General features: G+C 34.7%; 6 protein-coding genes across 8 annotated transcripts in view; 3 read left to right on the top strand and 3 right to left on the bottom strand.

Moving 5' to 3' along the window:
* The window catches only part of LOC128214165 (uncharacterized), a 3,961-nt gene extending 3,016 nt beyond the window's left edge, over window positions 1-945 (top strand). The window contains exon 4 of the mRNA XM_052920492.1: window positions 1-945. This exon is cut by the window's left edge and continues 134 nt beyond it. Coding sequence (XP_052776452.1) covers window positions 1-945 — 945 coding nt within the window.
* Window positions 946-26,599: 25,654 nt separating this feature from the next.
* LOC128214158 (neuronal acetylcholine receptor subunit beta-3-like) lies at window positions 26,600-27,932 on the bottom strand. Its single transcript, XM_052920480.1, has 2 exons — window positions 27,246-27,932; window positions 26,600-27,031 (listed from the first exon to the last, which is right to left on the bottom strand). The coding sequence occupies exons 1-2, from the start codon at window positions 27,930-27,932 to the stop codon at window positions 26,600-26,602; spliced, it is 1,119 nt and encodes a 372-aa protein (XP_052776440.1).
* Window positions 27,933-33,377: 5,445 nt separating this feature from the next.
* Window positions 33,378-34,715, bottom strand: LOC128214152 (neuronal acetylcholine receptor subunit beta-3-like). Its single transcript, XM_052920467.1, has one exon. It carries the CDS (start codon window positions 34,713-34,715, stop codon window positions 33,378-33,380), a length of 1,338 nt encoding a protein of 445 aa, XP_052776427.1.
* Window positions 34,716-44,570: 9,855 nt separating this feature from the next.
* Window positions 44,571-46,101, top strand: LOC128225163 (acetylcholine receptor subunit alpha-like). Its single transcript, XM_052935211.1, has one exon. It carries the CDS (start codon window positions 44,571-44,573, stop codon window positions 45,897-45,899), a length of 1,329 nt encoding a protein of 442 aa, XP_052791171.1. The 3' UTR covers window positions 45,900-46,101.
* Window positions 46,102-55,594: 9,493 nt separating this feature from the next.
* On the bottom strand, window positions 55,595-115,826 carry LOC128211360 (transmembrane channel-like protein 7). Of its 3 annotated transcripts, XM_052916087.1 has the most exons (20): window positions 115,812-115,826; window positions 101,134-101,312; window positions 96,769-96,914; window positions 85,086-85,146; window positions 84,372-84,453; window positions 83,268-83,530; window positions 82,603-82,748; window positions 78,442-78,592; window positions 76,141-76,302; window positions 75,431-75,606; window positions 73,750-73,867; window positions 73,428-73,525; window positions 72,246-72,353; window positions 70,395-70,470; window positions 69,704-69,834; window positions 68,485-68,640; window positions 65,952-66,183; window positions 63,627-63,641; window positions 61,208-61,255; window positions 55,595-59,575 (listed from the first exon to the last, which is right to left on the bottom strand). In XM_052916087.1, exons 2-20 carry the CDS (start codon window positions 101,266-101,268, stop codon window positions 59,429-59,431), a joined length of 2,451 nt encoding a protein of 816 aa, XP_052772047.1. In that variant the 5' UTR covers window positions 101,269-101,312; window positions 115,812-115,826; the 3' UTR covers window positions 55,595-59,428. The 3 variants fall into 3 exon arrangements, with proteins under 3 accessions (XP_052772047.1, XP_052772028.1, XP_052772038.1); XM_052916068.1 differs by lacking the exons at window positions 61,208-61,255; window positions 63,627-63,641; window positions 96,769-96,914; window positions 101,134-101,312; window positions 115,812-115,826 and adding exons at window positions 60,500-60,553; window positions 88,952-89,994; XM_052916078.1 differs by lacking the exons at window positions 61,208-61,255; window positions 63,627-63,641; window positions 96,769-96,914; window positions 101,134-101,312; window positions 115,812-115,826 and adding an exon at window positions 88,952-89,994.
* Window positions 115,827-139,997: 24,171 nt separating this feature from the next.
* On the top strand, window positions 139,998-141,161 carry LOC128214149 (uncharacterized). Its single transcript, XM_052920451.1, has one exon. It carries the CDS (start codon window positions 139,998-140,000, stop codon window positions 141,159-141,161), a length of 1,164 nt encoding a protein of 387 aa, XP_052776411.1.
* Window positions 141,162-144,179: the final 3,018 nt, after the last annotated feature.

Here is a 144,179-nt window from a genome sequence, read left to right as displayed (position 1 = left end):
ACAGATCACGCTCTACCAAGTCCAAGTTTTAGCGACGGGCACGCAAGTGACAATTCTGATAACTCAGACATAAGGATATTAAAACGTAAAAGTGATTCTGATGTTGACCTTGACCTAAGTCCAGCCAAGGTCATGGTTGTAGAGGAGAATAACAATGTCGCCACGCCCCCTCAGTGTTCTCCAAAAGCGGAACGAGAGAGAGGTGAAGCTGGAAGTGCTTTCAGGAAAGTGGAAAAGTCGACTGTAAGCCACTCCCCAACCGGACAGTCTAATGAGGCAAGAACATCTGTTCACAGACAAGAATCTAGATCAATCGCAAATGAAATGTTACAGGAAAAAAGCCAGGACAACTTAATGCGTCATCTGTACAATAAGAGAATGATGCCATCGGCTGCATTGAACAACCGTTTTGTTGGCGGGTTTGGAATGATGATGCCAAATTGGCTTGTTCCGAAATCATCCAGCACCCAGCAGTACATTGATCCACGGTTATATGCCGAAAGGTGCCCAGTGCCAACGTCAAGCAAACCGAACTTTTTTCAGAACCTTCCCGGACCAATAAATGTGCTATCCCAGGACGCCATAAGGTCGTATCCAAACGGTGAAATGTTGAGTAAGCAGATTCTGATGGAGCAACTACGAAAATCTCAGCTTCCGTGCGTGCCGACGGCGAATCCAATGGTTGAGAAAATTCTGCAGACCGCCTCCACTCCGCCAATACTGCAGCGTCCAATACAGCAAATGAATCTGGCCCAAAACTGGTGCGCAAAATGTAACGCGACGTTCCGCATGACTAGCGATCTCGTTTACCACATGCGATCTCACCACAAGCGAGAGTTTGACCCAATTAAGCGGAAACGAGATGACAAACTACAGTGTGACGTGTGCAAAGAAACTTTCAAAGAACGTCATCATCTCACACGACATATGACGTCACACAGTTGACCCAATTAAGCGGAAAAGAGATGACAAACTATAGTGTAAAGACTTAACTAAAGTGTGCAAAGAAACTTTTAAAAAGAACGTCATCACCTCACACGACATATGACGTCACACACATGACTTTTGACATTAAGTAGAGTGATAATAATATTGACTGTTGTTAAATTGTGCCAAATTGTAAAATCGAGATAGGAGCACTTCGTCAAGAACAAAACTTCAAAAGATGTATGTAATATATGTTGTGCAATATATAAATTATAGGCAATTGCCATGTATTTCGGAGCGAAACATGACCTCACATCAATCTTTTACGTCATATAAAGTAGTTTGAAGCTAATTTAATACAGTGCGAGATGGAGTAAAATTGTCAACAAACTTAAATAATTAAATAATGAAAGACATAGTTTCAGCCAATACCCCCCCCCCCCCCCGGATATTTTAAGAATGTCCAATGTATATCAGAGTATTCAAGGGACACTAAAACTTGTTTCTTTAAATATGTGTTAATCCTTTATACAGAGCAATTGCGAAAATATTTTCTATTACATAAAGCTAATGACTTAATACTACTTTAATACACATTTGTGTATAATAAGTTAACTAAAATCACATTCAATGTCTTTAAATAAATGCGATAACACATGTCAGGCTTCGAATTATGTTCATTGTGTTTATATTCATAAAACTATATTAAAACACCTTAAAAGATCAAATTAGAATACATTACACATTGTTCCGATCGTTGTAAAAGTTAATGTTTGTTAACGGCATCGTTGTTAACGTTTAAGGTGATTTTAGTTAACAACGATTCAGTTAACAACGTTGTTAACTTAAAAAAAGTTCTGAACAATCGGCCCATTGTCTCAGAAAACTATTGCGTAAACATTTGTCAATATGTTTCATTTTATTCCTGTTTTAGTTTTGCATAATTATGTGTGTGTTTTTTGTTACTGCGTATTAATGTCCAATTAAAATCTTGTTATTTCTTAAAACCGACGCTGCTCGTTGTTTTATTTTATAACAATGTCTTATTACTGCAGTGAATAGTTTCCTATTCAAAACCACCCTGTGAACAGATGGTGGCCCCACCGCAAGGCCCTAAATCTACATGCGCACGAGCGCACTGGGCTCATTAATGAATTCACGTGCACTGGAGCCTGGAACAAAAACACCGCAACGCCTTAAATGACAGAAAAAGATTTCGGGCCTAACCTCAATTGTCCTCGACATATGTGCAAAAACTCCTTCAAAAACCGCATTAGTTTTCTTAATTAAACACTTCGACCTTTCCGCCGAAGCCGCTCGAAGAAATAGCTCAGTCATTTAAGCCTTGTTCATGCTACATTAATGCGAGAAAATACAAATTTTCATTCCTGTCACCGCATGTATTCTGTCGGCAAAATGAACAATTTAAACAACAATGCTGTTTTATGAAAACCATGACCAGAGAATTTTCAGTTAAGATTCTCGTCTATTTAGTTGTCTTATTTTCAACAATTGACTATTAAACAGAAACTATTATTTCCTGTTTTGGATGTAGTCTGTACGGTCGAAGAATCTAACATGAAGATGGTGGTATTTTTAATTTATATATAAAAAGTTGATATACTATGAGCCATTTGCTCATAGCTTCGATAAAGTTAACATCGTTGTTAACGAGATAGTTGTTAACTTTTAAGCGTGATATATTTGATGATGTGCTTGTATATTTAAATACTAGTAAAACAAAAAGTCTTAGATCTTGTTAGGAACCCTGCGGATTAGAAGTACACGCGTATTCAAATAACTTCCAGAGCATTTAAGATTTGTAAAGTTAACAAAAATGAAGTTAACAACGTTGTTAACTTTACCAAAGTTTTGAACCAATATGTTATAATTATCAACATACACACATTGTTTTCTGATTGAAAATATACGGTAAACAGCTAACGAAATAGTACCCCAACTAGATCGAAAGCAAACCAAAAGAAGTACCATTTTTTATTATTTTTTATTTTTGCAAAGGAACAAACAGAAGCAGACACTATTGTACGACCCATCAATACAACAATCTGTCCGTGTTTGCTCGAAGAGACAGTTCCTCACAGACTCATATTTCTTCCGCCAAGGGGATGAATGGGGACCATTGGGAAACTAATTAGGTCCCTAATGAGATAGACATGTTCCAACAGAACGCCTCAATCAACCGCTGTCACACGAGTTTACCATCCCATACAGAGCTGACGCGGTTTTTCTGCAAATCCAAGTCCCTTTGATTCAAAAGTTATCATAATTCCAAGTTATTCATACAAGTTAATTTAGACCGCCATATTTGGTATTCAATTTGGAACCATTCTTAACTATTCTGATTAAGCGCACTGTTCCAGAACATACGCTGTCAGCGACCGGTTTTTGATGCTTTCCATCAAATTTATGATACGTCAAATTCCAGCGGCTTTCCCGATACCGCATCCATTATGTTTCCTAATAGACCATTCGTCTCTATATCCATCATTTGCTGACCACCAGACATTATCAACGTCAGACTGCAAACACGATTTTATTGGACATACAATTATTCTTTGTGTCTTTTGTTAGCTAACTCATATGTACTGTTACATTCGGAACTACTCGGCCATTTTCCATCGAAAACAACATCGGATGTATATATGGACAATTTACAATGTCTACTCTTGGAGTTCTTGATTATTTATGCAATACAACACTTCACTGGCAATCAATTTAAACGTAGATATGTTGTAAATGTATTGAACCAATAATTCTACTCCAAACGTAGCCATCGTATTTTGAAGTCATGAAAAGAAGTCATTCGAATCTGTTTTGGCTTTATTTGAGCAATACTAAATTCAGACGATGTCAATTATGGTAACAATTTCAACCTTTCTAAGTGAGGCTGAAAAAAACATGAGTGATTTACATTTAATAAAATGATTTATTTATATTTGTACATGTAATATGACAAAGAAACTACAGGAACGCCTCCCAAACCTGTCTACGGTACAATGATCAAACAAAACACAAGTGACAAGGGTGGGTGTGTACGCTTATTTATACTCGCACTCGGGCCTTGCCCATTCGGCGAGGGCTCCGTTAAGCCCTGGTTAGAGCTACCCCGGTTCTTTAACGTGCACCAGTGTATAGCACTGTCACATGGGACCCCCATTTAACGTCCCTCCCGGAAGACGATTAGTTTTGTTTAGTGATGCGACGGGGGATCGAACCTGCGACCACTGGATTGATAGTCAAGTGTGTTACCTCAAGACCACGGATCCGCCACCACGTGACAAGGCCAGGCGCACAGACATATAAAAAATATCGTTAGCAACATATTGTAGGGTCAGTGCCTCAAAACGGTCTGAGGAAAATATTTTTTAATATGGTCTTCGTTTACATGGCCTCATACTTGCAAAAATATTTACGGGCAACTCGATTAGTTTTCTTTCTGTGTAACCATTCGAGGAGTTATAACAGCTGTGCATTAACCCACTTAGAATGCACGTCGATTCAAAGGCAGTCAGAATTTGTCAGTTTTACGTAATAGTTAGATGACATGAAGTAACATTTTAATTATTAAGAATGGGCGGAGTGAGAATAGCCCACGAACCCTTCTTAATCATCAAAATATTACTTCAGGTCATCTACCTATCTTCGAATACAACCTCACTGGCTGACATATTGTGAACGCAAAATCTGACGCAGCCTGAATGTGTATCGGATGAGTGGTAGTAAGTAGACCTTTAAACACCTGCTCAAGTTGGAATTCTTAATGATTAAGTCTAGAACTTAATGATTGCCTATCTGCAATTTCATTGGCTAAAAATGTAGGTTGTATTCTATTCTGCGATTAAGATTTACTGCTATTTTGATAGTATCTTGAAGGACATTGGTATTGACTGGATTTTGATTTTTCTATTCAAAGATATATACACTTTGTACTTGACTACGTATCAACCATAAGTATGTTCATCTTATATTTATTCAATTTATTACGTTTTTAATGCCGTTCTTTAAGTAAGTAACCTTTAACTTACAACCTAAATATCCACGAGATTTAACAAAATCCTTATTATTCATCCCAATATAATCATCCTAGTTTACAAAACATTTTCTAACTGATTTATCATAGATTCTACCACCGAACCGATTTCTATCCCCCTAAAACTTTTCTATCCCCTCAACTCCTTGAACTTTTTTATACCCCTAAAACCTTAACACTTTCCTATCCCCCCCCCCCCTGATATTTTATATCCCCCTAAAATTTTCTAACCCCCCCCCCCCTAAAATTTCATAAAATTTAACTGACATAATCACGTCCACAAAACTACTCATTTGAGATCTTAAATGAAGAGCATTAAGCAAGTCTTCTTCCAGCTTGATTAGTTCTTGCGATTTCTCAATTTATCCTGTTTCCCATGCGTTCGCTATATTGATGCGCCGGAGATCATTAGAAGCGACAATAACAGCCTTATCACTCAAAATACAAATAATTGCACAGAAGTGTTTTATTGGAAAACATACCGATTAGTGAAACGTAGCATCTGATATAAGCTTAACGAACATATTTAGATTGGGGTTATGAGGAGGGTGAGACGATATTTGATTATGTGACATATTTGGAATTGCTCAGACCACGTGATTGATAGGGTATTTGGTTAGATGAACGCGGCGGCTGTCGGATGGCTGAGACAAACTATATAGACAGTTTATGTAATTTTCTGATTTTCACCATCTGATAAAAGTAAAGTGAGCATGTTTTAATTGAGGTCAGTTGAGTTTCCAAGGCAACCCTTCAGTTTTAAAGATCCTCTTTAAGATATTTTAAGTGAAGTTGTTGGATTTTTTTCTTAAAGGGGCTAGACACCAGATGGTCCAAAATTCGGCAAATGCAGTATTTCCTCAAACCTAGCCTAGAATTGTTGATGCGAGCTAGTAGGAGGCCGAGGATACATCGCTTTACATAGTTAAAAAACAAAAACGCAACACAATCATGGTGGTGTCTCATCTGTGTTTTCCCGTTTTAAATAGCACATACTGGTTTCCCAGTTTAAGTTATATCTGTTTGTGAGTACTAATAGATATACCGACGCTATTTTTAAAGTTACTGAGATTTACGTGGTTATACAAAACGATGTCAATTTTATGTTAGTTTTGGCAATTTTCATTTTCAATTGCAATTGTATCCTCTGGTGTCTAGTCCTTTAAATGCCAGACAAGGCGTTTTTTATATCTTGAGTCTGATCATTGATTTTCCCCATATTTGCAAGTTTTGAATATTCAAATTTTAGTATAAACGGAAAACCTGAAAACAAATTATAAAGGCTATGTGACGCGTATGCGTGTATTGTTTTAAGCATTATCCTTTTCTTCTTCTTCTTCTTCTTCTTCTTCTTCTTCTTCTTCTTCTTCTTCTTCTTCTTCTTCTTTTCTTCTTCTTCTTCTTCTTCTTCTTCTTCTTCTTCTTCTTCTTCTTCTTCTTCTTCTTCTTCTTCTTACATGTATTATTATTTTTATTATTACTATTACTATTATTATTACTATTATTATTATCATTATTATAAGCGTATATTTTCAAACCATACGAAGAGACAGCTAGGACACAAATGATATCACGTGATATATATCTTGACAATGATCATGCAGAGGCTATCAAGCTAGATGTGTTCTTTTTATCATTTACAAAATTAATAGCTTTTCAATGCGTTTAAAATATTTCCTTTTTCCAAGAGTAAAAACTGTTTGCGCTTAAGAACAACCCATCCATTCTTTGTTTCCAAAATTTGGCATGACAGCTTCAGAACTGTTTCCTTTTACAAATAACATTAGCGATCTTATCTCCGCTCGATTTAACACGAATGCCGGAGATTGATGGCCTACCAATATGACCCGCGACAGTTGCGCCGCGTTTCGCCGCTAATTCGCGATATTTCTCAAAATCACTGGCTTCGTTGAACATATGTATGCGGAAGAAATGACATTGTCGGAGTCTGTAATACATCAAATTGTTAGCAAATTTGGATTAGTGTAAACACCGTCACTGACAAGGAATTTTGGGAGAAATATGTTTGCCGAAAGTACAATTAAATTTCTCCTGATCAATCGTTGAAAACAGGAAAGTAAGTTCTGACTTTCAGATGTTTGGATATAACAATATATTATATATCAACATGAAACAGTGTTTCATCACCTCGGAAAGAGGTTAAAATAGAGTGAACAATATATATTGGTATAGAATAAAAACACAAATGATGCACTGCCTCAACGCCTTTCAAGGTAGATGTATATAGACCATATCTATATAGTAAATAGTTAAATGCAACTGCTTATATAGGGTCTATACCAATAAAGAAAAGGAGTCTATACACTGTTTCAACTTCAATCACCGTATATACACTGCTTCAACACCTATAACCGTATATAGGCCATATATTTATAGCAAAGGAGTTTATACACTGCTTCAACGCCTATCACCGTATATAGGCCATATCTATATAGCAAAGGAGTCTATACACTGCTTCAACGCCTATCACCGTATATAGGCCATATCTATATAGCAAAGTGGTTTATACACTGCTTCAACGCCTATCACCGTATATATGCCATATCTATATAGCAAAGGGGTTTATACACTGCTTCAACACCTATAACAATATATAGGCCATATATTTATAGCAATGGCGTTTATACACTGCTTCAACGCCTATCACCGTATATAGGCCATATCTATATAGCAAGTTTATACACTGCTTCAACACCTATCACCGTATATATGCCATATCTATATAGCAAAGGGGTTTATACACTGCTTCAACACCTATCACCGTATATAGGCCATATATATATAGCAAAGTGGTTTATACACTGCTTCAACGCCTATCACCGTATATAGGCCATATCTATATAGCAAAGTGGTTTATACACTGCTTCAACACCTATCACCGTATATAGGCCATATATATATAGCAAAGTGGTTTATACACTGCTTCAACACCTATCACCGTATATAGGCCATATCTATATAGCAAAGTGGTTTATACACTGCTTCAACACCTATCACCGTATATAGGCCATATATATATAGCAAAGTGGTTTATACACTGCTTCAACACCTATCACCGTATATAGGCCATATATATATAGCAAAGTGGTTTATACACTGCTTCAACACCTATCACCGTATATAGGCCATATATATATATAGCAAAGTGGTTTATACACTGCTTCAACGCCTATCACCGTATATAGGCCATATATATATAGCAAAGTGGTTTATACACTGCTTCAACGCCTATCACCGTATATAGGCCATATATATATAGCAAAGTGGTTTATACACTGCTTCAACACCTATCACCGTATATAGGCCATATCTATATAGCAAAGGGGTTTATACACTGCTTCAACGCCTATCACCGTATATAGGCCATATCTATATAGCAAAGGGGTTTATACACTGCTTCAACACCTATCACCGTATATAGGCCATATCTATATAGCAAATGGGTTTATACACTGCTTCAACACCTATCACCGTATATATGCCATATCTATATAGCAAAGGGGTTTATACACTGCTTCAACACCTATCACCGTATATAGGCCATATCTATATAGCAAAGGGGTTTATACACTGCTTCAACACCTATCACCGTATATATGCCATATCTATATAGCAAAGGGGTTTATACACTGCTTCAACGCCTATCACCGTATATAGGCCATATCTTTATAACAAAGGAGTCTATATACTGCTTCAACCCCTATCACCGTATATAGGCCATATCTATATAGCAAAGGAGTCTATACACTGCTTCAACGCCTATCACCGTATATAGGCCATTTCTCCCACCTCAGATAAGTAGATCCCATAATTTAACAATGCTAAAAATTCTTATCTTGCCCACGGGCGAAGATAAAATGCCCGTATGGAACTCCTTTTTTATGGTCGCCGCATAGTAATTACCTCCCTTGTTGAAAACTGTCGTCTGTAGCATCATGGAAACCTTGTCTTATGGCAATATTTAGAACGCTAATTAATTATTTCTCGCTTCAAATGTTACCATAAAAAAGTTTTCACGCACCTTTCAAGAAATAATGCTTCACTCTCCTTAGAACTATTTGGCTATTAACATAATGTGTATCACTGTGCGCATATCCATGATAACTACGAATTATCGCATATCCATACGCAATTACTTTCACTAAGCACAAAAGAGTTTCAGCGAAAAAAATACATTTTTACTTTATTTTGTTTAATTGAGGTGGGAGAAAAAGCATCTACCATAGCCGCTCGTGTAAGATAGGTTCATTCCGACCCTTGCGCAGGGTGTTTTGCGGAAACTCGGTAAACCTCGTTTCCGCAAAACACCCTACGCTCGGGTCGGAATGAACCTATCTTACACGAGCGGCCATGGAAGATACTTATAATCTATATAGCAAAGTAGTCTATGCACTGCTTCAACACCTATCACCATATACAGGCTATATCTAAAAAGCAAAGATGTTTATGCATTTCTTCGGCGCCTATCACAGTATATTGGCCATATCTGTATAGCAAAGGAGTTCATGCACTGCTTCAACGCCTATCACCGTATATAGGCCATAGCTATATAGCAAATGAGTTCAAGCACTGCTTCAACGCCTATCACCGTATATAGGCCATATCTATATAGCAAAGTAGTCTATACACTGCTTCAACGCCTATCACCGTATATAGGCCATATCTATATAGCAAAGGAGTCTATGCGCTGCTTCAACGCCCATCACCGAATATAGGCCATATCTATATAGCAAAGGAGTCTATGCGCTGCTTCAACGCCTATCCACGAATATAGGCCATATCTATACAGCAAAGGAGTCTATGCGCTGCTTCAACGCATATCCGCGAATATAGGCCATATCTATATAGCAAAGGAGTCTATGCGCTGCTTCAACGCCTATCCGCGAATATAGGCCATATCTATATAGCAAAGGAGTCTATGCGCTGCTTCAACGCCCATCACCGAATATAGGCCATATCTATATAGCAAAGGAGTATTTATATGCACTGCTTCAACGCCTATCACCGTATATAGGTCATATCTATATAGCAAAGGAGTCTATACACTGCTTCAACGCCTATCACCGTATATAGGCCATATCTATATAGCAAAGGAGTCTAAGCACAGCTTTAACACCAAATATTGAAACAAATTGTCATCGAGTATCTTTTTAATACTAGGTTTTATATTGATATAAACACATACTTTATTTGCTTAAAATGGTAGGAAAATGGCTTTCATATTTTGTTGTTGGAAAACATACATGTATCAAGATATTGAATGTGCCGTTCGAGATCAATTGTATTTAAACGAAAACAAAGCCCCCACTGACAGAAATGCATCTATGTCAGCCATTCGCAATCTGTAGAAGAATGGATGGCCTCGCAAATATCTGTATCAATTATTTGCGCGGGCCTGACTTAAGCAAGAATGATACCAGGGAAATAAATGTTCCCATAAGAGAAATTCTATTAAGCTAACTAATTTAATGATTTGTTCCATCAAGGGCTCGTTTTGCAGTCTAGAATTTATCCAATTTTGAGCTAATATTTGACATTGATTATGATAGAGTTGCGACAGAAAATGAAGTCTTTGGCAGAAATGTATGGAGGGATTCGTGGGCCATATTTATTTTGCAGATACCGATGCTATTTGTCTAGATTTGGTGTCAGGTTCGTGGAGGCAATGCGTTGATTCTCCTACTGCATAAGTGAAATTCGGATAACGGCAGAGTGATTGATTGTCCGTATCTGGTGGTGTGGGAAGCAACAGTCAAGTTAAACCTACGGCGAGTGACTTAAAGGGATTCGCTCATTTTTTGGCACCCTTTGTTTTTTCCACGGTAATTTATCTTAAAACACTTAACTATTTTACTCTTTTATGCGGAATATGCAGAAAAGAAATACATTTAAACTATAAAACGATTCTGCTTTAAGAGGGGAGGCGACCCGCTCCGGTAAAGTCAAGGAAAAAATAGGAAACTTACAACAAAACCCCTGGCCCACGAATACTCTTCGGAAACTGAGGATACTTTAACCTTTAACCCCTGTGTTAAAAAGCGTTAGCGCTATCCAAAATCATGGACTTCAAAGACAATATTTGAACATGTATAAACATTTCTTGAAGGATTCCAGCCGTCAGTATCTTAGGTTAAACACGCCCTATGATTTGCTACACATGAATTATGCATGAAGAAAACAACAAGTGTTTTTGTTTACCAAAACATGAGCGAGTCCTTTTAATAGTTGGCGAATGGGGTAAAAACACATCAACACATTTCCTGATCATTTTAGTCAGAATAGTTTTATCCAGAATGGTTTCAGATTACTTAATTATCATGCTTTGCTTGGTTGATAAAGCAAACACACACACAAACTATTTATTGTTTGCGCGCATGTTTCCGCCAATGAGATTGTCGGACGGAATCGCGCTGGTTATTATGTAGATATTTCATGTCAAACAATACGATAGTTTAGAAATTAGTTGCAGCGGCCTGCCGATTGATTTGTTTAGAAGATCGAACACAAACAATAACACTTAAATAGAATACTTTGCTGCGTAGTAAAATCAATTATTAGTGTAAATATCCTTTACTCACTCAATACGTGAGTATACTATTTATTCACTAATCTCAAAATACAACAACACAAACAGTTTAGGAATTGGCAATGTATTTGGTGAACATGTACACAGGAAAAGGCAGTATTCGGATGCTGGAAGATCGGTTATAGCGTCTGAGCACATCTGGGTCGTAACCTTGGTCAATCGTGGCCACGTCCGTCCTTAGAGTCAGCAACATCAATAATGACTGGTATCTTAGAAAACATCATGAAACAACTGGAACGAAACTAAACATACGGTAAATCTTAAATCATAAAAGTAACAAATACGTTACTTACTTATGTTAGGCAATAAAACAGTGGAATTCTGTAAATGAAAATAAATATGCAAAACCGTTTTCCCCATATACCCACAAAAACACGAGGAAATCATGTTACTAGTGTCCCGCCAAACTAATCCACCTAAGTACTGAAGTACTAGTACTTGAACCAATCTTCTGAAAATAAAGTTTATATTTTTCAAAACGTGAATAATTGTATTTAATAACGAGAACAAAAGCTGATACCACTGAAACTGATATTGAACACCATTTACAAGGAGGCCGACCCCCGAACCTCCCCCCCCCCCCCCTCCGCCTCCACTCCATACAGACACACAGACTTTAGTACTGGATCTTCCGGGACTTTTTAGGGGATATTCGGGACTCAAGAGGATGGTACGCGGTAGGAGTACAACTAATATGTGGAATTATTCAGTGAGCAGACTCTCACAATAGTTATTTTTAATTCCTACGAAGGATTCTTGTAGACTTGAAAGGGAGTATTTGGTATGTAAGGGCTAGTGACGGGGATTTCACCTTTCAACCTTTTTAACCGCTGACCTTTAGTTCAGAGAATCCTAATATGCATTTCAATTACGGCAGTCGAAACTCGTTATGTCGAACTATGTTATTTCGATGTTTGGTTATATCGAACTTTTTCCAATGTGATTGGTTGAGATTGACATGTTTTTGCATGTCGGTTGTATCGAATGTTCGTTATCTCTAATTATTTTGAGGTCCAAATGACCTCGACCTAGCGAATTTTGACTGTACATGAAACGCACCAATACATTTTTTTTTTTACAACGAAGGCTTTATACTGCACAAAAAAGACACATCTTGCATTAGCATACAAACAAAAACTTAAAATACATCCAACATAAAAAGCAAATGTAAGTGCGGATGGGCAACCATTATGTACTGGACTAAATCAATAAGAAAATCAACTTTAGCGGTTATTTACGGGTCCGCCCAATGTCACTCATCCGATACACAACCCCTGCGTCAAATTTTGCGTTGACAATGTGTCAGCCAATGAGGATTTATTGAAAGTAAGTAAGATGACATGAAATAAAATCTTAATGATTTAGAAGGGCTCAATCGCCACGCTCACTCCACCTATTCTTTATCATTTTGATTTTAATTTATGTTATCTTACTATTTCTTAAACTAAGATCGCTATGTCCATCCATTTTATATGATGGAATGGACGAAAAGTGAGTCGATCTTACTTCTAGTTACTTGTAAGGCGATGAACTGGACGCGATTTCATCTACAAGACATTTGTTTTGTCTTTCTAATTCATCAATAGCCAGTTTGTTGGCTGACAAGTAAAACAAAGCAGATTACTCGGGAGCCAGGGTCTTGTTTGAGGAGTCACCAAACTTGGACGGGTTGTAAGCACACGTCAGCTTATGTAAATCTAATTCCCCTCTTCTGTTGGAACATAATTCGTCCGTGATTATTTCTGGAAGTCGATGCAGTGCAACAAAAGATCGTAGATAATGACAATGCTGAGTATCGAAACAAATCTGTCCTTAAAGAAAATTGACAATTTCTAACCGCTGATGAAAATGCCACTCAAATGCGTTAAGCATCAGTGTATCTGTTAGCGATCTTTTCAATGTGACTGAAATAGAGGCTAGTCTAAACTTGTTGTCTTAATTTTCATGAAATTTAGTCGCATAAGTGAAGCTTCGATTGCGAAGCTCTGAACAGACACATAATTACAGTTTTTATGTCAATTGTTGGTTGAGAGCTTGTTCATGAAACAAAATTAGGAAATATGGGCTGTTTCGTCAACATAATCCATTTGCCTAAATTGCCTGAAATACTGCATAAAAAGACCATTGGGGGCGCGGATCCTGTGTGCAACCCCCTTAAATCATCCATGTTTGCTTATATTTCAATAATGGAGAAATAAAGAAATAAAATAAAACACGCCAAAAACCACCATTTAGACTTGAAAAAAAAAATGGGGGGGGGATAATCCCAAACCTTCATGCAAACATTTTAAACAAAAAAGTTCTAAGGGAGGGGCGCAAGTCAGAAGGTTTCGCCCCTAAGTTAAGCCCCCTTTTACGTGAACTCCTGGATTCGCCCCTGAGACCACTGTTTCTTGGAGCATATCAAGTAAAAGAAGCTTTAATACCTCGTTTTATTCAGCCAAGTTGCTTACTAAACCTTAATTTCACAAAATAATAATTGTCCATCGTAGTTTTCAATCGACAATTTATTTTAAAAGTCCAATATCCAATATCTTTTAAAGCTGCACTCTCAATGAATGACCGTTTTGACAAAAAAATTGTCTTGGAATGAGCCGATTTTTGCGTCAATGTCTGAAAACCAGTGATATAAGACTGCTGACAAAATAGCAGATCGCTCTTTTCATATTCACGTTCGAAAAAAGATGTTTAATAGTTAAACGCGTTACTAACGCTTTAAAAGAATTGATATTTTCGGCAGATTCATAAACAATCGAGATCTGTTCTATTGTGAATTATCTTATATAACTAAATTGAAGGAATTGACACCAAAACAAACTGATTCTGAGACAAAAACTTAAAAAAATGTCAAAACTGTCAATCTGTGAGAGTGCTGCTTTTAACATGAGAATCGTACACGATTAATACCAAAGCTTAGCTTGATCAGATAAATTGACTTCAGCACTGGACAATGAATCATTAATATATGTCCTGTTTTCTGCTTATCCTAAAGCCCATTGCGATTTAATTTAATCATGTTATATTGCATGACGATATATTTACACAACAAGTATACTTAATTATTGCATGCAATTATATTTGCGGACCAATGAGAATCGAGTATTATTCAAATTTTAAAATTCAAATTCATATTATTAGCCTGTTTATATTCCATATAACGCTTAGGTGATTACTAAACGAATAGACTGACAACGTTTTCATTTTACGATTTTTCTACGCTGACTCCGCCCATTATTTATCATTAAAATGTTACTTCATGTCATCTAAATATTATTTAATACCATTAAGTAATGTTATTTGAAAATGTTCGTGACTTTTTTCACAACAAGGTAGTGACATCATAAATAAATGTCCATGTGCAGTGTGTCTATGCCACGTGATAAATTGAATCATATATGCTACGTCGGAAGGCAGCATTTTGCTTAAAAGGAAGACTTAAAACAAACTTCTCTTTTACTACACCATTTTAAATGAAACTAAGGACAGTCTATGTCGCATAAAGAGCCCCGCCTTCGTTTTATTACCAGATTTTGATAAGGTAATTTGTTTCATCAAACCTGTTTCTAAAACAATGTTTTGACAGTGCTCCGTCAGACGGCCGTATTGTGAAAAGGTTTGTCGAAGTATTTTAAGAAACCAAACTCCCAATCAAACTCTGGTAAAAGACCGAAGGCAGGGCTGCGTAAGTGGAATAGACTGCGGCATGTTTCATTTAAAATGGTGAAGGAATGGTGAAGTTATCTTTGTTAGTATTTACAGCATTTATGACGCAATTTATCACGTGGAATACACACACAAATGTGCAATTAATAGATTGTTTTATTAAGCGGAACTATTATACCAATTTATCAACAAAACTAATTCCAATCTTGAACCAAATGTATATCTTTCCAAAAATCAAGAACAAATTCACATTCTCTCAGTAAATGAAACAAATTTGCTTGGCCTAATAAAGACCACTAATGCATCGCATCTGCCCATTTGTCTTTATAATAAGGCAGGTCCGCCTCAATATGTGCTAAACGGTTTCATTCCATTACCTCTTAATATTTCATACGATCTTCCGAGTATTGCAACGCTCTTTTGAGACTTATTTTGTAATTGGAAAATACGGCAAATATTTCTACCATAAACGTGATCCTAATATTAATCATTCACTCAATTCTCCTCGGAATAATGAAGGGACACAATCACAATATTGTTATTCCTGAACGGTCCTGCGATACATTCACGAGATTGCCTTATTGTTTTTTAGACCTTTGTCACAAATACAGATGGACAATTGCTCATTTATTTCTTATAATATAATCAGTCAATGTTTAAACTTAAATGCCAAGAAAATAGACAATGGAGTCCTGTTCGCAACAGGCGTAAGATAGAATACCTTAAAATAAAACAAACAAAAAACTTCATCTAGTTAGTACAACTAATAAAAAAGTAGAGGGTTTTCTTCTTTTTTTTATTATATGCCTAAAAAGCATATAAATGACATTCAGAAGTAGTTCCTTAGAAAAGCGAGAAAAATATATGCGACCGTTACGACATTTTGGAAATGAAGGCGTTGTGTTCCAGCCCTGTTCGCGGTGACGTTTGATTTGGATTTGAAAAAATCAGTGAAAATATAAAAATGTTTTTTCAAAGTTTAAAATAGTGAAATATCATTTTTATTTCACGGTTAAATCTATGAAAACCACCGAAAAGCATATTATAGCTTTAAGAAAACTCTGTTCAAGACATTAGTGAATATGGGCCCTCAGACTTACAACGTTAAATAATACGGGCCCTGCGACTCCAGAAGATAGTGAATACGGGCCCTTAGACTAAAGACATTAGTGAAAACGGGCCCTCAGACTCAATATGTTAAACAATACGGGCGCCCAGATTAAATACGTTTGTAAATACGGGCCCTCACACACAAGACGTTGGTGAACACGGCCCTCAGACGCAAGACATTAGTGAATATGGGCCCTCAGATTCCAGACGTTAGTGAATACGGGCCCTCAGACTCAAGACGTTAGTGAATACGGGCCCTCAGATCCAAGACGTTAGTGAATACGGGCCCTCAGATTCCAGACGTTAGTGAATATAGGCCCTCAGACTCCAGACGTTAGTGAAAACGGGCCCTCAGACTCCAAACGTTAGTGAAAACGGGCCCTCAGACTCAAGACGTTAGTTAATACGGGCCCTCAGACTCCAGACGTTAGTGAATACGGGCCCTCAGACACAAGACGTAAGTGAATACGGGCCCTCAGACTTAAGACGTTAGTGAATACTGGCTCTCAGACTTCAGACGTAAGTGAATACGGGCCCTCAGACTCAAGACGTTAGTGAATACGGGCCATCAGATTCCAGACGTTAGTGAATAGGGGCCCTCACACTCAAGACGTTAGTTAATACGGGCCCTCAGACTCCAAACGTTAGTGAAAACGGGCCCTCAGACTCAAGACGTTAGTTAATGCGGGCCCTCAGACTCCAGACGTTAGTGAATACGGGCCCTCAGACTCAAGATGTTTGTGAATACTGGCCCTCACACACAAGACGTTAGTGAATACGGGCCCTCAGACACAAGACGTTAGTGAATACTGGCCCTCAGACACAAGACGTTAGTGAATATGGACCCTCAGATTCCAGACGTTAGTGAATACGGGCCCTCAGATTCCAGACGTTAGTGAATACTGGCCCTCACACACAAGACGTTAGTGAATATGGGCCCTCAGACTCCAGACGTTAGTGAATACTGGCCCTCAGACACAAGACGTTAGTGAATACGGGCCCTCAGATTCCAGACGTTAGTGAATACTGGCCCTCACACACAAGACGTTAGTGAATATGGGCCCTCAGACTCCAGACGTTAGTGAATACTGGCCCTCAGACACAAGACGTTAGTGAATATGGGCCCTCAGATTCCAGACGATAGTGAATACGGGCCCTCACACTCAAGACGTTAGTGAATATGGGCCCTCAGACACAAGACGTTAGTGAATACTGGCCCTCAGACACAAGACGTTAGTGAATATGGGCCCTCAGATTCCAGACGTTAGTGAATACGGGCCCTCACACTCAAAACGTTAGTGAATATGGGCCCTCAGACTCCAGACGTTAGTGAATACTGGCCCTCAGACACAAGACGTTAGTGAATATGGGCCCTCAGATTCCAGACGTTAGTGAATACGGGCCCTCAGACTCAAGACGTTAGTGAATATGGGCCCTCAGATTCCAGATGTTAGTGAATACGGGCCCTCAGACTCAAGACGTTAGTGAATAAGGGCCCTCAGACACAAGACGTTAGTGAATACGGGTCCTCACACACAAGACGTTAGTGAATATGGGCCCTCAGATTCCAGACGTTAGTGAATACAGGCCCTCAGACTCCAGACGTTAGTGAATACTGGCCCTCAGACACAAGACGTTAGTGAATATGGGCCCTCAGATTCCAGACGTTAGTGAATACGGGCCCTCAGACTCCAGACGTTAGTGAACACTGGCCCTCAGACACAAGACGTTAGTGAATATGGGCCCTCAGATTCCAGATGTTAGTGAATACGGGCCCTCAGACTCCAGACGTTAGTGAATACTGGACCTCAGACACAAGACGTTAGTGAATATGGGCCCTCACACACAAGACGTTAGTGAATATGGGCCCTCAGATTCCAGACGTTAGTGAATACGGGCCCTCAGACTCCAGACGTTAGTGAATACTGGCCCTCACACACAAGACGTTAGTGAATATGGGCCCTCAGATTCCAGACGTTAGTGAATACGGGCCCTCACACTCAAGACGTTAGTGAAGACGGGCCATCAGATTCCAGACGTTAGTGAATAGGGGCCCTCAGATTTCAAACGTTAGTGAATACGGGCCCTCACACACAAGACGTTAGTGAATACTGGCCCTTAGACTCCAGACGTTAGTGAATACTGGCCCTCACACACAAGACGTTAGTGAACACGGGCCCTCAGACTCCAGATGTTAGTGAATACGGGCCCTCAGACTCCAGACGTTAGTGAATACTGGCCCTCACACACAAGACGTTGGTGAATACGGGCGCTCAGACTCCAGACGTTAGTGAATACTGGCCCTCAGACTCCAGATGTTAGTGAATACGGGCCCTCAGACTCCAGACGTTAGTGAATACTGGCCCTCACACACAAGACGTTGGTGAATACGGGCCCTCAGACTCCAGACGTTAGTGAATACTGGCCCTCACACACAAGACGTTAGTGAATACGGGCCCTCAGACTCCAGACGTTAGTGAATACTGGCCCTTAGACTCCAGACGTTAGTAAATACGGGCCCTCAGACTCCAGACGTTAGTGAATACTGGCCCTCAGACTCCAGACGTTAGTGAATACGGGCCCTCAGACTCCAGACGTTAGTGAATACGGGCCCTCAGACTCCAGACGTTAGTGAATACTGGCCCTCACACACAAGACGTTAGTGAATACGGGCCCTCAGACTCCAGACGTTAGTGAATACTGGCCCTCAGACTCCAGACGTTAGTGAATATGGGCCCTCAGATTCCAGACGTTAGTGAATACGGGCCCTCAGACTCAAGACGTTAGTGAATACTGGCCCTCAGACTCCAGACGTTAGTGAATACGGGCCCTCAGACTCCAGACGTTAGTGAATACTGGCCCTCACACACAAGACGTTGGTGAATACGGGCCCTCACACACAAGACGTTGGTGAATACGGGCCCTCAGACTCCAGACGTTAGTGAATACTGGCCCTCAGACTCCAGACGTTAGTGAATACGGGCCCTCAGACTCCAGGCGTTAGTGAATACTGGCCCTCACACACAAGACGTTGGTGAATACGGGCCCTCAGACTCCAGACGTTGGTGAATACTGGCCCTCAGACTCCAGATGTTAGTGAATACGGGCCCTCAGACTCCAGACGTTGGTGAATACGGGCCCTTAGACCCATGACAAAAGAGATATTTACTAACGTCTAGACTATTATAGTTTGTGTTTGCGACTCAAGTGTGTGTGTTTTTATACAAAAAGAAGTGAATAGCATTTATTTTGGCAAAATATAAACAATTATAGTAAAACTAGTCGCATGTAATTTACCAAGTTATATTTATCCTCACTTCTCTGTGGATACTTATTTCACAACAAAATCAAGATCAACTGTTTTGAGTCTTCAGTCTTCGGTACGGCTCGAGAACGCTAGGTCCCAGGTAAAGCTGAAACATTAGCAAAGGCGTAATATTAAATTTCATTCGATTTATCATGGTAGACAATTAAATATTGCCAAGGGGCATAACACTTATGGCGACATGCGGCCTTAGACGTTATATTACAACATGCCATAGATCCGACTTTGATCCACGTATGGTCCGCGGCGAAGTGCCAGGAAAATCATATCGAATGCCGTACTCGACTTTTACGAAGTAGTGTGGGCTTAAACATTCTTTGATCATAAATAAACTCACGAGTCGTCGTAAATTTGTTGCAGATGCTCAAAGAAACGTCGTAGTGATTCCAAATAAACCTATGTCGATAAATGATTAGCGTTTATCGCCTTGAATCGTAGTATATAGTGTCATCACTCGGCAATTATATTTCCATGTCGAAAACAGACGAAAATGAGAACTGGTGATATTATTTGACAATAGTCAACAACGTATGGATTATATAAAAAAAATGCGTTTCAGACACTGTTCAACATATGACGACAGCAATTTCATTTCTACCGGCATAATGTGACATCTCTTCGAATTCCTATCGAAGCTAGTTTGTAATGTCGTAGCAGAAGTCGTTAAAATGTTGTGTATGTGTATTTCTTTGGACCTTGCGTTCAAGGATAACCCGTGAAAGTGCAAGCACTTATTTCCAACGGGGTCCTTTGTTTTTGCTGAAGGGACAGCACGCTGAAGAGACAGTGGTGGGGTACAAGGAAGTCCGGGTGCGAGACCCCTTGGTTCTTTTACGTGCTCGGTGTAAAGCACCGATACACGGGGTACAACTTTCCTGGGTTAAACCAGTACTGAGTACACCACTTTTCCAAGCACTTGCCTTTAAATGCCTAGCGCCAGGCAAGGGAGCTACTTGTACCAATTTTTAACGTCTTTTGGTATGACGCGGCAAGGGATCGAACCCACGACCTCTCGCTCCGTAGGCGGACGCTTAACCACTAGGCCACGGTTGTAGGGGCTTACCTTGACAAAACGATTATTGATGGTGTGTATCTTATTTAATACTGTAGGTGTAACGCACTAACCAGAATGTAAGATTTTGAAGAAGGGAGCGTAATCGATTTTGTCCATATTTACACTGACTGTATGAGTTATTCACCCTCTCCTCGATATGAATATGAAAAACTACAGAAACAAGCACAGAGTCAAAAACTACAGAAACAAGCACAGAGTCAACGCCAAAGACATAGAACATTCAAACAAACAATCACATGGTAATTTAACGCACATATTCAGTCATATTTTGAAATAATGGTTTTAGGCAATAGGTAAATACAACAATGTTATAATAAGGTAACAGGAATACAACAGGTGTGTGAAGTTGGCGCGTAGCTCGTAGATCGTACATCAACATAAAAATAAATAAATTGGTCGACCTGGATCGTAGATCGTAGATCAACAATGCATTGTTGACCTGGATCATAAATCGAAGATCGACAATAAAACGGAAATATGAATCGGTTGATCTGGGTCATAGATCGTAGCTCGACAAACTAAAATACATCAAATATTGTCGACCTAGATCGTAGATCGTAGATCGACACCCTGTTATACATAAAACTATTGTTGACCTGGATCGTAGATCGTAGATCGACACCCTGTTATACATAAAACTATTGTTGACCTAGATCGTAGATCGTAGATCGACAACCTGTTATACATAAAACTATTGTTGACCTGGATCGTAGATCGACAACCTGTTATACATAAAACTATTGTTGACCTGGATCGTAGATCGTAGATCGACACCCTGTTACACATAGAAATCGGTTTACCTGGATCGTAGATCGTAGATCGACAATAAAAGTCGATTTATATTTCCGTTTTATTGTCGATCTACGATCTACGGTCCAGGTCAACCGATTTCTACGATTTATGAACTAGGTCGACAATGCATTGTCGATCTACGAACTACGATCCAGGTCAACAATACTTTTGATGTTGTTTTAATTTTATTGTCGATCTACGATTTATGATCTAAGTCGACAATGCATTGTCGATCTACGATCTACGATCCAGGTCAACAATATTTCTGATGTTGTTTTACTTTTATTGTCGATCTACGATTTATGATAACTATCGTTACGCGAGACTCTGGTCTTGTGTTGAGTCAGGGGAAACCGGAGTACCCGGAGGAAACCCACATGTCCGGCTTGGTGACCAGGCCGGGAATCGAACTGAGACGCGAGTGCCCTAACCACTGTTTTAACATAAGTGTCATGCTCGAAAAGTTTCATCAGAATAAATAAATTATAACAAAGGTTATTGCTAATTTCACTTTTTCTTCTTTAAGTAGCAGCCACATTGGCCTTGAGTCACTCCTAAATGCAATCCCAATGTATGCCTTTTCATAAGATGTATATACCAAGTTTCAGCACTTTAAGTAAAACCTAATTTATTTACTTGAGCTGGACCCACTTTTCTATTTTTATTAGTAATAGCGACCCTTACCAAATATACTAAAAGCAATTCCATGCTACGTCTTCACATAAGCTTATGACAAAACAAGTTTTATCATCGTACACCAATTCTTACCGATGTTATTTAGCGAAAACCATTTATCTGTGATAGTCACAGCAACATTGACCATGACCCTACCGAAACAATCACTCGCTTTATACACAAGAAGTATTGCCAATATAAGTTTAAGATATTTAGCAGACACAATTCTATGTGTATTAACCATTGGACAGCGAACTCGACCTTCAATTCCATCAACCAATGACATAATTCCAATGTACATATTCACATGAACTTGGTATATACCATTGTTCATCAATATACATTAAATTAAAGACAAGAACACATTTTTTTTCTGTTTTTAGTAAAAATGACATTGACCGTATTCACCCTCAAATCAATTCTATTGTCTTTCTATTCATAAGCTACCTTCTAGCGAAACCCATTCACTATTTTATTAACAACAACATTGACCCAACCAACGCCAATAGCAAACCAAACCTACTTCTTCACATTAGCAACATACACACCGAATTTCATAACTATACATCAATGCGCCAACTAAAAAATAATAATTCTATTTTCATCAACCTTAACCTGACCCTTCTGATCACAAAATCAAGCCGAGTGTACGTTTTCACATGAACTACCTACAGATCCAGTTTCATCACTCCAAAGCAAAACTACCTGTTTGACACCATCCCACGCGCCCTACTGTCCGACTAAAGACAAACCTTTAACATTAGCATTTTTTGCCTTCCGACGTAGCATTTATGAAGCAATTTATCAAGTGGTATGTACACACTGTACGTTTAACCTCTAAATAATCTTCGCAAACCTGGTTACTATACATAAATTGTGAGCTATTTGCGCAATATTTCTATCTATAGCGTGTATGGCATAGAATAACAGTACGATTAAAGTGCAACTTTATTATTACATAATCAAACTTTTTAATAAAAATAGCCGAGAACATGGGAGTAAAATCCTGGCACTATATTCATAATGCATAACTGCAACAACTGATCATACTCCCCCCTTATATGAAGAGTATGGCTGTCACTGTTCAAAGCAATACAAGAGATTGTTATCCGATGGTAAAATTTATAAGGCCAGGCAGTGAACAAAAAGTTCGTGTATAAAAACAAAAACACATCGTTAAAAATGTCAAATAAGAGCGATATAAACTGATGTTATGACAGAGAGTATGTTTGGGGCGAAGAATAATTTCTATCGCAATATTTTGATATTTCACGGCGGAACCAGCGATATAAACTGATGTTATGACAGAGAGTATGTTTTGGGCGTAGTACAATTTCTATCGCGATATTTTGATATTTCACGGCGGAACCAGCGATATAAACTGATGTTATGACAGAGAGTATGTTTTGGGCGTAGTATAATTTCTATCGCGATATTTTGATATTTCACGGCGGAACCAGCGATATTAACTGATGTTATGACAGAGAGTATGTTTGGGGCGTAGTATAATTTCTATCGCGATATTTTTTTATTTCACGGCGGAACCAGCGATAAAACTAATGGTTTAACAGAGAGTTTGGTTTGGGTGTAGTATAGGTTCGATAGCGATATTTTGATATTTCACGACAGCGCCAACGATAAAACGACTGCTATCGCAAAAAGCTTGTTTGGAGCTTGTATGGGGTCGATGGCGTTCCCGAGAAGTGTAAAAACGTAGAAATCAAAAGGAAACTTATGGATCTTTATACTGTCATTGTTTTTATTGTAAGTCACTTATATAAATACGTTATTTTGAAATGAAATTAATAACAATTATGTTTCTGCTTCTTGGATAGAACCCAAAGAATTTGCTGTAAAAGTGTCCATTGGTTTAACAAAATTAAAGCGTTACCTTTGGGTATACAGCATCAGAACGCATCAAGAATGGTAAGAACATAAATTGTTTTTTAAATATTGATACATTTTATTAAAACATGAAAGCACATAATATACGTTTATTAAGATCTTTACATAAGTACATCGTCTAAATACATGGAATTGAAGTATTTATGTTAAGTGTATGTAAATGGAAAGTGCGAAAATAAACATGTATTTTGTATTACATCGTCAAGGTAAAAAGTATAGTATTTTTTTAAAGAAAAGGAAAAGAAAAGAGTACAGTATTGATGTTTAAGGTATAAATATATGTACATTAAAACGAAATAATGTCACCGTATTGCAAACAGTATTATAACAGAGGATGAACTTTATTATGAATAATTATTGAGATTAGTATTACGAATACATAGTGATTCTGTAACATGTTTGCAGAGCTTAATCACCAAACGTTTATTGTAATACTTATACAATTTTCATTGATAAAAAATCAAGTAAGCATATAAACATAAACATTTAAACAGCAACCAAATCACGTTTAAACAAAAAATTACCACCAAAATATCAGACTGATGTTAACCAAAAGGGCAAAAAATGATATCAATGATCAGTAACAGTTGTAACGAACTTTGTGAACAAATATTTCATTATCTCATTAAAATAAACATAATTATTATGAATTATAGATATATGACGAACATACTTCATTTAATGTAATTTCGTTTCATGCAAAAATTAGGTGAGAAAAGTGCTCGATTCCAAACAAAATGGCGGATTTGTAAAATAAATACCGGTTCTAATACAAATACTACCTGGTAAGTGAACATTTTTATTAAATTTTAAAAAATATACGCATCAATTATGTAGCGAAAAACATATTCTTCGATCGGCATCTTAGTTTGGTAGATAAAAACGTTACTGAACATATTGTTGGTTACGATGCAATGTTTATAAATAAACGTGTTGATTTTATCACAATCTTACTTTTTTTCTCGGCAAATACGGCATTTCTATGTGTGTTGAAACTGTGCTTGCATGCAAATATTCCTAATGTCAAAAAAGGACGGTTATCATTCGACTGTACACGTTTCACGGTCGATAACCTAACCTCCCCCCCCAAAAAAAAACCCCCCAAACCCTCCCCTGATAAATAATGGTAATGCCAAAAATGGTGAATGATGAACATCGAAAAATTGAAGCTAGTTGTAGTATATCTATAAGGTGAAACATTTCGTTGACATTGTTAATTTCAGTGAGATGCGAATATGGAATAGTTTTGAAATAGAAACAAATATATGATTTTTAGTGAATATCTTATAGTGTAGTGTACAGAAATGATATCTTACATATTAACAGCAGAATGACTAACAGGTTTCAAATATATATCACATATTATCAGTAAAATCCCTTACATGTATCATGCTATAAGTATTTTGTCACAGTTAAATTCCCCTAAATAAAAAATGTATGTAAAAAGTTTATGAACATATAAACTTATGAACGTATACCATAGTAGTTTAAATGAATAAAGATCGAATGAGTGATTGATAAAACGATTTCAAGTAAAAATAAATTTTGTTAATCTGACGGCGTATGTTGCTAAAAATACTTAAAATCTCGAGTTGTCGATTTATCTCTAATAATCTAGTAAGATTATCGGATTTGACTTTTGAAAGTAATGAACGCAACGATAACGTCAATAATTGAAAAATCTCATTTTTTATCGGTACACAAATCATATGCTTTTTGTTTGTTTTGATGATTTAAGTCAAGTTATTTATTATCATAATAAATCATTACAATTAAAAAAATATGTTTGCATCAACCTATATTATGCCCCTTTGTTTAAAGTGAGTCTTTATCTGACCTATATTATGTCCCTTTGTTTAAAATGAGTCATTATCTGACCTATTTTATGTCAATTTGTTTAAAGTGAGTCATTATCTGACCTATGTTATGTCCCTTTGTTTAAAGGGAGTCATTATCTGACCTATGTTATGTCCCTTTGTTTAAAGTGAGTCATTATCTGACCTATATTATGTCCCTTTGTTTAAGTGAGTCATTATCTGACCTATTTTATGTCCATTTGTTTAAAGTGAGTCATTATCTGACCTATGTTATGTCCCTTTGTTTAAAGTGAGTCATTATCTGACCTATATTATGTCCCTTTGTTTAAAGTGAGTCATTATCTGACCTATGTTATGTCCCTTTGTTTAAAGTGAGTCATTATCTGACCTATGTTATGTCCCTTTGTTTAAAGTGAGTCATTATCTGACCTATGTTATGTCCCTTTGTTTAAAGTGAGTCATTATCTGACAAAGAGTTTTATATTTAACATATGTGCAAAAAACGAATGTATGGTTTGGAAGTTCTACATATTCCTAAACAGTTAAGTGGTGTTTTTTAACGCTTTTTGTGTTTCGATTATATCAAATCGTCGTCATCTCGAAGTATTTACCAAGGTCCCAAGGACTTCAACATCGCGGGTTTTGATTGTATTCAATATTCTTCATACGCTGAGCCAGCAATCATGTAGGCCATAAGAATAATTGTAACTAGCAAACAAATACAAAAGAAAAAACAAAATGAAACTTTGTCTATCGCATCACAGAGGTGTTTCCACTGAGACGTCTCATCTGTATCCTCATCGCTATTGTTATCTATGTCTATTTTTCTGTCATCAATCTCTTTTTTTAGAATAGTTTCTTTGTTGGATGCTAGGGATTTATTTCTTTTCGCTGATGTAGGCTTTCCTTTTGCCGCTCTGTTATCATGTTGAAGTTCATCCTCGACTTTGTTGTTGAAACAAAACTTATATTGTGAGGCTTTTACAAACGCTTTACACCATCCTGGCTGTTTTTCTTTTTCATGTTTGGCGTTCAGTACCTCAGTCATGATTGCGATCATAGTCTCTGTGAGGCCACAGACCGTCTGCAAAACAATTAGTACTGCGGCTATGGAAATAGGTTCCGAGGTTTTTGGCATTTCGTCTGCAATAACTGTCAGAAACACTGACAGAGATAGCATGACTGTCATTGAAAACCCAACCCTTTCTCCGGAACCCACAGGTAGAAGAAACACCATTGTTCCAAGAAATGACAAACCAATTATTGGTAGCAGAATGGTCAAAACATAAAACCCTGACTGGCGTTTCAGGTACAGCCGAAAAAACGACTTCTTTCATCATTCCAGACTGCCGTTTGAAGAACCTCGTAGATTCTAATATCCACTCAGCGTTTTTGGTCACAAGGCTGACAAAACCGTCGTCAGGAATATTTAGTTCCACTTGGTTGTCTATAACATCGTAGGCCCAGAAACTCACATCACATACCTGTTTATCAAAGGGCCAGAACTTCATGTTGAAAGTGCAGGCGCTCTCGATGATATTTCCAGGGGACATCATGGCCATTCCGTTATACATCACAATCACATGCATCATGTCGTTTTGCATGATGACAAACTCGACGGGCGTACCAAGGCTCAATGGGGGTTTCCAAACCTCGCTCTGGTAGAACGCAATCTCCTCAACACCTCCGTAATCTGACGGCGTCCATGTTAATTGTTCGTCCATCCACGTGCACATTGTCATTAGCGGCATCGTCATTGACCCCTTAACGCTATCAACGTCCAACAACGAGTAAAGATAGAGCGTAACGTTCACCTTCATGGTGGACGACTGGTTTGCTAGAGGCACAATATCCGCGTGGTAATCTGTTAGCAAAGCCGTTCGGAGATCGATCACGTTAGTGTAATTTTTACCGAGCGAGTAAGGAAATAAAGTTTTCAACACCATAACGGTTAGAAACACACGGAATGGTTCAACAGTCTTCATTTTCACGGTCTGTCCTGTGAAGCAGTTTTGAAACAACTGATTAACTATGAGTGAGATATTTTAATTTCAATCAATGCTGAGGTTTAATTTTCCGTACGGTCAATAGGTTAAGATGATAGCTTAAATGCTTATATAAGTTATTGAACTAATGCTTTCATTATAATGCTATCGTTTTTTGTTATATTTGGTATGTAAAATGTATGTTAACACTCTTCAAAAAAGTATTGCTTTACAGTTAGCTACACGGTCTGTTTTTATAACTTTATCAATATTTATGAAGATTACATACACATTTCAGTAGATGATATAAATTCACCACAGTCCATCTGCTGTTTTTATCACTGTTTGAAATCAGAAAAGGGGTTTATAATCATATTGGCAGTTTATCAGTGAATAAATAGTCTCCATTCGTATAATGTTTAAGTCACACTCGTGTTATTTTTAATTCAATTAGTATACCAGAATAAACGTTATCAATTATATAGATCTATGACCTGGTACTACCCTACAATTGTAATAATATTTACCTTGTACTATTGTTGTAATAATGGAAGGCTTCAGGTAATTAGCGATTGTTTTCTGCTAAATAAATAGTCTTGATACTCGTTCGCGAAACAAGTTATTTTAGCCTGGCACTTTTCGATAGATCATCCAATCGTAACAACTCGGCCACCTCCGAAAGGCTTCGGGATAGTTATTGGATATTGGCCGATGTGTTTTGATTAATCGTCATCGTGCAATAACTTAAATATTGAAAGAAAATAAAGGAATTCTCATGAAACTTAGAACATATATTGCAAGAGACAATAAACACACGGTAATAAAGCAAGGTACATAGCTGTTTTACAAGTGTTGAATTATGTCCCTGCCCAACTCACCAAAACCAAAGACGAACGATGGCATCCACTTCTGGGTACAATTATTTCAAATAAGTATTTCAGCTGTACCTCTTATAATTTAAACGTTTGTTACGATATAGTCACGATTGAAAAAAAAAGTTATTTAGATTGTGGTTGTTATTGTTGTTGCTGCTGCTACTTTTGTTGTTGTGTATAAATACACTAGTACAATGTTGATGTGTACTTTTGTTGTTGTGTATCAATACACTAGTACAATGTTGATGCGTGTGTGTTTTGTTTGCGGTGTTTGTGCGTTTGTCTTTCACGTTTAGGGTAGGTTTTTTTCTTAACATGTACCCCTAAACAAGGTTTTTGTTCCTGGAGTCTTGACAACTGGGCTTGTCCCTGTAGTTTCCATTGTATTTGAAGTAAAAAAAAAAACAGACTAAGAGTTGTTTTTTAACATGGTTGTTTACAGCTCCTAGGCGTTCGCCGCAATTGTAACTGTCATTTCGTAGAAAAAGGAACCGATGGACACTGTATGCTGTACAATAACACAGTAGTTTGATGGGATTGAACTCCTGCTTTGGTGTCATATGACCAGTAATTTATTCAGTGACATTAAACTTTAAAAATATAGTATTTTGTTTTTTTTTCAGATTCATCAAATATCTGACTTATTTAGGCATTTCGAGATTTTTTACATTGTAAAACTTCAGTAATTCATAGTTATTTTAAGCTTGATCGTTCGAAGGACAGATCCCTTTGATAAATCTAAAGAAAAATAAATATTTTCGGTTAAATATCACTAAATGTTAACAGGACATTTGACACCATAAACAGAAGTTCATTCCAATCAACTACTGTGAATATCATACGGATCTTCTTCGCTGTTTTGACCTTAAAGATTAAAAAGTATTTCGATTCATTTCCGAATTCAGTGAAAAAAAAATATACAAACTGCAGCAATATGTACTTTGGGTAATTTTTAAGGTATTTTTACATATCAGTTATTTAGAAAGCAATACCCTTTTCTCTTTTGCCAAACTTCTTTTGGTTCGACAGGCATAAAACATAATATTACGGTCAATGACATGGCAAAACGAACATCTCATTTGTACATCGAATACCTTAAATAAAATATAAACGTTTATTGTGGGAACACATCTTCATTAACGACAATGATGGTCAAAATAGAACATTGTATTTGCAGTATTGATAGATATTAACACTTAATCGTATATTAAAACAAATACAAAATTAATACAAATAAAAATAATAAATATATATACATTTAAATCCGCAATCAAATACTTTTTAAACTAAGTTTCACTCTTATCTTCAAACTGATATAAACAAAAGCAAAACAAAACATGAAATCGATGAACTACGGTCACAAATATTTCAATGGACAGGATCAGAAGAGTTAAACTACGGTCACAAATATTTCAATGGACAGGATCAGAAGAGTTGGACTATGGTCACAAATATTTCAATGGACAGGATCAGAAGAGTTAAACTACGGTCACAAATATTTCAATGGACAGGATCAGAAGAGTTGGACTATGGTCACAAATATTTTAATGAACAGAATCAGAAGAGTTTAACTACGGTCACAAATATTTCAATGGACAGAATCAGAAGAGTTGGACTATGGTCACAAATATTTCAATGGACAGGATCAGAAGAGTTAAACTACGGTCACAAATATTTCAATGGACAGAATCAGAAGAGTTGGACTATGGTCACAAATATTTCAATGGACAGAATCAGAAGAGTTGGACTATGGTCACAAATATTTCAATGGACAGGATCAGAAGAGTTGGACTATGGTCACAAATATTTCAATGGACAGGATCAGAAGAGTTAAACTACGGTCACAAATATTTCAATGGACAGGATCAGAAGAGTTGGACTATGGTCACAAATATTTCAATGGACAGGATCAGAAGAGTTAAACTACGGTCACAAATATTTCAATGAACAGAATCAGAAGTGTTGAACTACGGTCACAAATATTTCAATGGACAGGATCAGAAGAGTTGGACTATGGTCACAAATATTTCAATGGACAGGAGCAGTACCGTTGAACTACTGTTACAAATATTTCAACGAACAGGATCAGAAGAGATGGGCTACAGTCACAAGTATTTAAAAGGACAGGAGCAATACCGTTGAACTACTGTCACAAATATTTCAACGAACAGGATCAGAGGAGTTGGGCTACAGTCACAAATATTTGAATGGACAGTAACAGTAACGTCGAACTACGGTCACAAATATTTCAATGGACAGAATCAGAAGAGTTGAACTACGGTCACAAATATTTCAATGGACAGAATCAGAAGAGTTGAACTACGGTCACAAATATTTCAATGGACAGAATCAGAAGAGTTGAACTACGGTCACAAATATTTCAATGGACAGGATCAGAAGAGTTGGACTATGGTCACAAATATTTCAATGGACAGGATCAGAAGAGTTGAACTAAGGTCACAAATATTTCAATGGACAGAAGCAGTACCGTTGAACTACTGTTACAAATATTTCAACGAACAGGATCAGAAGAGATGGGCTACAGTCACAAGTATTTAAAAGGACAGGAGCAATACCGTTGAACTACTGTCACAAATATTTCAACAAACAGAGGAGTTGGGCTACAATCACAAATATTTGAATGGACAGTAACAGTAACGTCGAACTACGGTCACAAATATTTCAATGGACAGAATCAGAAGAGTTGAACTACGGTCACAAATATTTCAATGGACAGGATCAGAAGAGTTGAATTACGGTCACAAATATTTCAATGGACAGGATCAGAAGAGTTGAACTACGGTCACAAATATTTCAATGGACAGGATCAGAAGAGTTGAACTACGGTCACAACATATAAGCAGACTATTTTCAAAGGTTTTAATTATTTTAGTGAAAGTAACAAAACATCGAACTTTTAAACTATTTTATTATTGTAATGAAACCGACACACAATCAGACTATGTTTAAATAGTTCATTTTAAGTGAAAGTGACATACTATCGCACTTTATTTAAAGTCTTTTTTATTATTCTAGTGAAAGTGGCATGGGACCAAACTTAGGCCGAGTAATTTATTTATTTTAATATACATGATATATAATAGTATCGACCTACGGTTACAGATAAATCATTATTTTATTGAAAAAAAAACCCACATATTATCGAACTACGTTAAGAAATATTTCAATATTTAAGTGAAAGTGACATTATCACTGAATTATGAAAAATATGGGGAACGTATTTATCAAGTTTTTTCCTTCCTTTATTCAATTTATATTGAGCAAAAGTAATTGTAATGTCTGATATGTTCCGATATGGGATTTATTGTTTTGACGAAAACAAAGAATACGCTTTGCAACAAGGTGCAATGCATGAGTTGAGGACTGTTAAGATCTGAAACGGTGATATTTATATCCATTTACATTTTGTTAACAGTTTAACCATTTGCCGTGGTAGTTTTACAATTAAAAACTTGATATTATGAAATGGTACAACTTTTTTACTTTTAATTAACATGTTAATGGTAAAAAAATGCAGAAGAAGCATCAAAAGAACATAAAATTAAACCTTTAAAATTATTTATTAAATTATATGCCCTTAAACTCAACATTTGCCTCGTCCAATAATACAAAAGCCTTCTCTTTAACAGTGCCAACATCTATATCAGTTAGCGGCCTCGGGCCGAAAAGCGATATAGATATAAAGCCCGCATTTTTAAAGAATCTGATTGGCTAATTAAACTGGGCCTTCGACTTCGTGCCAATACGACCTCCCTCGGACAAATAACATGGCCAATATCAAATCACTTATTTATTAATAAAACATCCACAGCAATTAAAAAAACAGCACTCAAAACACAAAGTTATAATGACTCAAAGTCCATGACTCGCACGGGATATTTAAATTATGTTATTGTTTTCAATCAGAGCAACCCCGACATGGTTTGTGTACGGTTCAAAAACTCTACATTAAGATAGGAACACACCATTTTATCATTGTTGTTGTACTTTCTATTTGACGTAGAAACGTTTTGCATGTGAATTTAACGTCAGTGTAATACTTTACTTGCATTTACTACTAGATGTCGCTGTGGCAAAATTATTGTCGATATATTTGAATTGTTTCTTTGAGTTAAAACGTGTTGAATAGTAATATAATGATTTGAATAATACCAAATAAATTTCTATAACAGGTCGGTTGGTCTTGATAGCAATATTTGAGGGAAATTTCAACTTAGCAAAAAAGCCAGAAATTCCACAAGGACTAATTTTAAATTGTTAACAAAAATATCTTGAATAAAATATTTACATGTCGTTTACACGTTCTTATAAGCATTTCATAAATTTGTTTAAAATAACGGTTTCGCTAAGTTCAACTTTAAAAAGGCCAATTTCTAACCAAAGGAGTTTTATCATAGACATATGTTGTACTGGGAACAAGACATGTGATTTGCTTTAGCATGACTTTTACAATGGCACTACATTTAAATTATAAAAAAACTTTTAATCATTTTTATAACACCAACGTATTAGGTATTTCTAGACCTTAAAGTACTCATTTACGCTATATTCAATATTCCACATACTCTGACCCAGCAATCATGTAGACCATCAGGACAAGTGTTACTAGGACACAAATACCAAAGAAAAACATAAATGAAACTTTGTCAATAGCATCAGACAGGAGTACCCATTCAGAAGTTTCATTTCCATCTTCATCTTTGCCGTTATCAATGTCATTTGCTCTGTCAGCTTTCCTTTCTTCAGTGATACCTTTGTTTGAATCCAGTAATTGATTTCTTTTGAGGTTCCCGGATGTAGACTCCTTCATTGCCTCGACGTTATCGCTGTGAGACTCATCTTCTACTTTGTTATTGAAACATTTATATATATATTTCCTTGCCCTTATAAACGCTTTACCCCAGCTAGGCAGTTTTTCTTTTTCATCTTTTTGATACACTAACACGGTGAGAATAGCGATCATAGTCTCGGCTAACCCACAGACCGTCTGAAAAACAATTAGTACTGCGGCTATGGAAATAGGTTCCGATGTTTTGGGCATTTCTTCTGCAATAACTGTAAGAAACACAGACAGTGATAGCATAACTGTTATTGAAAACCCAATCCGTTCTCCGGAATCGACGGGAAGAAGGAAAGCCATTGTTCCAAGAATTGACAAGCCAATAATTGGAAGCAGAATGGTCAAAACATAAAACCCAGACTGGCGTTTCAGGTACAGCCGAAAAACGACTTCTTTCATCATTCCAGACTGCCGTTTGAAGAACCTCGTAGATTCTAATATCCACTCAGCGTTTTTGGTCACAAGGCTGACAAAACCGTCGTCAGGAATGTTAAGTTCCACTTGGTTGTCTATAACATCGTAGGCCCAGAAACTCACATCACACACCTGTTTATCAAAGGGCCAGAACTTCATGTTGAAAGTGCAGGCGCTCTCGATGATATTTCCAGGGGACATCATGGCCATTCCGTTATGCATCACAATCACATGCATCATGTCGTTTTGCATGATAACAAATTCGATTGGAGTACCAAGGCTCAACGGAGGTTTCCAAACTTCGCTCTGGTAGAAAGCAATCTCCTCAATACCTCCATGATCTGACGGCGTCCATGTTAGTTGTTCGTCCATCCATGTGCACATTGTCATCAGCGGCATCGTCACTGATCCTTTTACGCTATCAATTTCCAACAACGAGTAAAGATACAAAGTAACGTTCACCTTCATGGTGGACGACTGGTTTGCTAGAGGCACGATATCCTTGTGGTAATTTTGTAGTAAAGTCGAGCGGAGATTCATTGCATCAGTGTAGTTTTTACCGTGAGCGTTTGGCAATAGGCATTCCAACACAATAACGGTCAGTAACACACAGAAGGGTGTAAAAGTCTTCATTTTAACAGTCTGTCCTGCAAGGCAGTTTTGAAACAACTGATTAATTACAAATAAAAGTGTCTGATCTCAGTCATTTGAGAGGTCTAATTATCAGTACGGTTAAAAAAGGTAACCGATACCTTTAGTTTTCAGTACAATATACACGTTTTTTGGTCTTCTTCAGTTTTCAAACTCATATTGCCGTATAGTTTCACAATTGACTAGGCCGTCAATCCTTCTTAAAATACAAATCTACATAACTCCCTTCGAAGTCACGCGATACCTCACCCTGTTTATATGAAGAGTTTCACTAGCCAGAGGAGACTCATTTGGATTCGGATAATGATTTTGTCAGATAAAATAGGTAATTATCGACGGCGGCAGGTTATTCAGCTCTCTAAAATATCTTATATAATGCGATATATTACAGCTGAATAATAAAGATTATCGTAAAAAGAGACATTTAAGTCCATAGTCCACATCCTGATTATGTCAAAGCTCTAAATATGAAAATGTAAGTTATACTCAAATGTTATTGTATTTGTCAAATAAAAAAATAATTCTCCTTTCTCATGATGAGTAAGTCGCAACTTTATTCATTGTATTTCATTAGACCACTACGTACTGTATGATATCAATGCTTTATTTGTATGGCCTGGTTCTGCCGTTCCCTTTTAATGATGTTTGCTAGCTACTTGCGTTGTAGTATTGAAAGGTTTCGAGTGATTGGGGATTGATTTGCGCTTATAATTACTTCAATGGCACCCAACTAATCCCCCAAACAAACTTCAGTCAATATCAATACTAATTGATCCAAATTTAAGGTAATTTTACCTGTCCTGTTATTGATTTTGTATGAATAATTCAAGCGATATTTTGATTATGAGTATTACTTAGATAGCTTATAGAAAAGTTTACGGTGATTCTTTGGTTAACTTAAAGTTTCAGATCGTCCTAGACGAAATCAAACCGGTGGATATATCCGTTATTGTTTTCAACATAAAAAACGGTACTGTTCAAGTTGTTATCCAAGAAATATTGAAGATGAATTCCATTTCATATGTATTTGTCCTTATCTGGAATGTTACACGAATAAAATACGTTAAGCGATATTATTATACAGTAATCATCCGTATGTGTTTAAGTTCGTAAAAAAAGTTTCAAGTTTTAATATACCAGAAGGTCGTAGACCCATGAGGCATAAACATACAAGAAATGTGTCTGTTATAGATGCATTATGTTTAAACAGTGTGTTTATACATACCACCTGATAATTTCGTCATAAGTGCTTCGTCGGAAGACAATATTTTGCTAAAAATGAAAACTTAAATCAAAGATAACTTTTCTTTAACTACACCATTTTAAATGAAACAAAGAGCAGCCTATGCCGCTTGATGAGCCCCGCCTAAGTTTTATTACCGGAATTTGATAAGGTGATTAGTTTCATCAAACACATCGACAAACCTGTTTTCCAAAATAATGCTTTGGCAGTGCTTCGTCAGACGGCCGTATTGTGAAAAGGTTTGTCGAAGTATTTAAAGAAACTAAACTCTCAATCAAACTTTGGTAAAAGACCGAAGGCGGGGCTCCTTAAGCGGCGTAGACAGCGATATGTTTCATTTAAAAGGGTGAAGAAATAGGAACGTAAAATTTATTTAAAGTCTTTATTTGAAGCAAAATGTTGCCTTATGACATAGCATTTATGACGCAATTTATCACGTGGTATACATACACTGTTAAATTGACCTCTGTTAAATGTGTAGGTTTAACGTTGTTTCTGTTCATCCTCACCTTATTAGATCACATTGCGTAAGTTCAAATACTTCTATTTTATATTTTGAATTACCTGTTCATTTACCGTGTTTGTGTTAATATATTTTGTAACGAAGACAAGTCAATTCAAGTTCAGTCAAATCAAAATGATTACTCTCTCGAAGACGATGTACCTGGTACACGTCTTAACAAGAAAAACGTCGATGCATAGCATTAAATCGGCGCGATAAATCTGGAAGAAAAATATGAATCTAGATCAATTATGACAAGAGTTTGTGTACTTCAATGCTAAAATAGTTAGAGAATTCGAAAGACATAATTGTTGATGATACTGTAACGGTTGTATTTGTCTTTTGCGCACAAACTTTAATGGAATTAGTAAATTAATAGGAACAAATGATTATACATTATGAGAAAACAGTCTGGAATTGATTCTTTTGAATGTTGAATGACATAATGTTAGTTTTTCAAAACTTCCCTTTTCGCTGCTCGCCAAGGGAGGTTACTGCCTAGGAGTTTTTGAAAAAAAAAAAACAACAAAATATAGGAAATAGTTATGGTGCCGTGTTAGCTATTCAAGGGAAAACACCAACACAACAACAACAATATACAGGGCTGTTTAGACTTCGTCATCAATAAAATTAAACGTTTTCTAAAACACACCGTCTATCACATTTTATGATGCAACATATCAACAGAATAATTATTCTGCAATTTATGTCAATCTGTTATGTTCCTACTCAATATATGCAGTATTAAAATCTTTGATTTTAAAATTGTCAATAAATTAAGAAAATATCATGCAGGTAATTTGTCTCAGAATTAATGCACCAGTCAACTTTAACCACGCTCAAGATCCGGGCAATAGCGGGGACTTTGACTTTCGGTCCAGCCAATCCTGGGTAAAATCCCCACCCTGCGAGGACAAACTGTTGGTAATATTCCCACCATATGCCCCCGCATCCCGGTATACCTAGGTAAGGCACATTCCCCGCTATTTTCGGAGCGAAAACAAAACCACCGCATTCACTAGGCACTGCGGGGTACCTGGCAGGTAAAACACGGCCCATTTTCCCCGATATCCCCGGTAAAGCCGCTGACCTGTGGGGTGGGGGGGGCGTGGTTACAATTTATGGTGTATTAGGGAGCATAGAGCCATTGATATTTTTTTCTGGCGTCTTATTAACATTGGCATGCGAAAAGCTTAAGCGGTGGAGGGACTCACAGGCTTTAAAGCTTCACACTCACGGATGGACTGTTTTGACAACTTTTTTATTCGTTCGTTTTGGATTGGACCAATAGTTGAGTTAATGTCTTGAAACCGATGATATAAGACTTCTGACAAAAGATAAGGTCGCAGTTTTTCATATTTACGTTCGAAAACTGTGAGCGTAACTAACGCTTTAAGAAAAAATGTTGTTGCTTTCAGCAGTTTTCTAAACAGTTCAGATCTGTTCTAGTGTGTGTGTTATCTTATATGACTGATTTGAAAACACTTATGCCAAAATCAGTTGATTCTGAGACAAAAAATGAAAAAGTTGTCTAATCGGTCAATCTGTTAGAGTGCAACGCTCTTTTAAAAATTGTTGAAATATTTGTTATTTTGCTATCCTGTATGAGCAAACATGAACAACAATTTGTAAATTATAGGGTAAAATTATTCAATTTTCAATGATATTACTTACGCTTTTTGGACAAATTTATCATCGAAGCTTTTTCTCCCCCAAATAAACACAACAATGATATCTTCCCTTAAAACCTTTATGTAAAGAAGGACCCTTTTGAAATGTGTATAAACTGTCAAATAATTTACAATAATTTGCAAGTTATTTTAGCTCGTCTTTTCATCGAAGGTATTGTATAATGGCATCGGTGTTGTCGTCGACGTAGGCGTGTTAAGACCTCGGTCATACCTATACACATGAATTAATGTTGTCAAAGACCATGCACACCCAGGTAGCAAGTCCATGCATTCGACACTCCTTGGCCATTTTCCATCGAAAACAACCTCGGATGTGTATGGACGGTTTACAATGTCAGAAATCTTTTGCATTTTAACTACCCTGCAAGTTGATTATATAGTAATTTTAATTTAGCAGTTAAACGTAATGACTTTACTCTGGGGAATCTTAATCATTTATGCTATAATTCACTTTAATGGCAATCAATTTATAGATTATAATACAAAATACACGTTATAACTCTAAAATTAACTTATACAATTACTTAAAATATGACGAGCTAATTCTACCGATGTACCGGCATACATCCGAGGTCGTTTTGGACGGAAAATGGCCGAGGTGTTCCGAATGCAAAACCATGATATTTAAATAAATTTTTGAAATTGAACTTGAAATTGAAATTAAGAATGTAAATATTTGTACTAAATCACTACTAAAATCCCAGCTCAGACAACAAACCAAAACACATATTAGGGCAAAGATTGGTTAAAGATGCACTCTTACTCCCAAAATATATTTACCACAATTCATACAACTGCTTTCATATACCAAAAAGGATGAATAAATATCGAAAACAATGGTTCAAATGAAGGATACCGAGTTTAATTTGTAAGGAAGGTGCGGAAAACACGTTATTTCTACCTTGTGAGACGATAGTTGATCACACTAAATATTTTAGCACTCACCAATCATTTAATATTTTTGTGTTTTTTGCTATTAAGTACACGGTTACAATCTTGTTATCAGTAATTCAAAATTTGCATAAATGCATTATTTAGTAAGTTTTTAAAAGTTTATACCTCAAAATTCATGTTTATTATACAAGTGTGTGCATTAAATTTGAATAATAGTGTCACTTTAATGGAAAACTATTAATGTACATGAAAACGAACGCATAAATAAGTCCGATAGGTAAATTTTCAACGATTTAAAAATGAACACCTGCATTAGCTTTGCATAACATTTGTTTTTGGCTATTTGGGCTATCTGAAGAGACTCATATGCTTTCATAATGGAATGCCATACTTTCAAATGCATTCAAATAAAGGCGATCACACTCCAATTCGGAACTCCTCGGATGTATTTGGACAGTTTATAAACTCAAAAAGTGGTACGTTTAAGTCCGCTGCAAGTAGATCGCGTAATAATTTTATATAGCAGTTACACTTTATGACTTAACTCTTGGGAATCTTAATTATGTTTGCAATAATTCACTTCACTGGCAATCAATTTGAACTTAGATCAATAATTACAACTATTAAACACTACAATTAATGAATGATATAATTCAAAAATTTACGAACTACTTCAACCGATGTACCGGCATTCAGCCGAGGTTGTTTTCGATAAAAATGGCCGAGGAGCTCCGAATGCTATTTCTACTGAGCTGATACTTTATAATTTAAATTTTCTTATTTAAACACATTCTTGATCTTATTTTATTTCTTAAAAGGAAACAAACATGAAAGTTACAGTTTAAATATTTTCTGTCAGTTTGACAATCTGTATTTCTCTCGAAAGAGATGTATTTTATACATGAAGGACTATAAAATATATACAACCATTTTATTTTAGCCACTCTAGACAAAGTCACCCTTCTTCGTATTAGTATTATTGAGTTCTTATTGCCACTATTGATTAATCTTATTTGTTCTCATGTGGCCATGTATATATGATCTGAGTGTAATAAAGTTGTTTATATTGTATTGTATTGTATTGTATTGCATGTATTTTATTGTATTGTATTGAAACAAATTACTGCAACATAATACCGATCAGTAAATAAGAGTGGTATTAAATACAGTATTGATAGCATACGTTAGTATTATTAGCCTCATCCTTATGTCTAATGTAATTTTCAACAGAAGTTATTGACATTTATATATATATATATATATATATATATATATATATATATATATATATATATATATATATATATATATATATATATATATATATATATATATACAGATATAAAGGGGCGTAACCTTTTGTCTTGCGCCCTTCCTAAGAACCGAAATTAATTATGTTTAAAGTATTGACATGGGGTTTGGTGGTACTCCCCAGAGAATATTATAACAATTTGTAGTCCGAAATGGTTCATTTATAGTATTTCATTACCCTTTTTCTCCTATAAGGCCTAAAAAATATATGTCTGTTTCGGGTAACCCGACCCTACCTATAAAAATGCGCCGACCCTAACTATTTTTTTCCGTTTCAGAGCAAAAAAAATATTCGTTAGCGAATAGAGAGTTACGAAGGGCGGATAAATGGAGATTTCAATCAGAATTATTGTTTATATGATAAAACAAAGTCAGGCAATGACAGGAATGTAGGAAAGACTGCCATATGCAAGAAAACACTCTGAACTTACGACAGATTTTGAAAAAAAAAAATCCCTACCTACCCTACCTAGACATTTTGGGAAGGTTACCCGAAACAAACAATTTTTTTTTTGCCTAATAAAATAAAAAGTAAAATTGGACGATTTTAGGCCCATCCTAGAAGCGCTAGTGTTATACACAATAGCATATTAATAGAAATGTTTAAAGGTGACTAGTATGCATTCACTAACCTTAAAGCTGCACTCTCACAGATTGAACGTTTTGACAACATTTTTATTTTTTGTCTTTGAACAGCCAATTTTTGCGAAAATCCAAAGAAACCTAGTTGTATAAGACTGCTGACAAAAATAGATCGCAGATTTTTATATTTAAATTTAAAAAATGATGTTTTATGCATTTTTCTTACACCGTTAGTAACTGTTTAAGCCATAAAAACATTAATTTTTGAACGGAAAAATAAAAATCTACGATCTGATCTTTTGTCAGCAATCTTGATTCATTGGTTTGCAGATATTTATGCAAAAAATGCCCTTTCCAAGACAAAAATAAAAAAAGTTGTAAAAATGGTATATCTGTGAGAGTGCCGCTTTAATGGGCCACAGAGAGATTAAAGTAGATTATTTGGTCGAGGGCAGTTCACTAGTTGATCGAATCTCTTTGCGAATGTAACATGCGTACGGAAAATTAAACTTTTAAAACAATGCTTTATTATTTAGAATTTTATTTAACACGGATGGGATTACTCACTCGTTTGATCACCAATGTTGATTTAAAGGGACTGTGTCACAGATTGGCACCAAAAAAAGTTTTTTTTCTGTAACGAATCTCAGGACAATTATCTAATAGAATGTGTTACGCTATGAAATCATAATTGTAAAAATAAGTACCAAAATGTAAAAATAAATTGTGTCGGAGACCGGGTTCGAACCCGCGTCGCCAAAATTGAAGTCCAGTGTCTTATTCACTGAACTTAAGGCTTACTCCAATAGGGTGACATAATTAAGCAAAACACCTACCTCGGTAATATCACGTGATAACACCGACTAGCCAAACACGCATAAGGAATGAATTCTACCTGGGAGACATACCCAGTAATCTTTTTTAAAGGAAAAATAGGAAATAACTGCTGAACTTAAATAAATTGTAAACTATGTGGTACTTCATGTAGTAAGTTTCAATGCATTGTACACATCGATGCCAAGTTTATGTAATTTTTCGTCAATTTTCTTTTTTTTCGATATTTTATCATCTGTGAGACAGCCCCTTTAACGTTTTCTATTTCTTCAACTGCCAGTATGAAAAGTGGGCCCATGTGCTTAACAATTACATGTCAAATTCAAAATTCCATTCAAATTGGTCTGAGCTTGCTATTGTCAGAACTGGAAAATTCGACTGCTTTAAACATTTGTTGTCTATGCATGAACAATCACTTAATTGAGTCAAATATGTAAGATCCTGAATTAGTTTCAGTTTCACAGACTGCCAATACCATTTGTTGTCAACATTCAGGACCAAAATTGTCAAACAGCAGAGTTAAAAGTCATAACGTTTGACTGCTATATTCAAAATACTACACGATCTACTTGCATTGTAGTTAATATGTAAAGATTTCTGACATTGTAAACCGTCCATATACATCCGAGGTTGTTTTCGATGGAAAATGGCCAAAGAGTGTCGAATGCATGGACTTGCTTACCTGTGTGTGCATGGTTTCAGAAACATTAATTCATGTGTATAGGTGTAAACGAGGTTTTTGCGCGCCGACGCCGACGACAACACCAAGACCATTATACAACACCTTCAATGAAAAGACGAGCTAAAATATCGTGCAAATTTAGCTAGTTAATTATTTTGACATTTCATACATATTTCACAAGAGTCCTTCTTTACATAAAGGGGCTCATTCACATTTTAAGGAAAGACATCATTGTTGTTTACTGAGTTGTCATTTTATACAAGATTTTATTAAACGAGTTCATAAAATTTGTTAGTAAGCGAGCCTCTGGCGATCGGCTTTTAATCTGCAGAAGTTCATTTGAACTGAGTAATTAGACGATTACGTGCCCCGGGTAGCGAAACGTTCAATACCATGTAAGTATATTTTACAGTACAAAGTGCATATTTATATGAAAACATATTTTTCAATATTTTGTCACATTTTCGGTATTATAATTTTTAGTTCGGAATTATAAGATTTTTTTTGATTTTTTTTTTAAAAATGATTGAGTTTGAAAATCCGGTGCCAGTGTCTTATATCACCGGTTTCCAGACATTATCTAAACAAATGGTTTAATCCAAAACAAACAGATTTTGATTTGACTCAACTTGAATTGACTTGTCTTCGGAACCACATACATTATATTAACACAAACACGGTAAATGAACAGGTAATTCAAAAAATGAATTAGTATATGATTCAATGTGATCTAATAAGGTGAGGGTGAACAGAAACAGCGTTAAACCTACACATTTAACAGAGTTCCATTTAAACAGAATGCATCTATAACAGACACATTTCTTGTCTGTTTATACCTCATTGGTCTATGAACCTTCTGGTTTATTACATTTATAAAAATAAAACTTGAAACTTGAAACTCTGTTTTGGCGTTCATTGAATTTTACGAACTTAATCACATACGGATGCTTACTGTATAATAATATCGTTTAACACATTTTTTCGTATAAGATTCAAGATATAAACAAATACATATTAAATGGAATTCATCTTCAATATTTTTTGGATAACAACTTTAACAGTACCTTTCTTTATGTTGAATACAACTAAGAATACATCTACCGGTTTGATTTCGTCAAGGGCGATCTGAACTTTAAGTTACCCAAATAATTTATAACCGTAAACTTTTCTATAAGATATCTAAGTAATACTCATAATTAAAATATCGCTTGAATTATTCATACAAAATCAATAACAGGACATGTAAAATTACCTTCAATTTGGACCAATTAGTATTGATATTGACTGAAGTTTGTTTAGGAAATTAGTTGGGTGCCATCGCAGTAATTATAAGCGCAAATCAATCCCCAATAACTCGAAACCTTTCAATACAACAACGCAAGTAGCTAGCAAACATCATTAAAAGAGGACGGCAGAACCAGGCCATAAAAATAAAGCAATGATATCATACAGCACGTTCTGTTCTAATGGAATACAGTGAACATAGTTGCAACTTACTCATCATGAAAAAGGATAATTATTTTTGTACAAATAAAACTAACATTTGAATATAACTATAAATACATTTTCCTTTTTAAAGCTGTGACATAATCAGAATGTGGACTATGGAATTTTAATGCCTCTTTTTACGATAACCTATAATAATTAGCTGTAATATATCGAAATATATAACATATTTTGAGAGAGCTGAATAACCTGCCGCCGTCGATAATTACTTATTTTATTTGACAAAATCATTATCTGAATCCAAATGAGTCTCCTCTGACTAGTGAAACTCTTCATATAAACAGGGTGAGGTATCGCGTGACTTCAAAGGGGGTTATATAGAGTTGTATTTTAAGAAGGATTGACGGCCTAGTCAATTGTGAAACTATACGGCAATATGAGTTTGAAAACTGTTTATGTATATTCGGAAGAAGAACAAAAAACGAGAATATTGTAAAGAAAGTATTAGTTTCATACGCTACTGAAGACTAAAGGTATCTGTTACCTTTTTTAACCGTATTGATAATTAGACCTCTCAAATGACCGAGATCAGACAATTCCACTATTCATTAATCAGTTGTTTCAAATTTGCCTTGCAGGACAGACTGTTAAAATGAAGACTTTTACACCCTTCTGTGTTTTACTGACCATTATAGTGTTGGAATGCCTATTTCCAAACGCTCACGGTAAAAACTACACTGATGCAATGAGTCTCCGCTCGACTTTACTACAAAATTACCACAAGGATATCGTGCCTTTGGCGAACCTGTCTTCAACCATGAAAGTGAACGTTACTTTGTATCTTTACTCGTTGTTGGAAATTGATAGCGTAAAAGGATCAGTGACGATGCCGTTGATGACAATGTGCACGTGGATGGACGAACAACTAACATGGACGCCGTCAGATCATGGAGGTATTGAGGAGATTGCGTTCTACCAGAACGAAGTTTGGAAACCTCCGTTGAGCCTTGGTACTCCAATCGAATTTGTTATCATGCAAAACGACATGATGCATGTGATTGTGATGCATAACGGAATGGCCATGATGTCCCCTGGAAATATCATTGAGAGCGCCTGCACTTTCAACATGAAGTTCTGGCCCTTTGATAAACAGGTGTGTGATGTGAGTTTCTGGGCCTACGATGTTATAGACAACCAAGTGGAACTAAATATTCCTGACGACGGTTTTGTCAGCCTTGTGACCAAAAACGCTGAGTGGATATTAGAATCTACGAGGTTCTTCAAACGGCAGTCTGGAATGATGAATGAAATTGTTTTTCGGCTGTATCTAAAACGCCAGTCAGGGTTTTATGTTTTGACCATTCTGCTACCAATAATTGGCTTGTCAATTCTTGGAACAATGGCTTTCCTTCTTCCCGTCGACTCCGGAGAGAGGGTCGGGTTTTCAGTAACAGTTATGCTATCACTGTCAGTGTTTCTTACAGTTATTGCAGAAGAAATGCCCAAAACATCGGATCCTATTTCCATAGCCGCAGTGCTTATTGTTTTTCAGACGGTCTGTGGGTTATCTGAGACTATGATCGCTATTCTCACCGTGTTTGTATATCAAAAAGATGAAAAAGAAAAAATGCCTAGCTGGGGTAAAGCGTTTATAAGGGCAAGGAAATGCTTTAATAACAAAGTAGAAGATGAGGTCCATAACGATAATGTTGAGGCAATGAATGAGTCTACATCCGGGAACCTCAAACAAAGAAATCAATTACTGGATTCAAACAAAGGTATCACTGAAGAAAGGAAAGCTGACAGAGCAAATGACATTGATAACGACCAAGATAAAGATGGAAATGAAACTTCTGAATGGGTACTCCTGTCTGATGCTATTGACAAAGTTTCATTTATGTTTTTCTTTGGTATTTGTGTCCTAGTAACACTTGTCCTGATGGTCTACATGATTGCTGGGTCAGAGTATGTAGAATATTGAATATAGCGTTTATAAGTATTTTAAGGTCTAGAAATACATAATACGTTGGTGTTAAATGGAAACAATATTATAAAAAGTGTTCTATAATTTAAATGTGTTACTATGGTAAAAGTCATTCAAAAGCATATCACATTTGCCAAATTTAATTGAAAGCATATCTGTCCACCTTTTATATTGGCAGTTGAAGAAATAGAAAACGTAAAACCAACACTGGTGAATACACGTGTTAATAATCTGATCCGTATTAATTCAAATCCTAAATAATAAAGCATTGTTTTAAAAGTTTAATTTTCCGTACGTATGTTACATTCTACAAAGAGATTCGAACAATTAGTGAACTGCCTCGACCAAATAATCTACTTTAATCTCTCGCAGTGGCCCATTAAGAGTAGTGAATGCGTACTTATAACCTTTCAAGGGCCACGCTTAAGTCTAAATTATTTTTTTTGAATAGGGTTACATCCTTTTCAAAAATAGGTAGGGTAGGTAGGCTTTTTTTTATTAGGCTTGATATAAAAATGTCATTTTCATCATTGGAGAATGCCATTAATGGTGTTAAAGTTCAAGCATTTAAGGTTTTCAACTACAAAGTGAAAAGCAATTAAAAAAAATAAAATAAGTAGGGTCGGGTTATCCAAACCATTTTTTTTTTGGCCTTATTCAAAATCAATACATGCACATGCATAACAAACATATATTTAGTGATAAACATTTAACTACTTAAATAATGTATTTTTGGAAACTAGTAAACACTGATATTAAACAAGATTGTAACCGTGTATTTAATAGCTGAATACGCAAAAATATTTATTGGCGAATGCAAAAATACTTACTTGTCTCCGATGTACTGTAGCATTCACGTGTTTTCTGCACCTTTCTTTCAAATTAAACTCGGTATCCTTCATCTAGGTTTCAACATTTTTCATCTTTTTTAGTTTATTAAAACAATTCTATTAATTGTGGAAAAAACTATTTGGGAGTAAGAGTGTAAAATTTTATATTAATATGTTAGTAGGTATCAGTTTCACAGACTGTCAATACTATTCGTTGTCGACAATCAGGACGCTAATAGTCAAACAGCGGACCGCTAGCTGCACAAAGAGTTTAAACTTATTATTTTTTTTAATTAAATGCAAGACATTTTTCTTTCTTTATATCATCTAAAATCCCTGTCCAATGCACATATTCAAGTTTGCATGTGAAACTGAATACTTTCTTAGATTGCAGGAAGCCGGACATTTTGAAAGAATCTAGATTACAACAGAAGTCTCGATTTTACTGAAATTGTTCATTGGCAATAATGGTTGTTGCAACGCCGTCAGCGATTTTTCATTTGTTTCGAGTATCCCGGATTTATTATAGATGTCCAGTCAGGAAAGAAAAATCAAAACCGAATCGGTAACGAGACTTGATCGATACCCTTTCTTGAATTCCTTAAAGCGGCACTCTTACAGATGAAACGTTTTGACAACTTTTTTATTTTTTGTTTTGGAAAGAACCAATTTTTGCAATAACGCATTGAAACCAGTTATATAAGACTGCTGATGAAAAAATAAGATCGCAGATTTTTATATTTAAGTTCAATAATTGATGTTTTATGCATTTTTCTTAAACCGTTAGTAACGGTTTAAGCCATAAAACATTAACTTTCGAACGGAAATATGAAAATCTGCGATCTGATTTTTTGTCAACTATCTTTTATCATTGGTTTGCAGATATTTACGGAAAAAAGTGCTCTTTCCAAGACAAAAAATAAAAATGTTGTAAAAACGGTAAATCTGTGAGAGTGCAGCTTTAAACCATCCCCGCGGAAAACTGACATAGGAACTCGATTGTTTAACGTTTCATCAAACGGCGCGTGCGACGACATCATGACAGGAAGTGTTTTAGATCGATGTTGACGTCAAATAGTTCCTCTGAATATCACGTTAATGACGACTGGCGCAAGTGAAAAGGTTACGCCCCCTAAGTTACGCCCCTCTAACGTTTAATCCAGGATCCGTCCCCATAATGGACAATCAAGAATATTTAAAGGGAAATAACTACATGTACCTTTATTCCGGGTTTATGTTTATGGCGTGTTTCTGTAGCTTTTCACATAAATACACGAATCCGATGTTTTCGTTGTGAATCACTCACTCACTCAAAAATAATACTCCAATATGCATTTCAGATAATTATATAAGACTTATACAATTACATATAAGGCATTCATTTTTCTAAGTAAGATTGACAAATCAACATATCTCCTCCCCACGTTGCGCTAAGAGAGACATGATCATTTTAAATAGATTTTAATAAAAATAACATGAGGTTGTGAATAGGTATTTTAAAACATTTTTGAATGTTTATTGTGTTCTTTTGACATACTGTGAAATCATTTATATTTGTTGGCATGAAATATCGTGGTTTTCGATTTTTTTTTCATTTTCGTGGGGACTTGAATTCGTGGTTTTTCATTTTCGAAAAAAAAAACTGCGATCGTCTGCATAATCTCCACGCGCTGGGCACATGGTTTCCGTCTTCTACGTCATACGGTTTATGACACTCGCAATAGTGGTACAACATGCCAATTGGTGCATATACCCATGTCAATTAAGGTCATTAAAGAAGATCCACCCTGATCCCAGATATAGATAGGCGAAGCCATTGAATACCAATTGAGACTTTTGCAAACTGTGAAAACACCGAGAAGGTGCGTATATTTGAGTAAACGATCAATGTAATCGATTAAATATTTCATTTAAGACAAAAATCGAGTACTTACATTCAACACGCACATTTTGTAAACCTGGAGATTTTCATGAACAGCACACGTTACAGCACGTGTTTTTGTCATTTCGTTCATAAAAAAACAATGAATTGATTTGGTTTGATATTTGTTAAAGGCAGATATAATATATTAACAAAACAATCATAGTTTGATATACTGTGAGTTCGGTATTTACGCTGTATATCGCTGAATACTGCGACCTCTCTAAAGATTATACTCGAGTATGTACATATTAAACAAGGCAATTGGAAAAGTGAATAAAGGGACTATATTTCGTGGGATCTTGAATTCGTAGATCATCACACCCACGAAAACCACGAACATTAATGATTTCACAGTAGTTGACACGTTTGTCATCCATGGGCCTTGTATATGTATAATGAAAGGAGGTTAGTCATGGCTGTTATAATCTTACATTTGTATATATGTAATGAAGTTGGTTGGGTACTCGCGTAAAGTTTCACTGCAATACAGGACGTTTTTGCTGAGATATTGACTTTCAAGAATGCGGTTACATGCAAAACCTTAACCAGAATTTCTAAATCAAATAATTAAGAGCCATAATATCTAACTTGATTATTTAAAGCTGCACTCTCACAGATTTAGCGTTTTTCCAACTTGTTTATTTTTTGTCTTGGAATTAGCAAATTTTTGCGTAATTATCTGCAAATCAGTGATGAAAGACTGCTGACAAAAAATCAGATCGCAGATTTTCATATTTCCATTCCAAATTTAATGTTTTATGGCTTAAACCGTTACTAACGGATTAAGAAAAATGAATAAAACATCAATTTTGGAGCGGAAATATAAAAAGCTGCGATCCCATCTTTTGTCAATAGTCTTTTATCACTGGTTTGCAGATAATTACGCAAAAATTTGCTCGTTCCAAGACAAAAAATAAAAAAGGTGTCAAAATGTTTATTCTGTGAGAGTGCAGCTTTAAGTAGGTGGGATGTTTGATTACCGTTAAATCAAGTTTAAATGCCATACATCAACTTGTTGTTAAGATCTTAACTTATGTGTGCTTGCGCTTATATGCAAAACCTTAACGATATTTTCTAAGTTAAATAAATAAAAGGCCATAATTTGCCTTGTATGCAAAATAGAGTTATCTAACTTTATCCAGAATAACTAACTGTAATATTTGTATATGTTCATTTTTACAGTTAGTTATTCTGGATAAATTTAGATAACTCTATTTTGCATAAAAAGCAAATTATGGCCCTTTAATTATTATAAAATAAACAAGGGGCATAATTCTGCAATGAACCAGAAAAATAATTCTTGCAAGGTTCACAACTTCACATCACTAGCTATGTATGTTTCAAGTTTCAATCAATGTCTTTTATTGGTGTAGAGTACCAGGACAAAATTAACATTATAAATAAAAGAACAAGGGCAGATAACTTTTTATTGGTGTCGAGTACCAGGACAAAATTAACATTATAAATAAATGAACAATGGCAGATAACTTTTTATTAGTGTAGAGTACTAGGACAAAATTAACATTATAAATAAATGAACAAGGGCAGATAATTTTTTATTGGTGTAGAGTACCAGGACAAAATTAACATTATAAATAAATGAACAAGGGCAGAGAACTTTTTATTGGTGTAGAGTGTCAGGACAAAATTAACATTATAAATAAATGAACAAGGGCAGATAACTTTCCAACAACTTCACAATTTTATATATGTACCAAGTTTCAATCGATTCTTCAAGCAGATTCTGAGTTACTGCCTGGACAAAGTTTACATTATAAAAAAGAGCAAATGGAAAACTGTGCAATAAAGTACAACATAGTTATAATATTCTTGCATTGTTCGAAGCTCCACATTACATTCTATGTATGTTACAAGTCTTAATTAATTCTTTAAAGCAGTTCATTTGTAAGTAACAGGGCAAAGTTTGCATTATAAAAAAATGAGTAAGGGAAGTTAACTCTGCAGTAAAGTGCCAAAGTGTAATGATTTTTGCAAGTTGCACAAATATTTACGTATGGTCCAAGTTACAATCAATTCCTTAAAGTAGTTTCTAAGTAAGTCCCAGGACAAAATCTACATTATATAAAATGGAACAACGGGAGATAACTCTGAAATAAAGTACCACACAGTTATAACTATTGCAAGGTTCACAACTTAACACTGCTATATATCTATGTACCAGGACAAAATCTACATTATATAAAATGGAACAACGGGAGATAACTCTGCAATAAAGTACCACACAGTTATAACTATTGCAAGGTTCACAACTTAACACTGCTATATATCTATGTACCAAGTTTCAATCAAAAAGTTTTTTTTGTTCTGCTCCGGACAAAATTTGGTTGAAGAAAAAAATAAGAAAAATAGTGGCCCTAAATATATTCATATGAAAGTTCTTCATTAACTTTTCCTATACTTACAGTGTGTGCATACCACGTGATAAATTGCGTCATAAATACTACGTCGGAAGGCAATATTTTGATTTGATTTTTTTTTTACTTTAAACAAAGATAACTTCACGATTTCTTCACCATTTAAAATGGAACATAGCGCAGTCTACGCAGCTTTTGGAGCCCAGTGCCTTCGGTCTTTTACCAGAGTTTGATTGAGAGTTTAGTTTCTTAAAACACTTCGAAAAACCTTTTTGCAATGCGGCCGTCTGACGGAGTATTGTCAATACATTATTCTGGAAACAGGTTTGTCAAAGTGTTTGATGAAACTAATGACCTTATCAAATTTCGGTAATGAAACAAATGTGGGCTCTTTAAGCTTTTTAGACTGCCCTTTGTTTCATTTAAAATAGAGTTGTAAAAGAGAAGTTTTATCTTTATTTTAGTCTTCATATTAAGCAAAATGTTGCCTTCCGACGTAGCATATATGACGTAATTTATCACGTGGTATACACACATTGACTTAGTTTGGTCAGAATATGGCAACACAAGCGCGTTCAGACCTGTTTTTAGCAAAAGAGATCCTGACCTTTACCATAAGGGCCCCAAATGCAATCCCATGAGGGGTCTCAGTAAATTCTTCCTATTTACCAAGTTTGATAGATATGTCAGGCCAAACTCAAGACATTCATTTTTAAAGATAGTCTATTCTGGTAATAGGACTAGTCTATTCTTGAGCTAGGTATTCAAGGAACAGTCTTTTATGTTATTAGGACTAGTCTATTACTGACTAAGCATTCTAGGAACAGTCATTCCTGGTACTAGGACTACATGTAGTGTATTCTTGTACTATACATTCTAGGAACAGTCTATTCTAGTACTAAGAAAAGTATTCTCTGGTACTAGGCAAACTAAGACTAATCTATCCTATTACTAGGTGTTCATGACCTGTCAAGTTTTAAACTAAGTGTTATAGGCGTTATTAGGAACTTAGTGTTATAGGCGTTATCGAAAAACTAAGTGTTATAGGCGTTATCAGAAACTAAGTGTTATAGGCGTAATAAGAAAGTGTTATAGGCGTTATTAGAAACTAAGTGTTATAGGCGTTATTAGAAACTAAGTGCTATATGCGTTATTAGAAACGAAGTGTTATAGTCGTTATTAGAAACAAAGTGTTATATGCGTTTTTAGGAACTAAATGTTATAGGCGTTATCAGAAACTAAGTGTTATAGGCGTTATTAGAAACTAAGTGTTATAGGCGTTATTAGAAACTAAGTGTTATAGGCGTTATTAGAAACTAAGTGTTATAGGCGTTATTAGAAACTAAGTGTTATAGGCGTTAATAGAAACGAAGTGTCATAGGTGTTATCAGAAACAAAGTGTTAAAGGCGTTATTAGGAACTAAGTGTTATAGGCGATTTTAGGAACTAAATGTTATAGGCGTTATCACAAACTAAGTGTTATAGGCGTTATTAGAAACTAAGTGTTATAGGCGTTTTTAGGAACTAAGTGTTATATGCGTTATTAGGAACTAGGTGTTATATGCGTTATTAGGAACTAAGTGTTATATGCGTTATTAGGAACTTAGTGTTATAGGCGTTATTAGAAACTATGTGTTAAAGGCGTTATTTGAAATTAAGTGTTATATGCGTTATTAGAAACGAAGTGTTATAGGCGATAATAGAAATTAAGTGTTACAGGCATTATTAGGAACTAAATGTTATAGGACCAGTCTATTCTGGTACAAGGCCTCAGTAGGAAGTTAGTCTTATAGGACCAGTCTATTCGGGTACAAGGCCTCAGTAGGAACTAACTGTTATAGGACCAGTGTATTCTGGTACAAGGCCTCAGTAGGAACTAACTGTTAAAGGACCAGTGTATTCTGGTACAAGGCCTCAGTAGTAATTAACTGTTATAGGACCAGTGTATTCTGGTACAAGGCCTCATTAGTAATTAACTGTTATAGGACCAGTGTATTCTGGTACGAGGCCTCATTATTAGGAACTAAATGTTATAGGACCAGTCTATTCTGGTACAAGGCCTCATTAGTAATTAACTGTTAAAGGAACAGTGTATTCGGGTACAAGGCCTCAGTAGGAATTAACTGTTATAGGACCAGTGCATTCTGGTACAAGGCCTCAGTAGGAATTAACTGTTATAGGACCAGTGCATTCTGGTACAAGGCCTCATTAGTAATTAACTGTTATAGGACCAGTGCATTCTGGTACAAGGCCTCAGTAGGAATTAACTGTTATAGGATCAGTGCATTCTGGTACAAGGCCTCATTAGTAATTAACTGATATAGGACCAGTGCATTCTGGTACAAGGCCTCATTAGTAATTAACTGTTAAAGGAACAGTGTATTCTGGTACAAGGCCTCATTAGGAATTAACTGTTATAGGACCAGTGTATTGTGGTACAAGGCCTCATTAGTAATTAACTGATATAGGACCAGTGCATTCTGGTACAAGGCCTCAGTAGTAATTAACAGATATGGGACCAGTGCATTCTGGTACAAGGTCTCAGTAATAATTAACTGTTATAGGACCAGGGTATTCTGGTACAAGGCCTCAGTAGTAATTAACTGTTATAGGACCAGTGCATTCTGGTACAAGGCCGCATTAGTAATTAACTGATATAGGACCAGTGCATTGTGGTACAAGGCCTCAGTAGTAATTAACTGATATAGGACCAGTGTATTCTGGTACAAGGCCTCTTTAGTAATTAACTGTTAAAGGAACAGTGTATTCTGGTACAAGGCCTCATTAGTAATTAACTTTTATAGGACCAGTGTATTCTGGTACAAGGCCTCATTAGTAATTAACTGTTATAGGACCAGTGTATTCTGGTACAAGGCCTCATTAGTAATTAGCTGATATAGGACCAGAGCATTCTGGTACAAGGCCTCAGTAGTAATTAACTGTTAAAGGACCAGTGCATTCTGGTACAAGGCCTCATTAGTAATTAACTGTTAAAGGACCAGTGTATTCTGGTACAATGCCTCATTAGTAATTAACTGTTAAAGGACCAGTGTATTCTGGTACAATGCCTCATTAGGAATTAACTGTTATAGGACCAGTGTATTCTGGTACAATGCCTCATTAGTAATTAACTGTTATAGGACCAGTGTATTCTGGTACAATGCCTCATTAGTAATTAACTGATATAGGACCAGTGTATTCTGGTACAATGCCTCATTAGTAATTAACTGATATAGGACCAGTGTATTCTGGTACAATGCCTCATTAGGAATTATCTGTTATGGGACTAGTGTATTCTGGTACAATGCCTCATTAGGAATTAACTGTTATAGGACCAGTGCATTCTGGTACAAGGCCTCATTAGTAATTAACTGTTAAAGGACCAGTGCATTCTGGTACAAGGCCTCATTAGTAATTAACTGTTAAAGTACCAGTGTATTCTTGTACAATGCCTCATTAGTAATTAACTGATATAGGAACAGTGTATTCTGGTACAAGGCCTCATTAGTAATTAACTGTTGTTATAGGACCAGTGTATTTTGGTACAATGCCTCATTAGTAATTAACTGTTATAGGACCAGTGCATTCTGGTACAAGGCCTCATTAGTAATTAACTGATATAGGACCAGTGCATTCTGGTACAAGGCCTCATTAGTAATTAACTGTTAAAGGACCAGTGTATTCTTGTACAAGGCCTCATTAGTAATTAACTGATATAGGACCAGTGTATTCTGGTACAAGGCCTCATTAGTAATTAACTGTTAAAGGACCAGTGTATTCTTGTACAATGCCTCATTAGTAATTAACTGATATAGGAACAGTGTATTCTGGTACAAGGCCTCATTAGTAATTAACTGTTAAAGGACCAGTGTATTCTTGTACAATGCCTCATTAGTAATTAACTGTTGTTATAGGACCAGTGTATTCTTGTACAATGCCTCATTAGTAATTAACTGTTATAGGACCAGTGTATTCTGGTACAAGGCCTCATTAATTATTAACTGATATAGGACCAGTGAATTCTGGTACAAGGCCTCAGTAGTAATTAACTGTTATATGACCAGTGCATTGTGGTACAAGGCCTCAGTAGCAATTAACTGATATAGGACCAGTGTATTCTGGTACAAGGCCTCATTAGTAATTAACTGTTAAAGGAACAGTGTATTCTGGTACAAGGCCTCATTAGTAATTAACTGTTAAAGTACCAGTGTATTCTGGTACAATGCCTCATTAGTAATTAACTGTTATAGGACCAGTGTATTCTGGTACAATGCCTCAGTATTAATTAACTGTTATAGGACCAATGTATTTTGGTACAATGTGTTATTAGGTACTTAAGTTTAATGTTATAGAACCAGTCTATTCTGGCACTAGTAGCATTAGGAACTAAATGTTATAGGACCAGTCTATTTTTGGCACTAGGTGTCATTTGGAACTAAATGTTGTACCAGTCTTTAGGAACTAAGTGTTATAGGACAAGCTTTTGTGCTTGTCTCTATAGTTTTCAGTGTTGTTTTGTTTATTCCAACTATAATATTTTACAAAGACAAAACAACACAAAAGCTAAGAACAACTTTTTTATTTCAGATAAAAAATAACTTCTATTCATCAAATAATAGAACTATAACATGGAATAAACATATAACTTGTCCAAATTATAGCCAGATAGTAGTACTGAAATGATTTTTTAAAGGGACTCATTCACAGATGTTGGCATTTTTTTTGTAAATTGTTGAATGCAAATGCCAGATGCTATTACAAACGCTTTCTGGCAAAATAAAGCATCTTCTATCATATTTTTTAATAGTGATTGAAACTAAGAGCATTCCAACTATTGTAGATGTTTCATCATTTTTACAAGCATTTTGTTCAAATTTCACAAAAGAAAAATCTGAATTGATGCCAATAAAATGTGAATGAGTCCTTTTAATTAATTTTTGAGGTTAAAGCTGGTTTTGCCTCTTTTTACTTGATTATTTTTCATAAAATTGAAAGAACATTTCTAGTTGTTTTTTCCCCATTCTCCTAGGTTGAAAATAGCAAAGGAAATAACAGCATGTAAGAAATATAATAAATTTTATGCATACATAGAATATACTCATAATTATTATTAATAATAGATTCAGAAGTTGGCCACAAAGTCAGTAGATTAACAGAATCTGGCTTTATCAATTCGCACAATTAACATATTAAAATTATTGAAATGAAGGGAGATTATTTGAGATTCCCTGATAGAGAAGTAATCTTTGTATTAGACCTTAAAAAAGTCCAAGCTAGAAAGAAATTCAGTTCAATCTACACGTAAATCTGGTTCATTTCCAAGATGAAATAAATCCGATAACTTTTTATAAGGTCTTTATTTGCAGGTTTAAAATGCACGGGTAAAAATGCAATAAGCATCAAAATATTATATAGCAAGTATTGCAGAAAACAAAGGATTAGTACCGGTACTGTAAGTAAATGGCTTCATCAAGTCAGAATTAATATATATGAAAGAAAAAACAATCAAGAAGGGACACCTATTGATGGATGATAATGCATTTATTTTTTTTTAAATTGTAACTTATAAGTTTATGCCTTTGCAGGCATAATATTGTTGAAATTTCAACTGTAAAGCTGAGTTAAGAACAGCACTCTCTTATCACTTTTTAGTGATTTTTGAAGAACTATCTTTATATTAATTATTAAAAAGTACCATCACAATGTCGCTAATAGTTGTAATAGTGCCGTTCCATTTGTACAAAATTTGGAGTTAAGATTTTCAATATATAAAAGACAATGGATTGTCAAGTAAATGATCCTAACAAAGAAACAGTACAGAATAGATTGTTTCTTTCAATGTAAAAAGTTCATATTACTTATTTCATACGCCAATATTTTCCTTTGGAAACATTTCTTTGTTTTGAATTTTATTATCAGCTAAATACTTGTATGACTTCTCAAACACCATAAAGACAGTACAAGGAATTCCCAAGAAGTCACCAAGACCCCATTGACATCTTTTCACCATAAAAAAGCATCTAAATATCAAGAAAACTCATAGTGAAATTAAGGTTCAAAATAACATAGACTAATGCTGCTTTATCGGAGGTCAAGGCGGATGGCAATATCGACTGATAAGCCCTGTCGTATATGGATGCTGATTGGTCAAGCAGTTATTGAACGGCTGCTTTGATTGACAGGCTGCTTTGATCATGTCAATGATTAGATTTCATTGTTTAAATTGTAAGTTTCATTCTTTGCAGAAATGCTCGTAATGAACACATTCCTAGCAAATGTACGGCGAATATTATGGTGAATATTTTGCAATAATAGATAACAACTTCTAGCATATATTTCACAAATGTCATGAATATTTGAGACCAGCTCATTGAAATATGTCAAAAAAATAATATGAAATTCACACAAATATTTAGAAATTATATTAACAATGCTTACAATCTTTCATAGCACAAAAATACAAATAACAACGTTTTCTTTATATAATAAAGTGTATATGAGATATATAAACTTTATCACAATTTTGTTGTATTAATTATTGACAAGTTGTTCAACATGTCTATGTTACATACAGGATACAATATTCAAATAACTTAAAAATAAAAATAATTACATTTTTTCTCCAAAACCTTCTTTTCTAAATTTTATCACGGAAATATTTTTATGAGGTTACAAATTAAGCTAATAAAACAGTTAAGGGTTGGGAACTGACTGGCCATTCTGAGGGGGACTGGGACAAGTTTGGGGGAAGGGGGTTCTGACCATTCCCAAAACTTTTTTTTCCCCAATTTGACAATTTAATTACGGTAATGAAAAAAGAAAACACACTATTATTAAATGGGAAAGTGAAAACAAACTTTATAACATTATTTTTTTCTTTTTTTTTCTAAAAAAACATTCAAGTAAATTTCTAGGTAAAATAAGAATCCCCAATTTTTAAGTCAAAATTATGATTTTTCCCCACTCAGAAAGTCCCCTGCCCCATTAAAAAATGATGAGAAAACAATTGGTACAAATAAATTTGAACGAAGAAGAGCAATCCATTCCCTTGTATCATATTGATTGTCCATACAAACATAATATATATATCATGCAATCAGCATAATCTTCAAAGGGACGTAATCATTCAAATAACATATTCATCAATATATATATGATGCTATTAAAGTAAAAATATATCACGTGTTCAGAATAGCATACTGGACATTTATGAACAGTGAAAATTGTTATTGCATTTTTTTCGATAACTGAAACATATTAATAATACAAACTTACAATTTAGTCATGTAACAATATATCATGTTTTCAGAATAACATATTGGACGGATATTAATAGTAAAAATATTGATTGCAATTATTTTTTTGACAATATCACTGTCAGCGACATTTATATTCACTGCCAACTGACTTAAATCACAGTTTGATAAAATGTTACAAAAAAAGGACAAAGTATACATATTAACCGGATAAAAAATATATGCAATATTAGTAGTAATGCAATATCCCATTAAAGGGACTAGACTCCAGATGGTCCAAAAATCGTAAAATACAGTATTTTCTTAAAACAAGCCTAGAATTGTAATGCCAGCTAGGAGGCCGATAAAACATCACTTAACATGGTCAAAATAATAAACGCAACAATCATGTTGCTGTCTCATCTGTGTTTTCCTGTTTAAAATAACGCATAATGGTTTTCCAGTTTAAATCATATCTGTTTATGAGTTACAGATAATATACGGACGCTATTTTCCAATTAACTGGGATTTACGTGGTCGACAAAACTAGTAAATTTCAAATTGAAAAGTTCCTATAAACTGCGAAAGATGCATGTGTCATAAGCGATGTGATACATCAGTAAGTAAGATTTAATGCATTGTACACAAAATTTCATGTAAGTATTTAACAATTTTCTTTTTTTCCTTGCAATTGTATCATCTGGTGTCTAGCCCCTTTAAAATGAACCATTTGATAATGATTGTCAAACTAAAGATAGCAAAGTAGAAAACTATACAACAGACATAGCTTTACATTTTTGAAAATATGTAAATAATTGTCATTTCAATAGCAGATGTTATTTCAGAACTCACTGTAAAATCATAATTAAGTATACCAATAACAACGTCTTCATGTAATTCAATTTTTAGGGATAAAGATAATGAAGAAGTTAACATATCCAGTGAGAATTCAACCCTTAGATCCCAGAAGAAAAACAACAACACTTAAAACACTGGATAACTTCTTTTTTGCAACAAATGAGTATTAATAAAGAATAATAAAATAATATGATAAATAAAAGTCCAAAAATTCTATAAATAGAGGGTATATATCCCTAAAGTAGGTAACATAATCTTTTCACAATTTCTTTGGAGGGTTTCTGTGACATAAAATGTTTTCCATCTACCAGTCATCCATGGCAGACTTTGACTCAGGCTGAGGTGATGTGGGGGTCACCTCAACATTACGAGTTGAAACTTGAGAAGGCCCCTCATGTCGCGTGACATTGTTGGAATTATAGTTGTAGTCGGCAGGGGGTGGGGCATCATTCTAAAAATAGAACAAGTTTGATAAGTACAAAATAAATAAATTATGATTAATATGACAGAAACAGTCCTAAAATGGGTTGATAGTTAAATAGTTGATCAAGAGTCTGATAGTTAAACCTCAGCAGAATTAGTTTGAGTAATTCAAACCAGAATTAAATCAAAATAGTACTGCAAGACATAGGCTAAGCCTTAAAAAGTATGTTTGTGTAAGTAGCACACAAAAATGTTAATACAATGTTATAGACAAAAAGATTTATAAAATGTTTTTATTATGCTCAACAGGACTAAATACAAAGTGCACAAGGTTATGGTGGTGATCACATCAATGTCTCAAAAGCCATACATTGCAAAAATATAGTAAAGATAATTTCTGTCTTTTATTCTATTTTAATCATGCAATATTGAAAAAGAAAATCTAATATCATTCACAGGAGTCAGCATCCTTGGCAACCCAGCGTATTCATTACCTATATCATATAGGTTATGAATACACTGGGGTGCTGAGAATGAGGAGACAGAAGCAAACTTCTATATACACAATGTATATAGTATATATAAGCTAAGAAAACATAAGCAGTTAGCTTCTGTCCCCAGTGAAACCATTTTACATTGATATACTTTAATTGTTAATCATTTGTAATAATAACAAGCTGATTTGTGAGTTTTTAATGTATTTTCGATGGTGTAAGTCTATTTTTAGACTAATAGAAGTGACATGGTGTGCTAAGCCTATCAAATTTGCTAGAACACCAAAAACAAGTGATTTATTATAAAAAAAACTTTTCCACTGAAAAGAATATATAAAACTAGAGACCTAGAAACATTTCCCTATATTCTATGTAGTAATTATGTTACATTATTACTAAGAATAGTGTTATAAAAATATGGTAGAGATATTTTAAGATGTCCCAGAAACCACACATACCGCAGGCATTGATATAACGCTCTTTTCTCGCCCATACAGATTGACCTCCTGATTCTAAGAAAAAAATGAACAATTTTTTTTTTAACTTCTCAGTGGAGTTATAAGAAAATATCTAATACTTTGTTATGGAATTAATAATTATGGAACTTTGGGTTTACTTGCTATAGCAAAGCCCATGCACATTTGACACAACATTTGGGTAATACTTGAGTAATGTTCTCTATTCATATCCAAAAGATCACATGATTGCGTTGTCAGAGGAGGCACCTAGAAATTGGCTTTATCACATGTCATGGGGTTGCTTTAAGTTCAAGTGTAATACAACTATTACATACTTTTTATATATCCCTTTAAAAAGTGTAATATAACTGTTTTTGATGACTTTTTTGCTGGCTTTAAATTTTATGCCAAAGGTTATACCTTTGAATGGAAATGGAAATTCTTCATTTTTGGTAATGAATATGTAATGTGACAAAAGAATCTTACATTTATTTTCATATTCTCCCTTAATAACTTTTCCTTAAATTGTTTCATAATTGCTTGTATTCAATGACAACTCATGTAACATATGTATTGTACATTGGATCATTACACCAAAATGTTAGTGCAAAAGCAATGTGCTGTTTGGAGAACAACAATTACTTATGGTCACAATGAGTTACATTTGTGCATTAGCGTGCAGAATGTTGTGCCTATTCGTATTCATACCATTGGAAGAGGTAGGGCCTGTAGGTCCTCGTTATCATAAATACTGGCCTACAATTTGTATATTTTACAGCTTTAAAAAATAAATTATATATATTGATATATTTAGTTTTGATTTTTTTATGATAAATATATTGAACTGCTAAATTACTTCAGTTTTTCTGAGATTATCAACAAAGTCAATAGCCAGATTTATTATCTGTATAAACCACAAATACTCAAAAAAACATTCTTTAATTGGATAAAAAAACCCATATACAACCTTGTCTTACATCAGAGCATGGATTTTGAAAAAAATATTAAACCATCAAATCCTAGGACATATTCCCATGAAGCTTAGCAATAAAATGGAAAATTCCCATTGACATATCTTTAAAAATTCCCACAAAGCATGGTCACATATTTGAAAGTTCCCATAAAGAAAAAAAAATCCCATAAACAGTCATTATATTTAAAATTCCCCCAAAGCATAACCATAATATAGGCTTATTGCAACAAAGCATTGCCATATTATATATTTACACAAAAAGTATAATCTACATATTGGAGAATTACCCCCCCCCCCCCCCCAAATTGTAAGTATTGTAAGTCGTTTACACAATAGACTGATAAGCAGTGTACATACAACAAGCACCATACCCAAAAATATCCAAACTGTATATATATATGTATATATATTTAAACAATCATGCATATAACATTGTTATGGTTATCCAAAAAAAAAATTAAGCTTTGTTAAAGTAAACAACATCATAAACAACATCGCTGTTAACTTTTAAATGCAAAATATTTGAAAACATATTTCGCCAATTGTTCAGAACTTCGTTAAAGTTAACAACAAAAGACATCGTTGTGAAATGTTTGATCATGTATTATTAAATAACAACATATACAGCTTTATCATGCTTCTCAAACCTTGTTAGAAATATATTACAGATCACAAGTGTATCTATTAAACTTAAGAAAATTAGAGAAAAATTAAAGAACTATGACATTCAAACAAAGTTGTTAACGTTAACAAAGTTTTCAAAGCGAAAAATCGGTCACATGTGTTTGGAAAACAATTAAAGCTCACAATCAATAGTCATGCGTTAATTAAGCTTTGTTAAGTTATCAATGCATCAAACAACTTAATCTGTTTCCGAAATTCAAACACTCTCTTACCATAACTAAAACTGCAGAATTTAAACAAAGAATAATTATAGATGATCTATTATTTCACAAAATAAGACATTGTACGATGAGAGCTGATAGCCTTTACAATCAAGCTATAGATATTGTGTTCCCCCGGGTATAGCACTATTTTGACATTGAAAACTTGCATCTAAAATGACTTATATAAACCACATGGACATTCAGGAGGCAGGGCTTAAACTTATTCTATTTTTAACTAAACACACTTTTGAAAATCTGGGACTTGTGTAAGTAAGGATGGCTCTAAAATGTGTGGTACGCTCCACTGGCGTTTTTGGAACTTTTTCCTAAGAAACTTGCTTCTGGTGTCTTTTATCAGAGGCCTGGTGAAAAGAATCCTTATTCAGCTGTAATCATATGCTTTTTCAGTGATAAACCTACATATTGTCCATTTACTGCTAAAAGAGCCTTTTTAAGGTATCATAACAGTCTGATAAGTTGTGTACAGTCAATGGATGAGTATACTGGAAACCCCATCACTCGCAGGCATATATTGATGATAATAGCTTGCATGTTTCAATGAGATTTATTTCTATTTCTTGGAGTAAACAACCAAAGCCCATATCTTCACACTGCCACGAGTCAAAATTTCACTTTCGAGATGTTATATCAACGATATCGCACTGAATGAAACAATTTGAATTTAAATTTAACGCTAAAAACTCATTTGAAATGATATTGAAATGATTGGTGACATAACACCATTCCAAAAATGATATCATTTATAGTTTGTCCCAGCTGAATATGCGCTGACATTTGATTTGGATTATAAGCAAAAAGAACCAACCAAGATTTCAAACGATTAATGCTATCAAAATATCATATGACTGTTCAAATAACAGTGTGATATCAGTTATATCGTACTGATAAATTTCTATAAACTACCAAAATGCATATAATAAATTCATGATAAATATTGGTGAATTACTAAAAGGAGCAATCAGCCACTCAGTGATCATTTATAAACTCAAGTTCATATCAAAATAAAATGCTATATCAACCAAATAATTACAATCGTTAATATATGATAAATTTAACTAAAAAAGGAGTAGATGGCCTGGACACTTATTAATCATAATTGAATGCTGTATTAATTTCATTATTAAGTTTGTAAAAAAAATGTTGTGGATGTTCTGTTATTTTCAAAACGTGTAAACTCCTACACAAGTGGCTAATATATTGGCATTTTATTATGAAACGACTTTGAGTAAAGAAAATTACTTCATACTCGATAATCCATATCCTGTGATAAATAAATAACCATTTATTAAGCTTCAACCTATGAAGAATAGAATTAAAATTAAAACAAGTTCAACCAATCCCTAAAACAAGAGAACCACAAGGGGATGCCAATACCGGTCTGTTTTTCTCAGTCAATCAAGGGGAACAAACCAACATCTTTAAACAAGAGTTACTGGCTTTGCAAGGAAATTGCAACACACATGTATACTGAAATTGCAACACACATGTATACTGCCACTGGTAACATGTCTCGAGGGGCTATAATGCCAGAGGGTACCAAGCCACATTAAAATAATAACAGACGATTTTGACACATTCTTGCTTTAACCCCACAGTTCTTTTTTTGATACTTAATTTCTTGTGAAAATGTTTTTTTTAAGCTAATAAAGGCCAAGGTAAAAGTTTTTGCACACTTATGATAACATCAAGGCTTTGACAATACATTTAATTTTTTTTCTTCAAAAACCAGACAAGCTTACGGTGTGCATCTTAATACAAAGTACTTTACATAATAACTCCATATAAAAGAACAAAGAGTTGCATAAATCTTGTGCTAAGCCCTTGTTTAAATGCATGTTGCCCTTTTCCCTCAACAGCAAACTTGAAACTAGATCAAACTTCCATTATGTGCGTTCAACATTTTCCAAACTAAAAGTCATCATGGTAACTTGGCCTAGCATCTCGCTGATATGACTGGAACAATATGAAATTCATTTAAACACAATTTTAACTAATCCATTTTATGATGTTCATGATGTTCAGGCTTAACGAAAATAATGTTTGTTTATGGTATATCAAACAACACTATTTTTTCTACACCACCAGACATTATTTTTTAGTTCTGTTTCTTGTACCAGCAAGATGCATAAATGTACTGTTACTGTAGAGCACTATAGTTATCTCTGACCTACTAACCCTTATAATTTTAGCAGAGAAATCGGAAACAAACAATTAATTTGTTTGGCCTTTTCAGGCCTTCCAGCAGCCACTAACAAAAAAGTGGGTGGTTTTCTGACAGAAAAGAAGGAAATAGAAGGAATATTTTTTACAAAAAAGTAGGAAAAGTAGCGATATTTTTGGTTAAATATGTAATTATTAACTTACCTAGAGGAGATGTTTTTAATGCAAAATCATACCATTCTATATGCCACATTGAATATTTTAGTGAATGATGCTTGGTCGATTTCTGTTGCTGAACTGTGTGGGTGAAAAGATGATGCACGTCAAAGTGGAACATGTTGCCACACCTTTCAACAACAGAAACCAGCCAGTTTGACATCTTTTGTTCATTTTCTGCAAATAAAACTAGCACAAAGATCAAACTTTAATATTTTTGCGGACTTTATTTTCAAAAAAGTAGGGATAGTAGGAGTTTTTTAGAAAAAAGTAGGAAGCTGTTAAAAAAGTAGGAAAAAGTAGGAAAAGTAGGAAAAAGTAGGAAAAGTAGGAAAAAGTAGGAAAAGTAGGAAAAAGTAGGAACGCTGGAAGGCCTGCCTTTTCTATTAATTAGTATGAAAACATGTCTGTAGCCTAACTTTATTGTAAATTTTGGTATTTTAATTGAAAGTGAATTTTTCCAACACATTAATTTGAAACATATAGTTTCTAATACATTAAACATGATTGTCTCTATAACTAATTGGCAACATGTTTATATTATGCTCATCTTCTACATTGCTGTTGTTGTAAAATAAATTTGAATTTTGACAACGCCAGGGATTCAAAATTTTGTTTATAGGTGAAGGAAACCTTCTTAATGTAAAATCATAGCTGAATTTAAACCATAATCACGGGAATTTCAATACAAAGCAAAATATTGCTTGATAACATAAGACAATTATTAAACTCTTTTTGAAGGAACTAAAATACATAAAAATATTATAATTAACTATCATGTAAAAAGTGAAAATAAACTTATCAGTCTCAACTGCCAGAAAGGCATATGAAAAACTAAACAAAAACCTCTGAGATTTCTAAATCAGAAAACAGAGCATTGCAGAGCAACACCTTCAGTCGTCTATCGAACAAGGCGCATAACTTGACAATTATTTAAATCAGAGTTATGGACATTGCTATACATTTTTATATCGTCTTTAACATGTGCATATCTTTTTTTAAATTACATTTTTTGAGATACGGCCTGGGTAAAATTATTTACACAATGATGATGCAGGCAATGCCAATGGAACCAAGGATATTATAATTTCGTGTCTTTTTTCTTTCGAAACACAGACAAACTCATAAAAACAAAAGGTATAATTTCATATTCACTCTACAAAACTTCATACTTTATTTTACATATTCAACATACCTCCATGACAACATCCCCATTTCTCATTGGCTGTTTTTCATTCACAGTCTGCATTGTCGCCTTCTTATGCTGGGCTGGTGGGGGCTTCTTCTTGGGCGGGGCCCCACCGAGCTCGTTGATGCGCGCAAGCAGAAATTGTTTGTCCTTGCCTTCCAGTACGAGTTGTTCTTTCATCATGTCCGACAAGTCTTTGTGGGCAGAGTTAAGGGCGGAGCAATAATACACCATGAGGCTGTGAAAAAAGAATACATATTAGGCCACAACCCAAAAGAACTTTTTTCGGCCTTACCTGACCTACATTTAAGGGCTGGGCAAGTAGGTATTAACCTGACTCCCATGTTCAGGAATGAGTAGGAGTTGGTTTTTATCACACTTCCTAACCTATAAATCCCATAATGAAAAAATAAAAAAAAATAGTTATTACCTCAGGAGTGGCTAAGAAACAACCAGGTTGCAGGAGTTGTTCGGTTAATGCCAAACAAACTATTAGATTGCCAAACAAACTATATATCTAATAAGTGTGGCCTTAATCCTCCATATTGTAAATGCATTTTATCACTAATTTTTTCTGTTGAGGATGGAGTTTTAGGGCGGAGCAAAAATACACGATAAACAAGAGATGTTTGTGAAACATTATGCCCCCTGAGCGCCAAGTTGCCAGAAATATTTGGACAATTGAATGAAATATGCATGGACTGAAATGACAGCTGATTTGTCATTGGATGCATATGAGGCAGGTCATCTACTGGTCATACCTAATCTTCATGTCAAGTTTGATGACCATAGGTCCGGGAATTGTTGAGTTATCACTCGGACAAGCTTTGGTCTTCCAACAGACCGACCGACATGTGCAAAGCAATTATATAACCCCTCTGCTTCGAAGGGGGGCATAATTAAACTAGATGTTCACTGAAAACTGATACTTCAACTCATGCATTTAGTGACATATAAATTTCTACTGTCTACTATATAAGAAAATAAAATATGGACAATCAGAAAACCTTTTTTCAGCTTACAGTCACACTGACCTTGACCTTTGACCCACTGACCTCAAAATCAATAGGGTTCATCTGCTGGTCATGACCAATAAGCCTACCTAGTATGAGGTCCCTGGGTCAAAGCGTTCTCAAGTTATTGATCGGAAACCGTTTTTCATGTTAAGGTCACACTGACCTTGACCTTTGACCCACTGACCTCAAAATCAATAGGGTTCATCTGCTGGTCATGACCAATACACCTACCAAGTATGAGGTTCCTGGGTCAAAGCGTTCTCAAGTTATTGATCGGAAACCGTTTTTCATGTAAAGGTCACACTGACCTTGACCTTTGACCCACTGACCTCAAAATCAATAGGGTTCATCTGCTGGTGATGACCAATACACATACCAAGTATGAGGTTCCTGGGTCAAAGCGTTCTCAAGTTATTGATCGGAAACCGTTTTTCATGTAAAGGTCACACTGACCTTGACCTTTGACCCACTGACCTCAAAATCAATAGGGTTCATCTGCTGGTCATGACCAATACACCTACCAAGTATGAGGTTCCTGGGTCAAAGCGTTCTCAAGTTATTGATCGGAAACCGTTTTTCATGTAAAGGTCACACTGACCTTGACCTTTGACCCACTGACCTCAAAATCAATAGGGTTCATCTGCTGGTGATGACCAATACACATACCAAGTATGAGGTTCCTGGGTCAAAGCGTTCTCAAGTTATTGATCGGAAACCGTTTTTCATGTAAAGGTCACACTGACCTTGACCTTTGACCCACTGACCTCAAAATCAATAGGGTTCATCTGCTGGTCATGACCAATACACATACCAAGTATGAGGTCCCTCGGTCAAAGCGTTCTCAAGTTATTGATCGGAAACCATTTGGTATTCCTACCGACCGACCGACAGACCGACCGACCGACCGACCGACCGACCGACCGACATGTGCAAAACAATATACCCCACTTTTTTCAAAAGGGGGCATAAAAATGAGGATATTTAACCTCCATTCTTTGAAGGCATTTTATCACACTTAAAATATTCAAATTGCAGGCAGAGTTTAAAGCCAGAGAAATAAAACTATAAGAATGTACAAAACAAATTTAAAAATTCTGATTTCTCCATATTGTGAAGGCATTTTTATCACATGTTGAGTTTTTCAGTATTGGGCGGGTAAAGGGCAGAGCAATAGATCACCTATATCAGCTAAGCAAATAAAATCAACAAATATTGTGTGACAAATATAATACAGAATTAATATTTTTAGTGCCAGTAATTTCTGTGCGTCAATGAAATATTTGCGATTGAAGCAAATGGTATTAAGCACAAGCTCACCATAAGATTGTTAAACAAAACACATGTCTATATCATATTTCTGTTTCTATAAGCCATTCATTTTTCTCTCTGCTAAACAATGTGCCGATATTAAACAGTATATGACATCACCTCTAGGACTGTTCATAGCCATGGAGTAGGATTATATTAGAAATAAAGTTAAATATCAAACTTCAAACGAGCCGAACATTTTTCAATATACATACATTAGGAGAATAATGACGGCAGAAACCACCGCAGACGAGGTCGTAATCGTCCATATCGTATTAAACCATGTTGCTGCGTTGCCGATCTGAACATCAATGATGTCGGACGGCTTGTCGTAGATACGGAATGGCCCGCACATTGGGGACGGGTTCATGCTGAAAGATTGAGGTAATTCAGATGATTTTATCAGGATATGATAGATTTAAGAGTGTCAATCAAATTTCAACTGAGAATAACTTCATCGATTTATGCATCAACGCATCATTTCGCGAGTTATCGTTTTACCCAAGAAAAGAACAAATCGCAAAATTATATAAAAACTAGAAATGTGTCCATAGGACACGGATGCCCCCACTTCGATTTTTTGTCACAGAAAATAAGCCATAATGATTATTCAGGATAATCTCAAGTCTTTTTTTGCAAATAAAGGGCCGTAACTCCTAAATGACAAAAGCGATTTCCATGGCTATCGAACTTGATCAAGATATTATGGTCACAATCATGTATGTAAAGTTTGGTGAGGATTGGACACATACTTTTCAAGAATTAGATTGGAAACATATATTTTTGAAGTATTTTTGGCAAAAAAGGGCCGTAACTCCTAAATGACTAAAGCGATTTCCATGACTATCGAACTTGATCAAGATATTATGGTCACAAACATGTGTTTAAAGTTTGGTGAGGATTGGACAAACAGTTTTCAAGAATTAGATCGGAAACAATCTTCGGGACGTACGTACGTACAGACAGACAGACAGACAGACAGACGTACGTACGGACAAGGGCAACCCTATATGCCGCCACTTTGTGGGGGCATAACAATAAGAAGTCCTTCAGATTTAGCTATTGCAAATACTTTAAATCGCATTTTGTTTTCCATAACAACTACAAGTTACTGAACCCACTACCGGAGTTATATGAATCATACACAAGGAGTGTGAGAGCATTACCTTTTATGCATACATAAACACAAGGAATACACTCCAAATTTTATCGGTGCAATACAAATTGGTCGGATTTAAAACTGATTTATTTTACAACGAATCGTTGAAACAAGTTATTACAACATTACATTAACCACTTTTGTTAGCTCGATGATACACAAGAATGTTGACTTGTGTTGTGGGTGGACACAGGAGTACCCAGAGGAAAACCCCACTTGTCCGGCTTGGTGACAACAATTTCAATCTTAATCTAAGATGTAAAAGGAACACATACTTAGACAGCGTGTATCCCACTGGTATACATATCATGAAGAAAGCAACCATGAGGATGATCGTGAAGAACGAGTTTGACTTGGACGCCTGGTAAGGTTTCTCTGGAGGTACGGTGAAATACAGGGCCGAAAGCTGAAACATGCAAAAACACAATAAAATTTATATTACCTTGGCAATTGGAATTATTTAAAAACATGTATGAGACTATGAGCACATCATTGTAACTAAGCTTCGAGACTGGATTCTTTTCTAGACAAATTAAGCAGAATTCTTCAGCATATTTAAGGACCACAAGAACACAGATGGTAAAAATGATATAAGTTTAGGCCCAGACCTTTATTCCTCCATATAGCTGCCATACATGCCATATTTCTAATTACAACAATTTTTGACTTAGTCAACATGGTTCTTTATGGTAAACTCGTATTATTAAGGATTCTTTTTCTTAAAATTCCACCAGATGTTCATCCTCTGCTGGGAGACTGGGGGATCTGTCGGAATTCCGGAGTATTTTATGTAATATGAATGCTTAACTGGGAATTTGCAAATCTATTAAGAGCACATAAAATAGGATTTTTTTTAAATCACAGCGGAGCATTCAAACTGCATTAACACACTGAAAATCAGAATCAATCCTTATACTGAAATTATAAACACACAGAAATGTGTTCTGAATCCTTAAATGTACTTACGTATTTTATGTAGAACATGAGGAAGAAGCTGACGACACTAACTCCAGATATAAGGGGTGCAAAGTGGAACCCAAGCCTGAAAATTAGAAAGATTTTTTAACAAGAGAATTGCAAATGTCACTGTACCCAACAGCCAAAATATTCATAAAATATCTTAAGCCGTTTCCTAAACATAAGTCCTTCGCCTCATTTAAGTATGTCACTCAGGCCAGAATTGCTCCATTTTTATTGACTTTAATAAAAATGCAAGTTATATTTTAAGAACACTGATTCTTTAATATTTCAGAAATGTTTTATGAATACTGGCCTAGGCGTTTTATTTAAAATTAATATGCTTTAGCCAGAGTCAACAGTTCTGCTACACATATAACCGTATTACAATTGTGTACATGTGTACAAAGTTCTTTAATATTTAATGTTTGACATTTAAATAACAAAGGGCAATAACTCTAAAAATACAAAAGACAGAGTTATGGTACAAGTTAATGCACTCCTCCTTAATAACAACTATAAGTTTATTGATAGACTTAGACTTAAATAGACTTATGTCATTTAACCTTTCTCAAATTGTTCTTCAAATAATAAATAAACTAATAATGTAAAAGCTATTTTGCTAGGGACATTAAGTTCACAGTTTTGGGCAAACACAGTCGAAACTCACATGTCAAACCCTGTTATCTCGGATTTCTGCTTAATATGTCAAACTTTTTTCGAATGTGTTTGGTTTAGAAAGAAATGTTTTGTATGAGGTATTTCCCGAGGTCCTTTATAATGACTTTGACAAAGTGAGTTTTGAGTGTATGATTTGGCCAAAGCAAAGCAAGCAATTAATTCTCAAGCTGGTGCATAATGCACAGTCTAAGTCTTATGTAGCAAGATTAGGCAAAAAACTATAAAAAATGCACAGCTTTTAGTAAATGGGCATTTTCCAAAACAAAATACTACACACTATGGAGCAAGTTAAGTAATTTTTCATCGCAAAATGATACACAACATAAAATTTATGAAGCAATGCACAGAAGCAGTCTTATGTCAATTTGCAGCCAATTAATTTTATAACTTGTGCAAATATAAAGCAAATTTTTAAAAGCCAGTGAACAATACCTTTATATATATAAAGTGCAAACTATTCGGCAAGTAAGCAAATTTGCCAAAGCAAATCAATGCAAAGCAAATAGGGAAGTATAGGCAGTTTTCCAAAGAGAAAATATTGCATAGCAATAAGAAAGCAGGCTGCATGAGTGAGATTTAACCAGAGCAAAATTGTGCATAGCAAGAAGTAAGCAGGCAGACTTCCAATGCAAAACAACATAAAAAGAATTTTTTCCAAAGCAAAATAATGCCTAGCAATATGTATTAAAGCAGAAATTTATCCATTGCGTAATAATGCAAAGAAACTATTACATGTAAGTAGACAGTTTTCCAAAGCAAAATAATGCATAGATGTAAGTAAGTAAGCAGTTTTCCAAAGCAAAATAATGCATAGATGTAAGTAAGTAAGCAGTTTTCCAAAGCAAAATAATGCATAGATGTAAGTAAGTAAGCAGTTTTCCAAAGCAAAATAATGCATAGATGTAAGTAAGTAAGCAGTTTTCCAAAGCAAAATAATGCATAGATGTAAGTAAGTAAGCAGTTTTCCAAAGCAAAATAATGCATAGATGTAAGTAAGTAAGCAGTTTTCCAAAGCAAAATAATGCATAGCAATCACTAAGCAGTGAATCTTACCAAAGCGAAATAATGCAAAACAAAAGCAACAACCGTAAGCAGTTTTTTTAAGCGCAATAATGCACATTTCTTGCACACAAGAAAGTCTCCAATGCACACAGCACAGTCCAGTACAGTTTATCTTACCACAGTAACGTTTGCGAGTAAACTAGGCTTAAAACATTTAGTGGGACATCAAATACAGCGGGGCCAATCGATTTGGCCAGGCCACATTCACATTTTGAAGTTATGAGTCTGAAAGTAAAACACAGTTCATATTTTTATATCACGTGAATAATTTTTAAATAAAGTTTGAGCTTAGACAAGGAATTGTGAAATGGCATAAAAAACACTATTTTCATATTTATAAAACCTATGATATGAACAAATATTTGAAAGAAAAACTTTTATTAGAATTTTGATTTAATGGTACACAAGAGGAAATACATTTTTTTTGCCATTTCAAAAATCCTTCCCAGTTGGCATACAATGAACCTGTTTCACCAATGAAAGTACAACAATTAGATCTTTTTTTCTCTTCATTTTTTTGTAACTATTTCGATAAAAATACTTTCAATCAAGGCTTTTAATGTATTCTTTTTATATTCATGTTCAATTAATTGAATGAGGAAATAAGAATTAAAGAATTTTGTTGTACGATCATGGATAAAAAAGGGTCAACAATCTTTAAAAAAAACCACATGACAATCTTACCACAACAACGATTGAGAGTATACAAGGGCCAGGACATTTTTAGGAATGTCGAAAATTGGTGGCCCCACCTTCTTGACCAGTCCGCAACTACATTTTGTCCATACAAGCCTGCAAGCCAAGATTTTAAGCACATACATAAGCATTGAGGGGCATTTCAAATAAAATACCACATTTTCAGTCTGATGTATATAAGGTAAATAAATCTGTATTTTTGCAACTTATCTTTTTTGTTAATTTGTCAGAAAAAATAATAATACATGATGTATAGCAATCCATTTTTTCAAGACCCATCCCTGGTCATGAGCAAAACAGAATTTTACCCAAGTCAAAGATATATCTTTTGGTATCACAGAATTTCAATTAATTGTCAGGAATGCTACTCAATAATAAACATTATCATTCAATGCATTTTATCATTCATATTTTGGTAATTGAAAAAAGTCTTTGCAATAGAGTCGAAGACAATTTACTGTAAAAGGTAACATAATAATTATAAAAATATATACGTGAAGTACTTTTTTATAATAGAATAAAACAAATGGTTTTTAATACTTTTACCATTACTGTTTACTTTTTATATGCAAGACAAAATAAAAATCTAACAAAATGCCATACTTTCTTGTTCCCTCGACAAAGATGGTAACTGCAGCATTGATGATGAAGTCGAAGACTATCAGCTTATAGACAGCAGAACCAACATACGTCTCCCAACACTGAAATCACAAATAAAATTAATGTCAAATTAGGCCCTGCTCCAAACTACTGTTCTGAAACTTACTGCCAAAGAAACAATGTCTGCTTGTAAGAATCTTTCCTTTTCAAGAAGTAAAGATGTATCATAATCACATTAAAACTGTCACCAATTTGTCTGAGTTAACGTGAGCTAGTCCACTCTAAATATACAGTACAGTAAGTTGTAATAAAGTTTTCAACATACCGAGATAGCAGGGCAGTCATTTTGGCCGACATCACACGAGTTTTTATCCTTGCACGTGATCTGAACATACAGGGAAGCCACGATCATGGTCAGTGATGCAAGACGTAGAAATACCATCCTGTAAACATAGTAAAGATGTATAATACAAATTTGATATTTTTCCATGTTTTTAATTTTCTTGCTTTTCGTATACATAACATTAAAATAATTCATCATATTGAACCGAATCAAATATTTTCATTCACCTTGTGTTTTGCGTAGAGAAAACTTGACATTTATATTAAACACTATGCAAGGAATCCTGTTGAGTTATTACAGCTGCGATTGTTTATTTCAATACTGCAATCTGATTGGATAAGTGTGACATCATTTAACCAATGATATGTGATGTTACACTTATCAGCTTCTCTTGTGCACTAAAATATGTTGTGGATATTTAAACCTCATAGCAAAAATAACTATTATTAATTTTTGAATCCTAATGAATAAATTTTTAAAGGCACACAAATACAGGTTGCTGCAAAAACATATATTTTTATCTGTACCTAAATCATATGCTTTTTTTATTATATCATAAAATCACACTCGCAGATTAAACGTTTTGACAACTTTTAATTTTTTGTCTTGGAACGAGCCAATTTTTGCGTAAACCCATGGAATCCAGTTATATAAGACAGCTGAAAAAAAATTAGATCACAGATTTTTATAAGTTCAAAAGTTTATGTTTTATGCATTTTTCTTAAACTGTTAGTAACGGTTTAAGCCATAAAACATTAATTTTCAAACGGAAATATGAAAATCTCTGATCTGATTTTTTGTCAGCAAACTTATATCATTGGTTTGCAGATATTTACGCAAAAATTTGCTCTTTCCAAGACAAAAAATAAAAAAGTTGTAAAAATGGTAAATCTGTGAGAGTGCAGCTTTAAAGTAATATAAGATGATTATAAATGTATTAAAAGTAAAAAGCAATTTTTTTGCATTAATATATATTGTGTGCCTTTAAAATTAATATATAAGGATTTATTTCATATTTTCCACTGCACTTGCTTGCAAATTTCCCAAGAATGGCTAGGGCAATTCATGGAATTTGCTGATGTGCCTTCATTTGCTTATACATGACACGAACGTACAAAAAAATGTGATAGATTTTTAGTAAGGCCCTTTTGATTTACTTGTTTTCATTTGAAAGAATATAATTATGAAATTACTAGATACTAAGCAGATTGTTCAGAAATTTGTTAAAGTTAACAACGCTGTTAATGATATCATTGTGAACTTTTAAAGGTGAAATATCACAAAATAAGCTCATATATTCAAATAAAACAAGCATAGCTGAGACAGTTGTCTCAAATCTGGTTAGGAATACTGCAGATCACAAGCATATCCATTAAATTTCCAATGCAGCAAAATTTTAGAAGTTAACAATACTGACATTAACAATATTGTTAACTTTAATAATCGGCCCACTGATTCATAGAATAAACACTTTATTTTTATGGACTAGCAGAATATATCCTTAATCATTATTCACAGTTATCCTTTGCCATTGGTTAACTTAATTTTATATTTTTTACCCAAAACGCTTTTTAAAAATCAGGTCGTTGCTAAGGTAACGATTATTCTTATGTAGTACGATTGGATAGTGGTCTCCCTTAAAACGCAACCTGCTTGCACTCACCTGATAAGCGTTATCTTGATAACAGTCACAGGTCTGTAGTCCTCAAACTTAACAAGGATACCGAAGATGACAGGGTACATGCCGTTCAGGAGGCCAATGACGATGGACGGGAGAAACTCTACGAGTAGGATCACTAGTGAATGGTAGTTATCCGCAACATTCGGGTCTGTGGTGAACTGAAAATGTTGATAAGTTATTTAGCCTTATCATAAACTTTAAGAATTTACAGTAATATTATATTTGTGTATAAAAAATTTATTTAAAAAGGAATGGAAGCAGTTTTGTATTGCCTATTTAAAAGTATATACAAGCAAACATCAGCAACAACTTTTATCTTAACAATTATATTTTATTCTGAACAATTTCTTCATGGTTTTAGAAACCCGACCTTTGAGAACTAATGTATTACCGTAATATAAATATCTGTTTCAAGTATCTACAATTTGGTCAAAAAGTTTCTGACCCTTCAAAGCAATACCAAAAGGCCCCCTTGTTTTGAATGAGGCCTCTCTCATTGCAAACGTTCATAGTAGGCATATCAAATCCTTACTACAAATTGTTATATGGTAAACCGGTCAAAATAGTACGCTCTGTCAATGCTTGAATACACATGATATCTTAAAATTTCAACAAAATCTGAAATAAAGTACAGTTATAAGTAAATGTATATTTGAACCTGTACAATTTTGCATATTCTTGTTATAACTTACATTGGAAGAATAGTCCTGCGCATAGTAGATGGCTGCTCCCGCGCCACCGAGCATGATTAGTATGAGGAAGTTGATGAGGAATCGGACAGTGAAGACCTTGCACTTCTGTCCGCGTGTACGATTCCGCACTTCCATTTCATGTCGCTGATCACCTAGGTCCGCCTAGCATAGAAAATTCATTATATACATAAACAAATAATATATTTTACATCTAATTTAAAATGATGGTTTTTATATAAATCCTCTTTAAAACTGAAAGGCATTAATTAGAAAGGAAGACAAGTACACCGTACAGACCACTATAACATTCACTTTAGTCATGCAGATCAATCTAAGTGGTTTAATATTGTAAAATTTACATACTTTCTAGTTGAAAAATATAAATAGTAAAATTCATATACTTTCTAGGTTGAAAAATAAGAATAGTAAAATTCATATACTTTCAGCCTGATTAGTAAAATTCACATACTTTCTAGGTTTACAAATATGGAAATAGGAAAATTCACATACTTCCAACCTGATTAGTAAAATTCACATACATGTACTTCCAACCTGATTAGTAAAGTTTACATACTTCCAACCTGATTAGTAAAATTTACATACATGTACTTCCAACCTGATTAGTAAAATTCACATACATGTACTTCCAACCTGATTAGTAAAATTCACATACTTTCAACCTGATTAGTAAAATTTACATACTTCCAACCTGATTAGTAAAATTTACATACTTCCAACCTGATTAGTAAAATTCACATACTTCCAACCTGATTAGTAAAATTCACATACTTCCAACCTGATTAGTAAAATTCACATACTTCCAACCTGATTAGTAAAATTCACATACTTCCAACCTGATTAGTAAAATTTACATACTTCCAACCTGATTAGTAAAATTCACATACTTCCAACCTGATTAGTAAAATTCACATACTTTCTAGGTTGAAAAAAATGCAAATAGTAAAATTCACATACTTCCAACCTGATTAGTAAAAGTCACATACTTCCAACCTGATTAGTAAAATTCACATACTTTCTAGGTTGAAAAAAATGCAAATAGTAAAATTCACATACTTCCAACCTGATTAGTAAAATTCACATACTTCCAACCTGATTAGTAAAATTCACATACTTCCAACCTGATTAGTAAAATTCACATACTTCCAACCTGATTAGTAAAATTCACATACTTTCTAGGTTTAAAAATATGGAAATAGTAAAATTCACATACTTCCAACCTGATTAGTAAAATTCACATACATGTACTTCCAACCTGATTAGTAAAATTTACATACTTCCAACCTGATTAGTAAAATTCACATACTTCCAACCTGATTAGTAAAATTCACATACTTCCAACCTGATTGGTAAAATTTACATACTTCCAACCTGATTAGTAAAATTCACATACTTCAAACCTGATTAGTAAAATTCACATACTTTCTAGGTTGAAAAAAATGCAAATAGTAAAATTTACATACTTCCAACCTGATTAGTAAAAGTCACATACTTTCTAGGTTTAAAAATATGGAAATAGTAAAATTCACATACTTCCAACCTGATTAGTAAAATTCACATACATGTACTTCCAACCTGATTAGTAAAATTTACATACTTCCAACCTGATTAGTAAAAGTCACATACTTCCAACCTGATTAGTAAAATTCACATACTTCCAACCTGATTAGTAAAATTCACATACTTTCTAGGTTGAAAAAAATGCAAATAGTAAAATTGACATACTTCCAACCTGATTAGTAAAAGTCACATACTTTCTAGGTTTAAAAATATGGAAATAGTAAAATTCACATACTTCCAACCTGATTAGTAAAATTCACATACATGTACTTCCAACCTGATTAGTAAAATTTACATACTTCCAACCTGATTAGTAAAAGTCACATACTTCCAACCTGATTAGTAAAATTCACATACTTCCAACCTGATTAGTAAAAGTCATATACTTTCTAGGTTGAAAAAAATGCAAATAGTAAAATTGACATACTTCCAACCTGATTAGTAAAAGTCATATACTTTCTAGGTTTAAAAATATGGAAATAGTAAAATTCACATACTTCCAACCTGATTAGTAAAATTCACATACATGTACTTCCAACCTGATTAGTAAAAGTTACATACTTCCAACCTGATTAGTAAAAGTCACATACTTTCTAGGTTGAATAGTTAAATTCATACTTTCTAGGTAATAAAATTCACACATTTTCTTGATTGAAAAATATGATTAATTTAGTGAAATTTAAATAATATTTTGATCAAAGAATGGCAATTACAAACACTTACGACTAGTCCATTGTAAATACTCTTCTGCTTCAGTTTAACAGCTTCGTCCTCATCAACCATGTAGTCGAAGGCTGCAAACACCGTGTTACAGTACACGCCCTGTTTCGAATTTTCCTTCGCCAGAACAGTCTCCTTGAAGTTCGACAGAGTGCTGAAATATACAGGCAATATTCCTGTTATTCAAGTTGAATTATATCCCTTAATTTATTTCTTACAAATATTTAAGGGAATATGATATTAAAAATATCAATTTCTTAGTCTTTACAATTTCTTAATGGGAAATCGTAGCCTTAAGAAAACAAACAAAACATATATTCACAAAAATATAAATTTTAATTTGTGTTTCACAAAAAAAAAATTGTACAAAAAGTAAAAAAGGCCATTTAGAGTATACAATAAATATTGCGTTCATTGGTAAATGCAAAAATAATGTTTCATAAATTATAAAGTGCATGCATATCAACATAACAACATATCGAAAGTAATATTGAGTAATAAAAGGCATTCATAGTTTTTTGAGACATAAGAAAAATGAGAAAAAAACATGCTAGATTACACATTTTAAAATGTATTATGAATGTTTGTAGGCATTCATTTAAAAAAATAGCATACATTTTCTCTTTTCAGGTCAGTTTAAAATTTATATTTGTTTGAAAAACAGCAAGTCTCTGTTGACTCTTTTGGACAACAATATTGTATTTTGGGGAAAAAAAAGACACCAATCTGTCGCATGACCAGAAACAACCCCACATATTCTAGGCTCAATATGGTTTTTAAATGACTTTCTATTCTACCTATTATAACAAGCAAATAATGGCTTACTCTATAAAGCGTAATTATATATGATCAGCATTTTATACATTATTTTATTAAGCTGGTGTCTTCAAACAAATACCTACATGTATGTGTATTTCAAACTTCTAGCTACACAAAAAATTACTTCCAATTTTTTTTTTTTTTTAAATCTCATGACTCTATTTCTACAAAAATAACACACTAAATTTTTTCATCGGATCGAAAAAATGCAACAATAAAGAATAAAAAATTTAACCACACATATTTGCAAGAAAAATTTATAGGATGAAAAACGTTTTCTCTTGCGAAGAAAAGTTACATTAAAGGGACCGACGGTCATGTTTATGTAAAATGCCCTCTTTTTATAACGAAGATACTGACAGCTAGAACCCTTTTTGTTTCTCAAATATGATTCTTTAAAAGGCTTAAAGGTTAAATTATCCATCAGCTAATGTATGTCAGTCCTTGTGGGGTAGTGGTTTTGGTGTCAGTTTTGGTGTTTTTTTATACATTAAACATTTCGGTAATAAAGATTAAAATAATTATAATATAAGCGTCTTCAGATGCACTACAGTGATAAAAACAAATTTGGTTCAAAAACATGAGCAAATCTCTTTAAAAACCATGTAAAAAGTCTGCAAGACAATAAATAGATTTAAAAGTTGATGCTTTGCAAATTAAAATTACAAAGAAAGGATAATAAATTAAAAAATTGTTCAGGATTATCATTCAAAATATTAATTATGTAAGGAAAATAAGAATTTGTCTTCACCTGCACCTGTTTTTAAAATAAAATAGAAAACATAGCAAATTTTATTTCGTCTGCTCGCTCAAATTATATTCGTCTTCATCCAAAATATGACAAACAAAACATTAAGCTCATGTAGCCTAAGCCTTTTGTAATCATTTAACTGGCGCAATAACTCAATAACTGCATGTAGGAAATAGAGGCAGATGTTGAGTTCTTGCACTAAGGGCAATCGTAACAATTCGGCCATTTCCAGCATGCATTTGGATAGACCTCTGAGATATGCTTCAAGATATATGAATATGTGATAAGGCTGCCAGCGATTAACACAATTATGATGATGACATTACCGTCAGTAGACCCGTTCAATTATGTCAACAATGGAATGATTCGTGTCTAAATTACGCTTTTGAGAAATCTGATTTGATCAGATTCAAATTACTAGAAAAACAGCTTGATACTCTGCACTGTGTGTTCAATAATATGTCCCTTGACGGTTGAAAACACATTCAACACTCACAGCCATGATGGACTACTCTTTTTAAAAACTAATATTTCCAAGATCATATCAGTTTGATAATGGCTGAGTTGTTCCAATTGGCATTAAGGTTACGTGACATTTTAAGATATTTTTTCTGCAATATATTTCAACATTAAACACTTAAATCATTAGAGTGCAGCAAACAAAATGTTTTTTCCAACATCTAATACTCTCGAATATTACAGTAAAAGCTTGAAATTCATACCTAAAAACAAAAAGTAAATGAAAAGGTCAGGACAATATCTTACAGACAAAAATAGATTTCTACGAATCAGATGTGTGGTTTGGAATCCGATGTGACACTGGTTTGCCACTACTATGGCCATTATTTTTCTATTGACACCTAAATTAATACGGGTTAATCATGTGAAAAATTTTGAATGCTAAATTTCAAAACTCCAACAAAAATTATTCCAAAGTCATTTATTTGAAACAAATACATGACAACAAAAACATCACGCAAAGTAATCCCAATGTGGCAGCAATGAGTTTTACTATCAGGTGCATTAAATACTATCTATAGATCTATTCAAATGACACTAACGAGCCTGTAACGTTTTTTAACAATATTTACTCTAAGACTCTATCGTGCATTGCGATAACAATGTAGCTCATGAATTACTAATTTTCTAATCATTCATCATAAACTACATAAATTACAATATACAAATTTTGTGTGTTCAGATGCCAATCTCTCAAAACTTCTTAAGCTTAAGCAGCTTAAATAGCTTATTTCAAGTAGCTTAGATACAAACTTAAGTTTGAATTTGATAATGAAAATGGGTAATTGTGATTGACATCAAGATTATTTCTATTTAAAAGACAAAAAACTCTTAAAAAAGTGAATATTATGCAAATTATTGAAAATTTCAATTTTCCGCTTAGCTAAATCCTTTAATTAGGACTAAGAATGATTCGAGAAATTGGAGCCTGGCAACTTATACATACGCATCATCGCTATAAAAGTAGCTATTAAATGTGTACAGCATGAAATATCAAGAGGCTATATATGTATTCGTATAGTGCATTTTGGTGCTCACCTTCCAATTCGGCTATTTCGAAGGACATAAATAAAGCGTTTATGAATTTATGCGACAAAAGCAGAAAAAGAAACAGGACAAAAATCAGACTGACCATTGATGGTCAAATAACTGAAAAAGGGAAAAAAAGCAATTTGTTTGAAAATCTGCTGACTATTATTGACTGTTTCTGCAATGATAAACATCATGAATGTATCTTCTAGCAATAATATTATCTGACTTGGACAAGAAATTTGACGCTATTTGCGAAAACCTGAGGCCGCAGTTGCAAATGATGTTACGGTACGTGAGAAATCACAGCACAATCATTTTTTCAACACGCTGATTTTTTAACCGTGACAGTGGTCATATTTTTTTCTGTCCAATAACAAAGAGATAGTAAAAGTAAAACAATGTCCGACTTAAAACTAAGGATATTGAAAAAACGTGATATCTCGTATAACATCGTTTATGCATTAGGCATTGCTTTCATAGATAACGTCACGAATGGTAATATTATGTTCTCGAGTTAACCTTGATTGCGCAGACATAAAATAAGATTTTTTTCTGAAGAATAATTTTAACAGAATGCTGTACATTTCAGAAAATGTAGAGATGTTTTGGGAGAAATATCTCAATAAATTGACAGCCAACAGCACACAAGACAGACCATAATAACAACAACATGAAAACCACAAAATTTCACCACCAGCAACATTACAAAGACAACATAGATATAAAAACACAATCTGGTGTTTAGACGAATCATACATGCCATATGGGGCATGAAGGGGGGGGGGGGGGGGGGGGGATCCCGGAATTTCGATCTATCCCCCAGTCTATTTGGAATGTGTTTCACTCAGTTCATCAAACGGCATTATAAACTGAAAAGCATTTCTGCCCAATCTATGGTACTCGCAACTTACATCCCATTGTGCTTGTGAAGATGTTCACAGAATTTCGTAATAAAATTTTGATTTTTTTTTTATCCCAGGATGTAAGACGATGATGCTATGATGGCAAAAAATGCACTGAAAATTAACATTGGTGAAACTCACTTGCGAACCATGATGATGAGACTGAAAAGCAAGACCAGCACGGTAACGAGAAAGTACGCAAGCGGCATGTTGTATTCTGATGCGGCAAGCTCCTTTTTCTTGTCAGTGTAGAAGCCGTTAAACATCGCTGTGTCTTCCATCCAGCCCTGAGGAAGAACAGTATAAATAACTGACACGTTTGATTTTATTATATACCCCTCATAAATCCACACTCAATACATATCGCAAAATACGGTAGTCCGTATTCCACTCCAGTGCAATACGGCTGTATTCCACTCTTGTGACGTCATGTCATAACAAGTATCGTTGCGTGCTGTTAAAATTACGTCATAAAACAAAATGGTGCGTTGTTAAAAGGACATTTATTATAAAAACATGTGGCTTTTAGGTGATCTAACCAGTAATGTATATAATAAATGAGTTATTAGTACTGCGTTCTGAAATTCTTATCATTTATGACGATTGTATAGAAAGCCTCATTTCAACAATTCATGGTCACATATTTTTATTTAGTATTTGAAAAAACGTTCAGTATACTACTAATGATAATCTTAAAATAGAAAAATACGGCATTTGAATTGTAAAATCGATATACATTTGAAACGAAGTAGTACTAAGCAATCAAAATATTTTGAGATTTTATCCTTTTTTTCGTTTTCACTTACTGTTCCCTGAAAGAAGTCGAGGATCAGCGTTAGTGCATCGGATGAGACATTCGGACTGTAATTCGAGCTACAATCCTCGACATTTGTAGTGTCATTAAATTGCCCATCATTCCCCACGAGGTCGCTAACATACTCAGTCGTGGAGTTGAACGAGACTTGGAAGAACGTGATGCAGAAGAAGAGGAGGAGGAAGATGAAGATGTTGAGGAACAACAGCCAACGGAGGAAGGTGAAGTACGAAACAACACCCATACCCTGGTGACCTGAAAGATGATGAGATTGTTAACAAGAGCCCCTGAGAAGAAACACTATCGCTTATCTGGGTTTTTTTTTTATGTCAAACAAGGAGCTTAACTAGAAAGTTATTAAAACCAGAGTTATGGGCCTTGCTGAACATGTGCGTATTGTCTTTGGCAACATTTGTACCAAGACTCATTCTTCAATGGTTTTTGAGTTATGGGTTAAGTTTAAGTTTTTGTATGATGCTGACGCCGCTGATGCCCAAAATGACAGCAATGATATGGCTGTGTCTTGAATTTTTCCTTAGAAAACAGACGCTCTAAGAAATTAATGGGTCATCTTCAATACAAATGACCCAAAACCATAGGTCCAGGACAGGTCACGCAAAGACCCCATATTTTTTATTATTGATAAAATGAAAATATTATTTTCATTATATATTTATATTGTACCAAAATGGTCACTATTTTCCAATTTCAATAAATAAATGAAACATTTCCTAAAGAGGGTAGGTGTCTTGATCAATTTAAACAAGTTATCAACATGATATAGACGTCACAGGCTTAGAGTAGATGATCTGAGGTGGGATATACAGGGTGCAGGAAACCATATTTATTTTCGAGCTTCGCTCTCACCCAGTATTGTTTCCTTTGCCCTGTATAGCCCATAACGGGTCACCTACTTGCCCCGTAGCTTATAGTATCCTTCTCATGAAGTGTGAGTGTATTATTAATTTAACCTCTGACCTTACCATGTCATGAGACACTCATTGACCTGAATCAGAAATTATATAATCATACGATGAGTAATTGCAACTTTTTCATATTCTTTGAAATATAGATAAGGACAAAAGCTGATAAAAACCTTCAATTTTTTTCAACGCCCCTTTCCACACTTCAAGGGAATACGTCGCCTCACGCCAGCTGATCTTGAAGCTGTTCCATTTCTGTAATGGAGAAGAAACAAATTAACCATTTCAGAAAAAAATATATTATATTAAGTATGGTAGCTTTTACTATGTAATTTTGAAAACATAATTACAGTCGAAACCCATTGGCTTTATACCCCTGAGAGATCAGCCAAAATACTTTTGAGCCTCGAGAATATCGAGCCAAGCAGAAATGCTTAAATAGAGTAAAACAAAATCGGTCCTTTACATCAAGTTCCAGCTATCGAGGAAATCGAGCCAAGCAATATCAAGCCAACAGGTTTTGACTGTATTAAACTGATAATGGAAATTGAAAAAAAACAACAGATTAAGACCTCTCTTTTGGGTTTAAACTTCAGTGAATTAGATTAATAACTTACATAGCAAAATCTATTGAACGTTGCATTTCAATTCATGTCTATTTATTTAAGAACTGACTTAGTATTTGTCAGAAATGACTGACCAATAGAATGAATGAAGACAATGATGTATGACCATTAAAGATTATTTTAAGTTGAATATTGAATACCATCCCTGTATCAATTTCTTCCCTGGGGAAGAGATTTGAACATTTATTAGCGGTATACTAATCAATGTCAGGCTAAAATAAATTAGAAAAAGCTCAAAATAAATCATGGAAAATTGCTTACGCTTTTCATGGAGTATTTGAATCCCTTGGACGATTTCACCGGCCCTTTCATCAACATCTCTCTGGAAATGGAAAAATAATCTTGTTTGAAGATATAAACTTAATATAATATAAGTAAAAGAATGCAAACTTTTGTGTTGAATTAAATGATTTAACTTTTCTCAGTGAGAATGGTCTAGTGGTATATATCATATGTCTGCCTCGCACGCAAGAGGTTGTCAGCGTTTAATCACTTCTAGGGTGTGCATGTGTGTAATTTTAATATTCATGCACTCCAGCATTAAGGCCTATTCAACGAGAACTCCGATAACATTGTTGTTCATTTTAGGATTTCTGAGCATATTACACAGTGTACCAGGATCTGTGTGGTCTAGTGGTATATATGTCAGCCTCTCACCTAAGAGGTTGTGGGTTTGATCCCTACAAGGGTGAGAGTAGACTAGCTGTATAGGTGTCTGTCTCTCACCAAAGAGGTTATGGGTTTAATCCCCAAAAAGAGGAGAGTAGTCCAGTGGTATAAGTGTGTGCCTCTCACACAAGAGGGTGTGGGTTCCATCCCCATCAGGGTGAAAGTGGTCTAGTGGTATAAATGTCTGGCTCTCACCCAAGTGGTTATGGGTATGATTCCCACTGCAGAGGTACTTTCTCATAACCACTATAAATGGACACCCATAATTGTCAAGGTTTCTACTCAGAAAATTAAGTGATTTTTATAAGCAATCAGCTTTGGTCACAATCAAGTCAAAAGAGAGTATAATAAAGGGCAATAATTTACACCAAATACAGTTACCTAACTTGATTAAGTAAGAAGGTTGGATGGTTTGGAGCCCTTGTATAAAGTTGCAATGCAATAAATGATGTTTTTGCTGAAATATTGACTTAAATGTGGTAAAATGCAAAACCTTAACCAGAATTTCTACTTAGAATAACAAAGGGCCATAAATTTGCATTTTATGTAAAATAAAGTAATCCAACTTGGTTATTCAAGTAGGTTGGATGGTTGAGTATAATTGTATATTAAGTCCCAATGCATTGTACATCCAGCACTTGCTGAAATAAAAACCTTTTCGTGCTTACATGAAATTTGCATTTGAATAACAAACATTAAATATAAAGAAATATTCCACAATTATCATTGCTTTTCAAACAATTGTTTATATAATTATTTAATTACAATAAGTGATGACACTTCTTATTAATTATTTATTTTCAACACTGGTTTATGCAAACAATTTAATCATTGGGAATAGTTACAAAATACAGGACTGTAATATTAACATATTCATTAAATAATTAAAAGACCGCTGAATGAAAATTTACACATTTTTGTAAAGAAACCATGCAATCGCTTGAATTACGCAAATCAGCCGTAACTGATATACAATCTTTTATTTGCATCCCCTGTAATTAAACAAAGGATCGCTAACAAATCCAATAAGCAAATCAATAGCTAGTTTAAACGGAGTTTTATGACTTTTCCTCTATAGATTTACAATAAATATTTATCATGTCAAACAATTCTCAGAATTTCCAGATAATCTTAATGTCATTCCCGGGACAATTTATGAAAAGTCAATCGAAAACTTATTGACCATGACAAGTTTTAACTTATTTTAGTGTTTATGCGCATGTCTCTGCCAATGAATTGGCTGTACAGATCTTAATTAAATCATTTGAATTCTGATTAAAACGACCACATGCAAAGTTCCATTTAGAAATTAATTTGTTTTGTTATGTGGGTCGATCATTCAGTGGTTTGCACATGCATGCTGACTAGATCTCAGTTAAGAGAGACATTCATGCAAACACAAAGCCTTTATTCTTTTTACACTCAACTCAATAATTAAATTGGCATCATCTGGGCGCAGTCTTGCTGCTTAGGCAAAAAAAATGGTTAGGTTAGCATTATATTCTTTTAAAAAAAAACAGGTAGGGTAGGTAAGCTTTTTTATTTTTATTTTTTTAAGGCTTTACATAAGATCATTAAAATATTTTTTTTAAAAAGAAGAAGTTTTTTTTTACCAACGGTCTAAAAATTGGTAGGGCAGCGCCTTATTTATAAATAATGTTGGGTAACCCAAACAAAAAGTATTTCTTTTTAAAGCCCAATTTTTTTGTTTATTCAAATTACACAAAATAAACAATGAGATTGGTTTACATAGTCACACAGTCTACACAGTTGCTGTATTTTAGTGCTTCACTAAACCATACATGCCATATTTCTGAGAGGCTTCCCAGGGGATTTTGGTCTGAATTCCAGGGGATTTTGATATTACACCAGGGGATTTTTACACGACGAAAATTTGCGCAATATCTGCATTTATAATATAACAATAAATACAGAAATACATTCAAATTACAATAATTTTTGGGCTTAGTCATCATGGTCTTTCATGGAATTTCACACTCATAATATTATTGATGCTTTCCACTGTCAAGTTTTGAAAAAGTTTTGTTTTTTTTAAATTCCATGGGATATGGATCCCCTGGTGGGGGACCAGGGAATGGGTAAAAATTCCGGGGGATTTTCCCCCCCCCGCCGGGCGATATGGCATGTATGCTAAACAGTTTAGTCAGCAGCAGGGAAGCACCCCTCATATATGCCAACTTAATGGTTACATTAAGCAAAATTAAACAATAACTATTACTTACTTAGAAGACTATAATGAATATTGGGCTAATTGTTCAAAACTTCATTACATTTAACAATGTGATCAATGAGATGGTTGTTCAATGAGATGGTTGTTAACTTTTAAATGTGAAATACTCGATGATTTTCTGATCTGTTAAATAAAACAAGTTTAGCTGAAATAGTTGCCTCAAAGCTTGTTAGAAATACGGCTTATCATAAGTGTATCCATTAAACTCCAGAACAGTAAAAAAACTGAAAGTTAACAATGATGATGTTAACAAAGTGGCTTATAACTTTAACAAGTTCTGAACAATCAGCCAAGAGTTCAATAAAAGATCCTGAAGTGTTAATGGAATCATGAAGTTCAAATATTTATTTTAACCCAACATCACAAATTGCTTTTAAATTGGTGATTCTCTCCCATAATTAGTATAAACATTATATATTTAACATTTGTGAAGAAAGTTATGATAACTTATACTAAGTCACTCTCGTTGGCACAATGTTGTGTTAGAGTTGGTCTTGTGTTGTGGGAGAAACCTGACTATCAGGTATTAAATGTGACTGTCCGGCTTGGTGACCTGACTAAACCTGGCAACCTCATGTAATCTCAGGATGGGAATCAAACTTGGGTCGCCTAGGTAAGAAGTGTCAGTGAGCTAACCACAGTGCGCTAACCGGACAATCTCTGATTTCAATGGAGTTGAACATCAGTTTTTTAATTTTTATGAAAAACCACATTTATTGGGCTTTAAACAAAAGAAAATCTACATTTTTTTCATCAATGTTTGAACAGTTGTGGCAGAGGAGCAAAACTTTGTCAAAATGAGTTTCACAAGAATATAATTACATAACTGCTATTTACAATGTAAGTGGTTTTATTATCTGTCTTGTGATCTTGTCTGGTGTGTTTTTGTAAAAAACATATTGAACCAACGCTCCTTTGATGTTTGTTTTTATGCAAACAAGGGACATAATGCCACAGTTCTTTAAGTTAGAGTCGTTTGCCTTGTTATGCAAGAATAAACCATGTTTGATTTGAATGTATTTAAAAAGTTTGCACGACACTGACTCCGCCATTATAACATCAAGGCTTATCATGTAATTTGAAAGATTTTTTTTAAAAGAATTATTGCTAGCATTAAGTCTTCGAGTGTCAATTGTTAAACCTTCAATCCATTGGTTGGGAAAATAGAGAAAGTGACCTTAGGTATCTGGCGAACAATTTTTTTTACCTCTTTCGTTCATGTAAATATGGTGTCCAAGCATGGTTTTGATTAAACTTCCTGTCAACATACTGATCTAGCTCTTTATTCGTCGAGGTGACAATTTCTGGGTGCTTTTCATTCTTTTTATACACAAATTCTTCCTTCGGCTTTTCAACTGGTTTTACGACAATCACGGCTGAATTCTGCCGTACGTTGTTATTATTTCTCTCCGGCGAAGGTGGCGGTGGTATGGCTGGAGATGTGACTGGAGTAACCTGCCGTTTCTGTGGCGGTGACGGTAAAATTGGGACAGTATCCTTTGTCGCCGCTGTTGCTTTTAAGGTGGGGGGTGGGGGAGGGTGAGGCTGGACATCGTCTAGTTGGTAATTGTCATCATCGGCTGGCAATCCCCAGGGGTCGGGTGAAACTCGAGCAGCTCCTCTTCGAAACATTTTTCAATTTTTTTTCCAGCACTCAGATCCTTAACTTCAATAGCACTTAAAATTATTTAAAAAATGTTAAAAAGTTAATTTTTATTTAATTATATGTAAAATTGTTCACAGCAAATTACTGTCAAAATGTTGAAAGAAAGAAATATTTCAATCAAAAGGTTTTTGCAGATAATCCAGCAAAAATGTTTTTCCAAATGTGTCCTTATATAATCCAGATTTTATTTTGTCACAAAAATCATCCTTTTAATAAGAATATAGAATCATTTTCTTCAGCGTATTACCTCATATCACAGAAAAATGGTTTTGAAGTAAATCATTTTTTCTTCCAAGCTAAGTTTGAAGACAAATATAGCTATAATTAAGCTTAAAAGCTATTTCTCTCATAAATATATTCAAGTTCCTTCTAAATCCAAATATTGTCATTGAACCTTGAAACCTGACACCACAAAGTCCACATCTCATTCCAAATCACAAATCACAAATCACGCAAATCTCTTGATAGCCATTTTTTTGCACAAAATTGCAATATAATTACTAATCATTACTTTTTTGTTTCCTTCTTTTATTTCTCACTTAACTTTATTATTTCGGACTATATAAATGATTGGATTGTTTGTGTAAAATGTTCCCCTGTCCAAAACATGTTCAACCATGCTCGAAATAAACTGTCATATAACAATAGGATAATGTAAAACTTGTAACAAAAACCTTCTTGTGAAAAACAATTACAAATTTTTTATTCAAGTGACTTTAAAGCTCTGAAATTCCATTAAATATTTTTGTTGGCAATTATAAGAACAATGAAAATAATTCCATGACAAATATCTGTTTGTCTGATACGCGTATTTAAAAACAATCACATTTGAATATAATTATATCTTTAAAATGCAATAATTCCATGTCAAATACAACATTTCACAAATGTTGCATTTCAATTCTCTTATATTTTCCATCCTGCGTTTTCTTATTGCCTTATAATTCTCATGGAATATTAAAACATAATCCATCACACAATGATGTTCGTTCTCACAGACTTTCCTATGGTAATATTGACCCTCTAGATAAAGACACATTTTGATAGCAGCTACAAAGAATGGTCAAATTACCCATCTCATTACTAGAGCTGCACTGCTTAATTATTAACAGCCTAACCAGCATCAATAACAGTCATAATACATGGAGGTCACCGAGGTGAAATTAAATAAATTTTGATAATTAATGCAAAGCAGATATTCAGACAAAATATTTTAAAATATAAGGCAAAGATGATATTCCAGTGCAAAGATTTTAATATATAATACAAAGATGATATTCCAGTGCCAATATTCAAGTGCAAACATTTAATATATTACGCAAAAATCATATTCCAGTGCCGATATTCCAGTTCAAACATTTTATTATATAACGTAAAGATGATATTCCAGTTCCAATATTCCAGTGCAAATATTAAAATATAATATTATAATGAAAAGATGATATTCCAGTGCAAACATTTTAATATATAATGCAAAGCAAAAATTCCAGTGCAAATATTTTTTATATCTAAAGCAAATTGGTTAATTTAAAGTGCACACATTTTTGGTATCTAATGCAACCCAGATATTCCAGTGCAAACATTTTGATATATAAGGCAAATTGGATAATTTCCAGTGCAATTATTTTGATTAATATTGCAAAGCGGATATTCCAGTGCAAATATTATGATATTTAATGCAAAGCTGATAGTTCAGTTCAAACATTTTTGATATCTAATGCAAAGCTGATATTCCAGTGCAAACATTTTTGATATCTATTACAAAGTGGATATCCCCGTGCAAACATTTTGATATCTTATGCAAAGCTGACATCCCAGTGCAAACATTATTGATATACTATTCAAAGTGGATATTCCAGCGCAAACAATTTTAATATATAATGCAAAACAGATATACCAGTGCAATTTTTTTTATATATAATGCAAAGCAAATATTCGAGTGCAAACATTTTGATATATAATGCAAAGTGGATATTCCAGTGCAAACATTTTGATATATAATGCAAAGTGGAATAATCCAGTGCAAACATTTAATATATAATGCAAAGCAGATAATCCAGTGCAAACATTAAATATATAATGCAAAGCGAATATTCAAGTGCAAGTTTATTTTGATATATAATATGATGCATTTATTCCAGTGCAACCATTTTTATATACCTTTGCTATTTTGCAAAGGAAAATATTTCTCTTCAAATTAGGTTTATCAGGCCACAATTAATAAACATTGTGTTGCCCAGCCTGACTCATGACTCACATTTCTTTTGGTAAAGAATCATTTTTCAATCAAGTCTTCCAATGGCCATATATTTTTTGGAAAACAGAATTCAAAGGGATAAGGAAGTGGAAAGATACAAGTCCCTAAGCAACCCTTCCATCATACTGTAGGTAAGGTCATCAAAGGCCAAACAAAGTTTTTTTTAATTGTGGAGTAAAAATATGATTTCTTTGGCACCTAAAACAAAACAGTCACAAAGCAGCTAGGAGCATACCTATGATACATTTATATTTCTAGTCCTCTCCTACAAGAGGGTTCTAGGGGCATGCTCCCCAGGGGACATATCAATATTACTCTTCAGAATGCTTTTGACACTTGAGCAATAGTGGAGTTGATTTTAGGAAAAAATGTTGTCCTATAATGCCAAAAGGAATAATCAGCATATTGAATAAGAGGGCTTATAAGCCCAGTGGCTCTCAAAGGAAGATAAAAAAATAAACGCTTAGATGATAAATGTTCCACAAATTTTGTCCACATATGTTAGTAATGATCATTACTTGTTTGTACTCGATGTAGCTTTTAGGCCGACAAAGACTAAAAAAGTAAGACCTTTCCAGGGGACACGGGAAATAAAGTACCATAATACCAAATATATTCCAGCATTGTTCTTAAAAATCTAACGCTCCACAGTCACAGCAAACTCCAACATTCATCTGTTGCTGCATTTCTTTAGTCGAACAAGGAACATAACTCAGCAATTATTCAAGACAGAATTATGGACCTTGCTTGACATGTGTGTATTGTCGATGAAAATATGTCAGTATCAAGTAATTATTTAAATCATTTGAAAATCGTGAAAATCTGGTTTTACTTATGGCAAAGGTCAAGCATATGCACCACGCAGACAACGACACAAGGCTATGAAAGACAAAACAATATAAAAATTATAACAAAAAAGAGAACTAAAACTTCCTTCAATAAAAGTTTACGAAAACTGATAATTACATAATTATCTGTTGACCTGATGCATTAATGACCCACATTTCCTAACTACTGATTGAAATTCAATTGCGCATCAATAAATTACAGATGCCCTCTTTAGAAAAGAACTCATTACCTGTAGTTTTTGAAGATTACTTATGAATATCAGGGCCTTAAGAAGTTGACACAAGGGTTATATTTAATATTATGCTAAGAACAGAATACTGTTTAAACACGACTTTACTTAAACAAATTGATTAAGAACACTGCTGCGGCATAGAATAAAGCCATTTCTCGCTCACCGCCAAAGCTTACTGCATGAAGACTGGAGTAATGGCTTTTTAGCATTGGTAAAATAAATTATTCAGACAAGATGCCAATGCAGCAATTCCTCATTAAAGCTTGATTATATTTTTGACGATGCAATTTTGCAAACCTAAGATTATAAAGCCAGTGTCACCTAGGTTTTTTTTTAACCATGAAGACTGATATTTATACCTATCAAAAATATCATCAATTTAAATAACCTGATCAAATTTCATGAAGATCAATAGTGAGTTTATTCAAATTGTGTGAGGCAAAATTAACATTTAATAATCACAGCTTTGACTAAAATATAAGTCCTAGAGACCTAGTTGTTGACCCTAGATGATACATCAAAGAAGCAAAATATAAAGATCCGGAAAATATAATCATTGACTGTGGTGCTGACAGGTCAATGGTATGTGTGCTAGTGTGACAAAATGTGTGCTTGTGTGTACCGGTACATGTATGTGTGCTAGTGTGACAGAATGTGTGCTTGCGTGTATGTGTGTAAGTATGTAAACTTACCAAATGTCATGAAAATTGGAAAATTTTATTTGCTTAAATTCTTTTTTACTTTAATGTAACTAAAATATCATGCAGAAAAAACTTCATGTTTTTTTTTTAATTTAATGACATGGGAAACTCATTTCCTATTCGATGAAACACACATTTTTATTTTAAGCCTTATTGTGAGCATTATTATTAATATTAATATTTATTATTAATAAATGACAAAATTAATAATTAATTTTGTCATATTTATTATGTTTTTTTTCATTTCCTTACTTTTAAAAGTTCTTTCATCAAGCAAGTTAAATTGTTGCTTATCTTAAAAAAGTGAAATAAACTTCAGTATCATAAAAGATGCCCTTTAAAAAAAAAAAAAAAATTAATACGAATTGAATGAATGTTCATTTTCTTAAATGAACAAAAATTTGTTATCGAGTTATTCATACATTTGTGTGCAATGTTTATATATTTTACTAAAAAAGGGGCTGTTTGAAATGGTTCCAAACAAACCAATTTTTATAAATATGCCAATAATAATTCAATGTGCCCATAATCATTTCATGTTTCCATAAAGATATTTTATACTCTTACAATATTGACGGAAATTCAATTAAAACTTAAGTTACAGATTACGTTAAATTTGCATTTATATAGATAACAGCCTAACCATGAATGTTAAGGTACAAAAACAGTACAACATTTCCCCCACTTCTTTCATACTTCACACAATAAAGTCATGCCTTAGGCTATAAAGAGAAGCATGTTTACATGTGTATTCCTAGTCTCTTGGACACAGCAGGGTTAAGTTAAAATAACAATATATGGCGAGAGCAAAAAGGTTATAAAGATCATAATCGGCAATACACAGTAAGGAAGTATTTCCAAATTTCCAGTGGTTCGATCAATGTAAACTATCGGATCAGATATTCGACACTCGTAAGGAATTATGACGTATGGTTTAAATAGAACAATTGGCATTGGAACGAAACTCGTAAAAATATCTACTTAAAGCATTAATGTATTAACAGCAGGGGGTTTATAAAAGTACAGAACAAATCCATTTAATTTATCACACCTTCGGGACACGATTCTTCTGCTATATATAATGTCAACTACCCTATATAAACTTTGTTAAATTCTTGTTTTAATTGTTACATATTTTATACATTTTAAGTTAGAAAGTCGTATATAACAGCACAATTGTTTTTAATCTAAAACTGGTCATCACTTGTACGAAGTGGAATATTTCAACAGTTTTTTCCAACAGTGTTTAAGGATTGGAATTTTAGTGAATTTAATTTTTTTACCACAATTTCTACAAATCACGTTCTCTTGACTTCTAAAATGATAAAATACAATAGAAAACATTTAAAAACTTCTGACAGAAACAACCAATTTAGTCATTACTTTTATGTAGTAGATTGTACAGCTGTTTTCAATGGCTAGTATAGAGACAATTTGCGCAAAACACTAAAATGACCAAAAATAAACCAGCACCACTTTTAAGGGATTTGGCAGGGCCCTTTGATAGAAGCCAAAAAAGGGAAAATACTAACATTGTTTTCAAACCTTTTATTGAACAAACTCATCAACATATTCATGAATGGCACTTTATTGATACAATTGCTGAATGCCAAGGGGTCAGTGCTCTTCCAAAAACATTGTTTTTTATTTACAGGCAGGCTTGTCAATAAGTTTTTGTTGAACCGACTGAAACAGAAAAGTAGGCGGCCAGCTAGGGGGATCCATGGGCATGCCCCCCCCCCAGGAAAATTTTGAAATTCAGCGCTTCATTTCCTGCATTCTGGGAGTATTAATTAACCCTTTACTTCATAAATACGCAATTTTACTTATCTATCCATAGCTTCATAGATACGGAGATCCACGCTTTATCGATAGCTTCATAGATACCTTATTCTACGTACTCGTAATGTAGGGTCATTCATTTTCATATCTGTTGCTTGTTTATTTGCTATAAATTCATTTCCACGAAGTGTAAACATCGATAAATACAATGCACTCAAAAAAACAACAAACCCTATGTTACTATTTTAAGAATTTTGGAAAATCGCGAAATAAGGTCATTGGTATCAAAGATGCGTAAAACGTTGACTGCGCGGGTTTGTGGGCATTCCTGTCTCGTGTTCCTCGAGGAAATTAACACAATGCTGCAAGTTATAATTAACTACCAATAATACAACTATATTTTATTGATCACGCGCAGGTCATGGTTCAGAGTCGTGTCAAAATGTCGGCAATGTTGAGAAACAAAAAATCGTCTACTGCGTCTACAAATACGCCAATCGTAAGATAATGATTCAGATTATCTGAAAATTTTAAACCAGTCAAGGCGATGCTCTAAATATCGAAAAGAGATGTTATAGGCGAAAAGGGCCGTTTTTAGCGGTAAGGAACATTTATAACCAAAAGACTTGCGATCAATTTTTTTTTTCTTCTGAATTTAACCGGCCCAAACTCCATTTGAACCGTCCATTTCGGCTGGCGCCCAGTTCTTATCGACAACCCTGTACAGGGGAGATCTTTACCTGGGTAGGCAAAAATACATACTTTTTCAGGAGGGGAACTTTTGGCCCCAAAAAAGGCCGAAAAACCCCACTGAGCACACATACTGTTTGATTAAACTTTCAAATTGATATGTCTGAGTACTTTTTAGTAGTCAGAATACCCATTTAAAAAATAATGGCCTTATTGACCCATTTTGGTCAGTTTAAGCATTATTAATTTGATTTTGCAAGAAAATATTTCGATATGATTTCTGGCAATCGCTTCGCATTTAACTGAAATTCTTGATTTTACAATTTATAGTTGATAAGTTGATGGCCCCTCTGTCTGTAAAACTAATTGGTCCCTGAATATCTGTATCACTATTGCTCTATGAATGTTTGACATTGGCCCCTACATCTGACCCCTAAATGTTTGAATGATTAAGGCACCTATATCTGTACGACTATGGCCCTATGTCTGCATGACAATGACCCCTTAATTTTGATGTGACTATGGCCCCTATATTTGTGTAACAATGACGCTTTTTGTCCCTGTGACTATGGCTATGGCTATGGTCTGTATGACTTTGGCCCAGATGTCTGTATGACTATGGCCCAGATGTCTGTATGACTATGGCCCAGATGTCTGTATGACTATGACCCCTATGTCTGTATGACTATGGCCCCTATGTCTGTTTGACTATATGGCCCCTATGTATGTATGACTATGGCCCCTATTTCTGCATGACTAAAGCCTGTCTTTCTGTATGACTATGGCCCCAATGTCCGTATGTTGTCTGTAAAGATAGGACTCTTTCTCCTCATTAATGATTAATTACCTCATATCCTTCTTGACGGACATGGGGCGGGGCATGGCTCGGATGAGTTTCATGACGTGATCCCTTTCCTCATCTGTGTCGATCACCATGTCCCCAAGGCCTAGTTTCTGCATGGCGTCATTTACTTCTCCATGCGAAGGTTCAACCTATGTGTAAAAATGGTGTTGATTATATTTACACAACAGGAATAATAAAATAGGTCGAACACGCGCACTCCCATTCATAGGTTCAACATACATGTAAAAATGGTTAATATACACAACCAACATACTGAATCATAATGAACTCGGGGAAAAGATATTAATAACAATGTTAACAGTCATATAATATAACAAAATAGGTTTGTTTCCTGTTTCGGACCAGGGCTAAAAAGCGGCAATTTGCCGGTCTGGACTGATTTTGACCAAGCCAGACTGATTTCAGTTTCAAAAAGTGTAAAAAAAATCGGCCCGAAATTTATTCAATTTTTTTTTTTTCGATCCAAAACGACTACGTCAGTAAAAGTTGTAGAAATTGTAAAACACAAACATTTATGGGTCATTCACACATTCAAAACTACCTCCCATAGGTAATAAAAGTGTCTTAGTTACCATCAGACCAATGCGACCAGCTGCTTTTTCTGCTACGCTGATCACTCTATATAGCCTATCTGTTAATTAGCAGACGCTTGCAATCGGTCCAATCACGTGTATTGGTAGGTCGCAGAAGACACAATTAAACAAACTATGTGTTAATTATGTGCTTGCAGCTATCCTGATTAAGTGTTAAAATCGGTCCATATTTTGACATGGCAATATGCTATGTCGTCGTCGATCATTACATGATATATCCGTTTGTTGATTACCAAACTGTTAATTTAAATTGTAATCAAGAACCATTGCTGGTTAGAAACAGTTTTAAAGATAAATGCATTTGTCATTGTTAATCAGCGAAAGCATTAAACATCTGAATTAATTAACCTAGTCATATATAGGCGACAGGCTTAATTAACTACATAGTCTGAAAGCTAAGTGTGCCGCTTACGTCATTTTAATTCACAGTAATGAAAAAAAAATCATTGTTGATATCACACTTAAAGGTTGAAGCTCCGATTATAAATCTAGATATATATTATTATTCAAGGTTATCAGTTGAATGTTGACCCACTGTAGAAGCATTTAGCAAATAAATCATATAATAATGTTGCACTTTTTGTCGTCTGACCGCTTCTCGCCGACCACAGTTAATTACGATCGCAGTCATTCTTGTAAGAAACGCCGCAGAACTCGATGAAAATCTCATTTGAATTAAGCTTGTATCAATCACTATATGAATCGGCTATGCTGGCTCTAGATCCCTCTAACGAATTGCCACACAGCGAAAAAATATTGACAGAAAAGACGTCGCGAAAATGTGTGACATTTTTTCCATGTAATCAAACTTATGAACGGGTCTTTCTTTTTTTTGAGGGGGGGGGGGGGGCCAAAGTACAGATTCACGATCTCATCAATTTTATGTCGAAAATTGTCATTTTATGAACAGTAAATCATCCTTCAATTAATGCTATGGAGGGCACAAATACCGAACACTTGCAAAGCGAAACTAGAATGGGCTTTTGAGAAAAGCGCATGTCTCCCCCGAAGGCTTAGTAAGACTTAGAGGTGTAAAGTACTGATACATCTGGCTGGAAAGCAGGGTGTGAGAATTCAATAGGGATTTCCACACAATAAGCCCTAGTTAATGATCTGAAAACTATTTTTCATCTTTCAAGCACTTGACCTTGACATGTGACCCCAAAATCAATAGGGATCTTCTACACCTCATGACCAACCTTCCTACCAAGTTTGGTGAACCTAGGTCAAACCGTTCTCAAGATATTGAGCGGCATTGGTTTTAACTTTGGAAGTCGCCGTGACCTTTGACCTAGTGACCCGAAAAACAATACATGTCTTCTACACCTCATGACCAACCTCCCTACCAAGTTTGGTGAACCTAGGTCAAACCGTTCTCAAGATATTGAGTGGAAATGTTTTTTACATTGGGGGTCGCCGCGACCTTGACCTTTGACCTAGTGACCCCAAAAACAATAGGGATCTTCTACACCTCATGACCAACCTCCCTACCAAGTTTGGTGAACCTAGGTCAAACCGTTCTCAAGATATTGAGCGGAAATGTTTTTTACATTGGGGGTCGCCGCGACCTTGACCTTTGACCTAGTGACCCCAAAATCAATAGGGATCTTCTACACCTCATGACCAACCTCCCTACCAAGTTTGGTGAACCTAGGTCAAACCGTTCTCAAGATATTGAGCGGAAATGTTTTTTACATTGGGGGTCGCCGCGACCTTGACCTTTGACCTAGTGACCCCAAAAACAATAGGGATCTTCTGCACCTCATGACCAACCTCCCTACCAAGTTTGGTGAACCTAGGTCAAACCGTTCTCAAGATATTGAGCGGAAATGTTTTTTACATTGGGGGTCGCCGCGACCTTGACCTTTGACCTAGTGACCCCAAAAACAATAGGGATCTTCTACACCTCATGACCAACCTCCCTACCAAGTTTGGTGAACCTAGGTCAAACCGTTCTCAAGATATTGAGCGGAAATGTTTTTTACATTGGGGGTCGCCGCGACCTTGACCTTTGACCTAGTGACCCCAAAAACAATAGGGATCTTCTACACCTCATGACCAACCTCCCTACCAAGTTTGGTGAACCTAGGTCATGCGGTTTTCCAGTTATCGATCGGAAACGAAGTGTGACGTACGGACGGACTGACGGACTGACGGACTATCGGACTGACGGACAGGGCAAAAACAATATGTCTCCCCCAGAGAGGGGGAGACATAAATACACGGTCATACAATTATAATTAATAAGTTATGCTATATTAAATAAACACTTAGCTGCAAGTTATTTATTGTTTCCGATGATTTTCAAAACATGCAATTCAAATGTAAAGTGTGATTTCTATTTATGAATATCTTGAATGTAGGTCAACATAACTGCAAAACCTAAAGATGGACGTCATTCCCCCATGTGCTACATTTTGATCTTTAAGCATATAAACATTGAATGGCATTTTTTTTGGAAAAAAACTTAACAAAACAAGATGAAACTTTGTAAGTGTGAACTGAAGGCAAGCCTCTGTTTTGATCTAGATCATCAAATAATCGATCACGGTAAACAAACGCTTGTTTTAGCCAGTGTTCGGGATTTGTGCCCTGTTCGGAAATGTACCGCCAACCAGTATAGGGCACTCTAAAGTAAGTTAATTTACCAAAATTAATATCACCTGTTTCAAGTGAGACAATAGCATTCAGACACATCGTTTAATTTAAAATACCTTAAAATATCATTAAATAACCTTGACCTTCCTACGCTATTCTTTACGGCAATTAAATTAGAAACTAACTATTTTATGTTTTTGCCTTAAATGATATAGCCTTTGAATCTATCTAAACGCTAATCAAATTAAAAAAAAAAATCAACAATTCTTAATATTCACTGTTAATAAAAATGAATATACAAAAGAATTTAAACTGATCAATATTCACTTTATCAACAATCTTTTTGTTATGAATTACAAATTGAGCTTCAACAGACATATTATATTTCAAATTATGTACCATCTGCAAAATAAGACAATTTTATTTTATATATAAGGCATGTGGGATATTATCAATAATCCAATATATTGCACTTATTTTGAAAGAACAGAAATGATTTGTATCGAAACATAGAGGCATATCAATATTTTCTTTATTAAATATGGTATATGTATATTGCGCTTTATTAATGCGTAGTTAACGTTTCTTCTTGAAAAAAAGACAAAATACCCATTTTGTAAGACAATAAATGATAACAGTTACAATTTCAATAATGGCTGTCTATACATGATTATTGTAGGTAAAGCGGTGACAAAACAAAATTGCAAATGCGTCACTGAAAAACAAAGACATTAATAAAAATACATCCTATTCACATCTTATCAAAACAAATAGATAGTGAAAACAAGGTTAATTTTGCGCTGCCTATTTCTGAACTATTTTCACTTAACCTATCATAATACATCGTTTAAATATTGTGAAATGTCGTGATACCTTTTGCAATACACTATTGAAATATCATGATACATTTCACGATAAGCTATTGAAATATCGTTATATATTGCAATAAGTTTCCGACTACCCTGTCGAAATACAGGGGTAAATTTTATTGAAATATCGTGGTATATTTTTAATCACGCTGTTGAAATATCATGATATATCATGGTTTGTTTCAGGACAGCCTGTTAAAATATCATGATACCTTTTAGGAAACACGTTTGAAATATATTGCAATACTTTTTCTGCCAATAATACCCATCTCTGTTGTATAATATACCTTGTTTGTTGGTATAACGGACCTACGTCTGTGCACTGCCTGCCTGTCCTTCGACATCTTTTTACGTCCCATCGACATACCGAGATTGGAATACTGCGCTTCTTTACTTGGTAGCGTGGTATTTGCCTGTTCCATAGTGTTCCGATACACTTCTTGGCCTGTCTTTTGATAGACTGCCCCTAGAGGAAGAATAAATATACTTTATATACATATATGACAGAATTTTTATTTTCCAAACTTTAATAAGATTATTTTATACTTTTAAAGAGACATTAATTTTAAAGTAGATTAGCAATAAGATAATCATTTGCAATACAATACTTATTAGTCGCTATCAGTCAAAAATCACTGCCTGCATCATATAATGAAAACAGCCACCAGTATGATACACATTCACATGTATTTACTGTTATTCAATTATTGATTTTTTGACAATTCCATTGTTAATGGCATTGAGAAATGAAAATAACATTTAATGACAATAAAAATAGTTAATAACACTCAAGCCCCAATTTCTCAAAAAATCTTTAAAAATATCTTAAGCATAACAAGCCTAAGTAGTTTAGCCATTTAGCAATAAAATATTTAACTAAATAAAAATGTTTTATTGTGATTATCATAGAAATAATTGCACTTAAAAAAGTCTTAAAACATTTCACAAACATTTCACAAATTTACACCAAAATAGAATTAGTGATCTTTAGCTTGATCCTACTTGTTCGAGAAATTGAGGCCTAAAGTTAATTCTAAGAAATGAATGTTGAAACTGATTTAATATCGTCAATATAATTGACAGTATCTTGCTCAAACACTGACCTATTCTTTTAAAACCTCTTTAAAGAAGCAGAATTGGAAGACATTTATTAATTAATTCTAAGTTAGATCATGCTTCCGGCAATGGAATCCCCTGACAGATTTACAATTAATCATTATAAAGTGCTCTCTCCCTAAGGTCCCTAAACGCGATCCCATGAAAGTTGTCCATAAACTCTTTCGATACACCAAGTTTGGTCACAATATGTCAACCCTAACTAAAGTTATTCTAAACAATAGGCGAGTTTGATGCTGGCCCGCCCAAAAAATCCCGCCCGCACGAGTTCACAACAAGTTTTTTTATTCACTTGTGAAAACTTGGTTTATAAACACTTAAAACAATTACTTAATGATGGAAACAGAGCTGATTAATTCTTAGTTTGTAACAAATTAGTACTCATGTTTCATTAATAAGTCTACAGGCCGATGGAAATGCTGGACAGATTCACATTTAATCATTTAGAAATTAAGGCAATTAATCTACATCAAAAAAATCAGTAAGCCATTTTACAACAGAAAAGTTTAAATATTTTCTACTAGTAAAATTATAATGTTCCCGGTCTGCCAACAAAATAGTGTAGAAGACCAAAAATAAACACTACCTATGTAACTTTATGACAATAAATATGGTTTGCAACGGAAGTTAGATTCTAAGAACTGATTGCTGGAATTGATTTTGTGTCATCATAACATGTGACGATTACTTGCTTCGACAATGTTGTATTCTTTTCAGAAACTCTTTATAGAAACATAATTGGAAGCCATTGATTAATTCTTAATTGGTAACAAACTGATTCTTAAGTCCATTTCCGGCTACCACGGTTCTTTCTTCCGTTACACCTTTTACATACCGTGGGAAAATTAGATAACAATATCTCCTTTATATGAATATGCATAGGGCGCAGGTCTTAGACAACTCTTCTTCCAATAAAATCACATGTTAAAGTTATATTCTCTCCAATAACCCTCAACTTTCAGTTGTCTCCGCAGTTTAGTGGTCTAAGTGGCGTGTTTAAAATTAGAAGAAATCAGGCAGACTGCGTTCAATTTGAGCTATCGCCAAACTTCTTTCTTCTATGGGAAAAACGAAACCAGGTTTTCAATGATGGACTGAACTTCATCCTTTATTGTAAGATTCAGCTTCAACTGTTTTACCTAACTTTAATAACTTATACCTTGATCTTGACCTTAGGGGCCTCAAATGCATTCCCATGGTCTTCCATAAACTCTTCCAATATACAAAGTTTGGTCAAGATAAGTCATCCCTAACTAAAGTTATTTAGTTTCAACCGCTTTTCTATTTTAAGTAAAAGTGACCTTGACCTTGACCCCAGGGGCTCCAAACACAATCCCATGAAAGGTCTCCAACACTTTTCCAAAATACCAAGTTTAGTAAAGATGTCAACCCTAACTTAAGTCATTCAATACTAACCATTTATCTATCCTTAGAAACAGTGACCCTGACCATGACCCTTGCGGCTCCAAATGCAATCCCATGAATACCAAGTTAAGTCAAGATATGTCAACCTAAACTAAGTAAAGTTATTCAGTTGCAATCATTTTTTTTTCTATTTTAAGTAACAGTGACCTTGACCTTGACACTAGGGGTCTTAAACGCAATCTTATGAAAGGTATACTTCCTATATACAAACTTTGATCAAGATATATCAACCGTAACTAGATTTATTCAGTTTTATAGGTGAGTTTGACGCTGCCTGTACACCCACCCGCCAAACTGCCCACCCACTCGAACAACACTTTACATCATTCTAGTATTAAACCTGGTTTTACTTTGGGAAAACGTGGTTAATAAATCCAAAAAAGGTTTGGCTCCACCAATGGGATTGCCGGAAATATTCTGATTTGATTATCAAGAAAACTGGCGGAAAACAACCACCAAATTTCCATTAAGTCATCAATTGATTTTATTAAGTGGGTTATTTAGAAGTCCGTGCATGCGAGGTGGTGAGTTTATTTTGTTAATTGAACTATTAAATCAGCAGTTGAGCTGTGAACAGTTTTACCAAATGATGCACTCTTACTCCCAAATAAGATTTACCACAATTAATACAATTGTTTTGATTTATCGAAAAGGATGGATAAATGTCGAAAACAATGGTTTTTATGAAGGATACCAAGTATAATTCGAAAGAAAGGTGCAGAAAACATGGTTTTTCTACCTTATGAGACTATAGTAGATCACAGTAAATCTTTTAGCATTCACCAATCATTTTTTTTTTGGTGTTTTCAGCTATTAAATACACAGTTACAATCTTGTTATCAGTAATTAATATTTTCCATAAATGCATTATTTAGTAAGTAGTTAAAGGTTTATCATTCAAAATTTATGTTTGTTATACATGTGTATATGTATTGATTTTGAATAAGAGTGTCACTTTATAAAGTAAAACAATAATATAAAATAACTTAAAAAATGCATTTTATTTAAAATTATCTTTTACATTATTATGTATTATTACGTATATTGTGTTTCTCTATGTGGCACAATTTGAAAGGTTGTTATTCTTTTTAAAACATGAGGAATTTTATGATTTACCCTTTATAATATATTCACAAAAGAAACTTAAATAGAGTTTATCAATATCTTTCTTTACTTACTTATATAAAAGAAAAATATCAACAATTAAGAAATCCACAAGATATTTAAAATAGTAGCTCCAAATTTGTTGTCTCGAAAGCACACATAAATTTGCCAATTTTAATTAAAACAATTTTTATGGATAAAAATGATATACGTCTGTTGCCAACACTTGTATTAATTTCTTAATCTGAAAGTCTGAAAATTGTTGGTAATATCATATATATACAACTAGATGCAAACGAAAGCAATACGTCTGTTGCCAACACTTCTATTAATTTCTTAATCTGAAAGTCTGAAAATTGTTGGTAATATCATATATATATACAACCAGATGCAAACGAAAGCAAAATTGATAATCTTTTAAGTTATTTAAATGGTTCTAGCTCTTACATTACATCCATTATAATACCAATAATGGTTATGGCAAATTCTATAGAAAATCTCTTTCATATTTAAAGTGATGAATGCGGCCTATGTCAATAGTGAAATTCTACCTTCAATAAATAGCATGAAAAATATACCAATTCTTCAATAATGATCTAGAGCCTATTGTTATCCAAAAGCTATTTTGGGATATTTTATATATATGTCAACAGTTTATTATTCCAAAATGTTTGGGTCATATTATGGGCTGATGCATGAAAAGTGTTTTGAAATAATTTTATTGATTTTTTGGCTAAACATTTTTTTTTTTTCAACATCAACCAATATATTATAATTATATCATATTAGCCAAGGGATTAAAAAATGTTGTTTTTTTGGTATCTGATTTTTTAAATTCTAAAAAATTCATAATGAAATGTAAGATATAACATATTTTGGTAAATATTCCATGCTGGGCAGTCGCCAAGTAACACAGCTTTTTCATTAAATTCTCATTTTCTGACATTAAATCTATTGATATTGTTATTATTGGTTTTCAAATGATAAATCATCAAGATATTTTCACTAGTGGATTCTATATGACAATTAATCATTTGTCTGGCTGTGCAAGTCTTGAACAATTCATTTTTTTTTATAAACCTCCATGTAGACATTAACCTATATTTGAAGATAGTTAAATAAAGTGCGTACATGACGTTATGAATGCAGAGTCAAAGTTTCATTTGATGATCCGAAACAAGGGGTAAACATACGGAAGCCACATTTAAGCCAAACTAGAGCTGTCAAAGGAGTGACGAATACCCCCCAAATGGACACAGGAATGGCAATCCATTCCTTTGAAAAGAGGCTATAACTCCAAGGTTACTGCACACTGCATCTTCTTTTATCATGCATGTATTGTTTGTCCGGAAACCGTTTTTCTATTTTCGTAACAGTGCACAAAAACCTTTACTCCACTGGCCCCATTTTCAATCACAAGCATTGTCTTCACAGAGGCTGCCTATACAGCAAGTTTCATCACAATATCTCATGCCCAATTAAAGTTATGAAGCAGAAACCATTTTCTATTTTTAGTAACAGTGACCTTGACCTTGGCCCCACCAGCCCCAATATCAAACCTGACCTGTATCTTCTGATGTTACACCTGTGTACCAAAAAATGTTCAAATCTGTCAAGCCTTTCATGAGTTATTGTCCGGAAACCATTTTTTCTATTTTTAGTAACAGTGACCTTGACCCCACCAGCCCCAATATCGAACTTGATCTGTATCTTCTGATGTTACACCTGTGTACCAAAAATTGTTCAAATCCGTTTAGCCTTTCATGAAATATCCTCCGGAAACCGTTTTTCTTTTTTTAGTAACAGTGACCTTGACCTTGGCCCCACCAGCCCCAATATCGAACTTGACCTGTATCTTCTGATGTTACACCTGTGTACCAAAAAATTTTCAAATCTGTCAAGCCTTTCATGAGTTATCATGCGGAAACCATTTTTCTATTTTTAGTAACAGTGACCTTGACCTTGGCCCCACCAGCCCCAATATCGAACTTGACCTGTATCTTCTGATGTTACACCTGTGTACAAATTTTTTTTCAAATCTGTCAAGCCTTTCATGAGTTATCGTCCGGAAACCGTTTTTCTATTTTTAGTAACAGTGACCTTGACCTTGGCCCCACCAGCCCCAATATCGAACTTGACCTGTATCTTCTGATGTTACACCTGTGTACCAAAAAGTTTTCAAATCTGTCTAGCCTTTCATGAGTTATCGTCCGCAAACCATGAAAACCGACAGACCGACCGACAGACAGATTGACCGACAGACCGACCGACCGACAAGCTCACTCCTATATTCCCCCTCAAACTTCGTTTGTGGGGGTATAATAATATATTTTGACAGATGTGATTTTGCAGCAGGATAAGTGTTTATACTTAGACATCAATGTTGCTGACCCATATTTACACTGGTCTGACCTTATTTTTGACCCAAAATGACCCATATACAAACTTGTTCTAAATCTTATGCTGAGAAAAACTAGAGATTGCTTTTTTGAAAAAGCGCTTGTCTCCCCTATTGTGTGGTCGTAGCTGAGAAAAAATAAATGATGGACATGAAATTTGTAACTTTGGACTGGAGACAAACCAACAGTGAAGTTTGGTTTATTCGATTATATTAAATAGTGAAGAGAAGAAAGTGTTGTTGATTAATCATGGAAAATGTAAACGAAGTTTGCATTGTATGAAGTTCCTGGGCGCAAGCGTTATTCAATTATTGATCGGAAACCATTTTTCAGCTCACAGTCATCGTGACCATGACCTTTTACCTACTGATCACAACATCAATAGGGATCATCTACATAACCAACTTGCATACCAAGTATTAAGTTCTTGGGTGCAAGTGTTCTTTAGTTACTGAGCGGTAACCATTTCTTCAACTCAAGGTCATGGCAACCTTGACCTTTGACCTACTGATCTCAAAATCAATAGGGGTCATCTACTAGTTCTGACCGACTAGCGTACCAAGAATGAAGTTCCTGGGTACAAGCGTTCTTAAGTTATTGAGCAGAAACCATTTTTAAGCTTAAGGTCACCGCCAACGTATCATTTTTTACCTGAAGGTAACCTTGACCTTTGACCTTTTGATCTCAAAATCAATAGGGGTCATCTTCTAGTCATGAACAACTAGCTTACCAAGTATGAAGTTCCTGAAACCAAAGGATCTTTAGTTATTGAGCGGAAACTTTTTCTTCACTTCAAGGTCATGGCAACCTTGACCTTTGACCTAGTGATCTCAAAATCAATATGGGTCATCTTCTAGTCATGACCAACTAGCATACCAAGTATGAAATTCCTGGTTGCAAGCGTTCTCTAGTTATTGAGCGGAAACAGTTTCTTCACCTCAAGGTCACGGTGACCTTGACCATTGACCTACTGATCTCAAAATCAATAGGAGTCATCTACTAGTCATGAACAACTATGAAGTTCCTGGGTACAAGCTTTCTTTAGTTATTGAGCAGAAACCATTTTTAAGCTTAAGGTCACTGCCAACATAACATTTTTTACCTGAAGGTAACCTTGACCTTTGACCTTTTGATCTCAAAATCAATAGGAGTCATCTAATAGTCATGAACAACTAGCATACCAAGTATGAAGTTCCTGGACCCAAAGGATCTTTAGTTATTGAGTGGAAACCGTTTCTTCACCTCAAGGTCACGTTGACCCTGATCTTTGACCTAGTGACCCCAAATTCAATAGGGGTCATCTACTAGTCATGAACAACTAGCATACCAAGTATGAAGTTCCTGGGTCTAAGAGTTCTATAGTTATTGGGCGGAAACGAAGTGTGACGTACTGACTGACTGACTGACAGACTGATGGACTGACTGACGGACAGGGCAAAAACAATATGTCTCCCCATGAATGGGGGAGACATAAAGATATTACACGCAAATGATTTTTACATGGAAGGTCACCACGACCTTGACTATTGACCTTGTTACCCCCAAAACAATTGGGATCATCTAGACATCATGACCAACCTCACTTCAAAGTTTGGTGAACCTAGATCAAAGCATTCTCCTGATATTGCACGGAAATATTTTTTTACATTAGAGGTCACAGCGACGTTGACCTTTGACCTTGTGACCCCCCAAAATATAGGAGTTTTCTAAACCTCATGATCAACCTCCCTACCAAGTTTGGTGAACCTAGGTCAAACCATTCTCAAGATATTGAGCGGAAATGTTTTTTACATTGGCGGTCGCCGCGACCTTGACCTTTGACCTAGTGACCTCAAAAACAATAGGGATCTTCTACACCTCATGACCAACCTCCCTACCAAGTTTGGTGAACCTAGGTCATACCGTTCTCAAGATTTTGAGCAGAAATGTTTTTTATATTGGGGGTTGCCGCGACCTTGACCTTTGACCTAGTGACCCCAAAAACAATAGGGATCCTCTACACCTCACTACTAACCTCCCTACCAAGTTTGGTGATCCTAGGTCATGTGGTTTTCCAGTTATCGATCGGAAACGAAGTGTGACGTACGGACGGACTGACGGACTACCGGACTGACGGACAGGGCAAAAACAATATGTCTCCCCCAGAGAGGGGGAGACATAATTCTTGTTGAGTTTCTGGGAGAACACTGGTCTTAAAAATTATGCTGACAATTATTCTCACCAACTTCCATGAAGATAAAATAAAAAACTTTGAAAAAATGGTTAACGACATCCACACAAAATGTGCTGCCAGCCCTTAGTTACAGCCTGGTTCTTCCAAATCTGTAAACAAGTGGGTTTTTTTATGAAAAATCTGGCTTATGATTTTAAGACATTACAGTATACGAAACAGCCCATTATTATACATATGACACTGCAATTAACATTGATAAAATGAAGCAGGCTCAGAACAAAAAAAAATGTTCATTATTACAAAAAAGGCATTGGCTACAAGAAAAAAATAAAACAAACCAATAAAAAAGAAGATAATATTGTACTTACTTGCCAGATTAGCCATTATATAATAATATTTAGAAGTCATCTTGGATTTTTTTGACTTTCCGCAAAACTACAGTGGATTTTAATGTGGTTAAAATTTCAACTCTTTTTCTCTTATCAGTAAACTATGCAGTAACTTGGTTGTAATCCAAAATGCAATTTCCTGATTTTTATTGAAAAATTAAAATGTAAATTTGTAAACAGCAATATCTGAAAAACGCTTTCTCATTCCTGATAAAACACAACAAAATTCCCTATCTTATGATATAAAACATAACGTCTATGTCGGGGATTTTTTCGATCCATATATATTCCATGTCCGATTTTAAATCTTTTAAATGCTGATTTCAATTATTCATTGTCATTTTTATCCTTAAATTTTGATAACAAAATAAGCACAACGTTTCAACAATTCAACACTGTTTCTCACAACTTCAGGATTCAAACTTAAATGAATATCACAATTGATAGAGATGGGCTGTAATTGTCCGAAATGACATTTTTATCTTAACGGGGACTTTATGGCACTTAAGGTTAGGCATCAACAAACAAATCTGATTCACTATATAAATAAAAACATCCCTCTTGAAAGAAGAAAATCCCTTGTTAACAACATTTTACTAAATTCTAAAATTGTGACGTGTTAAAAATGCCTCAGCAAGGTACGAAATAGCCTTTATTAAATATGAAGTTGATATTTATTTATTGGCAATTTTTATTTGAGTTTACAATGAATAAGTTATATCAAGCTATTGATTCCAATTCTGTTGTTTGCATAATAAAACATTTTGTAAAAAAATAAAACCATTCCTTTTACTAATATTTATAAAACCTAAATAAATTATGAAAGAAAAAAAAGTATTCAATAGAAAACATTTTCCAGAATACATTTTGTGGACTTAAAGCCTTACTCTGACAGATATACCAAGACAAAAAATAAAAAAGTTGTAAAAATGGTATATCTGTGAAAGTGGGCCTTTAAATATTGTTTGGGGGTCCAATTTCTTTTATCAAAAACAAATCGCATTTGCCATAATGTAAACGTTTTAGCATTTGGACCTGAAATTTAGGCCCAAAATTGTTCAGAAAAACACTGAATAAGCTTAGGTTTTGAAAAGAATATGCATTTGAAAGAGAAGAAGTAATAATTGTATAAGGAGTGTATGTGTTTGTTACGATTGAATTGATGATACTGAAAAATGCCTGCTTTAAACAAACAGATATAATATATATTAAGACTGTAATAAGAAGAAAAATACTGTAAACTGAGCAATTGAAGCCTTTTAGCTGAAAATGAATCATTGATTGGGTTTGCTTCTTGATTAAAATGAATTTAAGTGATTTGCTCACAAAACAATGACAAGCTAAAACAAAATTTAAATTCAACACGGAAGTTCAATTAAATTATACAATGTCATGCAGAAAATGTTTGTAATGGAATTTCTTTTGTTTTAATAATCAGGGGCCGATTTGACGTAAAAGGGTGTGTTACTTAAGGATGTAACCTTTTGACTTGTGCCCCTCCCTCAGAACTAAAATTTATCTGTACAGGGGGGCTGGGTGTACTCCCCAAAGAAAATTTTAACAATATCTATTTTGAGCATAATTTATTAGTTTTTTTCTCCCATATTGAAATAAAATTTAAACTTGGACAATTTTAGGAGGGGGGGGGGGGGGAGGCGCTCATGCTTAGTGTGCCCCTGCCCTGGATCGTCTTGCAGTAATGTCCTATAAAATGTGTCTTTGCATTTAACCAAACCCCTGACCTTAAGTAGGGATTGAGCCAGGATTTATTAAGGGCTGAGGGTGCTAAAGAAAGGGGACGGGTGCTGAGGGACTAAAGGGCACATAATGTATCAGGCAATGAATAATTAAAGCATTATGACTTTCAATGAAAATAAAATGTAAAGTAATATAAGGTTTCAAAAACCAAATACTAGTATTGTAAAGTGAGTTTGAATTCATAATCATATTTCAATTTTCAATCAAAACAAAAGTAATATTTGATTTAATCCTAGGCTTTTCATTCTTTGAAGGCAATTGGAGTGCATATTCTGGTCTCCATGAGGGCAGAAAGTTCAGCTTTCAAAAAAAGAACAGGGTGCAGATATTGCTGAGGGATTGTTTGGGTAAGAAAACCCTAAAACCCAACCAAAACTATCCCTTAGCAATCACTGACCCTTATTTAGCCTGTACCCTTTAAAATGAAGCAACTTTTCCAACGGAAATATAAAAACATGATGGGTAAGTTTTCCCTATAAATTAAGCTGGCAGAATTGCAAATTCCACCCAGAAACTGCTTCTGTTTTTATAGGGCAAAATCAATGACATGTACTTGTATTGAACCAACTGTCCAAACATGTATATCTTTATATGGGAAATCAATGACAATCGCTAAAACTAACCCTCAACCTTATGAACTCAGTAACGTACCCAGTAAACTTATTTATGGCTTCTTGTAGGTCTTCGTATAAATAATTCTTATTGAATGGGCCTGATGGACCAATTTATGGGTAGAATGAAGGAATAAAAGAACAAACTATGGAAAACCAACTTTAAAATTTGTAAGTGACTTAAAGTTAGTCAAGCCTATAGTTATTTAAAGTATGGTATTTCATAGATAAGAATTTTTCAAAGGGGGAGGGGGTGGGGGGGCGAGGGTATTAAAATTTCAATGAAAAAAAAAGATAATTTCATTTTACACTACTGTATAAGATTAAAATTAAAAGCTTTTATCAATATCATCAGTTATTGAAAATAACAAAAACATTGTACAAGTTGCAAACATTACTTATCAGCAGATTGTTCAGAACTTTGTTAATCTTAACAACATGATTAACGACAAGTCCAGCTAAAACATTGTCACAAATCTTGTTAGGAACACTGCTGAGAATAAGTGTGAAACAGCCAAAGCAATACAGTCAACAATCAGATAACGTTATCGATGTTGATAACTTTAATAAAGTTTTGAACATCCTCCCCCATTGTAACACAAACAATAATTATTGAGTATCTAGTGCTGCAAAACAACTGCCTGTAACACTTGTCTGGCTTCAGTTGAAAAATGGGGCATAACTCAAGAACATTATGCCAGAGTTATTGGCCTTGCTGTATTTCATTATTGTTTCTGGTAACAATCAGTGTTACCAAGTTTCATTTGAATATCTTGAATGTTGTTGGCAACGACATCAAGGCAGCCCTTTTTCCCTTGATTTGGGGAAGTATGGCGGGGCCTTTTGACAGGGGAAAATTAACTTGTATATTGCAAAATTGGGGAATTTACAAAAAATCATGTTACCATCATGCGAGCTAGATTATCGATTGTTTGAAACTTAACATGGTGCCCACCTGATCTTTACCTGTTTTCGCAGTTTGACAATGAAAATATGACTTCTACAGATAGTAGTAAAATAAAATTTCCACAATGGGGGAATTTTTGACACAACCTGGGGAAAAATATATACTTTACTCCATGGGGAATGGGGCCCAATATCAGCCCCAAATTTGCCATAAAAAAAGGGCTGCAACAGGTTATGACAAGTCATTACCTCAATATTATTATTTTTTTCGAATGGATCAATTTTATTGCAGAAAAATTAAAGACTGGAAAAGGGAGGATACTGAATTATATACATAAAGAAGTGAAACAGCTATGCCAATTAAGGACATACAATAAGAAAATATATTATTAAGTCAGCATCAGCATTAGGCAAGACTCAGCAACCACTTAAGCTTGCATTTTCAACCAAATATTTAACATACTGCATGGTAATGTATAGTAACAAAAGAATTGATGTATAAGAGCTCAATCAAGAAATAAAAACTATTAAGTCAAGCTAAAGGATTTAAGCTAGAGATACGGAGGAGGGGTGCTGCACCCTGTCCCTTTTTGGAAGCACCCTTTTGCCCTCATGGAGACAATGGGCTCTTTAACCGCCCCCCCCCCCCCCCCCCACACACACACACACTCCTAGAAAGCTAGGATCAGTTGCATAATCATAATACTCTGACAAGATAACATATATATTACTGTCAACATGGGCCATATGGCTTATTGGATGTGAACATATTAACAATCTTCTTAAATTACTTCCACATTAATCAAATAAATAGACATGATATATTTAAATATTCTGATGAAAGACATTCAGTTAAAATGATAACCTACTATACTATAACCTACTATAAAGTCATCAACGAAAAGCCAATTAGGAAAATTTGTTATCAAGTTATTTTATTGTAAATCAATCTCATATTTGTTTCATGACATAACATAATAAATAATATCATAATGACTGCTGATAAAATAATAATATCCAGGAAATGCCTGAAACTTTTCGACCCGATTCTGGGCAATCATGCTAACATGTTAATTGATTGATAGGAAAATTTAAGAGTGCTTATGAAATATTAAAATTTGTTTCCGGAAGAAAATACAAGAAACCTGAAAGCCTAGCTTTTACTCTTAATTGTACATTAATGTTGTGGCTTTTATCAGCAATTTTGTCTTTAATAACGAAATATCAGTTGTAAAATTAAAATAAAACAATATTTCATCCAATACATATGATATAAAAATGATGATACATGAATACTTTTTTATGAATGTTTTTGGTATCTTATTCATGTTTTCAAAACAAATCAAAGAATAAAAATATATACTTATGCTAGGTTTACATCTGGCCACGATCTCCCCGATTAGCCAGAGGCTAAAAAATCGGGGAGCTCTACGATTAAATGGTCTACTCCACGTTCTGTTACGCTTCCTTACGAAATCAGCACGTTTTGTTGCGCTCTACTGCGCTTTGCTACGATCGAGCCCACGATTTGCGTTCACGTTCTGTTACGCTTTGTTGCGATCAACACCATTGGCTTCCACGCTCCACCACGTTCCGTTACGTCCTGTTAAGATCTCCCACGACAAAGCCGCTTTGTTGCGATCTCCTGCGATTTGACCTACGATTTGAGACAAATGACCACGTTTTACGTCACGATTTGATATTTAAACAAGAAATAATTCACTTTAGGCTTATTATTCGCAACAATGAACCAGCTGGATATAGACGATCCTGAATTGGCTGTTTTAATTTACGCATATATTGTTGAACGAAAGAAAAGGTCACAGCATACAGGTGATATGAATATCGGATTAGAAGTCAGAAGAAGAAATAGAAAGCCTAGGTCCTGCTGGGTTAAGCCATGGTTAAGTGTTGAAAGTAGGCTTCAATATGGACATTACACACAACTATTAAACGCCGAACTCCGGTGTCGGGATGTCGGTGCATACATAAACTATCTAAGAATTGCTCCAGCCTTGTTTGACGAGATTCTGCAAAGAATATTGCCAAGTATTGAAAAGCAAAGGACCAGATTTCGTGAACCAATTTGTCCTGGATTGGCGCTTGTCCTCAGACACCTGGCAACTGGGGATAAGTATCCATCACTGTCATATGCATTTCGTTGTAGCCGTTCGTCTATTTGCATGATTGTTCCAACGGTGTGCAAGGTAGCTGCGTATAAAGACGAAGTAATGGCATGCCCAGTTTCAATTGAAGCATGGAAAACTATATCGGACCTATTTGAGAAGCAATGGAATGTCCCCCATGTTGTGGAGGTGGGGGAGGGGGTAGTGGCGGATGAACATCAACCACAACAGTTCTTGAAGTTTTGGAACCTTTTCGTTTCGCTGGCATGATTAAACTGATAGAGTACCAGTAGATAAAGCTGTTATGTATATGCAGCTTGCGTGGAAATCGTGGCTATCGTGAGGAAACGTGTTGGAGCATGTCAGAGCGTATCAGAACGTGAACGACAATCGGGGATACCGTAGGAGAGCGTGACGCAACGTGGAGCAATAAATGATAGAAAAGTGTATATCGTAACAGATCGTGGTAGATCATAGCAGAGCGTGGAGCTATCGTGAGACGTCGCAGCGAAGCGGGATGAAAAATTGTGTCCACGCTGGTCCCGATCTGTTGCGATTGTATTCCACGTTCTGTTACGCTTCGTTACGTTCCATTACGTTTTGTTACGAAGGCCACGCTCTGTCACGATTAGAAAATGAATCGGGGCAATCGTGGTGAAATTTAAGTTTGATTTAAAATCTGTCCCGATGTCCACGATGTCCCCGATTCAACCACGTTCCGTTACGCTCCCCCACGATCACCCCGATTCGACTCCACGCTCTGTTACGTTCGCCACGATGCTCTGGAAGCGGCGACATCGTGGTAATCGTGGCCTAATGTAAACCTAGCATTAGTATATTAAAAATAGTAAATACTATTTTACAAAATGAAGGATGGATATTGTTTTTTTCCCAAAATTTCTTGAAACAGAAATTTGAGGCACTAATATAAAACAGTTTTATGTAAGCAATTACTTACCTTTACTTTTGGGAATTCTTAAACTCCACTAACAAAAGTAAAAATAAAAACTTATTTTACTCTTCCGAATTTGTAAAATAACACTAAAACGACAAAACTAAAATCCCAGTCCAATTTCAATGAAAGAAGTAATTCCTTTTCCAATTATAATTGCATACATGGTGGATAAGTCTTATTCCAAATTAAAGAACACTTAAAAACAGGATTAATGTGACAGAAAAATATAATCCAAAAATCAATGACGTCTTTCATTATTATCCAAAAGTGTTGACATAAATCTTATATTTTGACATGGTTCATTGCTTTCAACTTGTACTGACCACAGCAGTAAATCTTAAAAGTACGCTTTATTTTACTTACTATTATAAATAAACACATAACAGCAACTGACTGACACATTTTTGTTGCATTTTTCAATATCTTTTTATAAAACAGCATTTATTTGAACTTGTGATGATGTTTTTCATCATTGTTACAACCACTTTGTGCAGAACTTTTTTATATCCGACAATATAAAACGAGTTCCTTTAACATGGTGATTTTTAATCACTTTCTTTAAAAAAAATCAACTTACTTGATAATAAATTAAAATGAGAATAAATTTTTAGTACAGAAACTTACCAATTAACAGCATAAGAAATGTAGAAACATTTGACAAAAATTTGATTTGATAAACAAGAGCACCTCTGAGAATAAATTACAAACACTCATCTTGTTTTCCCCAGTAGAACAAGGAGGATAACTCAACAATTATTAAAGCAAGAGTTACAAGCCTAATGCTATAATTATGTTATGTGCATATTTTTCTGACAATTGTACCAGGTTTCACCTGGATTCAATTGAATGGTTTCTCAGTTGTAGCCAAGGTTTAGTTTTTTGCATCATGCCACCGCTGCCAACAACAGCACCAAGGCTACCACAATACCTCACCTTTTGCCTCAGAAAACCAGACAAGCGAAATCTTTAAAGCTGCACTCTCACAGATTGACAGTTTTGATATTTGTTTTAGTTTTTGTCTCAGAATCAGCTGATTTTGGTATCAATGCTTTTTCTTAAAGCATAAATAATGCTTTTTGCCCTGAAATATCTGTTTTCAAACATAAATATGAAAAACTGTGATCTGACTTTTTATCAGCAATCTTTTATCACCAGCTTCCAGACATTTAAGCAAAAATTGGCTCATTCTAAGTCAAAAATAAAACAATAGTCTAAACAGTCAAAAAGTACTCATGGTAAGTTTTATAACATTTATTTCATACTCAAAGTTTTGATTTTTACAACTATGAATAATTATAATTCATGTAACAAAAATAATGTTAACTGTGAAATTCAAATTCTTCTGTATTTTAAAACAAGGGAGAGAACTACTTCAAGACTGATTGTGAATTTGGTTGTGTTTCTTGCGTTAAATAAAACAAGGGAAAGAACTTGATCAAGACTGATTAATAATCTGGTTGTCTCTCCTGTGCCAAGTCTCTGTCAAAACAAGGGAGAGAACTACATCAAGACTGATTATCAGGTTGTCTTTCTTGCGCCAAACAGATAAACAAGACGGCAAATAGTGAAATGTTGAGGATGTTGAAAGAGCCTTTGACACAGACATATAGAATCTGACACGAGTTGTCATTTAATACAAGATTTTATTAAACGAGTTCATGAAATTTGTTAGTAAGCGAGCCTCTGGCGAGCTTACTAACAACTTTCATGGACGAGTTTAATAAAGTTCTTGAATTAAATGACAACTCGTGTCAGATCTGTTTTATCACATGCTTAAAACGGTGTTTTTATTACCAATTAAGTTCCACTTTCTGAACCGATTGTTTGACAGCCTAAGTACTCAGAGTAGGAAAACAAAGGTAAGCATGTGATAAATAATGCTCTGCCATGCAATTGTAACGCAGAATTACATGGAGTTAAACAATATAAGCAGATAATTATTATATTCATGGTGACATAGCATTTGGTAATGTTCAACTAGGTGTTATGTACCTCAGTACTCGTTTCAACCTTTAATATCTGTGGACCTGACATTTAAAGTAAAGTCCTGGGTCTTGTGTGTGACACATCATGGTGAACCTAAATAATGGCATTTTTTTGTAAATCTTAAAATGGTTAGTCAAGATACAGCCCGGACAAGGTTCAGTCCAGACTGATGCACTAACACACACATTTACAAACTAACCCAAGCATATACAGGGCACCGCCATGTCACAACTGTGACTAACCCACCACAAGCGGGCTCGAAAATAAAAATCTTGTACAATTAAATATTTATTAAATTGCTATATTCCTGAAATGTCAAAATGTTGTTTTCATGAATCATAGAGTAAAAAAATAAGAAGTTACAAATTGTTGCCCTGGACTAATCTGGCATATGGGGTGCTAGATGATATTTAACTTGAAATGTCTTTCCAGTGTGGCAATTTGCTTGTACATACATGTATCATAGTACTAACAAAGCATTTCACTGCATGTTTTCAGTTTTTTTAACTGAGTAAATATGCTCCAGCCGCTAGGTTGCTCTTTATGGTATATTTTTATAGCACAGAAAAACAAGGCATCAGATAGAGTACCTCTTAATACACTCACATTGTTTAAAAAATATTTTACTCAATGGAAAAGCAATTCAACTAGCCTGGCTTTTATCTAAGAAAGGTTACTTTGATTGGTCTGGAAACAAGTGATATTCTTTTCACAGAATGCAGTGATAATGCTTAGGATTGGTATATTAGCTATAAAATTCCTGTCTGAACTGGACGTACACTTTTCATGACGAAGTGTGTTTGGGAAACTTTCTTCTCTTGTCAATTATTTAACCCTAGCAGGGGCGTTCCTGGGCTATTTTGAGGTATACACCCTGGGGGAGGTTGGAGGAAGGGGTGTCACCCTCATTCAAGTGGAAGTACGGGGGGCCTCCCCTTGAAAATATATGTATTTAGGGGTGCTCGCAGAGCCACTTTTAGTGATTTTTATAATAAAAACAAGTAACAAAATGACAGTTTCAAGGCATGTGGACAAATAAATTGGACCATAAATTTAGTTATATATATATAGTTGTCTCAAACATCCGACATACCAATATAATTATTATGTTAGTGATTTCAATAACATTTATTTATGATTATTGAACTCTTCTATATAGATTGATCAAGTTGTTATGTTTGTTGAACATTACGAAAAACTATCAGACAAAAACTGCATTGAACAAATGCAATTAAGGTTATAGTTGTATTAAAGTGTTTTTATAGATTCTAACCTGAGATGGTATCAGCCACTGGACCTTATATCTATCATTGCCCTGCATAAGCCTGTCGTTGAGCTCCATGAGCAAGTGGTCGAGGAATGGTACGTACATGTTGACCTTCCAATACTCGGAAATGGTATGTGCTGGAGCATTTGCTCGGTTTTGCTGAAACCCAACATTCCTGGCCATGGACGGCTAAACACCAACGTAAGCGGCAATGTTAGCGGCCTTGTCGTACATGGTGTCCCATGTGTCATCATCGCTTCTGTCATTCTATAAAAAATGTTTAACGTTTGTATTTCTAGATACGTATATGTACAATCGATTTACAAAAGACAAATATTGAATGTTACCCGACTGAGTATGTAATTATTTCAATAAGGATTTGGAATTGTATATTTCATGCCAATACCTACTTAACATGTAGCTTTTAATTATTAATACTAGAAAATAGTCAGAAGTACTTAACAATTATCAAAAATAATGCCATGGTGATTTACCAAACACTTTTTTTAATCACAGACCGCAAAGTGTAACAAATGTATCGGAAATCTGAGTAGGCTGATAGGGGGTTAGAACCGCTACCTCTCCTAAAACATGATGTACCTGTAGCAGCCGTATCACAACCTTAGTGTTGTTAGCAGCTTTAACTAGGTCACAGGTTTTGCTCTGCAGTGCGGTCGACAATAGGACAAGAGTAGAAAGGACGTGTTCTACTGTTACCAGGGACACAATAAAGCTCAATTGCATGACTGATGTATTATATCTCTGTCGTCAGCAAGTTGCTCAAGCGATGTCACCACAGTTCTGAAATTTGTATTTGTACCCAATTTCATAAATAAAGATCTACTGAATAATGTTATTGAAATTAATAAACTATGTTCAGAACATAAAGAGGTCACTTAATTGAGGGATAAGCCTAGTCCTACTAAGTAAACGGATAAAGGTAGATGACACATTGATTTTATATGAGACTCAAATATTTTGATTGCATGTGCCAACATTACACACGATAAATATAATTAAATTGTTTTCATTTTCAAGTTTACCTGTGGGCACACAGAAATGTGTGAAGGGCGTCTGCGCATGCTGCCCATCACGTTTCACGGAGGGACTGGAGCCGCTTTCTCTCCTCCATATTAGCACGTCTCAAGACGTCAGCTTCCAATGTCTCTTTGAAGTTCAGCAGGCGTTTTGCTGAGTAATTAAATGCAAAAGCCACTGTCTGCACGATGTCCATCATATTTCGGATGTACCCAACCTTGCATGCGTGTATAATGGCCAGATTCAGACAGTGGGCCTTACAATGGGTGTAGATGGCGTGTGGATACAGTGCTCTGATACGTGCCTGCACCCCTCTGTATATACCCGACATATTACTAGCGCCATCGTAACCTTGCCCACGCATCGCTGCGAGGTCAATTCCTGTTTGAAAATAGCATTTCATAGATCAATTGGTTGTAAACTCATAAATAACTTCTGAATTTCCTGACTTCCTCTTTATGCAACATGCTGAAAAAATATATACTAAGATAGAGAAAAATTCAAAAATTGACAGTTACGCTATATTATCACAATATAATAGTTTATAATACACGTAGATTCGAACTCACTATTTGAATACAATGTATTGCCTTTCATCCGAATTTCCAATCAGTGGCAACAACACACAACGCTGCAGTGTTATTATAAACTATGAAATGAACCTTTTGAACGATTAATTAAGCAGGTTTACACGATATTGTTCCACGTTATTTTTCTAAAAATGACGTAACTCTTAAAGATTCAGAATGAATGCTGTCGCCAAAGCCTCTCCTTTGGTGCTTGCGCACTTTGCAAACCCAAGAAAGTCCTCTTGAACTTTGTCCTCATGTCTGTAACGGGCACAAAGGGCCATCTGCTCCATTGTAGCAGCATCCATCGCTTCATCAGCAATGATTCAGCGCATTCTGTATGCTTGCGGAGGTGTACATTGTGCGGGGGACCCCTTCATGTAAATGTGCACTTAACACAGCATTGTGTTTCGCCTGGAGCTTTAATAGAGCATTAAAATTCCCCATATCATCTTCATGTCCTTGCAAGGCAATGTTCTGTCTACCACAGAACAATACCGTGTCAACGGTTCTAGTCATGATGAGGCAGTTCTTTCGACAAGAATGTTGTATTGTGTGGCCATGCAACAATCAATGTCTTTCTTCACCCCTCACATTACCAGATAGAAGGTGTAAGCACCAATTTTCTGGTCTGCGTGATATACAGAAGCTTTATGTTTTTCGATGAGTTTCTTAATGTTGCTCCAATCTGAAACAGGAACCTTAGAAAGGGCTTTGCATCTTGGGTCTTGGTAGCCAAACAAGAAACATGGGCCACAGTAAACCCCATCAGATGAGATGGAGTATTTAAGCCATGTGTGTGCAGTGCACCAGCCCACTTGGGCCTTTTGCACTTTCCCACCATTGAATCTAAAAAAAGAAAATATGAATATTTTTTTTATGAATAAATACCCACTTTGTTATTTTTTTCTTCAAGTAAACAGATAAAAAAATATGAAATTATAACCAAAGTCATAACTAAAACAAACATGATAAAAAAACTCTACACTGTGTTATTTGTTGCCGGGAGTTCATTTGTTACTAAAACAAAATGTGGTTGTTAAGGAATTCAGTGGTTCCAAAGCAGTTCTTTGGTAGCTAAGAATAATTGTCTTATGGTAAATGGGGTGTAATTTTTATTTTCAATATGCATGCAGTGGAAACCTTTCGACTGGCAGTGTGAAAACATTTTCATTATGTGAAATAAAAGGTTAACTGCAATCTTATTTCAAACAAAAATAGAACCCTCAAAACATTATACTCTCTACATGAAGTTGAGTCAAACTGTATTGCATGAGCAGCCGGTATTTGCATGTTCTAACTTATGGAAGGGTGGAACCTGTAACCTTTAACAAAACTAAATACAGCCAATGATGCATGATATTTTGTTCAAACTTCCAAATGGATTAAGATAAATGACAACCACTTGCGTTGGTTTGATTATATATTTTAAACAATAATAAATTTATTTTATCATTAGTTTTTCAATACAATGACTTTGTTTTATTATTTATTACAAGCAGTATGCCTAGTACAAGTATGAAAATCCTTAAAATGATAACTATTGCAGTATCCGTTCCCAAGCGGTATTTTAGGGAACATAATTATATGAAACGGAATGTGCAAATGAAATAAACATGTCAATGAATGCATGCACATCATTACCCAAAATCAAATGCACAATCATTCAGCTGCAACACTTTTAAAAAGTATATGAAACTTAATTCAACTATAAATGAAAAGAAATGTTCAGTTTTGTCTCTGATCAAATGAATACTTACATTCAATGACCAGTGGCTTCCGTGTTCATTGAAGGCTCCAATCAAGGCATTGAATAACATGAGTTTGACCTTTTAATACATTATGTAAGCCTTTTTTACATAGGCATATGCAGCTATGGTTATTACAATGTTTGCAAAATACTCCAAAGCAGCAACATGTTTATAAGCATATTTATGCATGCTGGCAAACACGGACAATATTGAGCCTTCTTCTAATTAAAAAAACGTTACGCTAACCAGCCAAGAAAACAGATTGGCAATTTTGCCCTATAACTCTCAATTGTGACCTTCACCTTTGACCTATAGACATGTTTTTGTATGATACTCATCGTCTTATCAAAATTAAGAACTTGTGCCAAGTTATGTAAAATCCTCTCAATGCATTTTTAAGTTTCGGCATGAACATTCAAGATTGACGGATGCATGCCGATACACCAAACGACCTCAGTGAGTATATGTCAAGCAAGCACGACAACAAATTAGGCTTTTAATTTGCATTCAAAACTTTTCCATACGTAGGACTGACTCAATTGAATAATTGCATATTAGGAAATGTCATACATTTCACTTCAACCTGATAGACAATGTTAGTGCATAACAAACATATTTCATGTATTTCAAAGTGTTGTCAAACTTGCCTTTCTTAAGTTGCCATGTATAACTGGTCTATTTTCTATGAAAGCTGCTATGGCAATACAGTTGATGTGCAGAACATCTTGCCTTTCATAGCTTGCAACGTATAGAAAGCCAACTATTACCTAATTGAAAATTATTTAAATGCATTAAAGTATATTGATATACACATAAGCCAACTCTCATCTTCTAAAATATTTGTCATAAAACAAGAGCTGTCACAGAGACAGCGCGCTCGACTATTCCGCCCCTTTTCAGTGTAAGGATTGAAAAGTTTCGGCGAAACATGCATGAATCACTGTTAGATTAGATTTCAATGCAATACATGATGTGCTGAGATATTAACATAAATGTGGTTACATGCACAATTTTAACCTGAATTTTTAAGTCTAATAATAAAGGGCCATTATTTGCAAAATACAGCTATCTAACTTGGTTATTCAATTTGGTTGGGTGGTTGAACACCATTGTATAAAGTCTCAATGCAATACATCAAGTAGTTGCTGAGATATTATCCTATGTGTGCTAACATGCAAGACCTTAACCAGAATTTCTAAGTCGCATAATAAAGGGGCAAAAATTGTATAATATGAAAGATAAAATTATCTTACTTGATTAAATTAGAAGGTTAAATGGTTGGGAGCCTGTGTGTAAAGTTTCAATGCAATACATGATGTATTCGCTGAGGTATTGACTTGGTTACATGCAAAACCTTAACCAGAATTTCTATGTCGAATAAAAAAGGGGCCATTATTTGAATTTAATGCAAACTAGAGTTATTTTATTTGGTTATTTAAGTAGATTGGACGGTTGAGTACCATTGTATAAAGTCTCAATGCAATACTTCAAGTAGTTGCTGAGATATTATCCTATGTGTGCTTACATGCAAAACCTTAACCAGCATTTCTAAGTCAAATAATGAAGACCTATTATTTGCATTAAATGCAAACTAGAGTTATATAATTTGGTTAGTTAAGTAGGTTGGATGGTTGAGTACCATTGTATAAAGTCTCAATGCAATACCTCAAGTAGTTGCTGAGATATTAACCTATTTGTGCTTGCACGCAAAACCTTAACCAAGGTGTGAAGCCAACGCCGACGCCGATGCTTGGGTGAGTAGTATAGCTCTCCTTATTCTTCGAATAGTCGAGCTAAAAAACTTTTAGCGACCTAATGTTTTTTTGTCTCAGGGACAATGATAATGAACCGTCTCAAGTCCTCATTCCAACTGAAGTTGCAAAGGCACATCTTCACTTCATTGTTACTTCCTTTTTAGTTGAGATTTAATAATATAATTAGCTAAATGTAATTACTCTCGAAATTTAGTAAAAAGCGAAAGAACGGGTAAGTTTATTTTTTACCCTTTCCACAATTTATGTTTCTTGTTAGAACTTTTGTTCGTTTCTAGAGCACTTTAAGCACTAACATCCTCTTTAATAGATAATGCATTCCTGCAAACTTATTATGTATACCACTTCTGCTAAGTTATTTGATTAATAAAAAGGTATTAGTTAAAAAGTTAAAAATTCACTGTTTCTGTTTCTTATTCGAGTTCGAATAAGAAATTCGACTCATAGCGTGTTACAAAGTAGACAACTTCTTCATAGTTATCTTGTCGAAAAGTGATAAAACGGGTAATTTTTTTCTTTTTACTTTTTAAAGATTTCTGTTTCTTATTCGGATTTGAATGTTTTATAGCGCTGGAAGCACTAAATTCCTTTTGACTAGACAATGCATTTCTGCAAATGTGTTATGTATGTCACTTCTGCTTAGTAATTTGATATAAAGTGCATTGGTAAAAGTTGAAATATTACCATTTTTGTTCCGTATTGAGTTTGAAAAAGCAATAAGGGAACTGCTGTAAAATTTCGTGGTTTTTAGAAAAAAAAATTTTTCGTGGGAACTTAATTTTCCTAGATTTTCATGTCTTGAAGAAAAAAATCGAAACTGGAAATTTCTTTACAGACATGTGATCATCTAAACTCGTGTGCACCATTATATTCTACATATTAAGAGTGTTCAAATTCCGTTGTTATATTAACGTGGTCAACAAAAGTAAAATAAATGGTAACCTTAAAGTGTCCCCTGGGCGCCCCCATTATTGGCCTTTGCCTGACGTACTGTATGGTCTACCAGTAAGCAGGGAACCAGACTAGTTTTACATGTGCTGCACAGGAGATTGATAATCAGCTTGTTTTAATGCTCCGGTAATGTCACACAAAAAACTGAATGCAAGCACAAATTATTGACTTTAATCAATTATCATTGAGGTTAAATGATTTATAATATAAAACATATATTAAAAGGAAAATAAACAAGGATTAAGTACTTACAAAATATTCTGCGACAATGTATGATCAAGTACACTAGAATACCCTTTAAAATAGACAATATGATTTTCCAATAAAAGGTCAACATTTCGTTGGGATCTTATTGTTTGTAATAAAGTCTAAAAACGCTCCAACCCGCTGAATTAGACAATGCATTTATTCAAACCATTTGTTTATATTAATGTGGCATTGATATTGCGTCAGAAAATCAGCAAATTAATCATTTTAAGATTGAGCTTATTTCCAGAATTATGTTTCTTAATCGGATTTTGGAGCGTTCTTAAAGCATTTTAAGTACTAAGTACTCTCTTGAATAGACAATGCATTTCTGCAAACTTGATGTAGACCACTTCTGCATAGTTATTAATCGAAAATGAGCTCAGAGCATTGTGAGGTGAAATACCTGTTTTCTATTGATTTTCTGCTACTATAGGTAGCACATGCTCCATGTAAATATAAACAGTTTAAAATGTGATCACAGTGCGTTTTGTATAGGATCTGACAAGTATCGTCTTCATTATTACTAGTTGTATTGTCCATAAATATACGAAAAATAAACAAATACTTTCATTGGTTTCACTTTGATTCAAAATATCTGGAATTATTTTGTAGACATTTGAAGAAAAAAGCACTAACCAAATTCATTAACTTTATTGTCAACAGTACAAATATGAAATAATTTCAATAGAACAAGACATGGATAGTGACAGGGAGAGTGAGAGGCTGTTTTCCCTGCATCTGTCCAAGGTTATGGAGGATATCGGAATCAGCAGATTGATGATTGATACGAGGAGAAGAGCATACCTCGGAATTGAGACAATCTTTGATGTTTGTTTTCTAATAATGGGGAATATCAATTCTTCAAGATATGCCTTTGGTAGTCAAAGTGAGGGCACAACAACTCCTGGGATGGAATCTGATTTTGACTATTTGACATGTGATAAAAGTGTTCATGTCATGCTTCACTTAAACAAATGGCAGTACGGAAAGGAAAATGTTTTGGTGTTAAAGAATGAGCTTACTCCCCCTCAGCACTGCTTCTTACTGAGAGTGAGAAGTGACCTCCCACTAACAGCAGTGAAAACAGAAGGTCCTGATGATGTGCTCGTTGCTGATAGAAGAGTGTTAGTGGCTAATACAAGAGTTCGCACAAAATCATTTTTCGAAAAGTGGTTTAAAGGTGAAAATTACAGTCAGAAAGGACCATCCTTGACTTTGGAAAATTCTTTCCTTAGTACGGACAACGTCCATGCATTACAATGTGCAGAGCTGCCAGAGGAATGTCAGTTCATGTTCCAGAGACCACGCCCAGGACACTGGCCCACCCAAGAACTAATGGACAGGGCAATGCATGCTGAAGTCTTCTTGGTGCCACAGGGCTACAGTGAGAGCCCAGCTAGTAAAATAACATGTAAACGCATGGCATTTGTTTGTATGATTCCATCAACATTGCCAAACTACCCTTATTCAAAATGGCAGTGGAGGTTTTCAACTTCATTAATGGAAAGATATTTAATGTTTGATTTAACCACTGTACAAGTTAAAGCGTATACACTTGTCAAAGTGATAAGAAAATCTATCTTCAAACCACTGTATGGAGATCGCTTCAGCACTTTTCATATTAAAACTGCAATGATGTTTACGATAGAAAACTATCCACCTACAATATGGAGGGAGGACAACCTTGTGCAATGTGTAAGTCTCCTTCTGACTACATTAACAAGATGGTTAAAAAAGAAATACTGTCCGCATTTTACAATCTCTGGAGTCAACCTCTTTGTGGGAAAGTTGCATAAGTGGGAACTTCCTAAATTGTGCTGCAGTATTTCAAATCTCATCAACACAAAACTGCAGTGTTTGTTCGATATTAACATGGACAATATTGGCTTGAGGCTGCAACAAAGTACAGGTATGGAAAACTATCCAGGCCCCAATACAAACATAATGACTGAGACCATTAATGATACTTTTTGGTATGTACTGTTATCAGAAATACATTTCCTCAAGAGATGTGTTGAAGAACATGATATCATAAATGCTTCAGTTGAAGAAATTGCCACCAAGATATCCATTTTACGAAGCAGCTTCAAAAGTGACATAGAGCGGGAAGTAGTTTCTGTGATAACCTTAGACCTTTATAGTACCATTGCCTCAAAATTGGCCTCAAGGTGCATCTTCCTTCGGGAACCAATCACACAAAATATTTTAAAATTGTACAAACTGTCATTTGATTCTGACTTAATGTCCAGTAGGCTGAAGTTTGCTTCCATGTTATACTGCAGAGGGCAGTATGAAGAAGCTGCAGAAATGATGACTTACTGTGAAGGACTACTTGGACCAGAAGTTTGGCAGTGTTGTGTACATGTTGGAAGGCGTGTTACCAATGGGCTTTGCACCAAGCCGGCCGTCTATTCAAGTAAAGAACTGCTTACGAAATATATAATGACGTGCATTACATTTTCAAAAGAAGAAATTAACTGCATTCCAAAACATCTTGTATATGAACTGTATAGGTGTTTTAAAGCTAAAGACATACCACCTTATGAAGACTGGAAGAACAATGCAGTCATTGACTGTATCCCATTCTTATACTACTTGCAATACCTCACTTACAGGGAACTACAACAGCCAGGGAGAGCAGAAACAGCACTTCTAAACCTAGAAACGTATATAGATAAAGAGCCCCACAAAGGCCATAAAGACACAGCTTTCAACATGCTAGGCCACTGTTATGAAATGCAGAACATGTTGCATGCAGCTTGGTTGTGTTACATAATCTCATTGAACATGTGTAACAAACACCAACCTGCCATCTGGCATGTAGTCAGGATGATATATCATCAGTCAATGAACATAATGGGGCCACCCGAAAGCCAAATAGGAACAGCACTATAACATACCCGGTCATGCTTGGTCTTTGTACATGATATAACAAATACAAATACAATTCTGCCATCTGGTATGTAGCTAGGAGAGTAAAGAAGTATTTAAATAGACAAATAAACAATGCTGCCATCTGGCATGTAGCCAGAGAAGTATGTTTAAATTGTGTGTCTTACTTGTTTCCTACATGTTTATACTGACGTTTATTAAATCACTGGTGAAGGTGTTTATATAGATACAAAAGAATAATTCAGTTATAAAGAAATTAAAGGCAGATTATTTTGCCTGTCAAAACGATGAGGCATAGTATACATGGTGTCTTTCTATGAAATAGTTTACCTCGGCATATATGTATGGTGTCATACTATGTTAAAGGGACTTGCACATTATATTAAATTGCAGTTGTTGTTTTTTGTGTGTCAATATCCAACTCCTTTGAAGTGTTAAAACTAATTTATTGACAAATTGCAATCTTCTAGAGTATTTAATATATGCTTAAATCCTGACCTCAACGACGGCGATTTCGAACAGCGTTCGTAAATAGATTAAATATAAATAGAATGTTACATTTATGTACAACATCATGTTGCATTAATTTAAAAGCAGAACTTTAGGGTAATATGGAAATAAGAAATTCGAAGGAAAAATGCAATAGGCATGCTAAGACTATTAAAGAAACTTTAATTTTACCCAAATAGACTCAAGCTCTAAAAATATGCTCTTAAATATAAAATAAGATTGTTCATGCACATTTTCCTGCGGATATTCAAATATTTCTACATTTAAAATCTTTTTTAACAATATGCGAAGCCAGTTTTTCTACTTAAACTGGTTTTAAATATATATCCCTGACTATTGTGTGTTTACAAGTCGACATTATGACTTAAATCTGTCGGTAGATTCAAAATCGGTTCACTGGTTATATAAACAAATACATTCATAGAATAAATAGAGAAGCCACATACTGCCATATCCCCCCGCCGAATTAAGAAAAGTATCAACTTCGTCTTACGACAAAGGATGAAATTAAAAACATAAATAGGGCATTAAATTATAATACTGTTACCATTATTTCTGCGTACTGCACCTAAATGAGATATACTGTATAATATGAAGTTTGAAGTAAATACCTCAAAGACTTTTCAAGTAATGTTTCTGTCAAAAAAATATAAATGATCATTCACAAAGGGCAATAACTGAAAACATATTGTACCCAGAGTCATAGCTTTTGTGCATTGCTCTTCCCCTAAATGAGGTAATTTATATTTGTATATAAAAGTTGAAGTAAATACGACAAAGACTTTTCAAAAAATACACTGGAAAAAGTAAGGATGAAAATTTATAAAGTGCAATGGCTAAATAATACTGCACCAACAGTACTGGTGTTTATACACTGCACTTTGCTTCAATAAGGTCTATCTTTAAAAGAGGTTTTAAGTCAAAGCCTTTAAGACTATTAAAGTTGTGCTCCAAAAAAGGAGTATGCAAATTAATAAAGGGAATAACGAAAAGAATAATGCACATATAACTATGGTTCCTGTGCACTGCACTATTCTTTAATGAGATCAATCTGTATATGAAGTTTGAAGTCCATACCTCAAAGACTCTGCAAGTAATGCTCAATTTTTCCCCTCTATTTTTACGAAAGTGACGCACAATCTTACATGGCGTGATCTAGTAGTTAGGGCGTCCACTTACAGAGCGGGAGGTCGAAGGTTCAAGCAACACACAGGATTTGTTTAGATATGGCCCGTTTCTGACATAGCAGTGAGTTCAATGTACAAGTACCTTCAATTTTCTGCCAGGTGCCCAGCATATATAGGATATTAATCGGGAGTAAAATATGTTCATCAAGGTGTCTCATAAGTCCAGCGGGCTGGCGTTTAATTAAGAGGCGTTGCAATATAATAAACAAACTTCTTTACTTTTACTAAGGAGGTCAAACCCAATACCTCTAGACCACTTCACTCTTGTCTTTTTTTAATGATATAGGATTGCTGACAAAATGTCTGATCAAAGATTTTCATATTCCGTTCGAAAATTAATGTTTTATGGCTTAAACCGTTTAAGAAAAATGCATAAAACATCCTTTTTTGTACTTCATTTTGTTAATGTTTTCAACAGTCTTTTCTTCATTTGTTTACATATTTTCTATGTGATCTCTTTGGAAAAGGAAGCTTAACTACAAGCTTTTCCACTAGGGTACTTATTTCCAGTACAAAATTATAATCTGGTATATGTGCTATCCATATAAAAAAAAATGTCCCCTGTGCACTGAATTGAAGCATATAATACCTTGCACATATAAAAGCATTACATGAATAACATCAATTTGATTCAATGTTTTTAATTGTTATGATAAAATCATTAATTGTTATGATATAATCATAATAGAATATTTAAACAAAATATCTTATATCTTATGTGCCTCATTATTGAAACTGTATTTGAATTAATTTAATAAACCTTTAAAATAATGGCTTTATAATTAAATAATAACAAAAAGTATTTATAACACACTTACCATCAAGATGCTAAACTATCAAGTGATGCCTAAATATATCATACACACTTCTCATAATGTGGAAATAGCACCATATTTGTCAGTTATGACATTTTATTGAAATCTGCTAAAACAGGGTGCACAGCTGGGACACTTTGCTTTAAACCATGCAGATGCTTCAAATCTGTATGTGAGAGGCTGAAAACTGTTTTTGCATTTGTTGTAACTAATTCTTTTCTGGGAAATACAGCAGAATATCATTTTATTGAAGAAATTATAGAAATCTGACAACTAACAACTGAAAAGGTGCACATGGGACATTTTGGAGTAATATTAGACATGCATCTGAGTTACAGACAAAATAATGTATGAAATAATAAATCTATGTTATTTATATAAAGCTGACAGGTTAAAGTTATTAAAATAACATAATAATTAAATATAAATAGTGCCTAAATAGAATGGTTAAGTGTTCTCAATGTGAATTGAATATTCTTAATCTTCTTTTTTAAATGAATGGGGGTCCGTCATATGACATTAAAATTTGGTTAAGTTAATACATATTTTTTTTATTTGAAGTTTTTTAAAATGAGAAAGGGTTCTGAGTGAGTTACATAAAAAATACCAAAATACTATATCATTCAGTTTCAAAAAATAAAACACATTTGAGTAAAGGTCTTCATGTAAAATGTCACACTTTTTTGGGTGCACAGGGGACAAATTTAGCAACATATTCGTACACAACTTTTTGCTGATTGAGCCATCCATTTGAAACTCAACAATTTTCTTAACAACATTGATTGGTCCATAATGTGCCTGAAAACACTTTCCAAAAGTGAAAGGAATAAAAGTTAAGAGAGATAAAAGAAAAAGCCTCATTATTTTGAAAAGCACCCATATGCAATATAGACAAAATGATAGACTAGGCAAATGGTAAGAAGTTTTGTTACATACCGAACAGTATTATAATGGCATGCTATAAAACAAAACTTAAGTAGTTATAATATGCACCTCAGAGCATGGTAACTTCTGGTGATATAAATATTTCAGTAGCAATGTGACCTGCATTCATTTCATTTTTATTTTGCTATAGTCATATATGCTCCACGTAAAGATAAACATGAGTGGTATTGGTTTAAAGAAAAACTTTATCTATTTAATTTAAATGATCAAGTGTATGATCGCAGTTAAAGTGTATGATCAAAGTGTGCATAAATTATTACTAGTTGGACTGTTCATCCACAAATGCAAACATAATTGTATTGGTTTTAGTTTTTTTATTTAAAATATCTGGAAATAGTCAGTAGACAAGTAGCCCTGTGGATATTTCAGCATTTGGTAAAGTGTTGTCTGCTCAAGTTCTCATATTTTGTGTTGACTGCTACCTTTTCCCGGGTCATGCTAAAAGGCTGACCAAATGGCTGCCCATATAGATATAGAGGGAAAAGGCTGACCAGGACAGAAAAGGCTGACCAGAAAAATGAGAATGGATTTTTTTGTTGTTGTTGTTTTATTTATTTCTGTGTACTATTTTAATTATTATAATTGATAAATTATTAATATATTACAAAATTTCCAACTGTAAAAGACCTGTAAAGGACCTGTGATTTTTCATGATTTTACATCTGTAATTTTAAGAATTACAGGTGGAATTCACTTTAATCAAAGTTCATTTACAGGTGTAAAAGACCTGTAATACAGGTGTAAATGACCTGTAAAATGGCGCGAAATATTTATATTAGGCGTAATTCTCAGCAATTTTTTACAGGTGTAATTTCCGATTTACAGGTGTAGAATTTACAGGCGTAATTTCAGATTTACAGGTGCAGAATTTACAGGCGTAATTTTAGATTTACAGGTGTAGAATAAACAGGGCTACAATAATGCAATTCAAGATATGCCTTTGGTAGTCAAAGTGAGGGCACAACAACTCCTGGGATGGAATCTGATTTTGACTATTTGACATGTGATAAAAGTGTTCATGTCATGCTTCACTTAAACAAATGGCAGTACGGAAAGGAAAATGTTTTGGTGTTAAAGAATGAGCTTACTCCCCCTCAGCACTGCTTCTTACTGAGAGTGAGAAGTGACCTCCCACTAACAGCAGTGAAAACAGAAGGTCCTGATGATGTGCTCGTTGCTGATAGAAGAGTGTTAGTGGCTAATACAAGAGTTCGCACAAAATCATTTTTCGAAAAGTGGTTTAAAGGTGAAAATTACAGTCAGAAAGGACCATCCTTGACTTTGGAAAATTCTTTCCTTAGTACGGACAACGTCCATGCATTACAATGTGCAGAGCTGCCAGAGGAATGTCAGTTCATGTTCCAGAGACCACGCCCAGGACACTGGCCCACCCAAGAACTAATGGACAGGGCAATGCATGCTGAAGTCTTCTTGGTGCCACAGGGCTACAGTGAGAGCCCAGCTAGTAAAATAACATGTAAACGCATGGCATTTGTTTGTATGATTCCATCAACATTGCCAAACTACCCTTATTCAAAATGGCAGTGGAGGTTTTCAACTTCATTAATGGAAAGATATTTAATGTTTGATTTAACCACTGTACAAGTTAAAGCGTATACACTTGTCAAAGTGATAAGAAAATCTATCTTCAAACCACTGTATGGAGATCGCTTCAGCACTTTTCATATTAAAACTGCAATGATGTTTACGATAGAAAACTATCCACCTACAATATGGAGGGAGGACAACCTTGTGCAATGTGTAAGTCTCCTTCTGACTACATTAACAAGATGGTTAAAAAAGAAATACTGTCCGCATTTTACAATCTCTGGAGTCAACCTCTTTGTGGGAAAGTTGCATAAGTGGGAACTTCCTAAATTGTGCTGCAGTATTTCAAATCTCATCAACACAAAACTGCAGTGTTTGTTCGATATTAACATGGACAATATTGGCTTGAGGCTGCAACAAGGGGACATTGCTTTAAACCATGCAGATGCTTCAAATCTCTGTATGTGAGAGGCTGAAAACTGTTTTTGCATCTGTTGTAACTTTCTTTTCTGGGAAATACAGCAGAATATCATTTTATTGAAGAAATTATAGAAACCTGACAACTAACCTGTACGAAAAGAGCCGCCTGGTTAAGACACACGTGTAAACCAGGCGTAAACCAGGCGAAATCAGAGCAGGAAACCAGCTGGTTTTTCACCAAAAACCAGTCGGTTTTGGATAGAAAACTAGGCGGCGTTATACGGCGAATTATGCAAATGAGCTGGTCTTTAAAACCAGGCGTAAATTTGATGAAATCAGGCGTAAAAATAAATCCAGGCGTAAAATAAAACCAGGCGTAAAAATAATTCCAGGCGTAAAAATGAAACCAGGCGTAAAAAGCTAGGTTAAAACATATTATCCATGTAAGGTCTACTTATACATACAAACAGAACGATGTAAAATGTTAAATCATAAAGCAATGAATTTTATTGATTTAATACTTGAATGTATAAATTTTTCACAGTAACTGATTTGAGCATAATGCATTTCCTGTGCAGTATCATATATCTATTTTAAGTGTTCAGGTACATGTTATTTATTACTATCATGATTCTTGAAAATAAGACCTGTTACCAATATAAACACAGGTTTATGTTACTATCACCAGGAGAATGTTTATATTTCACTTTCTCCAGTCACTGAATCCCGCCTGTGAATGGTGATGCTCATATGATTTTCAGCTTGGTCCTTGTTTTCTGTATAGTAGGTCATTCAGCATTTCTTTTGTAGCAGTCATCTGTAAATATCAGATCACTTTTTATTTCACTGCAATGAAACATTGATCAAATGTTGTAGTCAACAAAAAGACAATGGTTTTACATAACTATAAGAAATATATGACTGTTACATGCAACCCATTGCAGTATTATTAGAAGAATCTACTTTTTATAAACTTTTCTAAAACCTTCATACATTGATTCCCCTATTATGCACAAATGTCTTATTGCCATGGTATATTATAAGCTAATTACATAAATAAGGAATATTATTGTTATAAAAAAAATCATAGTTCTACTTCATGACTACATGGGTTTATATTCATAAAAAGAATAAAGTTGGAAAGTTAAAATTAAATGTAATAGCAGATGATACAGCAACCCACCATGTGGTTGAGCAGGGATGCAACCATTATTTTCTTTAGCTTTCCCACTTTCACCATCCTATCTTGTTTGGTAACAGGATTCTCATCTTTGCCACAGACACAACATTGGCCATCTATAGTATTAAAATAATGACATAATGCACATACATATGGAAGGGATTATCCGCCAGTTAATGCATGCTGCATTATGACAATTCTCTTTAAATTGCTAGTGCATTCGTTTAAATTTAAGTGCCTTCATGCAATTGCTTCGTTCGTGTTTGTACTGGACTACCGCATGTGTCTATGTGTACAACTTTTAGTTTTCTTCATGTTATTGCTTAGTGTCTACGTCTAAACGATAAATGACAGATGTCAAGTTTTTACTTTTAATTGACTATTGTGTACTAATTAAAATACAAGAGTACAATTAAATAATATTTATGTAATGTAATAAGACCATTAAAGGCTAACTAAATTACGCATCAATAAAACATAGCAGTATGCATTTACCAATAAGCATATACATGTAGACGATAGACGAATGCATTTAGACGAACGCAACAACGAATGGAATTAGAAGGGAACCAGTAAATTTTGGTATCCTGCGACAGCAATATTAAATGGGAATGGAAACCATAGACTGGTACCCTTCTTATCAACGGGAGAGCACTCTCGCGACTTTTGCGATGTTAGCAGTCAACAGTTTTCGTGCAGGAGCTGTCAAAATTATATCTAGAAGAAGTAATGTCTGACATTATCTGGACCTAAAAAATTTCGATGGATAACATGCATGTATTGATGACAGCAAGGCGTACATATTTTCTTGCGCATGATAGCACTAAGCTCATACTTGGATTTTGTTTGATGGCCTCAGAAATTTCAAAACATGTTATCCATCGACAATTGGTCACCGCCTAGTAGACAACACATTTTAAATTCAGGCCGAAACGCAGATTAGAATTTGGAAATGTGTCTAACTCAGTATCGAATAATAACATCCAGGAAAAAAATAATCAGCAGAAAATAGCATCAAGCAGTATTATTTTTTTAAGTTCAGATAATGTTATACATAATCTCTTCTAGATATATTTTTGACAGCTCCTGCACGAAAACTGTTGCCTGCCACCGTAGCAAAAGTCGCGAGATTGCTCTCCCGTGGATAAGAAGGGTACCAGCATTATTGTTTCCATTCTCATTTAATATTTACTGGTTCCCTTCTAATTCCATTCGTTAAGTTGCGTTCGTCTAGATGCATTCGTCTATCGTATATTTGCTTATTGACAAATGCATACTGCTATTGATGAATATTAATTTAGCTTTCAATGGTCTTATTACAGTATATAAATACTATTAGTTATTTTGTATTTATAGTTCAGGTGTAGTTTTGTACACAATTTAGTTATTTAGTTATTTAAATGTAAGAACTTGACACATGTCATAAATTTGTCGTTTAGACGTTAACACCGTAAGCAATAAAGTGAAGGAATCGTAAAGTTGTATACATAGACAAATGGTTTTGTCAATAACAAAAAGGCACGAAGCAATTGCACGAAGGCACCTGCCAATTAGACGAATGCAATTGCAATTTAAAATGAGAAATGTCATAATGCAGCATGAATTAACTGGCGGATAATCCCTTCCATACATACATACACAACCACATGATCATCAATAATAACTTATGGGGGCTCAATTATAAAGAAGAGTATATATGAAGTTTATTGCAGCTTAATTATACTAACTTTCAAGTATTAGAACTTAAATTGTGCATATATTCATATAATTACACACACTATATTACAATCATGAGGCTTCAAAGCATCCCAGTGAGACAATTTGTGTTAATGGAGGTTCACTGTCCTCGCTGAGCAATTATTAAACTCAAAATGTTTAAATGCTGTCAGATAAAGAACTGCAAGAATATTATACTTAATCATTCACCATATTTATTTATGTTCTTTTTACTGTGGAATATTATAAAAGAAATATGTTGAATCTGTTCTTACCTTTTTAAATGATTAGGGAAAAGGTTACTCCACACAAAATGAGCTTCAGAAACCGCCATGTTTACATATGATTCTTCTCCACACATTTGAATTTCCTACACAGATGAATGTTAACCTGATGCTGATTGGCTTAGATAAAACTCTCCAGGAAGCTTTTTGCCTGACCTTTGATTGAACTGATAAGCCCAGGGTGTGATACAACTGGACTCATAGAGAGAGAAATTTTGATAACATGTAGCAGTATTAAACTTTTTATCAAAATAAATCATGGGTCAAATAAAAAAGAGTTAGAAATTTGAATTTTACTATAAAATAATTAGTTTTAAATAGCAATTCTAAGGCAAGTTGCTTATATACTGGAGATAAGTATTTTTCAATTATTTTCCAGTTTCGTCTATAATATCCTCTTCAAAAAGTCAATTTTATTATCAATTTCTAACTGTATTCCTGTTAAAAAGATATAGAGTTAAAACAAAAATTATTTAAAGCACAGCTTATTTTTGCACACTCCTTTTTAAGCTTTGGCAACAGAAAAATGTCAAAGTATTATATTTAATGCCTAGTATGGAACCAAAAATATTCCAAGTCTCAATTTACGCCTTTTGCTTATTGCGAAAATGTCTAAGTCCAACTTGACGCCTGGTTTGAATTTACGTGTCTTCATATCGGGATATTTTACGCCTGGTTTTGGGTTCGTTTTACGTGTCCTGCTCCTTTAGACACGTAAAGCACACGTAATACAGAAAACCAGTTGGTTTCCGCCTGGTTTCCGTGTCCCAACCAGCTGGTTTACGCCTGATTTTTTCGTACGGGATTCTGCATTTAAGGAACCATTTGATTTTATTTATTTTGAAAACCAAGGTAGATCGTTCAAAGATTATTTTGATATTTTAATGGAATTATTTAGTGATATATCATTGAAAACACAAAGCAATCAACCAGCAACCGGCGCACCTGTAAGTATTTTAAGATACGGGACTATGAGACTATGTTTAAAAAAACTTCACAAAGAACAGACCAGGTAAACATTTCACATAGTAATATTGACATGCATAAAAATAAAATAGAAAATCTTGGGGATCCTATGGAGCCACATGCTTGTGTAAGCAAACGCTATGGGCTTAGGTAAATTCGCAAATCCTTAGAAGACTATGATATTTGGAAGTGACCAGATATGATTGCTACTTTAACACAACAGACAAATAATGATATTACAAAACTTGAAACAAAACACAGTCTAACAGATTGATTATTCAGAAAACACTGGAACGTATAAAAATGCAAGTAGAGGGGCTTAAGTTAAAGCTAACACGGATGCTGAAAAATCAGACAAAGCTTCTGAAAAGGAATACTAGTAACTAAAAAGATATAAAGAAAACAAATAACCACAGGGATGTAAAAAATAAAGAGCACAATTTCAAAAAATGGCGGACAAATTATTTGACACAGATGAATAAACATAATTCAACAGAATTTCAAACCAACATTGTACTCAGCAAGATGTTCAATATACTACTAGAAACAAAAGTAAAAGCTAATGATACTTAAAAACAAGAGGTGACAGAATTAATTAGTACTAGGGACGAACAAATAAATAAGCTCCGTAGTACCGTTAGGGAACCAAAAGACTATATATGAATTCGTTCTACTTAAAGACAAGATATAATCATCAGCAAGTTTTAATTTTAAGAAAGGAAATGCTAAAAAAAATAATAAATAAATAAAAAGATAAATTTAAATGTTGTCATAGGCATATGATTATCAGATAAGGTGAAGTTGAACAATTTAGAAGCGTATTTACAGTCGTTACATTAAAGGATGATATAAATACAATAAAGCTGGAAAATACTGAACTAAAACTGCGACCTAATGATTTAACCGCTAAACTTGGTAATTCCGCGTTAGTTTGTTGGTATAAAATAGATGACAAAATAATAATTTGCTTAGGCACTAGTAGTATTTCTTTCCACAGTCAAGAACTGTAACGTTAAAGCTTTTAGCCACCACGACACAGCTGGATTTTATTCACTTTCATTTGATGATAGTCGGATAATTGAAAACTGTTACTTTTATAGCACAAACAAACGAGACAATACCCTTTCAAGATTACTTGAACTTTCTTTTTATTTTTTAAACCTTAAACTTTTCAGAAATAAGGCTGTAAACATAGATTTTAATAATTTTGTCCTTTTTATAAAAGTAGCAATACTTGACAAAAATGAAAATGAAAAAATGTATACCTTGAACCGAACTTAAGTATTTTGGTGTAACTCCGTCGATTGTAGGAACACTTCAGTTTGACAAGTATTTATTTCAGATTATATAACATAAATCATGAGCATTGAAAATGATAAAAAAAGATAAAAAAAACGAAGGAAATATATAAGATATATCCTACAGTAATCTTCGGTTTGATCTAATCTGCTCACAACAGTAGTGACCGTTGCAACACTGTCCACGTGTTCTTATTTGAATAATAAATGAGGCATATACATTGATCTCATGACTTATTGACTAAAGTGCGGTTTGGGTACAGGCCGCCGTACAACACCTAGAACGCCAGAGGTTACGAGACCAGTAAATACATGCTGGAGTAGAATTGCAATTGGAATAACAAAATGTATCCGAAGTATGGATGTATCCTTTTTAGCTTGCTGCTAGTAATGCCTATAATCAAGGCCACAGTGTAAAAGTACACGAGTATCGTCTTTTCGGGGCGAAGCTAGACCAGAAAAGATGTGCAGGCTAAGTATTTTTAGGGAGATTTGTGGTTCAGATTTTTTTGGCAGCACGATGAGATTTAGTGCATTTTCCACTACACTTGAATAAAAAATACACATAAAAAAGAAAAGAACAATAAATAAGAGGGCCATAATAGCCCTAAATCGCTCACATGAGGGAAAGTAGTTTTATAACTTTGTTTATTTGAGAATTAATGAGTTGGTAAGTTTATGGCAATGCAACTAGGGATGAGACTATGGTTGAGATAAATAAAATATTGTAGTGGTTGAGGTCAACAAAGCACAATTTTGATATTTGTTTTCAAAAGTGCACACAAAGTCTAAATTCCACTGCTTTAGCTTCAAAAATAAGAAAAAAATTGGAATGGTCATAGTCAATGTCATTCAAGCACAACATTAATATTTGTTTTATAAACTATACACATGGTCCATCGCCAACTACAGCACCAAGGCCACCGGCGCCCACAACAACACCAAGGCAATCACCGGCAACAACAGCACCAAGGCCATTTCCGCAAACAACAGCATCAAGGCCACCACCGCCAACAACAGCACCAAGGCCAACACTGGCAACAACAGCACCAAGGCCACCAACGCAAACAACAGCACCAAGGCCATCACATCCAACAACAGCACCAAGGTCACCACCACCAACAACAGCACTAAGGCCACCACCACAAACAACAGCACCAAGACCGATTATGCCAACAGCAGCACCAAGGCCACCTACGTCAACAACAGCCCCAATTAAGGCCACCACCGCCCACAACAGCACTAAGACAACCACCGCCAACAACAGCACCAAGGCCACCAATGGCAACAACAGCACCAAGGCCACCAATGGCAACAACAGCACCAAGGCCATCACTGCCAACAAATGCACCAAAGCCACCACCGCCAACAACACCAAGGCCACCACCGCCAACAGTACCAAGGCCACCACCGCCAACAACAGCACCAAGACCACCACCGCCAACAACAGCACCAAGGCCACCACCGCCAACAACAGCACCAAGGCCAACAGCACCAAGGCCACCACCACCAACAACAGCACCAAGACCACCACCGCCAACAACAGCACCAAGGCCACCACCGCCAACAGTACCAAGGCCACCACCGCCAACAACAGCACCAAGGCCATCACTGCCAACAACAGCACCAAGGCCACCATCGCCAACAACAGCACCAAGGCCACCACCGCCAACAACAGCACAAAGGCCACCACCGCCAACAACAGCACCAAGGCCACCACTGCCAACAACAGCACCAAGGCCATCACCACCAACAACAGCACCAAGATCACCACCGCCCTCAACAGCACTAAGGCCACCAATGCCCATTACAGCACCAAGGCCACCACCTCCAACAACAGCACCAAGGCCACCACCACCAACAACAGCACTAAGGCCACCACTGGCAACAACAGCACCAAGGCCATCACCGCCCACAACAGCACCAAGGCCACCACCACCAACAACAGCACTAAGGCCACCACCGCCCACAACAGCACCAAGACCACCACCGCCCACAACAACACCTAGGCCACCACCAACAACAGTACTAAGGCCACCTACACAAACAACAGCACCAAGGCCACCTACACCAACAACAGCCCAAAGGACACCTACACTAACAACAGCCCCAAGGCCACCACCACCCATTACAGCATCAAGGCCACCACTGCTTACAACAGAACCAAGGCCAACACCGGCATTAACAGCACCAATGCCACCAAGGCCACAACTGAACACAACGCACTAAGTCAACGACCACCATCACCACTTTTTGTCTTGGAAGAAACAAACATTTAGCAAAAACTTCAGCAACTGGAAGACATTAGTTGAAAAACTTAGGCAAAGATGATACAGAAAATTAAATTTCTCATAATTTGTTTTTTAAACATTAAATTTTATTAAATACTCATATTTTTTTTAACATTGAACTATGAATATAAAGTATGTAATAGAAATAATTATGACTGTAAAATTCAAATAATTCTGTATCAAAACAAGGGATAGAACTGAATGAAAATTAAGTTGTCTTTCTTGCGCTAGTTAGAACACGGGAAAGAACTACATCAAGACTGATTGATAATTACCAAGTTGTCTCTCTTGCGCTAAATAGATATACTAGATACACGTAGCATATGCCTTTAAGAGAGCCTTTAACAGAGACATAATGCTCTTCCATGCTATTGAAACACAGGAGAACATGGAAATGAACAATAAGCAGATAATTATTATGTTTATTGTATTTTTTAACATAGCATTTGGTTACATTCTACGAGCTGTAATGTATAAAACAGAGATGCACCTCTAAATTGATCATGCACTGGCATTTATCAATGTATCAACAGTACTCATTTCAACTTTTGACCACTTAATTTGACTCTGACTTATAAGGTACAGACCTGGGACACGTTGCCTCAGCATGAATCACTTTTATTTCATATAGCTGAAATTACAAGAAGTCTATCTGTAAGATTCCAAGATTTCATGAACTTCTTTTTACATACAGTCAAAACCCGTTGGCTTGAAATTCCAGGGTCCGGCAAAAATACTTTGAGCCTCGAGAATATCTAGCCAAGCTGGATTGCTTCCTGAACATGTATTTTTTAATGCGTAAAAGAAAGTCTTGTAAACCTTGTTTGTTATTTGCTTTGTTATCTCCGCAAGAAAATTTATTGCCATACACACATGACATGTACAATTCACAACATGACGAATTCGATACTATGAAATCATTTGATTTTTTTATTTATTTATGCAATAAAAATATAAACCCATCATACGAAAACAATAAACAAGCAATCTTTATATTGACTTATATTGACTTAGGAACACATACTTATCATTTATATTCGTTGGCATTCAGAAAATTTACATTTTCATGGGTACTTGAGAAGCGTGGTTGTTCATTTTTGAAAAAAAAATCCGAAACTGCAATCGTCCTAAATTGTCTGCAGAATCTTCACACGTTGGGCACGTGATCACTGTCTTCTACGTCAAACTGTTTATGACACTCGCTATAGTGGTACGACATGCCAATTAGTGCATATACACATGTCAATTATCGATTTAATTGGAAATTAAGGTCATAAAAAGAAGATGCACGCGATTGAAGATATAGATAAGGGAAGCCATTGAATGCCAATTAAGAATTTTGCAAACTGTGAAAACAACAAGAAGGTGCGTATATTTAAGTAAACAATCAATGTCATGAGTAAAATATTTCATTAAAGAAAACAATTGAGTACCGACACGCAACACGCACATCTTGTAAACCTGGAGATTTTCATATATACAGAACAAGTTTATGCACGTGTTTCTGTTAATTGGTTCATTAAGAACCCACAGTGAATTCATTGGTTTATTATTTGTTACAGGCAGATATAATATATTAACAAAACAATGTGTGAGTTTGGTATTTACGCTGCATACCATTGTATACTGCGACCTCTGTAAAGAATTTACTGGAGTATGTACATAACATGGCAAATTGAAAAAGTAAATAAAGGGTCTATATTTCGTGGGATCTTGAATTAGTAGATCACCCAACCCACGAAAACCACGACATTAATGTCCCACGAACATTAATGGTTTCACAGTGTAGCTTAGGTTGTACCGAGTCCTTCTCTAAATTGCTCAGCACTTGATATTTGTAATAATTCTTCCATTTGGAGAAACATTAAATGCAATATTTTTATGTCAAAACGCATTGATAATTATACATGTAATTACCAACTTTTGACGTTTGTACTTGTGCCAATTGAAGACAGAAAGTGATAGCATGTTTGCTCAAACTGTTAAACCATTTAAATTTGATGATAATTTTGATACCAATCAAGCAACTCTAATCAATCAGCGCTTCGGCTTAATGAAGCCAAGTAAACAAATGAAAGTGTAAAATTCATACCTGATCTCCCAAAAATGACATGGAGCAAAGCAAACAAAACGAAGTGTGAAATTCTTACTAAGGACCGAGAAAATGACATCGAGCGTGGAGAAATATCACCTTAAAGATATCAAGCATCCGATCAATTTTTATATGAACATGGAGCAAAAACAGAACAGTCCTTTTAATCCCATTTGAGCCAACGAGGATATCAAGCTTTGCGATATTGAGCCAACAAGTTTCGACTGTATAATTAAAATTGGATGAATTCCAAAATATCCAAATTTGATTTTGTTTTTGAAAATGACATTATCTATAGCAGTCAGTTCTATGATAATATTTCTTTGTTTAAGTGAAATTAATTGAAGCCTGAAAGCTGAATGCGACAGCTTTGGAATTCTGGCTTTGAAAAATATAAATTCCTATAGCCCGGTTGGCTATCAGTGGGTTTAAGTTTTATATTGAACTTGGTTTGGCTATGAAAATTTTGCATTTGCTTTTACCAGTATGAAAAATAAAAGGCATGAAGCTTCCATAATTATACCAAAGGGGGTTGTCACGGTGCCAGGACTTGACAACCCCCTTTTAATTATACGACATTTTATTAGTTAAATTCCTACATTATATATACTGGGTATATATTAGGCTTATTTTAAGACTAACTG

Source organism: Mya arenaria, chromosome 2 (assembly GCF_026914265.1).
Source record: "Mya arenaria isolate MELC-2E11 chromosome 2, ASM2691426v1".
Lineage (NCBI taxonomy): Eukaryota > Metazoa > Mollusca > Bivalvia > Myida > Myidae > Mya > Mya arenaria.
The sequence above is the reverse complement of the archived record's forward strand: the minus strand, read 5'-3'. Positions and strand labels throughout refer to the sequence as shown.

What these genes read in the sequence shown, in the direction of transcription:
- LOC128225163 (XM_052935211.1), top strand. Translation starts at nt 44,571, where the DNA reads ATGAAGACTTTTACACCCTTCTGTGTTTTACTGACCATTATAGTGTTG.
- LOC128214152 (XM_052920467.1), bottom strand. Translation starts at nt 34,715, where the DNA reads ATGAAGACTTTTACACCCTTCTGTGTGTTACTGACCGTTATTGTGTTG.
- LOC128214158 (XM_052920480.1), bottom strand. Translation starts at nt 27,932, where the DNA reads ATGAAGACTGTTGAACCATTCCGTGTGTTTCTAACCGTTATGGTGTTG. An exon ending in CGGCTGTACCTGAAACGCCA is followed by an intron (nt 27,032 to 27,245) that starts GTCAGGGTTTTA and finishes ATTGTTTTGCAG; the next exon opens with ACGGTCTGTGGCCTCACAGA.
- LOC128214149 (XM_052920451.1), top strand. Translation starts at nt 139,998, where the DNA reads ATGTCATTCAAGCACAACATTAATATTTGTTTTATAAACTATACACAT.
- LOC128211360 (XM_052916068.1), bottom strand. Translation starts at nt 89,376, where the DNA reads ATGTTTCGAAGAGGAGCTGCTCGAGTTTCACCCGACCCCTGGGGATTG. An exon ending in TATTTACATGAACGAAAGAG is followed by an intron (nt 85,147 to 88,951) that starts GTAAAAAAAATT and finishes TTCCATTTCCAG; the next exon opens with AGAGATGTTGATGAAAGGGC. An exon ending in ATGGGGATGTTGTCATGGAG is followed by an intron (nt 60,554 to 65,951) that starts GTATGTTGAATA and finishes TTTTTTTCTTAG; the next exon opens with AATCAGGAGGTCAATCTGTA.